The sequence below is a fragment of the Neolamprologus multifasciatus genome, chromosome 14 (genome assembly GCF_963576455.1).
Source record: "Neolamprologus multifasciatus chromosome 14, fNeoMul1.2, whole genome shotgun sequence".
Classification (NCBI taxonomy): Eukaryota; Metazoa; Chordata; class Actinopteri; order Cichliformes; family Cichlidae; genus Neolamprologus; species Neolamprologus multifasciatus.
In genome coordinates, this window is record NC_140452.1 from 10,509,025 (window position 1) to 10,651,821 (window position 142,797).

General features: G+C 39.7%; 9 protein-coding genes and 4 pseudogenes across 17 annotated transcripts; 2 read left to right on the top strand and 11 right to left on the bottom strand.

Moving 5' to 3' along the window:
• Positions 1–3,829: 3,829 nt before the first annotated feature.
• Positions 3,830–20,286, bottom strand: camkk1b (calcium/calmodulin-dependent protein kinase kinase 1, alpha b). Of its 5 annotated transcripts, none has more exons than XM_085184461.1 (18): positions 20,163–20,280; positions 16,936–17,267; positions 16,797–16,844; positions 16,649–16,702; positions 16,512–16,563; positions 16,276–16,409; positions 14,531–14,567; positions 14,395–14,416; positions 14,167–14,255; positions 13,125–13,324; positions 12,912–12,965; positions 12,742–12,815; positions 12,412–12,499; positions 12,199–12,327; positions 11,833–11,936; positions 10,293–10,343; positions 9,821–9,932; positions 3,830–8,830 (listed from the first exon to the last, which is right to left on the bottom strand). In XM_085184461.1, the coding sequence occupies exons 2-17, from the start codon at positions 17,188–17,190 to the stop codon at positions 9,851–9,853; spliced, it is 1,473 nt and encodes a 490-aa protein (XP_085040587.1). In that variant the 5' UTR covers positions 17,191–17,267; positions 20,163–20,280; the 3' UTR covers positions 3,830–8,830; positions 9,821–9,850. The 5 variants fall into 5 exon arrangements, with proteins under 5 accessions (XP_085040587.1, XP_085040588.1, XP_085040585.1 ...); XM_085184462.1 differs by lacking the exon at positions 3,830–8,830 and adding an exon at positions 9,011–9,441; XM_085184459.1 differs by lacking the exon at positions 3,830–8,830 and having other exon boundaries at positions 9,559–9,932; positions 20,163–20,279.
• Positions 20,287–20,990: 704 nt separating this feature from the next.
• LOC146503578 (vacuolar protein sorting-associated protein 37D-like) lies at positions 20,991–27,124 on the top strand. The gene is made up of 4 exons (XM_085184466.1): positions 20,991–21,202; positions 21,960–22,131; positions 22,221–22,294; positions 23,271–27,124. The coding sequence occupies exons 1-4, from the start codon at positions 21,095–21,097 to the stop codon at positions 23,667–23,669; spliced, it is 753 nt and encodes a 250-aa protein (XP_085040592.1). The 5' UTR covers positions 20,991–21,094; the 3' UTR covers positions 23,670–27,124.
• Positions 25,693–34,613, bottom strand: LOC146503579 (dicarboxylate carrier UCP2-like). Its single transcript, XM_085184465.1, has 6 exons — positions 34,209–34,613; positions 31,967–32,174; positions 29,460–29,663; positions 28,027–28,128; positions 27,780–27,960; positions 25,693–27,699 (listed from the first exon to the last, which is right to left on the bottom strand). The coding sequence occupies exons 1-6, from the start codon at positions 34,332–34,334 to the stop codon at positions 27,600–27,602; spliced, it is 921 nt and encodes a 306-aa protein (XP_085040591.1). The 5' UTR covers positions 34,335–34,613; the 3' UTR covers positions 25,693–27,599.
• A 544-nt stretch (positions 34,614–35,157) lies between these two features.
• c2cd3 (C2 domain containing 3 centriole elongation regulator) lies at positions 35,158–53,674 on the bottom strand. The gene is made up of 33 exons (XM_085184456.1): positions 53,474–53,674; positions 52,017–52,286; positions 51,777–51,934; positions 51,451–51,629; positions 51,195–51,337; positions 50,984–51,116; positions 50,751–50,903; positions 50,515–50,659; positions 50,295–50,404; positions 49,982–50,185; positions 49,726–49,838; positions 49,508–49,626; positions 49,046–49,174; positions 48,510–48,956; positions 47,518–47,669; positions 46,827–47,070; positions 46,254–46,437; positions 45,984–46,167; positions 45,239–45,411; positions 45,018–45,153; positions 44,424–44,698; positions 43,835–43,915; positions 43,138–43,755; positions 42,714–43,058; positions 42,467–42,605; positions 42,323–42,387; positions 42,039–42,244; positions 41,816–41,946; positions 40,760–40,909; positions 40,491–40,681; positions 37,861–38,611; positions 37,005–37,113; positions 35,158–36,068 (listed from the first exon to the last, which is right to left on the bottom strand). The coding sequence occupies exons 1-33, from the start codon at positions 53,523–53,525 to the stop codon at positions 35,931–35,933; spliced, it is 6,627 nt and encodes a 2,208-aa protein (XP_085040582.1). The 5' UTR covers positions 53,526–53,674; the 3' UTR covers positions 35,158–35,930.
• Positions 53,675–54,028: 354 nt separating this feature from the next.
• Positions 54,029–67,503, bottom strand: p4ha3 (prolyl 4-hydroxylase, alpha polypeptide III). Of its 2 annotated transcripts, XM_085184458.1 has the most exons (13): positions 65,849–67,503; positions 65,144–65,298; positions 64,803–65,026; positions 61,517–61,666; positions 61,389–61,440; positions 61,156–61,313; positions 60,497–60,673; positions 58,900–58,964; positions 58,607–58,766; positions 58,446–58,508; positions 57,906–57,974; positions 56,805–56,901; positions 54,029–56,312 (listed from the first exon to the last, which is right to left on the bottom strand). In XM_085184458.1, exons 1-13 carry the CDS (start codon positions 66,019–66,021, stop codon positions 56,242–56,244), a joined length of 1,614 nt encoding a protein of 537 aa, XP_085040584.1. In that variant the 5' UTR covers positions 66,022–67,503; the 3' UTR covers positions 54,029–56,241. The 2 variants fall into 2 exon arrangements, with proteins under 2 accessions (XP_085040584.1, XP_085040583.1); XM_085184457.1 differs by having other exon boundaries at positions 61,156–61,440.
• A 545-nt stretch (positions 67,504–68,048) lies between these two features.
• On the bottom strand, positions 68,049–71,084 carry LOC146503582 (odorant receptor 131-2-like). The gene has a single exon (XM_085184464.1). It carries the CDS (start codon positions 69,524–69,526, stop codon positions 68,561–68,563), a length of 966 nt encoding a protein of 321 aa, XP_085040590.1. The 5' UTR covers positions 69,527–71,084; the 3' UTR covers positions 68,049–68,560.
• Positions 71,085–85,849: 14,765 nt separating this feature from the next.
• LOC146503583 (odorant receptor 131-2-like) lies at positions 85,850–99,853 on the bottom strand. The gene is made up of 2 exons (XM_085130832.1): positions 99,778–99,853; positions 85,850–87,688 (listed from the first exon to the last, which is right to left on the bottom strand). The coding sequence occupies exon 2, from the start codon at positions 87,661–87,663 to the stop codon at positions 86,698–86,700; it is 966 nt and encodes a 321-aa protein (XP_084986958.1). The 5' UTR covers positions 87,664–87,688; positions 99,778–99,853; the 3' UTR covers positions 85,850–86,697.
• Positions 92,499–99,884, bottom strand: LOC146503584 (odorant receptor 131-2-like). 3 transcript variants are annotated; one of them, XM_085130829.1, is made up of 3 exons: positions 99,778–99,884; positions 94,495–97,906; positions 92,499–94,416 (listed from the first exon to the last, which is right to left on the bottom strand). In XM_085130829.1, exon 2 carries the CDS (start codon positions 97,879–97,881, stop codon positions 96,916–96,918), a length of 966 nt encoding a protein of 321 aa, XP_084986955.1. In that variant the 5' UTR covers positions 97,882–97,906; positions 99,778–99,884; the 3' UTR covers positions 92,499–94,416; positions 94,495–96,915. The 3 variants fall into 3 exon arrangements, with proteins under 3 accessions (XP_084986955.1, XP_084986956.1, XP_084986954.1); XM_085130830.1 differs by having other exon boundaries at positions 94,495–94,710; positions 94,797–99,778; XM_085130828.1 differs by having other exon boundaries at positions 94,495–99,778.
• A 3,614-nt stretch (positions 99,885–103,498) lies between these two features.
• LOC146503585 (diablo IAP-binding mitochondrial protein-like) lies at positions 103,499–105,921 on the top strand. 2 transcript variants are annotated; one of them, XM_085130860.1, is made up of 6 exons: positions 103,499–103,815; positions 104,005–104,122; positions 104,280–104,405; positions 104,796–104,906; positions 105,112–105,208; positions 105,358–105,921. In XM_085130860.1, the coding sequence occupies exons 1-6, from the start codon at positions 103,679–103,681 to the stop codon at positions 105,561–105,563; spliced, it is 795 nt and encodes a 264-aa protein (XP_084986986.1). In that variant the 5' UTR covers positions 103,499–103,678; the 3' UTR covers positions 105,564–105,921. The 2 variants fall into 2 exon arrangements, with proteins under 2 accessions (XP_084986986.1, XP_084986987.1); XM_085130861.1 differs by having other exon boundaries at positions 104,008–104,122.
• Positions 105,922–108,001: 2,080 nt separating this feature from the next.
• Positions 108,002–109,199, bottom strand: LOC146503586 (odorant receptor 131-2 pseudogene; annotated as a pseudogene).
• Positions 109,200–115,644: 6,445 nt separating this feature from the next.
• On the bottom strand, positions 115,645–119,152 carry LOC146503587 (odorant receptor 131-2 pseudogene; annotated as a pseudogene).
• Positions 119,153–126,805: 7,653 nt separating this feature from the next.
• Positions 126,806–127,731, bottom strand: LOC146503588 (odorant receptor 131-2 pseudogene; annotated as a pseudogene).
• Positions 127,732–136,460: 8,729 nt separating this feature from the next.
• On the bottom strand, positions 136,461–137,316 carry LOC146503589 (odorant receptor 131-2 pseudogene; annotated as a pseudogene).
• Between the last annotated feature and the right edge of the window lie 5,481 nt (positions 137,317–142,797).

Genomic DNA, 142,797 nt, shown 5'->3' on the forward strand with positions numbered 1-142,797 from the left:
AGAGATGAGTCCACTGTCAGAGGCCATAAGAAGATCATTTGTAACCTTCAATAAAGCTGTTTCTGTGCTGTGATGAACTCTGAAACCTGACTGAAACTCTTCAAATAAACCATTCCTCTGCAGATGATCTGTTAGCTGTTTGACAACTACTCTTTCAAGGATTTTTGATATGAAAGGAAGGTTGGAGATTGGCCTATAATTAGCTAAGACTGCTGGGTCTAGAGATGGCTTTTTGAGTAAAGGTTTAACTGCAGCCACCTTGAAGGCCTGTGGTACATAGCCGATTATTAGAGATAGGTTGATCATATATAAGATCGAAGAATTAATCAATGGCAGGACTTCTTTGAGCAGTTTTGTAGGAATGGGGTCTAAAAGACACGTTGATGGTTTGGAGGAAGTAATTATTGAAGTTAACTCAGAAAGATCGATTGGAAAAAAAGAGTCTAACTTAACATCAATGGAACTAAGAGTAGCTGTAGATAATATTACATCTGTGGGATGATTATTGGTAATTTTTTCTCTAATGATAAAAATTTTATTTGTGAAGAAGTTCATGAAGTCATCACTAGTTAACGTTAAAGGGATGGTTGGCTCAAAAGAGCTCTGACTTTTTGTCAGCCTGGCTACAGTGCTGAAGAGAAACCTGGGGTTGTTCTTATTTTCTTCAATCAGTGATGAGTAGTAAGCTGTTCTGGCTTTGCGGAGGGCTTTCTTATAAAGCAACAAACTATTTCTCCAGGCTAAATGATGATCCTCTAAATTTGTGACACGCCATTTCCTCTCCAGATTACGAGTCATCTGCTTTAGGGTACGTGTTTGAGAATTATACCACGGGGTCAGGTACTTCTGATTAGAGACCTTAGTTTTCACTGGAGCTACAGTATCCAGAGTCGTACGTAGTGAGGAGGTGAAATTATTAACAAGATAATCGACCTCTGTTGGGGTAGCGTTCAGATAGCTGCTCTGCTCTGTGTTGGTACAGGGCATTGACGATGATAACAGTGGCTGGATTATATTCTTAAACTTAGTTACAGCGCTTTCAGAAAGACATCTACTTTGATAAAGTCCACTCTCCACTGCTGCGTAATCAATTATTGTAAATGTAAATGTTATCAAGAAATGATCAGACAGGACAGGGTTTTCAGGAAACACTGTTAAATGTTCAGTTTCTATGCCATATGTTAAAACAAGATCTAGAGTGTGATTAAAGTGGTGGGTGGGTTCTTTTACATTTTGAGAGAAACCAATTGAGTCTAACAACAGATTAAATGCCATGTTGAGGCTGTCATTTTTAGCATCTACATGGATGTTAAAATCACCCACAATAATTATTTTATCTGAGCTCAGAACTAAATTAGATATAAAGTCTGAGAAATCAGACAGAAACTCTGTGTAAGGCCCAGGTGGACGATAGATGATAACAAGTAAGACTGGTTTCTGAGTTTCACAGCTGGGGTGGACAATGCTAAGCATCAGGCTTTCAAATGAATTAAAAGTCTGTCTTGGTCTTTCATTAATTAATAGACTGGTGTGAAAAATTGCTGCCACACCACCCCCTCGACCTGTGCTTCGAGATTTCTGGTAGTTAGAATGACTCGGGGGTGTTGATTCATTTAAACTAACATAATCATCCTGCTGCAACCAGGTTTCTGTAAGGCAGAGTAAATCAATTTGTTGATCAATTATTAAGTCATGTACTAACAGAGACTTGGAGGAGAGAGACCTAATATTTAATAATCCACATTTCACTGTTTTACTCTTTGGTTCAGATGTGGATACTGTATTGTTCTTTCTTTGTGATTGTTTAAGTTGTTTGTTGCTGGTTTTTAGTTTGTTTTTTGTCTTTTTGGAAGCAGACACAGTCTCTATGGAGATGGGTTTTTGGGTGGGTAGCAGGAGGAGAGAAGCTGCAGAGAGGCGTGTAAGACTGCAACTCTGCTTCCTGGTCCCAACTCTGGATAGTCATGTTTTGAGGGGTTTAATAAATTTGTCGATATTTCTAGAAATGAGAGCTGCTCCATCCAAAGTGGGATGGATGCCATCTCTCCTAACAAGACCAGGTTTCCTCCAGAAGGTTTGCCAATTATCTATGAAGCCCACATCGTTTCTGGGACACCACTCAGACAGCCAGCAATTTAAGGAGAACATGCGGCTAAACATGTCACTCCTGGTCTGATTGGGGAGGGGACCAGAGAAAACTACAGAGTCCGACATTGTTTTGGCAAAGTTACACACCGATTCAATATTGATTTTAGTGACCTCCGATTGGCGTAACCGGGTGTCATTACTGCCGACGTGAATTATGATTTTATTGAATTTACGTTTACCCTTAGCCAGCAGTTTTAAATTTCCTTCAATGTCGCCTGCTCTGGCCCCTGGAAGACAATTGACTATGGTTGCCGGTGTCTCTAGCTTCACATGTCTGAGAACAGAATCACCAATTACCAGAGTTTGACCCCCGGCGGGTGTGTCACCGAGTGGGGAAAAACGGTTAGACACATGAACGGGTTGGTGGTGTACCTGGGGCTTCTGTTTAGGACTACGCTTCCTTCTCACCGTTACCCAGCCTTTCCCCAGCTGCTTGGGGTCTGCCGGGGAACAGCTAGCGGGGCCTACGCTATCTTCGGCTGCACCAGCTACAGGGGCCTGGCTAGCTAAGGGTGAGAGCAGGGTGCAAAGCCGAGTCTCCAATTCAGTAATCCTGGCCTCCAGAGCTGCAAATATGCTACATTTGTTACAGATATCATTACTGCTAAAGGAGGCCGAGGAGTAACTAAACATCTGACACAATGAGCAAGAAAGTGCAGAAGGGACAGGTGAAGTAGCCATGGTGCTAACGGGTCGGCTACGAGCTAAGCTAGCGAAACAGTACAGAGACAGTGAGTGAATACTATAAATTAGGTAGTGAGTACACAGAAAGTGTGCTTCGGATGAAGCACGTGAAGATTATACTGTGAAAAAAGAATGTATTTAAAAGTTGTTAATTAAACTGCTAAGCAAATAAGCTACTCAGAAACACCACTGTGTTTGAGCAGGAACAGGAAGCGATACTATACCACAGAGCGAGCGAGCGAACACCAAGTGACAGCGCCACCGACAGGAGACCACTATTTCTTTTCTAATTTTTATTTATAGTTGTAGAAGCAAATTCAACTTTAATTTTGACGAGTCACCTGTTAATGAGCCTCAAAATAACCTTTATAAAACTGTAGTTATCACACATTCTTGAGGTGAATTGAATTTGAGGTTTGAATGACAAAACAGTCCCAGATTGTTATGTTGCACTCTGTACTGTGAGTCATGTATGTTATAGGTCCACGGCGACAGCAGACACGAGTGTATTTACTGTAATGCTGAGCATAATTAAAATGACAAGTTGATGTGGAGGTGACGCTACAACGCCGTTTGCATGCTGTGCACTTTTCACACTGTGAAAAGTGTGACTTTTAAAATGTATAGTATCACTTACATTGATAAGCCACAACTTTTTCTGTAAAAGCAAAGGTTCTCTGTTTCTGGTTTAGGTAGCATTTTTCAGTTTCACTACCACTAGCTGAGAGGTTTGCAGGCATTTACAAACAAGTATGTGAGCGCTTGCTAGGCACCAAAGCAATCACAAGGTCTTCAGTGCAGCACCCACTTTTATTACCAATTTCACCTAATGATTGCCAGCAACCACTTGTCAACCGGGGACTAGATATCATCCTCTATCAACCACTGACTGGTCTTTAAGTTTGTGTGACTGGGGACTAATATGTGCAGATTAGCCACTTAGCTGTATCTTAGCAATGTATGAATAATGTGTTAAGGGTTATTTGGTAGTTAGCTGTTAGCTGATCTAAATAAAAGCAAGCAATTTAACAGCCAGATCAGCCCAGAAGTTTGGATGAATAAACCAATGTTATCCAAGACAGGAGATATTTGGCTAACAGCTTATGTCATTGTAATGTTGTTGGTAGTAACTACAAAATATAGATTAGTGCTTTGTGGGGGCTGTTTTGTGGACTACTGCCACTGAAAAATGCATGCTAAGTTAATGTTGCCTGTCTGGCCTAGTACAAAAGAGATCCCTCCCTTCTTATTCTCAAGAGTTTGACTTCCTGGTTAATTAAAAGTTGAGCATTGCTCACTGCCACCCTGCAGAGGAGAGAAAAGACTGAAGGCACAAATGGCTGTCTACATTTCATAAAGTCTTTTGCCTTCTGCATGCTTTTATTATGTCATTTAGATTGTTTGTTTTTTTTTTTTTGTTGTTGTTTTTAAAATATCTGTTTCTGATGTGTCTGCTTATTAGAACAGGTTCTACTCAGCACTGCTTTATTACAATCAGCTCTCCAGGTGCCAAATACTTGGTGCCAAATTATACCTTACAGTGTTTGTGGGTCTGTCTGGTGTCTGAGCCAGTGAGTCAGTATGTATGTGGGCTCAGGGGATTCCCCTCGGTGTAGAGAAGTAGAAGAAAATCCCCTCCTTTACGGTGCAGCCTCAAGGGGATGTACAGTTCCACTGACAGCAGGGCAGTGGGGTCAGTTGTGGTGAATAACAGGCAGAGAGGGTGACGTGAAGCTGCCTGGGTCTGAAGGGGTGAAACATAGCATGGCGATAGGAATAGGAGATTAACGGGGAGAGGAGGCTGAAATGCAGCTGGCTCTGAGTGTGGAAACTAAAGGGAGTCTGGGTGTGGAAGTAGACACTGAAGCAAAGTTTCCCCTGACCAGAAATGAAACAATGACTGTACAGTTGCAACCCAAAATACTGGCTCCATTACACTCTGAAACAGACAGAATAGAATAGAATAGAATAGAATAGAATAGAATAGAAAAGAAAAACAGATTACATACATTATTTCTCAGCAGTGGGAGCTGAGGAGGATGAGCAGTCATACAGTGAAGTTACTACTCTGTATGAAAGCAGTATTGTGCTGTTGCATGGCAACAGTTTCCACAGAAATCTTTGCTCAGAAACACTCCTCTTTGGTCTTCACATAACTGCAGCGAGCAGAAAAATGGGCTGACTGCAGGAATACAAATGAACCATTTTAGCTTGCAGCGGCTAAAGAGTTGTTTTTACAGGGAAGCTAAAGCAGAAGATGTAACCTGGAGTCAAGCCTTCTGTTTCACATCCCAACCATTTCTGTATCATGACTGCACTGTATTAGTGGATACAGTCCACATTGGACATAGGACAAAATGTGCAGTTAGGATAATAGGATAAAATGTGCAGTTTCTACAATGAAGGCAATAATTAAAGAAATGAAACGTTCTTTCTAGATTAAAGGCCCTTCGTTATAAACTCACATAACAGACAGAGAATTTGTAAAGCATTAATTTTATGCCTTGTATACTGACCTGACATTAAGATATACAGTTGTGGTCAGAAGTTTGCACACAGTCATAATGAGGATGAATGTTATGGTGATTTGGGGGTTTTAATGATGTCTTGAAACTGTTCTTTTACAGAGTGGAATGACTGTACAGCATTCATCTTTAGTGAGTTTAAAAAGCATGATTTTGGCACACAGGTTTTATTTTATATTTTCTCTTAGCCATGCTGGATCAAAGGTATATATATAGCCTCAAATATATGCATAAACTCACTGAAATCTTTCAATCAATGGAGATGAAGGTTCTACAGTGTGAAGTCAAGACCTGTTAACTTCTCATTAGTGATCCTGATTAACCGCAACTAGTAGTTTGTCATCGCCAGCAAAAAAGGATTTGTTCGACAGCACTCACTGGATTCAGAACAATGGGAAAGTCCGAGGGAGATTTAAGGAAAAGTGTTTTAGGCCTCTGAACCCTTTCCAAATAACCGAAGATTCCATCATCAGTTCAGACAACCATATAAAAGTACAAGTTATTTGGATCTGTCACCACTTTGCTAAGATCTAGAAGAAGAGCCAATCTGTCACCCTCAGGTGAGAGGAAATTGGTTAGAAACAACCCAAGAACCACCAAGACTCAAGCATGCCATGAACTGGAAACTGCTGTAGCACCACAGTGAAGCGAGTTTTACCTCTCTGTGGACTAAAAGTGTGCCAAGCAAGAAAGAGCCCCCTGCTCCAAAATCAAAACCTTGAAGCTCGAGTGGAAATTACAGCTGCCCACAGTGATGACAGTAATCCAACAATGAAAAAACAACTACAGCTGTTCTCAAGTAAGGGTAGCTAGCATTTAGGAAGACTGTTCTTGGTCTGCATTATGATTTTAGATTTAGCTATTGTTTGTTAATATATTAGGAAACCTTTGTTTCAAAGATATTTAATCATAACTGGAGATGCAATTAAATGGTTTGTTGTTCTACCATCCATACTATTAGTGTGTTTAAGATCACTGTCCCGCTGAAGAATGAAACTGTTGCCAATCAGATGGTTTTTTAGATAGTATTGCATGGTGGATCAAAATCAGATACTTTTCCGTGTTCATAATTCCATCAGTTTTGACAAGATCCACACCACTGACAGAAATGCAGCTTCAATCCATGACAGAGCCTCCACTGTGTTTTACACCTGGCTGTAAACACACACTGTTGTATTTTATCCCGATCTCCTCCGTACTGATGACAGTGTAAATCAGAAATTAAAAATTTGGGTTTTCCAAGACATCTTTTATTGCAGTTCTTGTATAATTTGATGTGCCTTCTTTCTTAAGACTGGCTTATCTCTTACGGAAATTTTCCTACTCCACTTCTATCAAGGTTTGGATATAATATTCTCAACACTAAGCATTCCTGGGAGGGGCTTAGCTTTGCTGCCAACTTGGCACTTACTGCTAACAGTGGTTTTAGAAAGATCCTGCAGTCAGTGACCACTCTCTATTGTGTGTTTAGGGAGTCACCGTCACATGAAAAAAAGTTTCCACTGGACTTTATGCAATCTTGTGTAAAACAAAGTACACCAATGATTCAGTAGGTTGTAGAACCACCTTTAGCAGTGATATCTTGAAGTAATCAGTTTCTGTATGACTTTATCAGTCTCTGTGCATTGTGCAATATGGCCAAACACTTTGGCCTTATCTGTTCAAAGGACATTGTTCCAGAAGTCTTGTGGTTTGTTCAAATGTAGCTTTGCAAATCTCAGGTATGCTTCCATGTTGTTTTCATAGAGAAGCCATACTTCCTCAGTCTGTTTTCTAATTGCAGTTTTATGAACTTTAACATTTAACTTGCTAACTGAGGCCTGTAGAGTCTAAGTTTGGACATTAATAGTTTCTCTGAGTATTGCACAGTCTGAGCTGGAATATCCACATCTTTGAAGATTGTGGGATTGTGTAACACACCCGAATGCTCCAAACCAGCAAACTGACAACATTTCTGCTTTTTTAGAGGTGCTCACTTGCTGAAGACTAATTAATCGAGTGGATTTGGTTTTTAGCACCTGGTTGCTACTTACCCTCCTAATTCCTCTCGTAGCTGTAAGGATTTCTTTTAACACAGGGTGCTGTGCAGATTCTCACGTTTACATGGCTGTATATGTTGAGTGCTATATGGTGAGCTCATAGCTAAACTGAGAAAATACTTTTGACAGTAATGGGACCACTCTCTCTGTGCCATAATTTATGTCACTGCTTTTGCATTTTTAAAATGTAACAGATTAGTGTCAGCTAAAAATAAATAAAGACTACCATACATTTTCATGAGTAACAGGTGATAACAAGGAGTATAAATTGTCGACAAATGAGCAAAAAGATTAACATGATTAATCGGGCCAGTCTTTCTTTTGGTTACAAACTGAGATTCAGCTGTTTTTTGTTATGTAATTTTAAAACAGAGTTACTAAGATTCTGGAGCATTTAAGTATCTTTATTAATTGAAAGAAAAGGGGGTTAATTAGCTTTAGCTGTTCACGCTCTGGTGACAATTTCTCTCTATTATTCTTTAAGATGTAACTCTTATTTATAATGTTCTACTTTAAACTGTGCCACTTTTTTTTTCTGCAAGTCAGGAAATAGAATATTTAGATTAAGCATAATCCAGTTGAAATCAAGCCTATTTAATGGACAATGACAAACTCATCCTGATATTTAATGTAATTATTCCTGTTTTGAAAATGGAACTATTAATTCGATTTGACACTCATGGCATTATATCACTGTCTGATTTAACTTTTCCTTTGTCTGACTCAAAATAATCGGTGAACATGAAACACATGCAGGAACATCTTTTTTTATTTGAAAAAAAAATGAAAAGATTATCAATAGCTCTGATGTTCATCCCGTGAAACATGGGTGCTAAATCAGGTATTCTACCACAGCAGTGTAGAGGGAGAATAGAGAGATGTGAAGAGTATGTTTTTGTCTGATTAACATGGTCAGACAGATGAAGATGAGAGAGACAGATGACTTCATAATCTATTGAAAGAGCCAATGTAACATCTCATCATGTAGTTAGAAGCAAGCAACAACTCATCAAACCCGAGCTCTACACCTTTATCTGGAGCTCCTTTGACAATGTGAGCTCTGTGTTCGAGCTTCTCCACCGCAGTCACATGGTACCAGCTTATATCTCTTTTATTGGTCTTTACCTTTTCCTTTTTTTTTTTTACTCTCTACTTGTTGCCTTTGTATCTTTCCCATATTCTGCTGTTCAGACTATCAGAGATATTGTTCCACCTACTACACGCACCCCCAGAAAAACCTTCAGCCCACCTGTACTACGGTGAAGCCTGCCCCTCTAAATCCAGCTCAGTGCGATAAACTTGAAATCTGTGCTGATCAGGGCATTGTGCTGTTACTGTGAAGCTGTGATGGTGATGGGCAGTGGCACTCTTGCTCAGGGATTTTAAATTTTGCAGCATCACGCCTCGTCCTCACTACTGAAACATCTATTTTTGCTGCACAAGAAGAGAGGAGGGTTGTGATATAATACACTCCGGATAAAACATCTTAACAGTGGCAGATAAACGTGATTGATCATTCATATATATATATATACATATATATATATATACATACATATACATATACATACATATATATATATATATATATATATATATATATATATATATATATATATATATATATATATATATATATGAGAATATCCTTAAGCTGAAAATATAGAGAGAATCATTTTTTCTATATAATGGATCTCAAAGAAATGACTATATTCACGTTTATGTGTCCAAAATAAAGAGTCCAGTTTAGCGCTCATATAACCGTATAAAATTTCAGAAAGCTGTTTTTGAACTACTGTAATGGTGAGGTGGATCTGCGGCTGGTTGTTATAGCAGTGTCCATGGTGCTAAATCGTCTATAGCTTAAGGGTCCTTCAGCAGGGCAGGTTGTTGAGTTTGTATAATTGCTGCATAATGCTTCCCTCTACTGGTCAAAAGCATGAAGAGCAACCGATATACAGAATCTTTAGAAATAGTGGTAATGAAGAAGTGTGCATTCATGCGTGCACAGCTGTAGCAGCCACTGATAGTTTAATGCCGTCAACCTAGAAACATTCAAATAAAAGTCATTATGAAATAATAGGTTTTCTCAAGGCTGCCATCTAGTGTTTAATAGTCAACGCAACAAAACTAAACGTGACAGAAGAAACGTGATTCAGTCATTGTTTCAATAGTTTATATTTTGTTATCTTCAACAGCTGTAGGAAAATGTAAAAATGTCTTCATCTTCATGGAGTATATTTACTTTTTTAAGCCCGGATGGAAGATAATATCATCTTTTTCTGTATTTTCATGCACTACAAATCTTTATTTGAATATTCAGTAAATTTACAAAATGACCACAATCTTCTCCTCTAATGTCAAAAGCAACAACGAACAAAAGAATTAAGAGATAAAGACACAAATAAATGTACAAAAACATACTTTCTGTGTTTTAAATCCATGTGAGCCAGATTAATCAGCACTCTCTGTAAAAGCTTCATCTTCATACAAGTCCTCCAACTCTCCTTCTCTGCTTCCCTCTCTGCTGACTTTCCTGCGGGCAACAAACGCTCAGTCATGTCATTGAAGGTGCAGCACTATGTGAGATTGCATGCGAGGAAGAGGAGGGAGGAGGGGTCACACTAGACTAGAAATGTTATGGCATACTCGTCCTTCACAGCAAAGCTTATCACTTGCCCCCCAACATCAACCTCAATAGGACGCAAGAGGGAGGAAAAGCCAACACAAAGCAGTTGTCAACAACACCATGTGTCCTTTTATTTTTGGTACAGCTCATTGCTGAGAGATTTGTGTTGTCTTGTTCCTCCTAAATCCTCTTAAGGTTGAACAAACAACTGATGAGCTCCACTAAGTATGAAGCATCTGAGCTCAGCCTAAATGCTTAAAAATTTACCTCAAGGAAGGATGAAGGTGAGACGAAGACCCCAGTAAGCCCCAAGAACCACTGTAAGAAGGAGATGTGACGTAAGAGGCCAGGATTTAAAGTTTGTAATGCAGTTTATGACAAACACAAATTTTACTTTAGAAACGCAGCAGTTGGTTGTGGACAGAAATTTTGGGGAAAATTGCTTTTTTGCTTGAGAGTTAGATTCAAAATTTGATGACAGCTATATGTCTATTTATATTCATGAATGTGAAGCTACAGCCTGATACTGGCTTAGCATAAATACAAGAGAAGTGCGGGAACTGCTGATCTTAATTGTAGCCTTAATCTTTAAGCGACAACTCTTTCAATCTGTACAAAACAGCGTGTTGTGGTTTTTGGGTGTGTTATGTGTAGAATGAAAGTCATTCATTTGCAAAGTTTTCTTTTTACATTTCAGTTTTTACATGTATTGTGTTACTGTGTATGATTTTGAGGTGCTGTTATCCAGATTTTGAGTAATGGTAGCTGTTTTTGCTGCTGGCTAGTGCTTCATATTTTACTGATAGACATGTTCTCTGATCAGTGAGTTCAATTAATTCATTTTGTGGTTATATGTAAATAAGATGAATAAGATCATTTTTTTAGCTATTTTTTCCCACCAGTTTTTTTTTTCAGTGACTGAAAAGCTCTTGAGCGTACAAGCAGTCAAAATAAAATCAAGCAATAGACTAAGAAACAGTATAAATCTACTTCTGTGATTGTCCATTAATAATATATTGTAATTTGTGCTGGAATTTTTTTTAAAATGTCAAAAAAAATCCCATTTGTTAGTATTATACTATGATAATGAGTTGGAAGATGAACCTGGCTCAGGCTAAACATGAAGTTAATTCTGACCTGGATCAAAGTGCCGCACTACGTCATCCCTCCAAGAAGATCAATCTAAAAAGTTTTGATCTTCTTTAAGCTGCTCGAGCACCAATCAATACCTTTCAGAGTGTGGAATATTTCTGCCTTTAATTTGATTTAAAAAGCGTTGCCATTATTAGCTCAAATTATCAGAAGATTTCAGCATTTACTCATCACATGTGTCAGATGGGCTTCACATATTTTGCTGAGTGGGAGACTGCAGCTCTGTGCTGTAGTACTGCTGGTGGCTGGGTAAGTGTGGAGGAGGATGTAGCTTCTCATCTCTTCTCATAGAGCTGTAATTAGCTGTGCCCCCCACAGACCATTAATGGAAAACAAAAGCAGCGCAGCCACTATTGCTGCCACCGGGGGCTCCCACTTAGCTTATCAGGAGAGGACAAATGCTTTTATCTGCCTGCTGCTCGTTTAAGGACACAACAAATACAGTGTAAGAGCTACTCGGTATTTGAAGATTAATGCTCTTGATATGCTGGAACTGTAGATCTCCTATGTGTAATATGTGAAAGAGACTCTACATATGAACTGATCTATTTTTATCCAAGCATCTGCTCGCTGCTTTGTTTTGTTAGAGGCCTAATCGCAGAGCTGGCAGTCTGGCAGAGCAGCGCAGGCAGGATTTGCAGAGTAGGCTACTTACGTAAGAAGACCTCCAGGGGCAGACATGGACCTCTCCGCCCGTCTGCCCTGACACTCAAAGGGATTACTGAAAGACCGCTTCCTCAGCATGGACTTCACAAGAATCTGAGGGACATCAGAGAGAGTATCAGTGAATTTGTGTGGTTTTGAAGCATAAAGGACTGAAGTAATTAACTTGTATTACCAGATGAACATTTAAAACATGCACATGAGATGTTTTTGTTTCTTTTCATTGTTGTTGTTGTGTTATTTTAACATGTTCAAATGAAAGCCACGCAATACAGTATTTTTTTTGTTTGTTTTTAAATCAGCAGCCAGCTGCAGGTACTGTGGTCTTTGCATGATCAATCAGATGTGTGCCACTCACCACAGTGGAGAGGCTGGGGATGAGTTTAATGCTGTTCTGCACCTCCTCCTCAGTGACCTCAACAACCGTGCAGTGCTCCTCCTCCAGAGGGAGAGGATTTGCACCGTTCTCCGTCACCCATGGATGGAGCTGCATCCGGACCACATATGTTCATTATAATTGATGTTGTTTCTGTGATTCTAGGACGTAGATGTGATAGATTTTCCTTCTCACCTTAATTTCTGGGATGGTGATTCTTGTTTCAGGGTTTTTTTCCAGCATCCTTTCAATAAGCTCCTTCAGTTCATTACTTATTAATGGCCTGTCAAAATAAAAGAGTCAGAAAAATAAGTGGTTAGGAATTAAACACATTTAGGTATGTTAACATGTGACATAAAGCTACTGATGAATAATATTATATTATACAATAATATTAAATATCAAATCATTATAGACTGAATGTCACTAAGTTACTTACTCTTATGTATCTACATAGAACATTTACACAAACCCTGAAAGTCAAAATCTGAGATTGTCTACTGAATAATCCTACAGTTTGCTTACGTCTCTGGAAACTCCACAGGTTTGTTCTTTATCTTGTTGTGTAGATAAACTATATATTCATCATAAAAAGGACACTAAAGCAGGAAAAATAGAAGAAAAGGGATTCAAATGTTAAAAGACTGACGTAAAAGTATATTAATCTACAAGCATCATGCTGCAAACATGCTTACCATCCCAAAGACGAAGCAGTACAGTGTGACTCCCATCGCCCACACGTCTAATGCCTGGCAAATAAACACAAATGATCGCAGTGACACCACTGAAAGGCTCTCAGCAGGTTTGCTAAGCATCACTTCTTGATACTTTCAACTAACAGAGACTGATATGTAAAATCAAAGCATAGTTAAATCACTGATGACCAATAGGGAAAAAGATCGTCTCACTTTTCCACTGAAGCTCTGCTCATGTTCGGTCATCGTCTCCGGAGCCATGAAGGCCGGTGTCCCCGCTGTGCTTGACAGGAGGGCGTCTGTCCCCTCAAACTCTTTGCTCACACCAAAGTCTGCTATTTTGATGTGGCCATCATCTCCCAACAGCAGATTAGATGGTTTAATGTCCCTGTGAATAATCCTTTGGTAGTGTACTGCACAAAAAATATATAAATTTAATATTAATTGGCCAAAAAGCATCAGCTCTGGTATATTTTATAATGGAAAAAAAAATTATTATGATGAAATGTTGCATTTACATTTTTCCTGTTAAGTTTATATTTTATGTACAGTTTTATATTCTAAAGTTTTTTTTAAAAAAAACAGCTTAATATTAACCTTTGAACTCTCTGATTATAGAAACCTTAAACCATTTAACACCTCTTCTGTCAATATCACAGAATCACAACTGATGGCTAAAGGTTAACGTAGGGAAGACATCGGCTCTATAAAGACATTGGTCACTGAAGGGTGGATTTTCTTTGAATAGAGACATTTTCTCAAATATTTTTCTTTTAAAGTAAACCTATTCAAATATTATCCAACAGCTTATCTGACCCAGATCACAGGGGCAGCTGTCAAAGCAGAAACACCAGACCTCACTGCCCCAAAGACATCCTCCAGCTTTTCCAGGAGGATACTGAATCATTCCCAAGCTACTGAAGAGACATAATTGAGGACCTCCTCCTCTCCAGGGTGTCTTCCTGGATCTGAGACAGATCCTGACTGCTTATGGTCTCCACACACACCTCAGCTTGATATTGTAAAAGCTCATGATGAACATATTTGCAGTTAGTAAAGTCAACTAAGTTGCTAATCGTTTTGAAATGTGTAGCTGTGACAGGAAAGATCATTTGGGCTTAATTTCATATGTAAACAAATTGTAGACACAGATGTTCACCCATTCCTGCCTTGAGGCTTATGAGTGAAGTGAATGCAACTGAACAGATATGTAAAATCAGATAACAAAAATGTGTCATAAAGTCTGTGTACTTACAGTACTCTATTCCAAGGACGACGTCTCTGAAGTAAAAGCGAGCCTGCTCCTCCGTTAGAGGGTTGTCAGTAGGCACCTCCATCACCGGTCTGACCAACATGAGAGGTGTACAAAAGCAGAAACATGCATCAAATAGTCATGCTGTATCTAATCATCATGGTGGCATCCCCAACTCAATAAAATCCCAATTCAGAGCTCAATAGAATACATGAAAGCACAACAACATACCCTTTTGTCACCAATTCGAAGGCTTGAAGACAGATTAAAATCAGATTTTAATGACTTCTTGCCTTCTTATTGAAAACAGTATTGAGGCAAAATAGATTAATAAATTATAATAAATAATAAATAAATTATTGCCTACCCATGTGAAGTCCATCTTCATCAGGATCATCCAGCACCTGGAAGACACAGTAACTGATGTTTATAATAATAATAATAATAATAATAATAATAATAATAATAATAATAATAATAATAATAATAATAATAATAATAATTACTCCTTTCCCATTGCTAGTGGAGAAAGATTAGTCTTTTTCTAGTCTATCATTCTGTCCACCACAAGCACGTTTTAAGCACAAGGAAGCAGCACAAAGGCCAGTGACACAGTTACAGTGGTTGTTTGTTTTTAAACATCTTTTACAAAGACTGACTCAAACAGGGATAGAGGAAATAGATGCTTTTGGTTTTCTACATTAATATAACCAGGAAGTGTAAATTATGAGATTAATTATGGGATGACACAGGCACAGTTAATATGGCATGTTTTTCATTGGCAAGAGCAATCAGGGCTCAGGTACAGGGTGAACATGCAAACTCCACACAGAAGAGCGGTCAGTACTCGGGTTTGAACCCACTGCTGTGAGGCAATAGTGCTGCCCTCTTGTGGTAGCTAACCTCTGTTAAATCTATTCTGTAGGTACGTTTTAACCCCGAGACGCTCTAAAATCTTAAAATGTAACCTGACGTCCAGCGCTCTGAAAATGTACCTACACCTCTCATTGATTCAAGCTGAATTAGCCTATTTTCTACTCCTCCTGTGCATTTCCAGCCTCAGTTTTTGAGTGTATCAGTAAGAATATAAAAACATTACCTCAGCATAATATGTCCACAATTCTTGAAGGGAGATTTTGAAAAACGATTGAAGTGAATATGAGGGAATGTTCAAAGATGTGGAAAAACCTGAGCAATAGATATGTTTTCCTCCAGAGAAAAAAAAAAACACAAAAAAACAGCAAAGAGTAAGGACCCACCAGGGAAATACATCAGAGGTTTTTCTTTTTGTTTCTATTGTGGCTGGCACCACATAAAATACTGGTCCATGACCACAATGTAATCAACACTACACACAGGGATGCATGCTGGCAACCGCGTCAACCACATACATATGTTACGTCATAAGCTCTACGCTCCACTGCCGAAGTCTAAATCAGCCATGAGATGTTTCCATCACTGCAGACTGGAGTTGGCCCTTACACCAGTCACTAATGCAGAATCATTTCACCCAGCAATTAATGTTTATGGTACCCAACTGAAGACAAAAACCAGATGTGAGCATATTCTTTTAGTCCATTGCTGGAGGTTTGAAGCGGCCAACAGCAGGGACAACTTTAGAAGTTGCTCGTCATGTTTTCTAGAAAGAATAAATATCAGTGATTACTACAGAGTGAATCCACTGGGAGAATTCAAGACAAAAGCCTGATATTAACATACATTAGTGTGTACGTTTTCCATTGCGAAGGGGCTTAAACCACCCACCAACACTATCTAATATCTGCCCTTTTCCTGGATCAAATAACAGCTCATGATACGAAGCATGCTGAAGACGTCACTTCTGTGACTCTGTGTAAGCCACCATTTCCCTGCATCTCTGCTTGAACCTTAATCCAACATATTATCCAATCACCATGATATTGTCCCTGCCTCCAAGTTGCATTCCACTCTGTATTAAAAGCAGAAAAAGACTTTTCTATTATAAAGTGTTTATTGCATTCAATATCGTGCATACTTCAGCACAACTTTCATTCAAAGCTGAAATGTTTGTTATGTTTATTTGTGTTGTTCTAAGCTTCCAATGAGATTGTAAGACTGAGTCCTCGTACCAACCTCGATCAGTTTGACAACATTATGATGGTCCAGTTTCTTCAGGATGGCGATCTCCTTGTACACGCTCTCCAGAGGCAAGGCGGCTTTAGGGAACAGATCCTGCTGTGACTTTGACCCTGAGGTCGGCAGGCGGCCTGGAATGTATACACATACATACACACACATAACCACTAAAACCATAGCAAAAGAGCCAAAAGGGAATTAATACTTATGACTAAGAATACTTTTACACTCACGCAAAAATCCACACTGCCTCATCAGCTTCTTCTTTGAAACTACTTTCATTGCCTAAATGAATTAAATAAAGCAAATTGTGGTAATAAAGGCAAACTGACATGTAAATACTTCAGTATAGTTTAATCTTTTGACTTACATAGTGCTCTTCTGAATCTTCATTATAAGCCAATTTCACTACTCCATACGAACCCTGGAGTAAAGCACCAAAGGTAAAAAGGTTCATAAATCGCATTCCCTCACTTCTGTATTACCAGAGTATATGCTGTATCATGATTTTAATTTACCTTTCCAATCTCTTCCTTTAGTTTGTACTGGTTGAGCTGGATACAGTCCTACATAAATGAAGGATAGAATTCCATTATCTGATCAGTAAAATATCAAATTATTTAAAAATTATGTGAAAATTATGAAAAAATTCCTCACATCAACGCCAGTGATTGACACACGTTTGGTCTCAATGGTTGGCTGTCGGGCCATGCGACTCCCTCTCTCCTGCAGAGACATTTTCCTGTCTGAGAGGCAAATTCGGTTGGTGTTGGTGGTCCTTGGACCACCCGACCTGTAGCCATTAGGAGGGGTTAAACGGTTGGCGGCCACGTTCATGGCTGCCACCAAGTCAGCAAGCTCGCCGTTGTTCTCCAATTCCAGCTCTGGCCTGCTGACGGTGTCAGCGCTCATGGTGGTTAACTCTGACTCACTCACAGCTCAGCGTCCCAGAGATGTTTTGGTGAAGAGCTAGAGGACGCATCATGGTGCTGACAGGTTGAAGCAGAAACAGACGAGATTTTGATACTGAGATCTTTGACTGGAAGAAAGTACTACTGCATAGCCTCTGTCAAATATGTTGCTTCGATTTTTTGAATAGTACTTCTGTGTTGACATTTGCATCATCTCTGATTCATACAAAAATGTTCTGCTGCATTTTAATACAATATTAACATCTTAATGCACAATATTGCTGGCTGTGACCATACCAAGAGTCAGTGCATCTACAGCTGTGGCGATGAGGTACAATGTTGCCTCTTATTAAGACACACATTAAAGGAGCAGGTTTTTCAGCCTTGTCTGTACAGACATATTGTGGGATGTTGACTGACGCCTCAGGGTGACAGTGTAAATGTAGATGTAACTCTGACCTTCTGACTGTCTTTGTATTTGTTTTTGATAAGACTACAATGCTATGGCATTTCCGAGCATCTGGTTACATTTTTGCCTTAAATCCAATAGAGACAGAAGATTAACTAAAATAATGACTGATTTTTAACATTCATAGTAAATCTAAAAGGAGGCACACAGGTAGGATTAAAACTGTTATCTCTTTATTTGTATGCAAACATTTAATCATATAGTACACCATAATGCAGCCAGGTCACCACAAGATTTATCACCTTTATCACCTTTTTTGAAAAAGTTAAAGCTGAACTATTGAAATGTTGGGTTTAATTATGTTGCACAACTGTTCTTAAGTGTTCTGTTATTGAAATATACAAACATGCAATAATATCCAAAAATCTCCTTATATGATTTTTGTGACTTTAAAACAGCAGGATGCCTTGATATTTTTAGATTTATTTCTGCACTAAAGCCGCAGCAAGAGTTGCATTGTGGGTAATGTAGGCACCAGAATTTGTGGAATTGCAACACGTTCTAACTCCCAAAGCGTCACATTTTAGGCTAGGTGACAAATCGTCAACATATTACGTTTTCGCCTACCCACCACGTTCCTAAATGACGACCTCGGAAAAATGAGGAAATATGAGAACCTTATGGACTCAATCTACACATGTTCGCTCTTTTTCTTCAAATCGCTTAGAAACACGCTATTTAACATAATTAAAGTCATGGTTAAGGTCAGGAAAAAGGTTATGGTTAGGGCTAGGGATACGGTTAGGTTTAGGGCTGGAATACAGGGCTGGAACGTCTATTACCGCGGGAGCGTCATTGCACTGGATTTCGGCCATAACCCGTCACGTACTATAAGAACGCCGAAGGTCTCCTTTCCCGTTCCTCAGGAACGCCGCGGGACGTGACAAAACGTCGGCATGTTACGCCTCGGGAGTGAGAACGGGCTGGGAATAAAGAAGAAGCCCGGCAATGTTGTTGTTATTTGACTGCATAAGAGTTGAGGGTAAAATATAAACAATCTGATGTTAAAGTGTCACGTGAAGATGTGTTAAATTTGTTCTTTAGTAGTAAAAGGAGAAAAATGCAGTTTCAAAAGTCCAAAGGTGTAAAACAAAATTGGGCTCTTAATGATCTGGATGAGGTTTTCAGATCAAAAGAGTTAGCAGGAGCCAAAACAGACTTGTTGACAAAGGACAAAAGGAAAGACGTGACTAATTATATACAGAGGGCTGATTACACAACAAGACAAGACAGGGCAGACAATCGCAAGCATGGACACTCAGACAGGAGAAGACAAGTCACACATGGAAAAGGAGTGAGTGAAGACGATGAGATAAAGTACAGATGAGTGAGATGACACACAGGGAGGAGAAACTACCAATGTAAGGCAAGACAGAGAGGAAAAGACAGAAACACTGGGACACTACAAACACAAGAAATGAATAAGAATAAAATCCAACCAGGAACCAGAACCCAGAAACAGAAAGTAATGTTTGTCCTGCACCCTGTAACACTAAAAAGACATGAACATTAACTGTCTCAGGAGTCTTAGCAAAAAACTGCCTGTAACCAAAACAAGTGACTGTTCACTTCAGTTCGGTGCAGTGATAACTAATGAGACAGTGAATAATCACAATACTTCAAACTACAGCTCCTGTACTGAGAAAGAAAAATCACAATTTCATGGAGGGACAGAAAAAATGAAAAGAGATGTGCTGAAAAGTGAAATGACAGCATTTAGCACATCGTGTCAAAATAAGAGTTTCACATCAGTGATTTTGTTTTAATAACTAGCAAAATTAAAATTCAAGTTCAAGATTGCTCTGAAGCCATACTTCAGAGGACTAACTTCTAAACTTACGTACGAAGTAACTTGAAATATCAACCTAACCTTGTTTGTTAGTTGTTGTTCATCCCCTCCATGCCCTAATTATTTCTTATTTACTCACAACATGCAGCAATCACAGACTCACAGGACTCTTTACATACTTTTTCTGCAAACTTTTGCAAACAATAAAATGTGTTGTGCTTTTTGTGCAAATAGAAAATCTGGTTAAGAGAAAGGTCCGTTTGTGGTTTGTGAGTTGAAATAATCCTTTAAGGAGTTTGGAGTTATATAAATAATGACTTCTGCAAACTCCAGCACAAGCATAGATAAGATAAGAAGTGATGTGAACAGAAACAAAGGCAAAGACACAGAAAAGGAGAAATCCTAACAATCAGAAGGTGCAGATAACCATGAACTCTTTATGTACAAGACTTCTGTTGCCCATAATGCAGCACTGAGAACTGCAAAGCTTTTTGTGAAGATCTGTAATATTTCAAGATGATGCAATTTGCACATTTAAAAAGTAATGTTGTTATAAATTTTTAAAAAGGAGAAAAATACCTACGAAATGCAAAATAAAACTAAAATAAAACCCTATAACCTCATTAGAACCGTCTTCAGAATACCACACACACAGTAAAACACATCACTATGCAAAATTTTAAAAGATTAAGTACAAGCAGAATTGCTTCCTCACCCAGTGGACATGTCCTGTGTTCAGGGCTGTGGTGGTAAATCTGAATGTTGTCTGGACATGAAGTTCCTCTCAGTCTCAGTGCAGGACTTTCACTGACAGACAGCAGCGCTGGACTTAAGGATTAACTGAGGCTACATATAGCCTCAGTTATTCTGAGGGCAGCAGTGGTCATGTTGACAGGGTGATCAAGACAGGACAAGGCTAGACAACAGAGACACACAAAACCAAGAATAATCCCACAGTGATAGTGACGATATGTCAACAACACACACTCTCACAATGTGTTGTGCACTGCCGTTTTCTTTTCATCCTTTACTGTGATAAATACAGCAGATTTATATAAAAAGTATGCAGTATATAAATACTAAAGTCTTTAATCATTACAAAAATAAAACAAATTATTTTAAATTATTTTGAAATTCTCTAGAACTCATCTTGAACAAATATTAAACATGGCAAGGAAACTATTTATGTAATTTATTGACAAAAATAAATAACTACCAGCATTATCTTCAAAGGCTTTTCCCCAAGTCTTTGATTCATCAATAGATGATGTGTTTCAGGTATTTTTACACATTCAAACTCAGTTTTAAGACACTCCTAAAGAAAACCACACAGACCTTTTTGTGTGAAAGGTTCACAGAAGATTAAAGAAGCATTTTTATCAATTTACCAAAGTTAAACTAAAAAATAAATATGTTTTAGTTTAACTTTGCTACTTTCGGCAGACTTAAAAAAAAATTACAACCAAAAAAAATACAAATCATTTCTTTCTCCAGGATGTCAAACTTTCAAAGGAAGATTCATGTTCTGTAGTAGTATAACCTCCGACTGTCTTTGAATGCAGCATCAACAGCTCCCGAAGGACGCTTCAGGAGCCAGCAGGTGTTATACTGAGGAGACAGAGAGCATCCAGAGCACGGACGGTCAGCATGTCTCTGCCGGTCGAATTTCACTTCGGCGTCCGAAGAACGAGAGAGCTGCGAGAGCTGCTGGAAGACGAGGACAAAATAACTCACATGGTCAGGAGCAGTGAAAAGGTGAGTGAAAAAGATGTTTAAACTAACACGAATAAGAAGTATTCGGATTCTTTTAAAAGTGCAGCGCTTAACAAATTTATTAGACCACGTTTCCCAAATTTGAGCCTGCACCCTTGAGATCTCCGAGAAGTAATTAAGTGAAGTAAATAACTGTAATTTGGCATCTTAATAAAAAGAAAAATGTTAATATGCTTTATAATTTGTTACTCCAAATTTCTTCCAAAATTGATGGATAAAAACAATAATTATATGTTAAAATTACAAATATAATGTGCACACATGTAAATAAAGACAGAGAAAATTATTTTCGTAATTACCAACATCGTTAATTGAGGGCATTGGGTGGTAAATGTGTTAAGTAGGTTACTCTGCTTCTGCGAAGTACTAATGGCACACAGTAAAATACTCTAAGAAATATTAAAAGTATTCATACTTGTTACATAAAAATGGTCCCTGTCAATGTCCTACTATTCGTCAGTGTTATAAAATCAGGGCTGGAACTAATTATTATTTTCATTATAAATTCACAGTAGAACCTCTTCCATTTTATAATCTTTGACTATCAAGTATTTAATATTTATTGCTTTAAAGATTTAAAGATTTAAACAAACATTATAATAGCGATTAATACATTCCTCCCAGTTGATTAATCAATCAAACATCTCAGGTCTGCTGTTGTTTACTTTTGCACATATGGGGGAAAAGCACAGCACTAATTCATTTCTTGTTTCTAAAACAAGACGTGGTGCTTTTTTAGTTTCAGAGGCTCCAGCAGGCTGCGCAAAAGACACGGATTTCAAATCAAAAGCTGGCCAAAATCAATCTTACCCAGAAACCCAGATTTAGAGATGCAAAGCTGCTGCTTGCAGTGAAGTACAAGGAGCTGAAGAAACTCAGAAGCATCATTCAGGCCAAACAAGATCAACTTGGTAAGTGAAATCCCTTCTGGTCTGATTTTCTTTGCCTGTCCAAAAACTATTTAAACAACATGCTGAAACACTTTCATTTCTCACTATAGCAGAAAAATACAGTGTTCATTATGCTCACTGGTGTCTCCTGAACAAGATCAGACATGCAGAGGAGGAGTCTGAGGTGAGGAAAATTTTTTTTTAAATTATTTGCAGAGCCACTTTGTTGATCTGTGATCAGTGAAGTATTTTCTTTAATCAACTCTGTCACGGTACGTCACACACTCAAATACCTTGTTGATAATAAGACGATAGTAAATAAATCTCACTGGATTACATCAGAAAGATTTGCAGGATCAAGATCTGTAGGAATAAAAGGTTTGCCAAGTAAATAAAAAAAACAAAACAAAACATAGGATTCTTTTGGGGTTTTTTTCACACTTATATAATTCAGGAGTAATATCCCTGCATTGGCTCAATATGTTCACTCTGTCTGGCAAAGTTGTGGCAAACTATTATCCCATTATAAAAACAATCCTAAAAACACAATAAATATAGAGAGTTTGGTCAAAAAGTATTTGGACAGAGACAATGTTTTTACTAATTTTAGTTTTGTACAATACCACAATTTTTCTATTTTAGCAACTTAAGGATGGCTTATTTTACCTGCATGGAGAGCTGCATTGACCCATGTTGTCTGTTCACAGCTAAATCTTCCAAATGCAAGCACCACACCTCAAATCAACTCCAGGCTTTTTATCTGCTTAATTGACAATGACATAATGAAGGAATTGCCCACAACTGCCCTTGAAATAGACTTTGAGTCAATTGTCCAATTACTTTTGGTTCTTTTAAAAAGAGGGTGGCACATGTTAAGGAGCTGAAACTCCTAAACCCTTCATCCAATTTGAATGTTGATACCCTCAAATGAAAGCTAAGAGTCTAGACAGTATGTCCATGTCCATTATATAACTGCCATTGGAATATGTTTCATTAAACAGTTAAAAAAAAAAAAAACTTGTGTCAGTTTCCAAATATATATGAACAGCAAGCTAAATTTTTCCCACTTTAATACCCACAAACATTTCAGATTGATGCTGGAGCCAAGTTGTGCTCTAATGTGCTGCAAAACGCCTTCTGTATGTGTTTCTGTCTCACAGCTACTGTTTCAGAGGTTTACAGATGGAAAGACAGCAATACAAGATTTTTTGGAGCTCTTTGTCAGCTCACAGAAACTCCACCACATCAGGTTGGTCCTGATGAAGAACCTGCAGGAGATAATCCGAAATGAAACAAAAACAGCACAAAGACTCAGTGAGGCTCACTATTTGTCTCTGGGCCTTCCTGAGCAGGTCAGTTTGACCACAGCTGCTGTCTTACCTCCATTCCTACTGGTGCTTGGCGCCCACATAAACACTGTGCCCTGTATCCAGCCTTCGCTGTTTTGCTCTGATGAGGATGAGCTCCTTCGAATGGGAGTGCACCTCCGAGGCCGCAAACCCATCCGTCTTCAGCCACTGAACATGCAACCGAGGAGGCACCAACCAGCACCGCACTGAAGTCATGGATTTTTAATCAAATTTAGTCTGGATTAATGTGTTTGTTGTAATAAATAAATAAATAAAATAAATATTGAAAAACAGTAAAGCATGGGTAGAAGAATATATTCAGTTATATCAGAAAAAAAACTCAGCAGGTTTATTGTTTATTCTGCAGAAAGGGGTTCTTTGGGGACTAGACCACTAGTTAACTGGGCAGGGACCAGAATTAGTTAATTTTCAGTTTGTTTGGACTGATGACTGACCAGCCACTTAAATCACCCTCAACAAACTTAACATGGACATTTTAAAGAAACTACCAAATGCAAAGTGACTAAAGATAAAGCGCTTCATAGCTCAGAGTTTTATTTGTTTGTTTGTTTGTTTGTTTTTTTTTGGGGGGGGGGGGGGGGGATCATCCAACTCCCCTCAGAAACAGTTCCTAATGTATTTACTCTGCTGCTTTACTTTGAGTTACACATTTTTTGAAGCCTCACAACTCTATGAAGACCTTGAAATCCTGAAAGGTAGCGTTTTCTTTTCTTTTTTTTAATCTTTTGCACACCAGATCTGTGTCTTTAACTCACAGCCAGCATATAATGGATACCACTCAGCTTTCAGTGCTAGTGCCATTAGTGGAATATTATGAGAAAACACTCTTGCTGAGCTTACGCAAAGGTATCTTTTGAAGCACTTTTTAAGTGATGTTGATGACAGTTCTGTCTGGAGGGCAAAATTCAACTCATCTAGCTGACTTCTTTTCTATTCATTTAAAGGTGGCTGTGTGCATCTGAAGTCATTAGAAAGGCATATGAACCATGCCCCGTTTACTTTTTCTAAAGTTTTGCTTTGCTTGCACATGATACATGATTTCAGGTGATCGATATGGAGGTTGTTTCCACAACTGAAAAAAAATGCCATTCATAATGAAAAAGTTTTATTCATTCAGTGCTGGAAACAAGTTTCCATAGAACCATACACTGCAGATATACTATTTTAACATAGTAAACCACACCAACAATAACAGGAGGAAAAATGGTAATTTACAGTAGTAGATGATACACAAACACAGACACATGCTTCTGAGCTTTTAGCCTGTTTAAATAAGAAGGCGGTGGATGTTGGCATGTAACCAAATCAATGCAAAGGACATCAGCAAGTTTGTGTTTTTGTTTCCAAGTAACAAACTTTGATCATTTTGATTACAGAGTTTTAACTTAAGGTGATTTTACTGTAAACGCTGTCAGTAATTATAAACTGGTTAGAACACAGTAATGTTTTCTCTGTAGTGAACTTGAACTGCTCACTGACACTCGATACCTGCAGCCATTTATGCCCAGAGACTCCTGCCAAGGTCAGAGAAGGAGCACAAACAACGCTTCCTTCATGATGATGTCCATGCTCGAAGTCTTTTGATAAAAGACCAACGAGTCCATGTCCTGCTTTGGCTCAACATGGACTCGCCTGAGCAGACATTAGGCAGGGTGCCATGTGGTCCACCACACTTTGCCATACCAGTTCAGCCATGGAGATGATTAGCAAGGTGGACCACGTATACGGGCTTTTGTTCCAGCACAGACTTCAGTTTCATCTTTGTCAGCAGCGTCTTTTGTCCTGCAAGACTCAAACTGGGCAATTTTCTTGTCTGTCAGCTGGTTGTTTTGTGCTGTTCACCTCCGTGTCTCTGCATTGTTTGGCAGGAAACTCGATTATGTTTGAATATGTGGATACTTTTGTTAATAAGCTTGTATACACACCAAGAATGATACAAATGGCATAAGAAAGATGAACTATCATAAAATATTTGTTGGAGCTTGCATCCTCTAGCCTGAAGTCTTTTACTGGCTTGAATCTCACACTTAGGTGGTGTTTTATCTCTGTATTGTTTCCCTGAAAGGTCTCATGGGGGATTATACAGAAGAGTATCTGTAACAGCATCCAGTAGTACAGCAGGTATATAGTAACACATGATGAGGTTCATTGTGTATGTGCGTGGGTCAACATTTGCCCCCCTATAGAAAATGTTGTCCTTTTATTTACTGCCTTCTTATTTCATCTACATTTTATTCATATTTTTAAAACTTTAAACAGGACAGTCCAGTTTGTCAAAGCATAAACCATACATTAGACATAACTGACAGGCATACAAGTGCAACAGACCAAGTGAACCAGTATACTTATACATAGAGTCTAACTCACACACAGTCAACCTTGTATATGAGGTTAGAGAGAGGTTAAGAGATAAAAATCCCTGACCCAGCAATACATTCACTTAAAAAAACCCAACAAAAGTCACAAAGCAATAATTTTACCCAAAATACAGAAAATATATGAGGCTTACAGTGAGTTTTCCCACAGTAGCTTAAACCCAGTGAGCAAACATATGCTATGAGTGCTGTGTTCAAGTTTTCAATGAAGACTGAGAAATTTTAGAAAACAAATATTATGTCGGATTTAATGTAACCCATTTAATCTCATCTGTCACAATACTGATCTGAGTTATATAAAGGTCTAAAAATGTGTCGGAATTATATATCTATGCATTTTGAGCAGATATTGAAATAATAACACTTTAGCATAACTTGTCATATGACCAGAGAAGATGGTGAGTTCAAAGCCCCCAAGCAAAAGGTTATTGAACACGGTAGCTAAAAAGAGGCCTATTTGTTTTGGTCATCATTATCCAGCACCCACTGAGAATGAGCGACTTATTGCTGGAATTGTGAAGCAGCAAACCACAACAGTTTGTTCAACACCCTTACTCCTGATTTACCTCCTACAAAACACAGGTAGACTGGTTGGGCAAATGTACATGCAGCTCAGGATGATATAGAGCTGGCCCGCCATTACACAACCAGAATGAAAGCTGTTGTTCCTCCTAAATCTGCAGTTATAATAAACAATTTGCCCTTTTCTCTAGTATCCAGGAACAGGCCTTTCTGAAGAGTGTGAATAGAGTACACATGTTATCTCAGTAGTTTCAATCATGGCCTAACATAAAACAAACATTTTTACCTTATCCATGAAATAAAATAAAAATAAAAATAGGAGCTGCTCATTCCAAAAGGTAACATATGGCCTGGTTATTTGTATGCTTTGGAAAAGTCAGTATGAAATGGGATAATTACTCCGGGCTACATATTTACATACATTTGCACTTCCTGTATTCTTTTTTACAGCCTCAGAAACATGTTCGACCTGTTCTCTCAGTATATATCCAACAGTCATTTGTTACCTTACACATCTAATTCAGCTTTGTGCTTCTTCATTCATGTGTGTATTACTACACTTGGAAGCAAAGGCAATGAATGCATATACTTGCCTAAGAAAGATACAACTTAAAGATTGCACTGTGGGCATTTTGTCTTGTGCGTCTGTTCAAGTGTGCCAGTAAACATTAAAATGCCTCGTGTGAAAAGAGGGCTTTTGGAGATATAAGAAAAGAATTATTAAATATTTAAATAAATGTTTTTGTTGTTTTTTTTAAATCAATCATCACTGCAGTTTCTCTTTGGGGTTTGACCTTGTTAGATGTGCATTTTTTATTCCTGAGGATGAAAAGGTCTAAACCAGCGGTCCCCAACCTTTTTTGCGCCACGGACCGGTTTATGCCCGACAATATTTTCATGGACCGGCCTTTAAGGTGTCGCGGATAAATACAACAAAATAAAACTAGTACCGGTAACGAAAAAAAGAAAATTTATTCATAACACACGTGAAAAGACCAAGGAAAACTGAGTAAACGATAAAAACGATAACAAAATAACGCTGAAAATCGATAAAAACCCTGAAAACTATACATTTCACACCTCTCGCGGCCCGGTACCAAACGAATCACGGACCGGTCCAAGGCCCGGGGGTTGGGGACCGCTGGTCTAAACCAACAACAATAACTGTGCTACAATGGCTTCAGTATCAAACCAACAGGCAAACAGGTCCGAGCAAAGATTTTCAGGACTGCTGAAACCTCATCACGGCTCTCTTTATCTGCTCGTAGCTCACAAACATCACAATGTTCCAGGAACCCAGGCGAAGGAATGAGGGCACAAAGCTGTGAAAGAAATCAGATGAAACAAGAATGTGTGTAGGAGTCACTCTGTCATGCTTGATTTTCAAAAATACATTCCTTACCCCTTGTAGAAAGCTGTTGGTCCTTCTTTAATCAGCATGGTTATAGCACAGTTAACAGCACCGCTGTACTGCCCAGGCACTGAGTTCATGAAGCGTGTCTTTATCACATCCACAGGGGATGCTACAATCGTGGTGCAGAAACCGGCTGCAAATGCTGCGGTGAAGTGGCACGGCATGTTGTCTGCAGGAAAAACTGATTTTAAACAAACACGACGCTGGAGAGAGAGTTAGAAAGATTTGCACTTACCTGTCATCAGGTTATACTTCAAGATGAGCTCTTTCATTATGTCATAGGTCACAAGCTCAGAGCAGTTTACGATGGCGTTACGAGTTATATTTGGAAGACAACCTGTAAGAACAGCAAACATATAGGAACACTTTTCTTTCTCTGGTGAATTCAGTCTTAAAGAACATCCTGCGCTGTCATCAAACAGTCATGAAAATCAGTCATGATTTTCCCTTTGCTATAAAGAAGAAATTCTTCTACCGGCCTCACATATCAACAGTTAACAGCATCTCATTTTAAATCAGTTTCAGCAGCACACTCATGTCATTATCAGCAGAAATTTGCAATTTATTTTCAAAAAATGGAGTGAGAAGATAAAAAACAAAAGTAAATACTTTGGATATATAAGTTTAAATTTGTGGCATATTTGCTTATTCCTTAAAAATGTATTGTGCAACTTATTTAGGGCTTTCAGGGGGAGAAAACAATGATCATGTAGAAGTTTCACTGGCTGCTAATTTAAAAAAAATATCCACAAGTCCCTCTGGAAGCAAGTCTTGCCATTCAACAGCCATCGCGGTAACATCTCTGGGTACTTGCTGTATTTGGACCATTGCTTTGAAGCATTGTCTAAATTAATATTATTATTAATCCACACTGATTAAAAAAAGCACATAGAAATGTAATGACTTGGGAAAAACCTTGTGCTTTGATTACCAACAATTCCAGGGAGTTTGTTCAGTTCTGTTATGTTGCAAGCAGCTAACGTAGTTTTAAGCCCTTTTTTTTATTATTATTAATTTTCTTCACCAAAACAAATTCAAATCACTTGGTGTGGTTTTGTCAGTCAATAGAGGAAGCACTTTTTTTCTGGAGCCACACAGTATTTTCCCAAACATACAGTAGTTTCATGAACACCTGAAAAAGACTGGTTCCCGTTTAGGAAGACTAATCTGAAAATGTGCTGGTTTATCCCGAGGTTATTGTGGGCTCTCTGTCAGGTGCCTGAAGTAACGCAAGCTTCACATCTTTGTTTTGCAACATAAAATCTGCACATAAGGCAGCCGGTTTCTCTGAGAAGGTGCTCGGCCAACAGAAGACTCCGTAAAATTCTGGGGACAAGTCAGTTGAAGTCAGTCACCTGTGGTCTAATTTGTGACCTAATATAAGTGTTAGGCTGCAGAAACCATAAAAGCGCCACTAACTTGTGTAAGTATGATTTTTACTTTTATTTCCCTCCCTTTTAACATGACCCTAAACCCTTGCTTTTTGCTTTTTCCTTTTTGTTGACCACGATGTTACAGCTCAGAGGCTAACATGAATCATCCCTGTGGCAATCTATAAGAAATATAATGATATAAGTCATAACTGCTACAAGATGACCGCTGCTGTGTTAGGGATGTCATGTTGTGCAATAATAACACCTAAACCCTGTGGAGTGTATTTTAATATACCTTTCCAGAGGCCTTTAAAACCTTCGTCCCTGTAAATGGTCCTGTAGGCATCAGTCGTGCTGCTGTATCTCTTGACAGAGCCGCTCTCAGGCCGCCGGGCCTGAGCCTGGAACCTGACTTTCACCACGTCAGTGGGCTGAGCAAAAGCCACGGCCATCGCTCCTGTGGTGGAACCTGCCAGCAGTCGAGTCCCGAGTCCAGCATCTGTTACGCAAGCAATAGATTTATGACATGTTGGTGCCTCAAACAAAGACACACACAGCAATTAGAGATCAAACCTGGTGCAGTGTGGATAATCATAGTGAAATCTGGATGCACAAAATATCTCAGTTATGCTTTTAATATGAAGCGAGTTAATATTTCACTTTCTATTTGGTAGATCCTCTTCTCTCAGGTTTCAAGCATCATTTCCTACTGGGGTAGACGTACACTGTTTTCTTTGGTAGAACATTATTCATTCAAACTGGTTTAATTGATAATTTCACTAAATAAAGCAACAAGCTAGGCCAGAGATTATAGTTTGGAGATGTCCTCATCAAGGTCAGGCAGATGTCCTTATGCCTTTGGGAGAGTTTAAAAACCAGAGAAAAAGTGAAAGAGAGGGTTGGACATGGAAATGAGAACAAGCGGGTGTGTTGTTGTGTCTCTAACTTCTGAAGTTTTGTTGATCTGGGTGGAAATCTGGATTGCTTAATAATGCCACAGCAACATAGTTAGAATAGGTGAGGCCTCCAGCATAAACACATTCCTTGAAAGAGGACATTTTTTCTCCATGGCTTACATCATGGAGGCATTTTCTGCAAAACAAGTTCAGGCGATTACGGTTTAGACTTATACTCGTTTTAGTCTGAGTCTGATTTCTGGTTAGATGATCAGGACTTTTCAATTTCTGAAGTTTATTTTCAGATATTAGGAAGGGAGTGTTTGAGCTCATTAGCCCCTTAAGAAATCTTACAAAATCTAAACTAACCAGTTGCTCTAAACATCAGTTAAATGTCTCTTTCTGAACATGTCTGTGAAGGTTCTCAGTCATCCAGGTCATCGTAGTCAAAGGAGCTTGCAAAGAAAAGCGTCTGGACTTCTTTAAGTTACTTGAAGACGTTTCACCTCTCATCCGAGAAGCTTCTTCAGTTCTAAGGTCAAATGGTGGAGAGTCCCAGATATAAACCTAGTGGGAGCATCCCCCCACAGAGGGACAAAAGGACCCCCTGATGATCCTCTAATCGCCTGAGCCAAGGTGTGGAACTGGGTGCGGGTCCCAATCAGCCAGAGTTTCGGGTGAGTTCATTGTGAAACCTGGCCCCACCTTATCATGCGAATTCCTGAGGTCAGATGGCCCAGGGTGTGAGAGGGCGTTAAGGCGTCTGGGAAGGGATCTCAAAACTGGATTATAGATGGCAGAGAGTTGGTGTCGTAAACCACCGCCTCTGTTCAAAGATGGTCGCTCACAGTGGACATAGATGGCTTCTTTCACTCCTCTTTCAAACCATCTGTCCTCTCTGTCCAAAATGTGAACATTGGCATCCTCGAAAGAGTGTCCTTTATCCTTAAGATGCAGATGGACAGCTGAGTCTTGTCCTGTGGAGGTGGCTCTTCTGTGTTGTGCCATGCGCTTGTGAAGTGGCTGTTTGGTCTCTCCAATGTAGAGGTCTGGGCATTCCTCGCTGCACTGTACAGCATACACCACGTTGTTAAGTCTGTGTTTTGGAGTTTTGTCTTTCGGGTGAACCAGTTTTTGTCTGAGTGTGTTGCTGGGTCTGAAGTACACCGGGATGTCATGCTTGGAGAAAACCCTCCTGAGTTTCTCTGATACACCGGCTACATAGGGGATGACAATGTTGTTGCGTCTGTCCTTCTTATCCTCCCTCGCTGATGTCTGATCTTCTTTTCTGTGCCTCTTTGCTGACTTTAAGAACGCCCATTTAGGATAGCCGCACGTTTTGAGTGCTTCCTTTCTGAACATAATTTCTTACATGTTTATTCCTGCCGACTGGCATGTATTTCCTAAAAGCTGTGAAACACTGACATCAAACTCACAGTAAAGGAATTTTTGCACATCTGGATCATCTGCAAGGATTTTATCGGTTTTCCATCTGTACCATCTTTAGCTGTGATAATTTTAATTATTAATCAAAACAATAAGACAGTGAGTCCTTCATAAAATAATTGTATTTGAAGCTCATTTTGGGGTTTTTTTATGTTTATTTTTACTTTAACCAGGAAGTCCCGTAAATTAAGATCTCTTTTACCAATGGAAACCTGGCTTTAAAGGTTCAGCATTATAAGGTCTGTTTAAAAAAAAGAATCTAAATTATAACATAAAGAGACATTGGACAGAAACAATAAATCCACCCAAACAAGGCAAATAATACAAAGTCCAGCTCAAGACCAGCAACAGGTTTAACAGGCTAAATTTGTTTGGTGGTTGTGAAACTCCTGAGGTGGAGTACACTGGCTGTAATCTGCTGTGTACTGAGTTGTGGGATGTGGTTTTGATGCAGACGTACTTTCTGAGCCTCGGGTGTAGAGCTGCTTCATGGTGTCATACATGCCGATGCGGATCGAGGCGAAGCTCATCTGCCTGTGCAGTCCTGCCACCAGGCCGCTGTACAGACTCCTCGGCCCCTCTGTCTTCACCATGGTGAAGATGGTGCCAAACACACCTCGGTATTCCGCCCTCTGGCCTTTCACTAAGGGCTTGGATTCACCTTGCACCTGAAGAAACATAATAACAGGTTCAAGGTGTGCCATTAGCCTCACTGCCTCACTTAGAGAGAAAAGGTCCACATATGTCTGTGATCAGGCTGCTTTCTTAATTGTTAGGTTACATTTGTGTAACATGCACCCGTGTTGAGATATTTCTGAGCATATGCTTGAACTAGGGAGTTAGACAACATGAAAAGCAGTTTATCTTCTAGTCAGCCAAAACACAGGTAACCTTGTATTGGCTGACAACAATCTATATCTATAGTATCCTAAAAATGCTCATGTGGTAACATTATGAATAAATGTTATTTTTTATGCTCTTAGACAGATATGGCAACTTCAATGATTTTGGGAAAACTGACACTCACTGGCAATTTTGTTAGTTACGCCTGTAAAGAAAAAAACAAACAAAAAAAACCAAACCACATTGTTTTTAACAGGCGTTAACAGACTGTTTCAAATAACTCCCAAGCATCTCAAAAAGATTTCAGTCTGGAGTTTGATAACGCCAGTTCCTACTTTAACAAGGCCATTTTGGGTGGTTATAGCTCAGGTGCTAGAGCAGGTCATCTGCTAATCAGAAGATTGGTGGTTCCATCCCTGGCTGCTTTAGTCTACATGCCAAATATCCTTGAGCAAGATACTAACCCCAAGTTGCTCTCCGATGCATCCATCGGAGTATGAATGTGTGTGAATTGTAGATAGAAAAAGCATAGCAAAAATTGCTTGCTTGAATGGGTGAATGAGGTTGTGTAAAGCATTTTAGGTGCTCAGAGTAAAAAAGCACTATATAAGAACCAGTCAGTTTACCATTTAGGAGCAGGACAAGGATCCAAAACACTAGTGTGTTTGTTGCATAACTCAAGTGTTTTTGGGTTTGAAGGGACAAACGTATTGCTGGACATTCTCCTTCAGGATGTTCTGGTAGAGAGCAGAATTCATGGTTCCATTAACTGCAGCAAGTTGCTCAGAAGCATCAAAGCAGCTCGAGACCATCACATTCCCATCACCTCTATACCTCTGACCCTAGCTGAAGTGAGGCCTGCAGTTCTTCAGATGTTGTTCTGGGTTCTTTTCTGTGGTTCACTGGAGTCCCAAAGCCTTAGAAATGACTTTGTAACCCTTTGCAGACTGATAGCTTTCAGTGACTTTTTGCTTTACATGTTTTGTTTTGTTTTTTTGTTTCTTTGAATTGTGTCATATTTTAGCCTACTTCACTTTTTAGACTGGCAGCAATCACACCTGGGTGTGGCTAGTGAAATTGAACTTTGCTTTCTTAAAAATGTGAGTGGTCACAGTAAATTTTACATTTTCACATAAGGCAAGGTAGGTTTGGATATCTTGTGTAAAATGTGGAAGTAAATTTAAAGGTAATTTGATATACAAAGAGGTGATTACAAGGGTTAATAGAGCTAGTTATGCAGCTATTTGGTGGTTACCTGTTTTGGTATTTACATGTTTACACATTTGAAGGTTTACACATGCATGTTCAAAGCAGTAATAAGTATGTGTTATATCTACCTAGTTGTTTTTTTCTGCATCGATCTGAGTATAACACTTCCTGGCTTCTTAGAGCCCAGTGAAGTATTCATGACGGCGGCACACAGGAAGTGTTGGTTTTTGTTGTTGCTGTGTGCTGAGAGTAAAGAGGCTGGTAAGACAGTTATCTGTCTCCATCGTGCTGTTCATAATTATTCAGGGAGATTTGATCAAGTGAACCCTCACGTTATACTTGTTTCTTGAATAACTCAAATATTCAGTTAAAAACGGACTTTGGGGTTTCGGTAATTTGGTGATCTGAAACATTTGAGTGTGACAAATATGTTTTAAAAAAAATAATCAGGAAACAACACTTACACGATAAGCTGAGCCGGGTCGGGGGGAGCGGGTGTCCCACTGTGCACCAATTTTTCACTTTTTTTTATATTCTGAATTGTGTTACACTTTTTGTTATAAAATATAAAGCTCTTAATTACCGAGAATATTTTGAGGTGGCTATAGTTGCAAATACCATGAGGCGTGTGGGGCTTCCTGATGCCTCACCTGCAGCCGGACTTTGGCGGTGTCCAGTGGGAAGGTGACCAGGTCCGCCACGCAGCCTGCTGTTCCAGCTGAGAAGATTTTAACAGCAGTTGTGGGCGCCAAATCAGCCGCTCTCCCTCCAACCATGATCAGTGCCTGAGCTCAACAGCAAGCCTCACCAACAAAACTTAAAGAACAAAGTGCGCATTGAAGGACTATTCATCATTCATCCTTCGTGTACGGAAAAGAATAAAAGCGATGTAGGTCAAGCTCCATGCAAAAGAAAGTTTGGAGTTCGAAGGAAACAGCGTCGTTGTGCCATTACACAGAAACGCTCACGACAAGAAGTCGAAAGCAAACTGAACAAAGTCGGTATCTTTGCATGTCAACAAACACCTGACTGCGCAGCCGACGAGTGGAGCCTGGCCCACATTTACTGACTTTGAACGGACCTGCTGCACCACCCTGCCTGAACTCCAGATACTCATCACACACATGCGCGGAATACCCCAGATTGTTCTTTATCGGTGTTCTCCGTCATGATCCACCTGCTTTCAAATAAAAAACAATTTCAATGTCAGCGGACAAGAGCTGAGGCGTCTCCAGGAAAGTTTTATGTATCTTAGTACGGATAATGTCCTCCCATTCTTATGGGAAATAATCCTGCTTTTGGTGTTTTAATGATGGCAATGGCGACCACCAACTCACAGGAGTTCACGTGGGTGTATATCTGATAACTGTGAAGGCCATGGGAAATAATATGAAATAATAGTCTTTTATTATAGAAATTGCACTTTCTCTTGATTGGCAGTGACATTTTCCTCTAAGAGGGACAAGAAGACTCAAACCATGGCAAAAAATAAATGCCCCCCAAAGTATAACAGAGCCTCTCAACATCCTCAGTACAGGAGTAAATGGTTCAGGATTAACTTTAACTGAGTTATGTTACATCCCCAAAACTACTCTGCAGTGTCATTTGGGTGTTGCATCATGGATATGTGGTTGTTTTTAGATCGATTCAGGTTTCCTGTTTCTGCTATCATACATCTTTAGGATGATGTATTTAAACCCTCAATTTACAGGAATTGTAGGTGTGTTAATATTTCAGTAGGACCACTATCTGAAAAGTTTAAAGTCTAGAGATCACACCTCCCCACTCTTCCATATTAGTTTATCTTTTATATAGTTGTTGTTATTATCAACAAAACCACAGTTCTGTTTTTTCCCTTCTGATAACGTTCAAATGTTCAACTTTAACTGCCACCACATATTCCATAAATATTCCCAGTTATCCTGACTTATTATGTGTCTCATTTTTGCATTTTTTTCTTTGATGCCAATTATGTGTATCACATTTCTCATATAAATACCCACACATATGTACAGGTGCCTTTCTGTTATGTCAGCTACTATAATGAGGTGAAGAGGTGATGTGGACTAGCAGTGGCATTTTTAAACTGAACTTCAATGTTTTATTTCTTTACAAATCAACATGATTTGTAAAGAAGGAAACCCCAAAACATGAAATTAACATACACAGCTGTCTTATTCAGGAGAGAACCTGAAACAGTTACATCACCAAAACTTGTGGCCACCAGCCGTGCAGACATTCAGCTTCAATAAAACATTTAAAAAAACAAACAAAAAAAACTTCAGTAGTGAAAATGGTTAATATTTATTTATAAAAATACAACATGTTACATTTAATATACATGATTATTGTTGCAGGCTGAAACCACACGTCTAATTAGTCTCATCAAAGTGAGCTGCAAAAATTTTTGCTATTCTCTCCGTCTCTTTCTTCATGGATGACGGTGACATGTTGGGACGCTGCCGAGGGCCTCTGGGAGGTGGGGCGCTGTGAACCGATGAGTTCTGGTCCTGAAAACATAAAACGTTAAAGTTAAAAACAAAAAACAAAAAAACCCCCACAAGTTCTGAACTGCAAGTACACAGTGTACCAAGACAGCTTAGTTGCAGGCGAGGCTGAAGACAAACAAGTTAATTAATCTGAAACTTTTTTTGTGATTACATGACTCACAATTCACACACAGCAAACCTTTGTTTGGTTAACCTTCATGTTGTGAGACTGTCAGCTACATGTATCAGCAACAAATGGCTTGCCTGAACTAGTTTTTTGAAAGGTCTCATCATCATGCAGGGAGGAGAGGTGGTGCCAACAGTCACACCACCTCTCCAAATAAGTTCTAACTCTCAACTTCTCTGTTTTATTGTGCTCTTCAAAAAGTTGTAAAATTAATAAACAGGAGTGACAGTCATCTCCATTGATTCTTTGTTTTTTTTGCATGTGACAGCATCTTATTGTATTGTACTGCAGTATTATATTGTGTTGTATATAAGACTTATTTTATTTTTATCTCTTTATTATTTTAGTGTACACTGAGGGCCGTGGGACCGTTTCAATTTCAAATTCCTGTGTATTGAATGTACATATGGTTTTTGACAATAAAGCTGTATTTGATTTATAATTTTTCATTAAAATGATCAATTACATTAGAAGAGAGATCCATCAGAGGAAGTCAACCTGTTAGTGCTGCAGAACTGAGTGTTAAATTACACCGAATGTCAGTCTGGCATCACGCACGTCACACATCATGTGAAAGATTATTCATAACACTGTGTTTACAGAAGGTTGGGCAAGTATAGCTGCAAAACCATTAAATTATGCAAACATGAATAGATACATCAAAGGTAAAGGTTAATCTCTAACACCAATGTAAAAGTAACAGGAGTGGAGAGAGTGAACATATAAGCAGGCGTGACGGCCAAAAGCACTGCCCGTGGACAAACACTCACCGGGTTGCTGGATGCCTGGGAGAACGTGGGTGCTAAACGTATAGCTCTCATCGACGCCTCCAGTTGGTGGGAGGGGAGGAAGAAGTTTAGAACCTCTGCAGGAACAGAGCTTAATGGATAAAGTTAAAGAAAACACGTTCTCAGTGTGTTTTGAGGCAGTTACAACTGAAGAGGAGGGGAACTGTGTTTAAACACTCCCCAAAAACATGAAAGTAAATGTTCAGAAAAAACAAAACAAAAAAAATATCTGTTTGACCTCCACAGGAAAACTATATTAAGGGGAAGCACATCTGTAACCGGAAGGTCGCCGGTTCGATCCCCGGGCTCTCTGTCCTGGTCGTTGTGTCCTTGGGCAAGACACTTCACCTACCGCCTACTGGTGTTGGCCAGAGGGGCCGATGGCGCAATATGGCAGCCTCGCTTCTGTCAGTCTGCCCCAGGGCAGCTGTGGCTACAACTGTAGCTTGCCTCCACCAGTGTGTGAATGTGAGAGTGAATGAATAGTGGCATTGTAAAGCGCTTTGGGTGCCTTGAAAAGTGCTATATAAATCCAATCCATTATTATTATTCATTATTACACAGACTGTGAGCAACCACATGGGATTTAGTGTGTGTGAGTTTATATTCAGCCTGCTCATCAGGAACGTTTTCGCACTTCCAACTGTCAGTCTCCTTATGTCTAGATTGTTGAGATGAATGTTGAAATAAAACCCTAAAGACGCCACACAAGATGAAGCATTTACACACCTAAAACAAGTTTTATAATGAATCACTGATTTGAACTGGCTCAGAAAAGCAAAAACCAACAGCATAACCTAACGGCCACAAATGAATCATGAAACACATTTAAGGATACCGTTGGAGGTGTGGCTCGTCTGAGGAGGCGGAAACACTGTGGGTGTCTGTGGTGTGCTGTTTGGCTGGTGATGAATCTGTGTCATGTGACCTCTTGTTAGGGCTGTTTAGTTCTTGTTGTTGTCTTTCATCTCCAGCATGTTGCGACGTTTCATCACCTCTCTCCAGATCTGAGGCATCTCCTGTGGAACCATTTAAGCTGCAGTGGTCTTCACTTTCCTCTTCCCTGTGCTTCCCACTGGGGTGACCCGATTCCATATCTACCAACAGTTTCTTCTTGCCCTCATCTTCACTTAGGTCCAGGTGCTCTGGTCCCTCCAGGCTCTCCAGAGAGGCCAATTCAGGATCTGACAAGATGCTGGTCCAGGGACTGGTTTTGTCTGTTAATGAGGTCATCTCATTTAAAGGCCTCAGCTTCACTACAACCTCCTCATAATCCTCATCTGTCTGCTCATCCACATCATCGTCCTCTTCCTCTCTGCAACCTGTTTCTTCTTCATCACTCTCAGTCATATTAGCCTTGCCACTTCGTCTGTCCTTTTCTTCCTCAGGCTCAGAGTCTGTCAGGTCCTCAGACACTTCTGCTGGTGTAAATGGCAGAGGAGACGTGACTTCTGGGGAACAATGTGAAACTCTGTGAGGACTGGGCAATCTCTCAGTGATGGCTTGTGTATTGCTGTCTCCAACAGGTGACACTGTTGAGCTACTCTGTGGGTTTGAAGGAATTGTTTCCAAGCGGTGTCGTTGTAGACCTGTGTAAAGAGACAGACAAAGTTTGAAGGGTTTGTGAAACGCACATGCATGCAACATGTGTCTAAACCCAAAGCTGAATCCTTTTAGTTTTGTCTGGCTCACACAGAAGAAGTTAATAACATACATGTAATTTGCATATAAAATAAATATAATGGGATATGAGAAAAACTGTACAATGAGCTCATTTAAATAACAAGCAGCAGAAGACTCCTTTATTTCCTTTATTGTTTAAAGTGTAAGGTAAACATTCAGTGCCTTAGAGAAATTAATCTTAATTTAATATTTAAAAACTGCAATCCTCTGAGCAGAGACTTAAATGAAACCCTGCAGTCCCTGGGAAAAGTTCCTGTGGCGCAAAAGTAGCTTATGAGTAACTAAGTAAATGGTAAATGAGCGGTCGTGGCTCAAAGAGTTGGCAGTTCGTCTTGTAACCGGAAGGTTGCCGGTTCGAGCCCCAGTCTTGGTCGTTGTGTCCTTGGGCAAGACACTTCACCTACCTCCTACTGGTGATGGCCAGAGGGGCCGATGGTGCGATATGGCAGCCTCGCTTCTGTCAGTCTGCCCCAGGGCAGCTGTGGCTACAACTGTAGCTTGCCTCCACCAGTGTGTGAATGTGAGAGTGAATGAATAGTGGAATTGTAAAGTGCTTTGAGGGCCCCGAAAAGTGCTATATGAATACAATCCATTATTATTATTATTATTATTATTATTATAATAATAATAAATGGACTGATTCTTATATAGGGCTTTTCTATTCTGAGCACTCAAAGCACTTTACACAACTCGTTCATTCACCCAATCACACACACTCTTTTCTTAAGTTTTTTAGTTCTGTCTAACTAACATTCATACACACATTCACACTCCGATGGATGCATTGGAGAGCAACCTGGGGTTAGTATCTTGCCCAAGGATATTTGGCATGCAGACTGGAGCAGACTAGGATCGAACCACCAACCTTCTGGTTAGGAGGTGACCTGTTCTGCCAACTCTGCCAATTATGCATAAAAAAGCAAAACAAGAGAAATTAATAAAAAGCAGATTTAAAAAGATTTGTTTTTAAACTGGCTTTTAAAAGAGTCCACCAGTCGTAAGTCTTGAGTCTGTGGGCCACTAAACAGAAGGATCTGTCTCCTTTTGTTTTCAGCTTAGTATTGGGCACCATCAGCAGGCCCTGGTCACAGAACCTCAGGGGCCTGCCATAGACATATGTTAGTAGAAGCCCTCCGGTATAACCTGGTGTCTGTCTGTGAAAAGCTCTCCAAGTTTGCCAAAGAACCAAGAGGTCTATGTGTCTCCTTTATCCCAGACATGCATTTTTCTAATTATTTCATTTTTCTCTTGATTTAGCTGAAGAGAGCCTGCCATCCACTGTTTAACAGTGTCTAGGCACGTCAATAAACTGCGAAGTTTAGACATTTCATTTGGGCGAAACGAGGTGTAGAACCAATTATCATCTGCAGAGCAGAGATAAGAGATGCCCTTAAAGGTTGACAGTATGTGCCCAAGGGGGAGCAAATACAATAAAAACAGCAGAGGCCCCAAAACAGAAACCTTGAGGTACACCAAAATGAACTGGATAAGGGGGAGATCTGTGCTTTGAAGTAGCTACAGAAAATAATCTGTCAGACAGGTATGAAGAGAATCACTCCAACCAGATACTGATATACCAACCTAGCACTTCAGCCTATTAAGCAGAATGAAACGTTCAGCTGTATCAAAAACTGAGGTAAGGTCCAACCAGAGAACAGTTTCCCTTGTTGCTCGGACTCAAAATGTCATGTGATACTCTCAGAAGAGCCGTTTCAATTCAATGAAATCTTCAAAAACTTGATTGAAAGTGGTGCTAGGATCTTAGCAGTAAATGGATGAACTCACCACTGATGATGTTGTGGACTTCTCCGACTAACTGGTTTGACTTTAGCAGAAGCTGAGATGAGCTGTACTCCGAGTCCCTCCGTTTCTCATGTTTATTGTGACTTTCCTGCTCTGGCATAGGTGGGAATGTAGGAGTTGAAAGTTTGCGGCTGAAATATTTCTGAATGTTGTCAAGCTCGCTCAGTTTTTTCCTGTAAAAAAGAAACAAAGCTCAGGCTCTGCATCAGTCATATAAATGGTTAAACAATGCAGTGTCCATAAACTGGTACCTGAGTGCTGAGAACAGGATCGAGCTGGAAGGATTGATGTCACCTGCACTGCTGCTGTGAAAGGACTGAGATGCTGTTTGCTCCTGCAGACTTTGATGGTACAGGCGTACATTGTCCATGTGCTCAGAATGACGGTCACTCTCACTGGACCTGCAGCAGTCATTACAATAACAGATAAATACAGTTGCAGACTTTATATTGTAGCATGTGGCAATGAATAAAACTGTGCAAATGAAGGACCGGTTCTGCAAAGCACCAGTTCTGTGCCAATACCAATGTTTAAAATAATCTGAGAGCAGATGCTTGTGTTCTTTTGTTTTGTTGACATTTTGTGACAGGAAAACAAATTAATCCCCATTGCACAAACACAGTATTATACACAGTACTTACGCCACACTCATTTATTTATATTTTGTTTCCAAAGGGTTCAGGCTTGTCATTTTTTGAAGTGGTCTTGTGCAATAGTTCTCCAGGCTTTCTGAAGGTTTTTGGAGGACATTGGCTGCTTTAAACTCATTTTCAGTCCATATCATTTTCAGAGAAAAGTGTTTTTTTATTTTTATTTGTCTAGTCACTTAACACTGACCTATGAATTTTTTCCTTCTTTTTGCTGCCATCTTTAAGGGTCACCAAAATGGATCATCTTCCTCTGCTATGCTTAAGGTATTCTTAATGCCAAATTACACAAGAAGTGGAAACTAAACTAAACTGTGTCACCAATGTTAAAACTGTTTTTTTTGCCTAAATGCTTAATTGTTTGTTTCCAGATTTATATGTTTCAACAAATCGCTGACACATATTTCTGATTTTCATGGCAAAATACAAAGAAATGAGGGGAGGCTTAAGGCTTACTTACTTACTGTAGATATACAAAACCTGCCCTAACTTTTTTCAGTCCTCAATGTGTCTAAACTAAGTGATACACATTTATGAGACTGGATCTCAGGAATAAGGACCACAAAAATGATGAAACACAGCTGATGAACATCTTCCATTGCCTTACTGGCTGCAGATATTCTAACAGATGATCGGCACAACCATGGTGTGAATAAAAACCTTTCAGAGAACAGCCTGTCCGTGTGGTCGGGTGATGAGATCTTCTGCTCAGGGAACCTGCTGATGTGAGAGGGAAAGCTGCTGTATGTGGCTGTAGTCTGGTAGCTGAGAGGAAAGGCCTGGAACAAACCCTGCCAGACAAACACCTTCTGGTTTGTTTCAAATTTTGAGAAAGCCATCAAGTGTAAAAAAAAATCTGTTCAAGCAGTCTGAGTTCTCTCACCAATGAGTTTTTGGCAGCTTCTTCACTCACAGATAGTCTCTGCCAGCGTAAATCTTGGACCCCCTTCAGTGGAGTGATGGACACTTTAAGCTGGCCGTGACACTGGCCGCCAAAGTCTGTGATGTTGTACCAACCGCACACTGATGGGAAGCCACAGACTAAAGGGGACAGGTCTACAGAGGCAAATCCAATCACCCTGTCCAGCTCTATGGAAGCAAAATGAACCATGAATAAATTAATCCATCAAAGACAACACAAACAACGGGGTGAAACAGCTCCTGTACCTCCTTTATGCCAGACTTTAAACACAAGGGATTGTTGTGGATCAACCAGGAGCTGCTTTGATAGCCTGGAAATTTGAAACAAACACATTAGCCTAATGTTTGATCAGTAGGTTATTTAAGTTGAGATCTGTGAAGTTATTCAACCTGCACTCGTGCTGATGGTCCCACACAGGGGAGTCTGTGTTAGCTATCACAGCCGTGGACACTGGTTCAGCAGAGTCAGCAGTGGCGTATGAAACACAGCAACATGGCATCCCTTCACTGCGTTCTGCGAGGGGACAGCCTGATGGAAAAGACAAACATGTTGTTGTAAGTGAATTGAACGTTTTGTTTCGGTTTTGCTTTTTTTTTTTTTTTTAAGAAAAAAAAGGCACAAGACATCAGGTCACACCTTTCAGATTCAGGTGCATGGCCCGATCCACTGTGACTGTCACAGGGAAAGATTCATCTGTACTCTGTTCCATGTGCTGCACAGATGAGATGTCTGGAGTGGCTCTGGAGGATTTATACTTGTGTTTGCTCTGTGCTGATGATTTTCTGAGTGTAGATGGAGAAAGGACTTGATCTCTTTCTTCCATGTCCTCTGATAACAGTTCTTCCTGACTGTCAGAGTCCACCTGAGTCTCAGCTCCAGTAGATATTTCTCCTGGATCTGAACCACCTGTCAAGGTGATGTGTACCCTGAGAGCTGCTCCTTGTAGATCTGCTGCTGAGCGCCTGAACAGAGGGTACACTCCTGTGAAAATACAAAATTTATTACACTCTGAAATATGGAGACGATTTTACTAAAGCATTGCTGAGCAGTTATTTCATACCACTTAGCGTCAGCTTCTGCGTGGAAGTCTTTGCAAGCGAGGACAGATCGACGAATGCTGAGCCCACCAGTCGGTCTGTGTCACTGGGCCTTCTGGTTTTATTTTTCTTAAAGGCAACCCACACCTGCACCTCCAGCTTCTCCTCCCGTAGATACCACATTAAAGGCTGCGTACGTCTCAGTTCAACAGTCCTACTTCCTTCAAAACTCACTGTGGCCTGGTCTTCCCCTGCGCCTTCATCAGCAGATGGGTGTTTCAGGTGAGAACAGAAGGCGTCTCGGTCATAGAACTTGTACCTGATGTAGCAGTAGGTGGAGCGCAGCAGCTCACTGTGCCCAGGTAGCAGCAAACAGTGGATGGGTAGCCACACTCTAGGCATGGTAAAGGTCAGCGAGAGTTTTCTCGTGCTCTCTTCAAACAGTTCTTCTTCATCCTGCATCATGGAACTGTCAGTCAGGGTATTTTCCCAGCCTAAACCCTGAGCAGCTTTAATGACCCTTTCTCTATCGGAGTGGTGAGCGAAGCTAATGGAAAGCTCTAGGCCTCCCACCAAGATGTGCTGGTGCTGAGAAGAACTTGCTTCACGACTTATATAAACTCCAAACCAGCCAGAAATACCTACATATGTGGAAAAAGAAACACTCTGACAAAGTCTTAACAAAAAATAACTGCTTTAACTATTTTAAGCCCAACATACCTGTTCTTTTGTTGATGAGCTCAGACAGAGGTATTTTCACAGTCCCCAACATTAAATCTTTAGATTTGGAAACGTTCACACCTACGAAAGAAAAAAAAAGGACAAAATAAATGTTAGAAACAAATACTGTTAATAAAGTTTTTACACAATAATGTTTCAAAAATTTCAAATACGTGTTTTGTTTTGTTTTAAACTTGACATTATGCTGCCAAAAAGCAAAGGTATCCTCTAATGTCCCATCCTGGATCAGCTCTTTTACAGACTTTTCCAACGCACTGATGTTTATCTCACTGTTAAATGGTGTATAACGAAAAATATTTACAAACTAGGGCTAATATTCATGACGATTCTTAATATCTAGATATTAAGTTATTACACGGGTGTATATGATATAATATTAAAAAAAAAAAAAAAACTATGACAATTTCTTTAAGGCTCCACTGATGGGTAAAGAAAAGATAAATAAAAAGTAAAATAAATGATTAATATGGTCTCAAGTTAAACATAATCAGAAAACTGTAACATAATATACTTTAGGCAAGTTAAATGTAAGAGTAACCTCATTTTACAAAGAGTGCACTGAGCTCACTTAAACTTTTACGATTGTCTCGGTTCCACACAGTGAAGACAGCAGAAGCCTGTTCCAGCTGCTCAGCAAGGCTGAAGGTTTCTCCGCTGCTGGTCTGAGCAAGCAGATCACAGGACACCTCCATGTGGTGGTCGAACTCGGGGCAGAAAGTCTTTGCTGCTGTGCGGGTGCACCTCCTTTCACTCTCGGGCAAGAAAGAAAGCTGGACTGTGATGAAAGTGTTCAAACCAACGCCGACAAAGTAGCTGAACCTCTCATCTTGTTCTGATAATATCCTGAAATAGCAAAGGCAGTATTTCTAAATACTAACTTGGGCATTATGGTTTCAATACACATAAAGAAGAAATGAGAGAATACTTTTATTTTGATCAGATGAAATTTGCCACCAATCTCAGAATGAACAAAAATAAAACAGCAGAGTCTCAACAACTGTAGATTTGGTGCACATCATCAGCTCTTAATCCTACATCCTAACCCAAATATTTTTATCAAAGCGAGCAGGTGTTCAGAAAATCTGTTCTAATTAATGAGCTTTATCATACATAGATGAAATAAAAAAGGCAAATTGTCCAGAGGTCAGTAATAGTGATGTACCTTGCGGCAGCCTTCAGACCACATGCTCTGTGCACTTGAACCACGAGTGTCACAACTCGAGAGGCAGCTCCTCTTCCAGTGTGTCCTTCAGGTCTCACAGGCCTGTGCTTGTATCGAATGCAAACATCTAACAGTCCTACAAAAACAAAAGCAATAACAGTCAGATACTGCCTGTATCTATATATTCCTATTAGCATGCGTGCATAATTATGTGTGTATACCTGAAGGCTGAGGTTGGTGTACTGTGGGACTCTCTGTCCTGGGAATCAGGGGCAGAGAGAACATCTGAGCCTCGTCAGGAGTTTGCCTCTGCATGGTAACCATGGCACACAGCTTGGACAGCGGAAGCATTCCTCTGGCCACGAGCTGATCTCTCACATTTGGATAGTAATATCTACAGAGAGACATTACATTGATCACAAAAAGAAAACAAGTTGAGCCAGTTGCAATCAAGACTGATTACTTTCACATAAATTCTGATTTAAGTTAGTGGATCTCAAAATTCTGTCTGGCATGCCCCCACTACACCTGGTTGCCTGTACACACACATGCAGCTTGAGAATCACTTCACTAAAGACACTAAAGAGTAATGCTGCAGACCTGTATATCATTACCGTATGCACAACTGAGCATTTAGAAATAAAGTATCTTCCTTAACACGATACAGTGTGATACTCACTGACTAAAAACATACAAAATGCACTAGATTTATGTTATGAAACGAAATTTACAAAATCTGCCAAGGAAATAAAGTTTTCTGTGCTCCTTGTACCTAATGAAACTTTAAGTAAAGTTTAAAACCTATTTTTATAGAGTGCACTTCAGCTCAAACAGGAAACCAAAACATTACCATTCCTGGGGTAAAAATACTAGGCTTATAATCAGCATTTTAACTGTGGTAAACATCATTTCATTATTTTATTAAAGTTTAAATGATACATGGATGACATAACAGCATCCACAAACCTGCACCACACTTCAAACTTGATGCCTCCACCGCTGCTGAGACCTTGACTTGAGAGAGAGCTGAGTAGCAGCCTCTGGACAGGAACTCCTTCAGGAGCCAGAAGCACATGAGTCTCTGTGTGACCAAACACCGGGTCAGGAACACAGAGCGTTGTGGTGGTACGAAATGGTTTCAGGTTCACAGCTGTTGGGATGCGATTAAGCTTGGAATGATTCAGAGGGAATAGAAACATCTTATGATGAAGATTTGAAATGATTAGGTGGCCTTACTGCTCTCTATGAGGTTTTGGTCCATGTTTGCAGCAGAGTTGCCCTCCTGACAGGGGAAGCTGTACTGGATGTAGCAGTCTGCCTCACCCCACACTGTGGACTGCAGAGGAGTCATCCCACTGACCCTCTCCACCCTTACCACAAAAACATGCTCTCTCATAGACTCTACATGTGCTGCAGTCACCTGAGGGAGCAGAGCAGTTAATGTTTGTTTGTGTTCATACCAACACATTAGAGAAAGAAAGGGAACAAACAAGTTGTGTTGAAGTTTGGTGTTAACATTTTCATGAATATTTATTCTACCAACTCACATTCATGAGTTGTGAGGTTTTAAGAATCTAAATTAACAAAAAACAACAACAAAAAAAAGCATTGCAGTGAGTTTCCATAAAAACTCAAAAGTAACAAATGTAAATTGTGCAGATTTATTTATATTTATATTTTGGTCTGTATTGTGTGCCAGCACATATTTAAAGTGGAATTTCTCTATACTTTCTATTAAAAAACAAACAAACAAAAAACTGCCAGACTAATCTATTTGACAAGTATTATGCAGCCAATGGTAACACCAACCTTTGTTTGTGATTGTGGATGGTGATCAAGCAGATGAACTGGTCTCACAAGATGAGGCAACGAGTCATATTCTTCATCTCTCGTGCGCTGGAGGGAAACGATCTGCTCTGATTGGCCCATAGCCAAAACAACCCTGAGGTTTCCTTTACAGCTCCCTGAGAACACATCAATGACAGGCATGTAGCAGTCCACCCCTAAAACAGGGTACTGCGCCTGCAGGAGGAGGTGGGTGATCTTTGGATCCCTGAAGGGGACAGGCATATTTCAGTAAACATGTTAGTATGTTCTATACTTTGTCATATATTTTAGGAATCCACTTAGTGACTAGAATGTAGGGTAACTGCCTTTTACAATACATTCTTGGTGTATGTAAACCTGGGATACTAAAAGTTTTCACTGCTCTTCCCTCTCAGGTATTATTATTGTGATTACAATTTATAGGACTGTTAGCTAAACAACAATTACAATTGTTAATCAGTGGATAACGTTCTCAAAGCCTTGGTACATGAACAGTCAAAAAAACTAAACATCAAAATATAATTCCCAGGCACAAATGGTGTAGCATTCACATTTAACCAATTCCTTCAGTCAAAACTCAGAGATACTTTTTGCAAACAAATAAATGGTCAACTGACCAGCTAGCAACTGTAATATTTCATAATTATCCTATATTATTGTTTACCTATCTTACCTGAATGACATGTAGAACTGATGAAGAGGTAATTTAACTAGGCCAAGGAGTTGGTCCTGCCCTGAGCTTCTAGTCTTCTGCCACACTTCTAGGACCATCATATTATTCTTCATCCTCTCCAGCAGCTTAGCTGTTAAGGCCACAGGTGTCACCTAAAACAAAGAAATGTAAAGAGTGTATTTAGATCAAGCTGCAGTCACTGAGAAATCATCAATGATCCCGACAACTAAAAATGCCAGACTAAAAAAAAGGATTAAAGCCTGGAACATAAAACAGTTTTAAAGATAATAATAACAGTAATAATAATAGTAATAATAATAATTATTATTATTATAGATTTACTTTGCACTAATTCTGAAGTGTCTGTTTGTTGCATCCATGTAGTTTTAATTGATGCAACAAACAGATTCCAAATCTGGTAACTTCTGGAATAAACAAAAAGCCTGCCAGGTAAAACAGACTAATGTATGCTTTGATTTTTATGTCAGATGCCTTTACTGAAGGAACCCCAAGAGGATTTGTTTCTCCTCCTGGTCTCCAACCAGGGATTTTTCCCATGATAGACAAACAGGTAAACCACTACTCTGTGAAGCCACAGAATAATTTCTAATGCTAGTTTATGCTAATTTATTCTTATGTTAATTTTACTACTAGTTTCTTGTAGAATAGCACAGTATCAGGTACATAAATAAAATATTAAAAATGTGTAACAATATGTAAAGCTTTTAAAACAACACTCAAAAATAAAAAACTCATAATGCTCCCATATACTCCTTTATTACAAAAAACTGCTTTGTGCAAACTCTTTGTAGATCCAGAAAAAAGACTTAAGAGAAAAAGTAAGTTTTATGTCTTTTGTTTTGTGGATTCAGTTTGCAAAAACATTATAGTAATTTGCCTTCATAAATAAGATCATTCCAATGACTCAATGACGTACAAAGCCAGGCGGCAAACTTTAAATATGGTGAGAATAATGGATCTGCAGCACTTACCTGAACAAAGTTAAACGTAGGGTTTGCCTGACCCCAGCTGACAACAGATCTTGCCGGCTCATCACACCAAAACAGTTTACAGTTCAAATAAACATTCGGAGCCTGCAGAGGCCCACAGTTGAAGTTCTTCCCATCTGGTACCATGAGTAAGGCATGCAGCAGGACCTCAGGTTCCTCTTCCACCTGCTGCCACGATTTAGGGGGAGATGTTTGATAGCCGGAAACAGGAGCAGATTCCCTGGAGGGTCTCTGAGGTGTCCAAACATTCAGCCTGGCTTCTTCAAAAGAACTAGCTGGTAACTCCTCTCTGCCATTGGTAGCATGCTGGGTTCTGAGGCTCGCCTGTCTCTCTGGACTTTGTGACGGTGACATGTCTCTCCAAGTCACCTTGCTTTTACTTTTTTCAGAGGAGAAACCTTTACTGTGTGCTCCAAGTTCTAGTGAAACCTGCAAAACATATCAATATTACTTCTGTGACAGTTACTTCCAAACATTACTTCCTGAGTAAAAGAAGCAAGTCAATGAAAATATATTGCCTTGAGAGGTCCAAACTCCCATGTTTCACTGTTGCCTTCTTTCTGAACAGGCAACACGACAGACTGACTCAGCTGCTCGCTCTGCAGCAGACTGCGCAATGGATGAATTGCCTTACCAATGGCAACAGGCTGCAACACAGGATATAGTGATTTAATACATAGTACACCCGAGCATTTAAAAGAAAACAGCAATGATCTTTTTTTATATTTAATGGAATCACAGCCATGTGTTTGTAGAACATGTTAGAAATACAATAACAGACTCTTCAATATTTTAATCACACTTGTGTTATTGTCTGAAAATGTGTATGTCAAAAATATTTTAACTTCAAAACAACCAGTTAATTAAAAATAATCATAATGTAAAGCCTTTGTCAAGAAAAACAGTAGCTCACAGATCATGAAATAATTGACAAATTTTAACAAAATCAAATTACTAATAGTCAGCCTGAAGATACTTACTTTCCTTTGGTCACTCTTTCGTGAGTAAATCTTGAAAATCAGATCAGTTCTCGACCACTGTTCAACTGTGGCTGTACTGAAGTTGACAGGAAACACAGAGAGATGATGGAAGTTCACCACTAAAAAACATAGTGTTTGTCAGTCACAAACCTGAAGCAGCACAAGCAGTACTTTTCACTTGGGATGATTTCATTAAAGCAGATTCTCAATGGTCATACCTCTTCCTGTGACTTTACTGGAAACAACTCTGGTCACTTCCCCATCTTGGCTCGCCTTACTGCGATCATGTCGATTTGAGACGAATGGGAACGAATACTCAACAAAATATGTACTAAAAGAAGAAAATGACATATGGTTTTGTCCCTAAAAGTTCGTATTTTTTATAACAAAGTCAGTGATTTGCATCATCATCATCATTATTATTATTATTATTATTAGCATTATGATCAACAAGATTTTAAATGTTTTCCTAACCATTTCCTGGCAATTAATGGCTGAAGTGGTTTTCCTTTATTTGAGGTTTTTCTGGGTGTTGTGGGTGAGCTGCCAGCTGGTACAGTCAGAGACTCAATCGTCACTCTTGCCAGCCGCATCAAACTCAGCAAAGTCAGCTGCTCTGCACTCAGGAGAAAATGGATATTCCCACCATCTCCTGACCGCTGATTCTCTGAATTGTGGCTGGACACAGAAAAACACAATTCCCAACCATTTCATCCATCTAAGAACAACCTGAGCCTCTGAAAGAAGCTCTAGCTCTGGCTTAAAAAGAATACGTAAAGGCCCTCACCCTTCACTAATCTTGGGTGCAGACTCAGTCAGCTTTTTTGGCTGATCTTTACTTGAGGACACGATCCCTTGGCACTCCTCCTCAGTGTCAGCTAATGTGGTACCTGTAATCTGAAAGAATGACTAAACTCAGTTATACTAGAAAATCAGTTAAACTGACAAAGCTTATTTTAACAAAAAAAAAAACAAACAAAAAACCCATATAAAAGTCATCTACTTACAGGAGTTTTGTAGAACAGATTTTCCAGCAAGCTCTGATCATACTGTGGATCATTGAGCTCGCTATCGCTACAGACACTGCTGTGACCAGACAGAGAATCAGGGCAGGGGCCTTGTCCATCCCAGAGAGGAAAAGCAGAAGTAAAGCTTTAAAGAAAAGAGAAAAAAAAGGGGAAAACTTTAAGTAAAAATACAACATCGTATATCTGCATCTGGATATAAATTCAAACATGGATACCTGCCAAGTACCAGATCCACAGCTCTGTTGTCTATGTCAGCAGGTCCGTCCAAGCCACTGTCTGAGATTACAGTAACATCATCAGAGTCCTTCAGAGTTAAATCAGTGTGAAGGATATTTTCAAGAAACATCCCAGAAGGAGAAGACAAGGGCCTGCAAGGAAAAGAAGAAAGTCTTACAGAAAGTGAATTGGTAAGAGAGAGGAAGCACTATTTTTTTTTCCCAACACTAACTTTGGCAGAGGCTGGATGTTTTCCTTTGGTAGAGGCAGTGGAGTATCTTTCAGAGCCACAGCACTATCGGTGTCAGATTTCAAAGCTGATATCACCATTGCATTTCTGAGTTTGTTTCCACGGTCGAGAATAACTGAGATGAAAGGAATAAAATTTCAAAATATAGATATGTGTTTCTGCAAACTGATAATGCATGGATGCTTAAACAAACCTGAAATTATATCATTAGTTGGTTGATTTAAAGGATTCACAACTGTTTGACGGTTCTGAGATCTGTTTGTTGTTGGCATCTGATTTTCAAGCATCTCTTCTTTGTCCCTCTGTGCATTTTGGAAATATAAGTGGTCCTTCCCTCTGAAAATATTATAGCAACGAATAAAGTAAGATCACTGTCCTCAGATTTAAAAATGGCACTGCGTATGCCAAGATATGAGATGCTGTGCAGGTGTTTGAATTCAGCTCTAAACCTTGGTGTGTTTCCACCGCTGCTCTCGGCTGATTCTTTCCCGTTGTTGGCTGAAAGCAACCTGTGCTGTGAGGGCACGGTCATTGGGGTGACTTGTCGTCGCTCGGTGCTGAGATCTGTGTGGGGACCGGAGCCGCTGCTGTCATAAGCTTCTGTCAGTGGCTCCAAACTAAGAGCTACCTGATGAGGGGTGTAAGAAAACGCTTAGATGTGGACTGTCCTCAATGTCACAAACTGAGTGAGCAAAGCCCAATTTCAATACAGCCAATAATACTCAGATCCAAATAAGCACTTGGCAAGTAAATATGATTTTAAGTCTACACTCACCTGTAGCTCTCCCAGCTTTTCAGACGTTGGAGATACAAGAGTGTAAAATCCACTGATTGACTGTGATAGTGACAGGCGGGAGATGCCAGCGACCTGAGCTCGTGCAACTGGCAGATGATCTGGTTTAGTTAGGACTTCCAGCACCAAAGAGCCCATATCTGTTGATGAACAGCATAATGCAGATTAAAAGGAAATCGAAGCAGCATAGCAAACTCAAGAGCATCAACCTCTCCTAACTACCTGTAAGGTAAGAGGTGAACTGTTTTGGGCCACAGCGGATGGGGAAGCGAGCTGTGGTCTTGATAGTTTTCTGTGCCAGCTGTGATCCATCTCTGGGAAAGAAATGTGTACCGTCGGACGACTCTCCCCACCAGCGCAGCCTGATGAACGTTGCAGATGGTGGCTTGTGAACTGTCCATAAAACTCGGCCTATGGTCACCTTCAGGAAGCATCTGAGCTGGCCTTCGACCAGAGGTGGGAGACTAGTGGATGGGGACACATCACTGGGGACTGCAAGAGTTAAAGTGGAAACACAAAGAAAGTAATAAAAAGAACGGGATGTTCAGTTTTCCTATATTTTCTTTTATTGCCTTTAAATTGAAAAACATTGGACAAATATAACAGATTGGATATGACAAATTATATCAAGCCTTCCTCTAGAAAGAAAAACATGTACTGAAAGATTTTACCTAATGTTTTTCTTTAAACGAATGAAAAATATTAGGTTAAAGAGGGAAAATTTTACTGTCAAAGGTACTTTAACCCAAACTAAAAAGCACACTGACAATACTGTTCTAACTTCAGCAGGATATAACTGGTTATATGGGGCTTTCAGTTAGGTCGTATGTTACAACATAGATCCGCAGAGATTTAAATCAGACCTAAATAAATCTACAGCAAAAAACACCAATGCTTATACGTTCAATGGATATTTTATAAGTTCTTTTATATTGCCCATTGCTCTATTAGCTTGAGATCTAATGACTGTGAAGGCTAGTTGCGTACAATGAACTCTTTGCCATGTTCAAGAAACCAACATTAGACAATTTGAGCTTTGTGACATTGTACCCATTAAAAAATGGATACAATGTGTTCAGTAAAGGGATGGACATGGCCAGCAACATTACAAAGGAAGGCTGTGTATTGTTTTTTAAACAGTTCTCAGTAAATACATACTAAGGGGTTCAAAGTGTGCCAAGACAATATCCCCACAGCCTTACACCACCAGCAGCAGCCTAAACAGGCGTACCTAACATAGTGACCGGTGAGCGTTCTCAAGGTCTGATTACTCATTTAATCTTACAACAACTTATCATGTATTAGCAAGTATTTTGGTATCTCTTATGAAATCAATACGGTCTTGTTTATGCATAAACACCACAAAAACTAAAAAGGAAGAAAACAGAAACCGATTGAAGGCGCCCGTTTTAAAGAGAGATTGTATACTTTGCCTTTAGCTTTAGCATATTTTGACAAAACCACAAACAAAGGTTGCATAAAGTTGACTGCTAGAGCTACACGTAAACAAACAAAAGAGATTTGTGAAGACCGGCGAAACAAACCGAAAGACAGTGCATACAAAACAGACAGTACATAGAGAAATGTAACTAATAAGTAAGTAAACATTTGAAGCTAATCTGAGGCTGACAGCTGTCGGTAACATTACAGTAGCTAACGGCTAGCTAAACTGAGTTTACCTTTCTTTTTGCTGCCTGCAGTTCTGGCGGACCTCTGCTTTCTGCTCTTCATCCCTCAGCTCAGTAAGTATGGACTGTAACTAACAGCCAGGCCAAAGCACAGTCAGAGACGTTAGCAGGCATGTTATCGTTCTGCAGCTAACTAATAATCCGTTAAACGCAGCTGAGTGAGCGGCACACACACACCCACAGACACTCATAATACAAACAGCAGCGCGGAAAACTGTTCCCGAGCAACGAACTACCCCGCTTCCGCTGCCGCTGCTTTTCACAGAGGCATTCTGGGAAAGTGAGTTAATTTTTGCTGCGATTTTTTTTTTGGAGAGCTGTTGAATAGATTCATTCATAATAAAAATGTGGAAAACTACGACTACACAATTACTGAGCAGCATGATAACCGCCATTAAGGAGGATTTATAACACTTATATTTATGGCATTTACATTGTGTTGTACTAATACAGCAACTAACAGTGTACAATGTCTATCTTAATTATGAGGTTTTTAAACCATAATGTTTAAATAATTGCTGGAATGGAAGCAGGAATACAGAGATTAATTGGGGTGGGCGGGGGGCAAATAAATATTCTGTTTTAAGACTCTCTGCCATTTGCTTTTTAGCCACAGTGGACACTTTTACTTTTTGCAGCTCAACCATTACATTGAATTGAAGCGATTCTAAAATTTGTGAAATATGTATCACAATTTATGTGACACACACATATGAAAGCTTTATTTGTAATCATTTTATTCAGAAGTGTATTTTATTGGCACAAAAGTGTTTTTTCTTGTACCCAGTGTCCAACAGTCCTTTAAAACAACCATAAGTGCAGCTTCAACAATGCATCCAAAACTGTTCAACTGTGTAACAGCAAATAAACAATAGATTAAAAAACAACAACAACCAAACAATATATATTACTGTGAAACATTACAAGAACACCTCTGAGCTGTCTACCAGTAGAGGGAAGCCCTGGTCTTTCAGTCAAAGCTGTTCACTAACACAAGTCTGTAATGCTCCCCCCCCCCCCCTCCCTTTCCTTGAATCTGAGTTTAAAAAGACTTGTTATTACCTATGATTTGTTGCTACTTATCTGTATTTTCCATCAGTTGTGCAAACTCACTGACTTTAAAAAGTATTCGTTTAGTTCTCAAAACTTAGAAAGACCCATAAGGCTCTGAAGAATTTCTTTTGTGAGGCACAGAATCACTGTGTGCTCTTGACAGTGTGCCGAGGAAGACCTACGCATGACCTGATATTATGACCTCTGGTTACGTGAGCTTCAAATAGTTTGGACTTTACGCTTGCAGAGCAGCAAATCCATCTGCAGCTATATTTGCTGTGGAAACAGTGAGAACCAGTGATAATGAGTACATTGAGTAAATTTTAAAACAGACAGAAAGAAATGATTACTTTAAACCATTCTGATTAATGAGATGTTTCTGATTTGACCAAATAAAAACAATCTTTTTATTAATTTAAAAAATAGATGATTTAGATGATTTTTATAGGTAAGAAAATGAATCTAAATACCTAACCCAGCTTGTAACTACAGTGTTTTTTAATATAGTAGTATTTAGTTATTCTTTAAATGAAATAAATTTGTGTCCTAAGATCTTTTTGCTTTGAGCATTTCCTGTGAATTACACATGACAAGCAAAGCGTTATTAGAACTTCAGAGCAGTAGAGCCTGTCTATCCATCATCTCCCTGGGAAAACAATCCTGCTCTTTACTGTGCATGCAGGAATGTGAAACAGGCTGGTTGATATACTTGGAAGCACTGTCTGTGTACACTGCGGTGAGCAAAGGTATTATTCAGAGATCCTTGGCACTCAAGCAGCAGGGCATCTCCAAAATGTCACATACATCCAATCCTGCTTTTCCTACCTCATATAGTGAATTTCAGCACTGTTTTATGATGGGTTATGACCTACTTAGACACTCATATCTGAATAGTATGCAGTCAGGATTGGTCATGTGAGTTTACACAAGTTCCAACATTAATGAAGAGCAGAATCTGAACCTCAACTCTCTACTCTTGCTGGTTCATTTGTTCCATGAGACATTCGGTTAAATCCAACCAAATTCAAAGAGTCTCCCACAGACAGCAATGACCACATCATTCAGCCAGCTGGGAATGCGCAGGCACATTCACAATTTCTACTTCCTTTGACTCACTGGCACCAGCCTGAACTTCGAGCCTGAGCTCTGACAACATTCATCTCTGGTGACTCAGATTTTAACCTCTTGAAACCTGATTCTTTCTGAGACACTGAGTATCTCTGTTGACTTAGTATTTATTATTAATTTACTATTTATATTTCAAAATGAAGTTTGATTTGTAAAAGCAGATCCCTGAGTGAGCCCAGTGTAGGAACAGGGCTGTATAAGATCTCTGTATAAAGCTGGCAGGAGTTAAACAGCCTTGCACAGTGTACTAAAGCCAGCACAGTGTGCAAAGGCAAAGGCCTCTATCCATCTGCAGGAACTGGCCAGAAAGAGCATTTCGCCTTTGGGGGGCTGGCTGCCAGATGCCCCACTCCTCCTCTGCCTCCTCCTCCTCCACCATGTCCACTGCAGCAGTGTCCGCTGTACACTCCAGGATCCCTGGGGCTTTAGGGCTCCAATCACAGATGCAAGCTTCCCCGGCTCTCGCTGCCCTTGCTTGTGCATCAACTTTCCTGCTGCCTCCTTCTCTCTCCCTGCAAATGTGGCTCACAATTGCAAAGGCTTGCACTCCAAAGGGGCCCAGCAATGGCTCCACCCCTTCACTCTTGAGGATTCAGACTGCAGCGATGTTGGAACTCTTGACCATACTCATGGATCCATTTGTTTGCCACTGGAACACAAAGATAGACACAAATAATGTGAAATTATATCTTCTACAGAAAAAAAACATTATCACTAAAGTTGTTTTAATTTTTAATTTATTTATTTTTTGCTGTTGAATATTTTCAACTTGTACTTGGAGTCATTGTACTTGGAAAGTGTAGCCTGGAGGTTAATATCTGACGATATATATGGCTGCTAAAAACAACACCTTCACTAAATACTTCTGCAGCTGCTTTTCAATGATTAATATCTTTCTGTCAGCTTAACTGAGTCCTGAACACACGTGTGATGGCCTGGTTCCAGGAATCAGCAGATGTTTAGATTTCTAAGTGTCTGAACTGCTCTCTGCCACATCTCTAAATGCCTAATGGGGTACAGATGTGCACCAGCATATCAGGAGAGCTGAATGCTGGATAAGCGATGGTGACTGATTTGCTAGTTTCCATATTTACGCTACTTTTTCACAGCTCTGTCATATCATAATGAACCTGAGTCTTACCCCATTTGTCTCCAATAAGTACGGGGCAGCCAGCATGCAGTGTGTCGTCGTTTCCTTCACCATTTCTGTGCAGGTTCCACCAGAAGATAGCAGCTTTCTGTGACGTGAAAAACAAAACAAATCATTTTGAGTATCTTAAAAAAAAGAAGTGTGGTTTAAACTATGGTCAGTAACTATCAGTTATTTTAAGTACTCAATAATAAGTTCTATAGTCTTAATTTTTGGTCTATATAATATTATTAAGTTAACAAGTTTAAAAAGTGGGTATTTTATTGCGTAAGTATTTCATTTTTACTTAAAAAAAAAAAAAAAAAAGCACACTGGATTCTGCTATGTTGTGCGAGGCAATTTGCTGACATGGTCCACTTGTCCCTTAAACAGGAAGTCTGCAAGTCAATACAGTTGCAGGAGGACGATATTACATCCTAGAGGTCAGTAAATGGTTTATTGTGTCTAAAAATGCTTTAAACCGTGCTTGGCATTCACAGTAACCACAGCAAACCAAATTTAAAACCTGTGGTAGATTTGGACTAACACGTTAGACCATGTCTCCCCACGGCCATAATTAAAACACCAAAGGGGGAAAATTTATTTTCAAAGAGCATTTTTCAAAGACTTCCAGAGAGTTTAAGAATCAATGCCAAGGTGTTGGCATCTGAACACCTTGGCATTGAATATGCTGGCATTGTGGCCTAGTATTTTACTTTTTATGGTGGTGTTTCTTTTAATTTGTCACCAATGTGTATGACTTCTCTTTCTTACTTTTTTTTTTTTTTTTTGGTCACTTTATCTTTTTCTGAAGTTTGGACAAGAAGTTCTAATAAAAAGAAAGGTGAAAGTAAACCCCAGGAATGGCCTGTTAAACTTTCCACTGCAGCTCATTTATCAACCAGAAAAACATACCAAAAACCAAAAGATAAAAAAACCCTCCACTGACTTTGCAAAGTAAAGTAGTAGTGAAATAAAGTAGTAAATTCATATCAAGGCTATTGTTTCTGTGATCTGACATTTAGTATTTTGACACCAAACTTATTTAAATGTGTAAAAGGGAAAAATATGAAATAAAAATAACAGATACTAAGATATTTGCAGTGTATTTACCTCCACAACAGGAACGCTGAAGTTGGCGTAAATGAACGCTGTAGACCCACCTGCCTCCACGGGGCTGAGCTGTGGAAAAGGACATTCCTTCAGAGCTGTGTCTTGTGTTTACGTGCTCATGTTATGAAAAGCCGCTCTGTCTGCTGCAGTGTTTGAAAACTCATTCTTTTTCAATCACCACCCAGTTTTACTTTTATTGTAAGGACAAAAGCACTCAGCAGAAGGACAAATCGGTTACATGAATACAAATAAAAGTTCAAATAAATGTGTTCTCCCACCAAATATTTCCTGAAGCCACCGCATCAGGACAGATAAGAAGGTGACTGTGAGAGTTTGTTTCAAGTTTGTTGCGTGGCAGAATATCCCTAAAGTGTAAATGTAGTTACTGTTGTCAGTTTCTCAGGCTTGCTGTCCAAGTTGGCCAGGTTCTCCAAATGTGTTTATTTTTAATTTAGACTTTTGGACAGCTGAAAAAGAACTGCCAAAGAACTTTTAGCTACGGGGTCAAATAGGGTCAATATATGGTTCGACTTTACTCACATATATCATAAATGTAGCCACCCGATTCCCAGTTTTCAACTTGAACACGGGGCTTGAAGGTGACTGTTTTTACAGAAATGCAAACAGACATTATAAAGGCAATTAAAATATCCACGATCACCATGTAAATAAGCGCTAATCAACTAACGCAACAAACTTACAGTAGCATGGTCAAAATGAGGTTCATAATGGCCACCAATCCCATAATTCACCACTTGGAGGTACTCGCCGTATGGATGCTTCACATTCAGACCTGTGAGCAGTGAGATCCTCTGGTCCAACTTCCCAACAATAGACTGTGCTGAGCCCTTCAGCCATGCACTAGCAATAAAAGATATTGATTAATAAAATGATACTGTGACTGAAAAGAAATACCAGGTGCATGTAGTAGTAAACTTGCAGCAGATGTTTTTATTGTTATGGCAGTAGTAGAGTAACAAGGTGTTGTTTGTACCTCTTACTGATCCGATAGTCTGCTGTTGCTTGTTTCTCTCCAGCTGCCACTACAGACCTTCTCAGCTTGTTAGCAAAGACAGAAAAAAGTATCTTAATTTTGCGAATGTTACAGCAGCCAAACTTTAATGCATCTAAGGATGGGTTTCCATTAATCCTTCCTTCTTTTTAGGGCTTCGGAGGAAAGTGAAGCACATCCTGAGAAAAAAGCACCGCAAATATATTTGTGTAAACCGCAGAGCTTCTCCAGTTTTCATGATTGTTTTCCAATTTTCCAACAGGTATACATAAACATTTCCATGCTGAGAATCAGTAGTGAAATATTTAACTCAATATATACAGTTCAAACAATTAATCACCAAGAAAACCTATAAAGCTATTTGTTAACAGACTTGTATTCTGGGATCTAGCAACAGCAAGCTGAAAACCATGCTCCATTCCACTCTTTGCTCCAAACTAAGACCATACCAGGGGCCTGTTTTCAATCAGCCCACAAGCTGACATAATGATGAAATAAGTACAGGGGTTTCCATCTGAGCAAGAGATGGAAAACCCACTGAACAATGCCAAAACCTCACAGAAACTATAGGGGCAGCAAATGTGTTATCCCACCAAATATTTCCTGCATCAGAAGACTGAAGAGTTCTCAGGACGATCCACTGCAGTAAAGTTTCACTTTACTCATTGGATATTAAGACTCAGCTATCGTGGACTGAACATTTATCGGCCCCAGCTCTGTTGGTTTATTTGGACAGTTTGAGGAATTCAGCCAAGTTTTCGTAGTAATGTATTCCTCTTTTCCTTAAGCTTTGCTAAACGTTTGGAAGCACGCCAACTCTTCCGCTATATGATCCCTCCAGAATCTTCCCAGTAGGAAGAGTCTGGCTTAGACCCCAGCAGTCAGAGGCCTTTTGTAACACACCTACACATGGTCTAGATTCAAGGCTCGTCTTTGCAAAATTAAAGAATGATCAGCAAAAAGCACTAAAATTAATAGTACTCATTATGACCTACATTTCTATTCACAGCATTTTATATACATCTATATTAAGATATTAGATTCCCTCTACTTATGCATTAATTAAGTGTACCAAAATTTAAAAACTAAATGTATTAACTGTTTATAACAATTCAGCATTTGATGTTTTTCACCATCAAGAAACATGACTTAAAAGTTTACTCTGAATCTTTATCTGTTATAAATAAAAGCTCCAAAGACCGAAAGATGTGTTTCGTTAAAGAAAAAATTTGTCAAATGATAATGTTTGTTAGTGACACACACATATACATATATATTGATTTGGTCTATTAGAACATCTATTATGTGCTTCAGTTTAGCAGTCCCACACCTTAATGTGACTTTGCAAAGGAAAAAAGTGTTCATTTTGCAGATTTATGTTTTGTGAGTCCCATGTGGGAAACCCCCTCCCTTTGTTGACAAGATTCTCCAAAAGTTTGGATTACAAAACCATTCAACAATCTGACGGAATCAACTAAAACACAAGACTTTAAGACACTGTTTGTTTGTTTTTTAATTCCCAAAAATCTAACGTATTGAAGACGCATGGGTTGTTTGACCACATGCGATGAGCACTCACTCCTGGCTGGGCGAGGCTCCTGATGTCTTCAGCCTCTGTGTCAGTGACAAAGTCATGGTAGAGGACCACATACGGCTGCAGGCTCACCACCTCCCGTTTTGCAGGCATCAGTATCAGTGCAGGATTGTTGTTGGTGAAGTAGTCACAGAAGAGTTGGGGATTTGCAAAATGCCTGCGCTATAAGAAGCAACAACCATATGAAGTCTATTAACAAGATCAAAACATGGATATCCATCTACAGTTACTCATATAATGGATCTTGTCACCACATAAAAGCTTAAAAACAAAGACGACATTTAGAGTTTTTGCGGTGCTTTTTAAAGCCAAGAAAACATTTTACAGACCTAAAAATGTAGAAATTAAATGAAGTTGTGAGAGTATGCTAGGAGCGAAGCTTTATGACTTCAGATCGGCACTTTGGTCAAGACTTACATTTGTAAACCAATGTATCTCACATGACATCTACATACACTGATGTAAATATTTAAATTGTAGTCCATGTAAAAATGAAAAAAAAAACATCCTCTTAAATAATGTGTATCCTGAAACACTGAACATCCAGTGACATAAAACCCTGTAACTCAATGCTACATTACTGTATATGCATTTGAAAAGTTTGATGTGTTCCTGTCCTGATCTGCTCCTCATTATTGCAATACCTGAGAGCCTCGAGTCCGGCAGAGTCTCTCATAAGTGTCCCTGGTCCTTAAAAAACTGGAGGAGGGTCTCGTCAACCCAGTGCCTCCGGGTGGACCAGCAGCAACCAGGAGCTTCTCGTATTTCTTAACATTCTGCAAAACTCTTCCATTCATTGGATCTGAGAAAGAAAATGTGTAAACAGTCTGAGAGAGGGATGACAGTTCACTGAGAAAAAGGGTTTTAAGAGCCTTACTGTGATGCAGTAACTCCTGAGATAGACTCAGAGCGTAGGAGACGTTTCCTGTCTGAGACAAGAAAAGGAATTCAGAGAAATCTAAATCATCAATCATGCAAATTTCCTCAGTCTGTCTGTTTACTTACTTTAAAGTGAGAAAAGGCAAGGTGATCCAAAGCATCCTCCAAAGTGCCTTCATTTTCAGGGCTCCACTCCTCTCCTGCTCCCCTGAAAAGGCGTGCAGACTCCTCCAACCACTGCACTGAGTGATAATAGTCTTCTTGTTCATAGGCCACCTGGGTACAATAACACCAAAAAAACACAAGTACTTCACAATTTAAACAGAGTCTGTCTAGAACCGAAGAGCTGAATACTGCATCCATGTCAGCCAGAATTTGTGAGGTTTTGTGGTTGCAGGGATGATTTCAGTAAGGATCACACTAACAACTGTAAGACCAGCCAGAGTCAGAGTCAGCAGCCAGAGTCAGACAGTTTCTCATATCAGGATAGTCAGCTGGGTCTTAGGGTTTACTCTTCTGTGTGTCCTGTGATGCCTTGTACCGCCTCAATTCTTCTATATGTGCTTCTCGTTAATTGCTTTCCTTTGTTCTTGTTCCACACCTTTATGGCTATTTTTGCTTTTGTTGTCTCTCCCTCACCTTCACCCTATTGTCGGCCCATCTGTTCACCCACCTGTGTTTATTCCTTGTGCTCTTCCACTTTCAGTTTTTGTTTAGTCCCCCCTTTTATCCTGTGTGTATCATGTAGCAGCTTATGTTCTACAGCTGCCATCAAGGCCCAGTTTCAGAAACCTTTCGCAGCACACTGACACCTGGAATCAAATCTCTGATAAACACACATAACCAAAATAAACAAATTCCTTCTTTGTTCTTTCAAAAACTGACTTTGTCTTTTGAATTTCTCTTTCCCTTGGGTTTCATGATTTTAGAGAAGCTCTGCAAAATCTGAAGTGGTGTCAGCTGAAAGATATAATTGGGAAAATAATCTAGGTTGCAGAGTTAATAAAGTAAACCTAATAGACCTCTGCAGCCTGATTCTCATCAGTGCCTAAAGCAAGTAGATAAAAAAACAATCTGGACATTTCTGTAACCGAATATGGGCGGTAGATTTGCATTACATGTAGGCATGTCTTCCACAGACTGTGTCCCTGCATCACATTTTCATGTATGATGTCGAAATATAAAACTGGAGTACAGCATTTTTAGATTTTGAATGTCACAAACACTAAAGGTCTCCTTTACTTAGGTTCAAAGCAGTTTAGCAGTTGACCTGACTTGATGAAGTAGGTGCTGACTAAAGGGCTGACAGCACCCACACTGAAAGTGGGTTGTAAGAGACTCCTCCCGTCACAGATTACATCCACAACCACAGCTCCATGTGTGCTATTTAACCCCCACCAACACACACAGAAGCCCACCAACTAATCATGCTGAGTTAATCCACCACAGGTTTACACCCACATTTCACTCTTTAATTTAAGATCAGTTGGTCTTAACAGAAATAACCTAAAGAGCAATAAATGTGTAAAAATACTCAGCTGATGAGGTAATGAGCCTGAGGGAAGCGTCAGCTGGCAATTACCTTAAAGGGCTCTAAACTTCTCCCCACTAAAACTGAAACACTCAAACTTGTGTTAAAAATGTTGCTGGTTTTGAAGATCAGTTAAAAAACTACACGAAAGCACATGCAGGTAGCTCTGTTATAGAGAAAACCCTAAAACTAAGCATCTCTGCTGACTGACCGCCTCACATAATTTCAGCCCTGGCACAAGTGAAGACAAGCTTCTGCAGCATGACTTAATGTCTTTTCCATACAAGAGTATGTCTCTCCCACACAGTGCCCTACCCTTACACATCACCACTGCATGAAAACAGTGGAATTTATTGTGAGGAAAATCTCCTTTTTTTCCCCTTCTATAGAATATTATATTCATCTGCGCATGAAAAGAATTCCCAGGGACACAATGGGAAGAATCCTTTTTAAGAAATACAGAGTTGGCACAAATACTGGAGTACTCTACACCGCTTTCATTTTATGCTTCGTCACATTTTATTTGAACACATTTATTTCACAGCTATAATTTACTGTTGAAAAGAAAACAATAATCTTGCATTGTTAAAGATTAAAGCATGGTTCCAAACTTTTCTTTTTTGTGACACTACAATAAAAGTTTCTAGTTCCCTTTCAGCTTTTTATATTTTTTATTTCATATGATTATCCATTTAAATTACACTAGAGCTTTTTAGCATTATAAGGAAATATAGCTGCTTCAAGTGATGGGTGGTGCAGCCAACACATACAGCTGAAGCTAACAGCTGCCTGTTTAGATGTCATCTCTACTAAATCAAGTCACTGAACCTTCTCTCTTGACTTTGTTTCTGGTATTGTTTTTGGAGGATTTTACTGCAGTAATCGGACAAATAATATGGCCTGCTCTGTGGTTAACTGCACTAACAGCCTGCCAAGAGGTTTGTGCACCACTTTTATGGTTTTCTCAGTGTTTGCACTAACTGAAAGTTAAGTGCAATGCCCCTTTACAGTCCACAGATAATTTAACTAGCTCAAAAAACCCAATACGGAGATGGTCAAAATGCCAGACTCAAAGCTTTAAACATCAACCCGCCAACCTTTGAATGATGTCATTGTGGCTTTATCCATCTTTTATGTAGGCTTAGGTTGTTATTAGATTCACTGATGAATGGTTTGCCTTTCAGGCAATTTGGTAAAAATTACTTTTTAATCTAAAGGACTCTTCTCACTGTTGAGGTCTGGGAAGCGCTTCCGCTCCCTTAAGGCCAAAACAGAGAGAATGAGGAGGAGCTTCTTCCCCCAGGCTATTCGGGCCCTGAACCAGGTGTAGGACTGGACCCTCCCACACATAACATCACCACACGCACCACCACACATTTCCTATAATTTATAATCTTTATAATCTCTTTCTGCTATTTGCACATTTTTCTACTGTAAATTCCTAAGTTAATTTGTAAATTTTGTAGTAACCTGTAAATTGTAAATACTGTAAAACTTTTTTTCTGTCATTTAATGGTCGGGCATTGTACAGCTACAAGCATTTCACCCCCATGTTATACTGTGTATGGTTGTGTGTGTGTGACAAATAAAATTTGAATTTGAATTTGAATTTAAAGTGTAAAACTTAGACAAATAAGACAAAATTGTGAAAACGTATTTGTGTAGCAGTAGAAGATTGTCTTTCCCAACACATTAAGCATAGGAGGAGAACATACATGGCATCGGCCATCACATGACCAAACCTTGGGCTGGGAGCCAAACGTAAAAAAAAGCTACATAGTAAAACAGCACCGTTATTTTTGTTACTTAAATTTTCCGAATATTTCTGTTCTTTTACATGAAGGATTGTGTTTTTTCCAAAGTACATAATTTTTTCAGTACCTTCCCAACCAGAAAGCAGTCATCACCAGAGAGTTGGACAGATACTGCAGGCATGTAGACATCCACAGACTCGCCATTAGTGACTCTCTGGAAACGACCCCTTACAAGGCTGGAAACTTGCAGAGCATATACATCCTGCAGCCTCATTAACCCCTTAGCAGCCCCTTGGAGGTCTTCCAGATTGGGGAGATCGGCCTCTTCCTCCTCGTAACTGGACCTGAGGGCTGGACAGCAGAGGGGCAAAAAGGTGAATGGGGAGGGGTTGGGTGGTGACAGTAGAGGGGGGGTGGATGCTTAAATATCACCACCAGATGTGTCTTTGAAGAAGGCAGTGGGGCAACCTTGTAGGTTCTCGAGGGCTTCATTGCTGTAGACGACATTCAGCCACTCTGAATGAAGACGTTTGATCAAAGTAAAAGCCACCAGAGGGTTGGCCATTGTGACCGCTGGGCCTTTGTAAAGTTCTGTGTGCAGGTCGGATACTTTGGCATAAAAACTGTGTGAAGATACAGAATTATTAAACAGGGTCTTCAGACTGGAAACAATAAAAACTCAATAATTAAAATGGCATTTTATGCACAAAACATTATTTTCACCAGAAGAAAAATTAGAAGCAATTCTACAAAAAAAACCCAAACAAAACTATTGAGTTATTTGTATAAATTAGCGGGAAGTGAGTTTTGTAACAGTGATCCTGCACACAACATTGTGAAATAAAGCCACGAAAACCTAGTCTATTTTTTCTGCATTTTTAATGACATACATAAGGTTTATGCAGTTCATTATATGATCATCTCACTATCAAACCTCACATCTGCAACGCTTGTTCTATTACTATTTACTATGTGTGTGTGTGCAGTGTCTCCCGGGTTATGATATAATCACCACCTCTGGAAAACTCGAACAAACCGAGATAACAATACCTATGGGGGTTTCTTTTAATTCTGTATTACCTCAAAATCAGAGTAAGTGTGATATTTTCCAAGATACACATCGTTTAAATCCTTTACAATCAGATCTGTTTCCAGTGTTTCACCATTACTCACCGTTTGATGTCTTCAAGTCTGTCCAACTCGTGGTCAATGTAAGTTCTCAGGTAATCGATCAGTTTCCGTTCAACTCTGACCGCCTCCTTTACGTTCAGCAGCGATGTATACATTTCCCCTCTAACGACACTCAGGAAGCCCGAGAGAAAGCAAACAAGAACACAAAACTTCATCTCCGAAAGTGAGCTGTCCGCTCTCTTCCTCGGCAGATTCACCAGTTCTAATTGCGTCTCTCAGTTTTGCTGAACAGCACCGCTGAGCTTCAGCATTTGGAGCACGCTCTCAGCTGATCTGAGATCAGCCTTCGCCCTCTGTTCATCATATCATACATACAGCCTGGATTCATTCAGAACAATTAGTTTGCGCTCATGTGCTCACCAAAATAACCTGATTTATGGGGTTTCGCGGATGCTGATGAAATGAGTTCAGTTTTTGCAAATAATGCGATGTAATATATTTGCAATATTTTGTTTAGTTTTACTTTGAAGTCAATTTTCTAAAATGTGAAAATCAAAGACAAATCATCTGCTCTTCAAAAACTGAGTTTGGAATCACAGCGACCTCTGCAGGACAAAGCTCTGCACAACAACCAAGCTGCAGCAGCGAAGTGCCACAGCAAGGATCCCTAAAAGACGTACAGCGCCTACCTGGTGGTGATTTTTGATCAGTACAGTGGTGGGAGGAGGAGGAGGCCAGGAAACTAACAGTGAGGATGGATTAGATAAGGAAGTGTCAAAAGCAGAAGATGGCATGGAATATAATCTGTGCAATCTAGGCTAAAAAAATGACTGATGAGAAGGAACTCAGTGATGAGGAGAATGGCTATGTTGAGGCTGCTGTCACTCAAAGAAGGGAAAATCCCCACCTGAGAATTAAGTTTGGCTTTCAGCTAAAAATGTGATCAGGATGATCACAGAACCAAAAACACTATGACGTATCCTGGACTGATGACATCAATTACTGCTTTGGCCTATTCTTGACTGAGTCCAATAGTGTTAATTGCGATGAAAGTGGAGGGGAAACAGACTTATAAAGACAACTGAAAGCAAGTAAATCAGAAAGACATCAAAGCATACATGACTGTTTTTATTCTGAGCAGTGTGTACCTTTCCAGAAATGAATCTACCAGCAGTGTACAGTATGGGATGCAAAGTCATTTCAGAAATTTTATTAACACAACAAATAGTGATAAAATATTTATTGTTATAATTTCTCTAAAAAAAGAAAACAACAGGTCACCTGCCTAAAAAGATCATCAAAGAGGGAAAACACAATGGGTTTCAAAATTTCCAAGCAAATCTCACAGTAGATTTTAGAACTGATCCTGTGTTTACAAGTATGCATATTTATTTATTTTATCTCTGTTGTCCTCTATAATAAAATTATTTCCCATTTGTTTTGTTTTTTTTTTTTTTGGGGGGGGGGATTCTTTTAAGGTGAGATTATGTGCCGAAAATATGTATCAAACATGCTAAATTATTATTATTTTTTGATTAAGTTTGACATTGCTGTAAACGATCTATTTAAATATTTAGCCTGCAGTTAAAAATGAGTTAAACCAAACCAGAACAAACTCAAATGTATTTAATTCATTGTAAGGACAATTTTAGTCTTGTATAAAGATTTTCTTTTATTATTAATATGAAGATATTTTCAGATTGATAAGAAACAGTATTATTATATGCATTGAAATGTTCTGCATCCAAATACTGTTGCAAGGATTTATTTATAATACTGACAATATAAGATTTTAAATATGTGATTACTAAATGTCAAACTTATCAATAAATCCTTAGATTAAAAGGTCAAAGCATTATGGTTCGCAAATTTCAGATTAAAACTGCAGAAAATATTCACAAAGTACAGCATTTTAAAACAGAGTGCAGTTTAAGATGATTTAATGATAATACTAACCAAAGTGTTGATGAATAAAACTGAGATGATAAAGGCATTTTATTACAATTTAGTAGAATTTCCTTTTAGTATAAAGTGACATATTTTAATAGTGCAGTTATTTTTTAACAAAACAAGTATTTTCTGAGATTCACTCTAAACTCCAACAACTATTGTAGGTCAGAGATCTAATGGAGCTGTCAAACATTGATCAGTGCAAATATCACACTTTTAGTCAAACATGCAATCTGACACAAACACATGACCAACGAGGAGTTTCCCATTAAGATTTTAGACACCTTTTATCGGCCTTTTTAAGGAAAAGAAGTCAAATCAATATTTAAATTACCACTGAAATTTTTTTTTTATTTACTGTAAATATTTACCGATAATTACAGAGCCCCTTTCATGAGCCAGATTCTTTGATCTGTGCAAAAATATGTGAAGATAATGTGAGGCTTTAAAAACATATTAGTCAGACAAATAAACTGGATCTGTTGGATATATTTTTAAATATATTGCCTGTTTGTGTTTCCAGATTGAGCTTTAGAGGAGGAACAGTAATACAAAGAGTTTGTTTTCTCTCCAGTGTAACTTTTTCCACTTACTGTCATTTCATGAAGACTGGTTTTAGGTTATTAGTTTGTTCCACGTGCAGTATAAGGAGGAATCTGTTAATGGCCAGTGTGAATGGAAAAAATAATTACAGCGTAAAAAATTGCTCGGTGTTCATTCGGGGAACTGACAGACAGAGATGCAGATACTCTGAACAGGTTTGCTGCAGGAGTCTAAACCGTTTTTTTTGTTGTTGTTTTTTTTTCAAGAAGCAGAGAAGCTGTCCTGCTGTTTGCTTCTGAAATGGGGCTTGACTGTGTTTAAGCAGCAGAGGAATGTTTTCCCAATGTAGCCCCTCAGACTGTGATCTCTGAAGCCGTAGATGAGCGGGCTAAGAAAGCGTGGGATTAGGATAAAACAGAAGAAGCAGAAATAGGTAACGTCTTCTACTGGCCATTTAGTATACAGCAAAATGAGAGTTTCAGTGATGGGGAGAGTGAAAGCCAACATGCACAGAAGCAGCTGAAAGCCGTGCAGCAGCACAGTGTGCTTGGCTTTATTCACAGATACTCTGTCCTGTCTCAGCTTCCTGGTTTCCAGCAGGATTCTCACATATGTGAAGAAGATGACAACAGCCACAACTGCAAAGAACATCACACTCACAGCAGTTCTGAATAATGCTTGGATTGGAGATGAGTTGATATGTAAATTTTTGCAAAGTAGAGGTGTAGAGAGGAAATCTACAGCAGGACGCTGCTTTCCGATGGAGTACTCGATGATGAGGAACATGCAGCTTATAAGCCACAGACAAAGATTAATGATCCAGATACGGCCTGAGCGCCAGGCGGCTGGGCGCTGCAGGGGATAGAAGATGGCAACATAACGCTCCAGGGACATTGCCGCCAGGATTAAAGGTGTGTTCTGATAAGTAACAGTGGATATGAACAGCAGAGGAAAACAGTAAAAAACAGGAAATTGTACGTGACCCATTACAAGTAGGAAAAGCAGCACAGAGGACAGAAGCTGCAGAGTGTCATTGATCAACATGTGGGCAAACAGGACATAACGTGGAGTGTTTAGGAACTGCCTGTGAGATGCAAACACATGCAGCATGACAACAATGCAGAAGAGGAAGGTGCAGAAGAAGGGGATAACTGCACATACTTTGATGATAACAGACAGGCTTTTTTGGGAAGTTGCATTAAAAGGAAGTTCAGTCAGATTCTGCATTCTGCAGCTTTAAGTTGCAGCACACCTGTTAAAAAAAGCACAACTTAACCTTCCATATACACAAGATAAAATAAAACAATGCATAATATCATTTACATTTACAACAGAAATTAGCTGCCTCATGTTAATAAAGTAATCAGTAAAGTCAAATCACCCTGTAATACAAACCATTTACCCATTAAAATGAGACATTGCCTCGCTCACCTAATAACAATGACTTTGTCTGACAGAAGAGCTCAGATTTCTCTTCTTCTCAGCACACAACATGTTTTCAACAATCAAAGTGTCAAAGATGGTCTTCTCTTGTCTGATCTGTTTGGCATCAGTTATCTTATGTTTGACTCGGTGCTGATTCCCCAGAGATAAATTTATTTCATGCTATCGTCATTAAGCATCACGGTTCTCATTAACTACAGATTACTGTAGGGGAAAAGGATAAAGCACCTTTTATCACAGGATCCATGAAAGGAAGTTAAACAAGTGATTCTATATTGTAAGGCATCAAAAGCAGCAGTTGCAACGGTCAGTTAGACAAAATGTTCTCAGTTTGTATTCCTACAAATTTCTACAAATTGTTTTTTCCTTTTCAGAGCACCAAGCTCCATCTCCATCCCCAGTTTCATGCGTCCTCTTCTCCTCACCTGCAGTGCATCGTAAGTAATTAGCTCACCTGTATTTAGGACCAGCTCACACCTCCAGTCTTCGCCAGTTTGTCAGCTATTCTTTAGCAGTAAATCGGCCTCAATGCTTCGTTTAAACTTTGTAACATCCTGTGTTAACCTATTGTTCTCTGTCTTCAGTCTTTGGCATTTCTGGATCACTACCCACACTAACCAGTTCCTTCCTCGGATTTCCTGGAGCAGATCTGCTACCCGTGACTACTCACCTGCCCATTGCTGCTGCCAACCCATTGCTCATTGGAAATCTGAAAAGGATCAAAGAACTCACATGCCTGCCGTCCTGCCCGCCGACACTCATCTCCACTGACACACACCCAGCAAAAGCCCTTCCTGGATCCTTCGTACTTTATTTTTCAAGTAAGCTCTGACTCAACACTTCTCCCTGCAATATCCTCCATCTTTCTCAGTACCTGCTTATAACCCTCCTCTCCTTCTGTTACAGTTGCTGCTGCACCTGCATGATTACCTTTCAATGTCCTGCTCTTATCCCAGACCTCTTTGTGTTGAATAAAGATTTCAGTGTTTGGAAATCTTGGTCTATTGTGTCTGCTTTTGGGGTCCAACTCTCTCTGTGGGCCCTCACATTACACTGACTTTGCTGAATGGACACCTTGCAAATGATCGTGGTTAATTGGGCCAGCTGTTTCTTGTATAAACTGCTTGTGAACATCTGGGCGATGGCATTTGACCACATTTATATACAACTAAATTTTAAGAATGACCGGAAGTCAGTGTAGAGACAGTTTGATGTGGGGATGTTGGTGAGGCCTCTTTCATAGTGAGCCTGTCAGTGTAGGGTTATTGAAAGGTTAATTTAAGGCAGACTTCTGTATCATTTTTTATAATTATTTTCTACACGGTTGCATCAAAGTATTTTTTTTCCAACAATATCTTTATTACTTTTTTACATTTTAATGACTTACAAACAGCCCAACATTCTAAATACTACATGAACATACTCTCCTCTCAGACAGCAAAAAGAAAACAAAAAATTTGCCAGATTTATCACTCCATTAAAGGCCTAAATTTGTCATTATCCCAAATCAAATGTCATTGCCCTCAGTCCTCGTCCTCCTCAGATAATACAAATCCTTCTACAAAATTTACAAATGGTCTCCACACCTTCTCAAAAACATCCAATTTCCTTTTCAGTATACATGTTATCCACTCCAATGGCAAAGCCACCATCATTTATTTTATCCACTGTGTGATACTCGGTTCTCTTGTTTTTTTCCATTTTAGTACAATTAATCTTTTTGCTTGTAACAAACCCATATCAATAAACATTCTGTCACTTTTTGTGTACCTCATGCTTTCTGGGTACAATCCCAGAATAAGGAAGCCAGGATCCAAAACAACCTCCTTGGATAATATTTGTTTCATAGTTTGTGTTACTGCAACCCAAAAGGAGCCAATCTTCCTGCAATCCCAAATACAATGCCAAAAGTTACCCTTATCTTCATTACATTTATTACAAGTGTCTGGAATATTAGAGTTATACTTATTTAATTTTTCCAGAGTAACATATATTCGCATTAACCATTTGTATTGCAACAACCTTAGTCTAGAATTAATAGTTTGTTTATGAGCTTTTGCGCAAACCAATGCCCATTGTTCCATGGATATGTCCTTCTTTAAATCATCTTTCCAGGCGTTCAACCTTCCCAACGAATTGTCAGATGTTTTGGACCTAATCAATTGATATATTTCTGATATTGCCCCCTTTTTTGAACTGCTTTTGCTAATTATGTCTTCCAATTCGGATTTTGGTGGTTTGGTGCAGGTATTATTTTCATTTGCTCGAATGTAACTTCTAATTTGGAGATATTTGAAAAATTGCTTTCTATCTATATTATATTTATGTCTAAGCATATCAAAGGACATCATATCTTGAGAATCTGTTGCATACAAATCTTGGATTTTTTGGAGTCCTTTAATTGACCATTGTCTAAAAACTTCATCCTCTCTTCCTGGTCTGAAATCCTGGTTTCCCCACATCGGTGTAAACTGTGACAATACAACAGGTTCCTTCATATATCTTTTTACATCATACAACACTTTGACCATGTTCTTTACCATTGGATTTTTCGCCTTTTTAATCAAGTTTATTGCTGTGTCTGAGAAAAAATATAAAGGTAAAGGTGGATGCAAATGAATACTTTCCATCTCTGACCATTGCAGGGTGTTATTTAAGTCAAAATAGTATCTTATAGACCTGATTTGACATGCCCAGTAATACCACTCAATATTTGGACACATGACACCACCCTCGTTGTATGGTAGATGCAACAATGATAATCTTATCCTTGGTCTCCCATTTTTCCATAAAAAACCGAGAACAAGCTTTTTGATCCTGCTAAACCAATCAACAGGAGGCGGCAGGGGGATGTTCTGATATGCATAAAGCACCTTTGGCAGTATACTCATTTTGTATATAGTAATCCGACCAATTAAAGAAACTGGTAGAGATATGCATCTGTCCACTATCTCTGTTATTTCTTTAGAAAGTCTTTCATAGTTATTTTCCACGATCTCACTTAATTTGGGCGAAATCATTATTCCTAAGTACATAAAGTCCTTTACTGTCTTAAAATGAGATGTTACTATGGGTGGGTTTTTCCTTTCTTCTTCATTTAGTAATAAAACGGATGATTTAGATTTGTTAATGACATACCCTGATATTTGACCAAACTCCCCTATCAATCTAAGCAGAGCAGGTATAGATTCTGTTATTTTAGAGAGATATACTATTACATCGTCTGCGTACAACGAAATCCTATGTTCTACTTCATTTACCATAATTCCTGTCAATTATAAACTCGAACGTACGGCTATAGCAAAGGGTTCCATAGCTAATATAAACAACAGTGGGCTTATCGGTGAGCCTTGCGGACATCCCCGTTTCACCCTTATTGGTTCAGAGATATTTTTGTTTGTCAAGATTTCAGCAGTTGGATTTGAGTGTAATAATTGTATCCATCTTCGAAACACAGCTCCATAACCAAATCTAGTCAGAACATCAAAAAGATAAGGCCACTCGACCCTATCGAATGCTTTTTCAGCATCCAGTGAGAGTAAGGCCCTCTTTGAAGAATCGTTTAGTCCGTCTATAATGTTAAAGACTCTTCTTACATTGTGTACACCTTGGCGATCCAATATAAAACCGTTTTGATCTCTATGAATTACTGAGGGGAGAGTATCTTGCAGACGTTTTGCTAATATTTTACCCAACACCTTAAAATCAGAATTAAGTAAGCTTATCGGCCTTAAATTTTCACATTCATTACTCGGTTTTCCTGGTTTAGGTAACAAAATGATTAGTGAACCTGTTACTGATTTAGGAAGACTTCCTTTGCTTAATGATTCCCGATACATTTCCAATAGTGGTTTCATTAATTTACTTTTAAATTTTTTATAAAAATCAATTGGGAATCCATCTGGTCCAGCTTTTTTACCTGATCTCATGTTGTTAATTGCCCTGCTTATTTCCTCTTCTGTGATTTCTGCATCTAATTGTTGTTTTGCGTCGTCAGCGATAGTAGGAATCTTAATTTTATCCAGAAACGCATTTCTGGAGTTTTGATCTGATCTATCCTGGGATTCATCAAGTTTTTCATAATAGTTTCTAAACTCCTTGTTTATTTCAATCGGATCCATTATCATTTCCCCTTTGCTATTCTTAATCGACGTTATATTTTTCTGCACTTCCAATTGTTTAATTTGCCATGCCAATATTTTTCCAGGTTTCTCTCCTTGTTCATAAAAAGACTGATTTAATCTTAAAATGTTCGAAGCTGCTCTATCTGCTGATTCTTTATTATATTGTGCTTTTAGTATTAGCAAGTCTTTCTCTATTAATGGGTCTCTACTTTTGAACACTAGTTCCTCTAGTTTTTTAATTTCCTTTTCCATTTGCTGTCTTGTTTTGCATTTTTCTTTAGATTTCGATGAAGTATATGCTATCATAACTCCCCTTAAACATGCCTTAAATGCCTCCCACCTAATACTAGCTGATGTTTGTGAGCTATTTATAGTAAAATATTCATCTATTTCTTTTCCTACAAAAGTGAGGAATCCTTCATCATTCAGCCATTTCTGGTGTAAGCACCATCTATGTTCCATTATTAAGTTATTATGTGTGTATATGATATTGCAGGGAGCATGATCCGATATTAATATACTGTCATATGAACATGTCTTTATGTTTGATAGGAGGCTCACTGATACTAAGAAATAGTCTATTCTGGAATATGTATTAAATGTTTTTGAATGGCAAGAAAAAAGTATATCATCAGGTTTTAACTGTCTCCAGATGTCAATCAAATGTAGTTCCTTCATGAAGTTAAGAATTGACTTTCGGCTCTTGTTATGGGCCTGATCAGTCCCAGTCGATCTATCCTTGCTTAGATCCAGAAACAATTCCAATCTCCTCCTATGATGCATTTTCCGTGGAGTGATGAAATTGTGAGAAAAAGATTAGTAAAAAATGTATCATCATCTGTATTTGGGCCATATACATTAATTAAGTTAATGGTTTCTTGTACAAGTAATCCCTGGATGATCAAATATCTACCAAATTTGTCTTTAATTACATTTTTAACCTGAAAAGGTACTGATTTATGTATTAATGTGATTACTCCCCGAGCATTGGATCTAAATGGTGCTGCATACAACGAACCCTGCCACCTCCTGCCAACCTTAATATGTTCCTCCTCCAGCGAGTGAATCTCCTGAAGAAAAATTATTTTTGCTTCCAGATCTTTCATTTTGTTCATTACTTGCTTAATCTTTTTATTACTTTTTAGGCCTCTACAATTCCAAGAGGTACATTTAACTTCCAATTGCCGAACCAACACGCCTCACATGCATTGCTAAATGCTTAAACTTGTCTGAGAGTGTGAACAAAACAGAACACAAAGCTTTAAATGAACAAACCGTACAAAAGAAGAAACACAAAAACCCCCACCCACCCAGTTCCTGGGTAACCCATGCAAATGTTCTACTTCCAACGTTAACCATACACAGATCCCAGTTTTAAGATCTGCTAACTTAAAATGACTATGGCTTTATGCCTGGCTCTTCCTTGCTCCCTGTATCCTTAATGAATCCTTTAGCTTTGCTAATATTCCACTGCCCCTTAGTAATTAACTGCTTTTTTGTTTTCTTAAAAAAACAACAACAACAACAACAAAAAAAAAACCCCTAGATACATAAATGAAAATGAAATGAAAATAAAAGTTATCGCTACGTGTTGGATACACTGTGTATGTTAACGCAGGACAACAGCAAGCCAAACTCCATTTTCATGAGCCAGGAAACTGAGCGTCTTGCTCCTTTATTACAGTCTTCTCGACAGCTTACAATCTTTTACAACTGTGGCTTGAATAGCTCGATGAAAGTGTTGAGTGAAACTAAAAAATAAACCAGAAAATAAAATATCCTTTAGCTCTTTGACATTGTGAAATAAATGCACAAAAGAAATAGTTAGTGACAGAAAACATGTATCAAAGTTAGTTTTAGCTGCTAACTAATGATAAACAGTAGTTTTAGCAATCCTCTGATATGCAAATTAGATCGCTAGCATCATTGCTATGTTAATAGACCATGCTCTAAGCAAAATCCGCTTTTGGGATAAGGCTAATTCCTGGCACAAACACATTCACAAAAACGATCTCTAAATCAGCTGTTATAAACATATAAAACAAACCAGAACATGTAATAAACTTACAGCCATTGCTCTCGATGGTGTATAAAAAGATTCAGGCCACAGGAGATGAAGTTTAAACACAGATAGGCAGGTTTTCTGTACAATGCTTTTTCCCAACTGACTGCAGCGTCTGCTTCCCACAATGCATTGCGAACACAGATTACTCCTTCAAAATAAGATACAGAAAAACTAATGCTGACTGTATAGAACATATTTTTAACTAAATTACTCTCTTTTTTGTAACATAAATTACCACAGATGAAATATGACATTTTATCACTAAATTATTATGAACCATTTTTTTAATCTTTTACTTGGGACAGAACACTCCCCGCCTGGCATTACTGATGCCACTACTACTTTTTATCAGTCACTTCCTTTTCCAAGAGCACAACAACATCCGAAATGGGACGCAGGTAAGTCTTTGAGACTCCCTGGGAAGATGTCCTCACTTCGACCTTTCTGACCTTCCCATCACTGCTTGGAAAGGTGGCTGTGATGATAGCCATTGTCCATTCGTTTCTGGGTGCTTGATTTTGTTTCAACAACACAATGTCGCCTGACTGAAGATTGCGGCGTGTTCCATGCCACTTGCGCCTTGATTGGAGGGTGTTGAGATATTCGTTCCTCCAGCGACTCCAGAAACCATTGGCGAGTGCTTGCACTTGTTTCCATTGGTTCTTGAGCAAGTCTTTTCCACAAAAGTCTCCTGGTGGAGAAGGAACGCCCTGCTTTTGGGTCAGTATCATTGCAGGACAGAGTATGAATGGTGAGGAAGGGTCAGTTGAAATAGGGACCAAGGGCCTTGCATTGATTATAGACGATACCTCAGCCATTAGGGTACAAAGCACCTCATGTGTCAGATGGGTGTGTTTGTTCTGCAAGAGCATAGAATCCAATATTCGGCGAGTTACCCCAATCATCCTTTCCCAGACGCCCCCCATGTGAGAAGCATGTGGGGGGTTGAACTCCCACGTGCAACCGTTGGCATGAAGATGGTTGACAATGTCGGGAGGGTTCTTGTTTGGTTGTGCCATGCCAAGCTCCACGCTTGCTGCGATGAAGTTGGTGCCCCTGTCTGACCGCATTTGTTTGGCTGGGCCTCTTATTGCAAAGAATCTGCGTATTGCATTTATGCAGCTGCAAGTGTCCATAGATTCAATGACTTCGATGTGTACACCTCTTGTAGTCTTACACATAAAAAGTCTCGCTCACCTCTTACTTTGAGCTGCGCCACCTCGTGTGCGTCGAGTAACCACTGACCATGGGCCAAACACGTCCAACCCGACATACGAAAATGGAGGGCATGTTTCAAGTCTTTCAGGCGGGACATCTGCCATTTTTTGAGTCTCTAGTTTCCCCCTGAGTTTCTTGCATGTTACGCAACGGTGGATAATGGATGAGACCAGTCTTTTGCAGCCTACATTCCACAGTCCAGCTTGTCTAACTGCACTCTCTGTGAAATGCCTTCCTTGATGCACAACCTTAGCATGATAGTGCAGGACAAGCAACTTTGACACATGATGCTTGCTTGGCAGAATTTTCGGATTCTTTAACGTTGGGTCCAATGAAGCATGTTTGAGGCGACCTCCAACTTTGATGAGGTCGTCACCCATGAATGGGTCGAGGGCTACAATGGGGCTAGAGGCATGGATGGTTTGTTCGGCTTGTAGAGCAGCATACTCATCAGGAAAAGTGTCCCTTTGAACAGACTGGAAAATGAGGTTACTGGCCGCATCCATCTCCTCTGGGGTGCGTGGTTCTCTGCATTTATGCCAGCCCCTGCATGAATGATTTGACGAGTTGCTTGATGAGTGAGAACGAGCTTGGTGAATTAAGAAGGCAATGGCACGTACCAGTGAGGTCCAGCTTGAAAAGCGTTGGAAGCGTTCTGGTGTGAATCCGCTCTTCTGAATCTGAGTAACAAAGGTACTAACTTGTCGGATTTCAGCATCCACTTCAGGTTCAATCAGCTCAAACGATTCATGTGTCTCTGGTTCATGTGGTTTGTAAAGGAAGTCTGGTCCCTTAAACCACATAGTGTCCATGAGCTGCGATGCAGGTACTGACCTGGTTGCTAGATCGGCTGGGTTTTGCTCTGATGTAACATAATGCCACTGTTCAGGGGATGTGGACTGGCGTATATGATGAACTCGATTATGTACGTAGACATAAAAGCGCTTTGAATCGTTGCAAATGTACCCAAGAACCACCCTGCTGTCACAGTAGAATTTGACAGTGTTTGGTTTATGATCAAGTTCATCCAGAATGAGCTCCGCCATCTCCACCGCTAGAACTGCTCCACAAAGCTCAAGATGAGGTATTGTCGGTTCTGGTTGGGGTGAAAGTTTTGCTTTGCCAAGCACAAATCCGACTTCACATTGTCCCTCTGCATTGACTGTTTTCAAATATGCTACTGCTGCAATAGCCCAGCTTGAGGCATCACTAAAGACGCACAGTTCAATGTAAGTGGACATGGAAAGGGAGGCTGGTACATAGCAGCGTGGCACTCTTAGGCTGCTCAGATCTTGGAGGGACATTTTCCATGTTTCCCATGCGTCCATCTCCTCTTGGGGGAGAGAAGCATCCCAATCTTGGACTCCATTTGACATTTTGCGTAACAAGAGTCTGCCTTTGATTGTCACTGGTGATGCTAGTCCCAAAGGGTCGAAGATGCTATTAATCACTGAGAGAACCCCGCGGCGGGTATAGGGTTTGTCATTGACAGCTACCTTGAAGGTGAATGAATCAGTGTTAATGTCCGAGCACATTCCTAGACTTCTCTGGGCCGGTAAAGCATCGTTGCCGAGACTCAAGTCTTTGATGCCGGAGGCCAAATCCTCTGGCTTGAATGCTTGCATGACTGAGACACTATTTGAGGCGATTTTGTGGCGCTTGAGGTTAGACTCAGCTAAGGATGCACATGTGCGCCTGAGCAGATCGATGGCTGCAGACTCTGTGGGAACCGAAATCAGCCCGTCATCGACGTAGAAGTGTCTCTCGACGAAGTGTCTTGTGTCTGCTCCAAACTTTGCCTCACCTTCCTGGATGGCTCTTCAAAGGCAATAGATGGCTACCGCTGGTGACGGGCTATTACCAAAAACATGTACCCGCATGCGGTACTCCTGCACCTCTTTTGACAAGTCATTGTCCTTGTGCCACAGGAACCTCAAATAGTCTCTGTGGTCTGGTCTAACCAGGAACCCGTAAAACATCTGCTGAATGTCAGCAGTGGTTGCAATGAGCTCTTTCCTAAACCGAATCAGGACACCAAGGAGGGTGTTATTGAGATCAGGGCCCGTTAATAACACTGAATTGAGTGACACACCAGACTTCTCGGCACTAGAGTCAAAGACCACCCGTATCTGACCGGGCTTCTGGGGATGATATACGCCGAAAATAGGAAGGTACCAGCACTCAGTGTTATCATCAATGGGTGGAGCAATTTCTGCATGGTTGTTTTTAAACAGCTTGTCCATAAATTCTGAGAACTGCTCTTTCATTTGAGGGTTTTTGGTTAAGTTGCGTCTCAGTGAGTTAAGTCTAGACAGCGCTTGGTCTCTGTTATTTGGAAGTGGCAAGCGAGGGGACTTGAATGGTAAAGGAGCAATCCAGTTATTGTTTCCATCTTGGTGGACTTCCTTTTCCATTATCTTAAGGAAGGTCTCATCCTCAAAGGACAGGGCATGCTGGTAGTCATACTCTGTGCGCTCAAAAACTTTCTCTCCAAGCTTTTCTTCTGCTGCATTGGGTTTTGAACTGCGTTTTAAGAAGCTACTCTTATGCTCCCCGCCATAGCATGGTTTTTCTTTGATCTTCATGCTGTTAGGACAAGGAGTGAGGAGAGATGGACGTCTGTTGGAGAGCACGGGGGTTTTATAGGCATTGACCGTTGGCCTGTGAGCATTGAGGCATACTTCCCCCATGATTACCCAGCCTAGGTCTAGGCGCTGAGCAAAGGGAGCGTTGTGGGGTCCATTGACTTGTTGTCGTGCCTTGTGGACTTGTATGATGTCTCTGCCCAGTAGAACTGCAATCTGGGCAGCTGGGTCGTGCTTAGGTATCAGAGGAGCCAGATGTTTCAAGTGGGCATGGGCAAGAGCGACTTCAGGTGTAGGTATTTCATCTCTGTTAAATACTATCTCATCACATTCAATGAGAGGAGGAAGGTCTAGACGTGGGCCTTCACCTACAGGCTCAATTTGGAACCCCACTGCTTTTCTGCCGAGCATTTGAGTTAAACCAGCACACGTTCTCATATGGTATGTCAGAGGGCTATCCTTGATTCCAAATAGCTCAAAGAATTCAGGACGTGCCAGCGAGCAATTGCTCTGATCATCAAGAATGGCGTACATCCTAACAGACCGTTCTGGTTGACCTTTAGGGAAAACTCGAACTAGACATACCTTGGAGCAAGAACGCGGAGGACAGCCTTCACCGCAGATCTCAGTGCATCGTGACGTTACCTTGGGTAGAGTGTTGTCTTGAGGCTGAGGCTCTGGTTCAGGTGCATTTTCTGGCTGGGGTTTTTGACCCGTGTCAGGGTGCATGGCAGAGCAATGTTTTTCACTTTGGCACTCCTCACACTTGACCCTCAGGTCGCAGTCCTTTATTGTGTGCATGGGAGAACAACAGCGAAAACATCGTTTGTGTTCTTTGAGTATGTTCCGTCTTTCTTGTAGTGGTTTGATCCGGAAAGCTCTACATTTGGCTAGAGGATGCGTTTTCTTGTGGACTGGACAATAACGTGTTAGATCATCCTCTCTGATACTAGCAGAAGCACTTGTATCAACCTCTGTTCTGTTTACAGTTAGAGGTGATTTGTAGCTAGTTTGTTTGAATGGTGGTCTCTCACCTTTGTTGAGGGGTTGGCTGCTGCATGACACAAAACTTGGATCGTTTCTCGCTTTTGCCTCCTCTTGGACAAACTTTACAAAGTATGAGAATGGAGGGAACGTCACATTATATTTTTGTTTGTATTTTGAACCAGTGTAGAGCCATTTATCTTGTAAGCTTGGAGGCAGCTTTTCCACTATGGGCTTAACCCCACGTGGTGTGTCAAGGTAAGCGAGGCCTGGGAGGTAGGCAGAACAAACTCCAATACGTCCGTTATCCAGTTTTCCAGGAATCCACAGGTGTCCGTGCCCTCATCTCCCTCTGGAACTCCGACCAACCTGAGGTTATTGCGTCGGGATCTGGTTTCCAAATCCACTACTTTATCCATCAGTACTTTATTTTCTTTCTCTAATCTTGAAATGGTGGTCCCCATCAACACATGTTCATCTTCTACATTTGAAATGAGTTTCTCCGTCTGTTCTACTCTCCCCACACAGTCAGATAATTTTTTCTGCATTTCGTTCATGGCTGCCACAACCTCATCTGCCTTGCTGGAAAACTTGGCCACTGCGCCCTCCAGCTTGTCCCAAAGTGCAGTTTGCAAGCTTGTTTCAATACCTGCAAACTCCTCTCGTATGGCACGCTGCAACCTCTTCTCCATGTTGCCACTATCCGCGGGGCTGTGTTCACTCGTGGCGGCTGGCTTGTTAGCTGCGCCGGCCTCAGACGCGCAAGCTTCACCGCCAAACACCGATATCTTGGTTTGCGTGGTTGACTTAGTCTTCTCTTTGGTAATTTTACCAGGTCCAGGCATCGTGGGTCTATAGCGTATTTCGTTTTCAAGTTTTGGAGCGTTTTTCCTTAATTTTAAGGATTTAGCAAAGTTTCTTGCAGACCGATTGCTACGGTGACGTCATCAGAAGTCATCAAAGTATTTTTAATTTGTCTGTTCATAGTTTTTCTTTTAGTTTAATCCAGCTTTTAGGTTTAGTACACCAGGTTAATGTTAATATGAAACAAGTTTACTATATCATCATATTCACTCTGAGCTAAGAGTAAAACATGGGCCTTTAAGTGTTTCTTACTAACAATGTCATAAAGCAGGACTCATTTTGTGCCACATGCAGTGAAATTTTACCTTAAGTGGCCTGGACCAGTAAAGCAATTCCCTCATAATACTGTCAGTGTTATAGTTACAACGTTTATATTGTCTTGATGCACAACACAGAAGAGCTAGCTCGTCAGGCCAGGACTCCGCAGTCCATTTACACCTACAGGACAGTGTACAGTCTTCCAACAATGAGGATGGACACATGAAAAGGGAAAGACCATCTCTGAATCAAGGATGGGCCTAAGGGTACATCTTTCACCATCCAACAGTACTTTGATTGCAGCCATTGAATATCAGTCACTCTCTGTGAATGGTACTCATGGCCATTGATCAGTGGTGACTGATCCATTTGCATTTTAATGATCAATAAACTGACCTTGCAGCCCATTATTAATCAGTGGTGCCGGTTTCAGTCATTATCCAAATGTTCTGTTTATAAAGTTGGGGAAACCTACAGTCAGCTGAGACTGAAGCAGTCCCTTGGATTAGTGACGAAATGTTTCTCCCACTGAAAATGTCACGACCAGATGAACAGAATCAACGTTTTGGGAAGACTTTTGGGAAAAGTCTTAAGGTCTTCCGGTTTCAAGATTAGCCTCTTCCTCCTTGTAACTGGACAGCAGAGGGGCAAAAGGTGAATGGGGAGGGGTTGGGTGGCAACAGCAGAGATGAGGGGACAGATGTGTCTTTGAAGAAGGCAGAGGGGCAGCCTTGTAGGTTTTTGAGGGCTTCATTGCTGTAGACAACATTCAGCCACTCTGAATGAAGAGTTTTGATCAAAGTACAAGCCACCAGAGGGTTGGCCATTGCGACCGCTGGACCTTTGTAGAGTTCTGTGTGCAGGTCGAATACTTTGGCATAACAACTGTGCGAAGACACAGTATTGTTAAACAGGGTCTTTAGACTGAAATCTTAATAATAAAAATAGCATTTATTTATTTATAAAGTATTAAATTAACACCTGCCAAAGTCCTCCATGGGCAAAGTATCAGTTAGAATATTAGACTGATTTAAGGAAACTCGTATCTCATATAAATACCATAAATATTGAGCTTATTCCAGCTCAAACACTGCAAAAATCCACCACAATCTGTCACGGCCACGGCCGAACCCAACAACCAGACTCAAATGCAGATCATACACAGAGGCACGGACAAGTGTAATAAACAGAACTTTATTTCCTAGGGCCTGACAAATACTGTGAGCTATGAGGAATAACATGGGACTTCAATTACGGTGGTAAACAGGAGTGACGCTAAACTATGAGAAATACTAGGTTTACGAAAGCACCAGAGAATTGTGACGAGGGGATATGTACAGGGGCACGGGGAAGGAAACATGACCTGGAGGCTCTGAACACTAGAATGAGAGGAGACAAGTTTTAGTGACTGAGTCTGTAAATCCTGGTGAGTATGAACCATAAAGAAACATTCTTACTTTGGCAGGTGGAGGAATGGCAAGGAAGGGGTGAGTGGTCCAAGTGAGCAGTTTTTGGTCTCCAGGAGATGGTGGTCCGATTGAGTACTGTGACAGGAGGGCAGGCAGGTGAGTGAATCCGAGAGGTGCTGTGATGCAAAGAGCTGCCGTGACGCAAAGAGCTGCCAAGCACAAACCAGCTTCGGGATGAAAGCGTGTATTGCCAGGAGATGGAGGTGGCAGACAACAGGATAGCTGATGGAAGAAAAAGCACAGGTTGAATATAATCCTCTTGCAAACAAAATCTCTTTCAGTGACCCACTATGGTGACCAGCACTAACTGCGGTTAGCTGAAGTCTTAGCGAAGAGGAGTGGTGAGCGCTGGTCTTAAGTACTGGCAGCTCAATTGCCAGCAGGTGTGGAAACATGCAGGAAAGCAGCGACTCCGCCCAGGGGTGGAACTGTGGCTCAGTGGAAATACCCCAGCACTCACTCAGACCACGACACAATCAAGCCAATGTTTGATTTCTCATGACCAAAAGATGCATTTTTTTAATGATATCATACAGAATGATATCATACATATAAGGTTTATACAAGCCTCTCCATTGACTTTAATTGCGTCTCTCAGTTTTGCTGAACAGTACCGCTTCGGCATTTGGAGCAGGCTCTCAGCTGATCTGAGATCAGCCTTCGCCCTCTGTTCATCATATCATACATACAGCCTGGATTCATCCAGAACAATTAGTTTGCGCTCATGTGCTCACCAATATCATCTGATTTATGGGGTTTCGCGGATGTTGATGAAATGAGTTCAGTTTTTGCAAATAATGCGATGTAATATATTTGTAATATTTTGTTTAGTTTTACTTTGAAGTCAATTTTCTAAAATGTGAAAATCAAAGAGAAATCATCTGCTCTTCAAAAACTGAGTTTGGAATCACAGCGACATCTGCAGGACAAAGCTCTGCACAACAACCAAGCTGCAGCAGCAAAGTGCCACAGCAAGGTTCCCTAAAAGACGGACAGCGCCTTCCTGGTGGAGATTTTTGATCAGTACAGTGGTAGGAGGAAGAGGCCAGGAAACTAACAGTGAGGATGGATTAGATAAGGAAGTGTCAAAAGCGGAAGATGGCATGGAATATAATTTGTGCAATCTAGGCTAAAAAATGACTGATGAGAAGGAACTCAGTGATGAGGAGAATGGCTATGTTGAGGCTGCTGTCACTCAAAGAAGGGAAAATCCCCACCTGAGAATCAAGTTTGGCTTTCAGCTAAAAATGTCATCAGGATGATCACAGAACCAAAAAACTATGACGTATCCTGGACTGATGACATCAATTACTGCTTTGGCCTATTCTTGACTGAGTCCAATAGTGTCCATTGTAAAAATGGAGGGGAAACAGACTTATAAAGACAACTGAAAGCAAGTAAATCAGAAAGACATCAAAGCATACATGACTGTTTTTATTCTGAGCAGTGTGTACCTTTCCAGAAATGAATCTACCAGCAGTGTACAGTATGGGATGCAAAGTCATTTCAGAAATTTTATTAACACAACAAATAGTGATACAATATTTATTGTTATAATTTCTCTAAAAAAGTTAAAAAAAAAAAAACAACAGGTCACCTGCCTAAAAAGATCATCAAAGAGGGAAAACACAATGGGTTTCAAAATTTCCAAGCAAATCTCACAATAGATTTTAGAACTGATTCTGTGTTTACAAGTATGCATATTTATTTATTTTATCTCTGTTGTCCTCTATAATAAAATTATTTCCCATTTGTTTTTTGTTTATTTGTTTGTTTGTTTTTTTGGGGGGGGGATTCTTTTAAAGTGAGATTATGTGCCGAAAATATGTATCAAACATGCTAAATTATTATTATTTTTTTACATTTGACATTGCTGTAAACGATCTATTTAAATATTTAGCCTGCAGTTAAAAATGAGTTAAACCAAATCAGAACAAACTCAAATGTATTTAATTCATTGTAAGGACTATTTTAGTCTTGTATAAAATTTTTCTTTTATTATTGATATGAAGATATTTTCAGACTGCATTGAATTGCGATGCCATGTGCAGCAAAAGTAACAAGCAGGAGACAATGACTTATTGTAAAGTAAGGAAGGCTGTAACTGTGATATTAATGACGAAGAGATTCATCTGAAAAAAGGTGTTTTTTTTCTCAGATTAAAAATTTGTGGAATTACGTTTTTAAGACTAATCTAAAACAAATTTGTTGGGTAACCAAGAAGAAAATATTTTATCTACTGCTGTAGACTTTCAACAGCTCTATTCTCTGTTCAGTTTTATTAACATCACGTGATAGTTATCCTCAAAGAAATGCAGTAAACATCAAAGTCTGATAAGATACAATATTATTATATGCATTCAAATGTTCTGCATCCAAATACTGTTGGCAAGGATTTCTTTATAATACTGAACACATAAGATTTTAAATATGTGATTACTAAATAAATCAATCTTATCAATAAATCCTTAGATTAAAAGGTCAAAGCATTATGGTTTGCAAATTTCAGATTAAAATCGCAGAAAATGTTCACAAAGTGCAGCATTTTAAAACAGAGTGCAGTTTAAGATGATTTAATGATAATACTAACCAAAGTGTTGAAGAATAAAACTGAGATGATAATGGCATTTTATAACAATTTTGTAGAATTTCCTTTTAGTATAAAGTGACATATTTTAATAGTGCAGTTATTTTTTAACAAAACAAGTATTTTCTGAGATTCATTCTAAACTCCAACAACTATTGTAGGTTAGAGATCTAATGGAGCTGTCAAACATTGATCAGTGCAAATATCACACTTTTAGTCAAACATGCAATCTGACACAAACACATGACCAACGTGAGGAGTTTCCCATTAAGATTTTAGACACCTTTTATTGGCCTTTTTAAGGAAAAGAAGTCAAATCAATATTTAAATTACCACTGAAATTTGTTTTATTTACTGTAAATATTTATTGATAATTACAGAGCCCCTTTCATGAGCCAGATTCTTTGATCTGTGCAAAAATATGTGACGATAATGTGAGGCTTTAAAAACATATTAGTCAGACAAATAAACTGGATCTGTTGGATATATTTTTAAATATATTGCCTGTTTGTGTTTCCAGATTGAGCTTTAGAGGAGGAACAGTAATACGAAGAGTTTGTTTTCTCTCCAGTGTAACTTTTTCCACTTACTGTCATTTCATGAATACTGATTTTAGGTTATTAGTTTGTTCCACGTGCAGTATAAGAAGGAATCTGTTCATGGCCAGTGTGAATGGAAAAAATAATTACAGCGTAAAAAATTGCTCTGTGTTCATTCGGGGAACTGACAGACAGAGATGCAGATACTCTGAACAGGTTTTCTGCAGGAGTCTAAACCGTTTTTTTTGTTGTTGTTGTTTTTTCAAGAAGCAGAGAAGCTGTCCTGCTGTTTGCTTCTGAAATGGGGCTTGACTGTGTTTAAGCAGCAGAGGAATGTTTTCCCAATGTAGCCCCTCAGACTGTGATCTCTGAAGCCGTAGATGAGCGGGCTAAGAAAGCGTGGGATTAGGATAAAACAGAAAAAGCAGAAATAGGTAACGTCTTCTACTGGCCATTTAGTATACAGCAAAATGAGAGTTTCAGTGATGGGGAGAGTGAAAGCCAACATGCACAGAAGCAGCTGAAAGCCGTGCAGCAGCACAGTGTGCTTGGCTTTATTCACAGATACTCTGTCCTGTCTCAGCTTCCTGGTTTCCAGCAGGATTCTCACATATGTGAAGAAGATGACAACAGCCACAACTGCAAAGAACATCACACTCACAGCAGTTCTGAATAATGCTTGGATTGGAGATGAGTTGATATGTAAATTTTTGCAAAGTAGAGGTGTAGAGAGGACATCTACAGCAGGACGCTGCTTTCCGATGGAGTACCCGATGATGAGGAACATGCAGTTTATAAGCCACAGACAAAGATTAATGATCCAGATACGGCCTGAGCGCCAGGCGGCCGGGCGCTGCAGGGGATAGAAGATGGCAACATAACGCTCCAGGGACATTGCCGCCAGGATTAAAGGTGTGTTCTGATAAGTAACAGTGGATATGAACAGCAGAGGAAAACAGTAAAAAACAGGAAATTGTACGTGACCCATTACAAGTAGGAAAAGCAGCACAGAGGACAGAAGCTGCAGAGTGTCATTGATCAACATGTGGGCAAACAGGACGTAACGTGGAGTGTTTAGGAACTGCCTGTGAGATGCAAACACATGCAGCATGACAACAATGCAGAAGAGGAAGGTGCAGAAGAAGGGGATAACTGCACATACTTTGATGATAACAGACAGGCTTTTTTGGGAAGTTGCATTAAAAGGAAGTTCAGTCAGATTCTGCATTCTGCAGCTTTAAGTTGCAGCACACCTGTTAAAAAAAGCACAACTTAACCTTCCATATACACAAGATAAAATAAAACAATGCATAATATCATTTACATTTACAACAGAAATTAGCTGCCTCATGTTAATAAAGTAATCAGTAAAGTCAAATCACCCTGTAATACAAACCATTTACCCATTAAAATGAGACATTGCCTCGCTCACCTAATAACAATGACTTTGTCTGACAGAAGAGCTCAGATTTCTCTTCTTCTCAGCACACAACATGTTTTCAACAATCAAAGTGTCAAAGATGGTCTTCTCTTGTCTGATCTGTTTGGCATCGGTTATCTTATGTTTGACTCGGTGCTGATTCCCCAGAGATAAATTAATTTCATGCTATCGTCATTAAGCATCACCGTTCTCATTAACTACAGATTACTGTAGGGGAAAAGGATAAAGCACCTTTTATCACAGGATCCATGAAAGGAAGTTAAACAAACAAGTGATTCTATATTGCAAGGCATCAAAAGCAGCAGTTGCAATGGTCAAGTTAGACAAAATCTTCTCAATTTGTATTTCTACAAATTTCTACAAATTGTTTTTTCCTTTTCAGAGCACCAAGCTCCATCTCCACCCCCATTTTCATGCGTCCTCTTCTCCTCACCTGCAGTGCATCGTAAGTAATTAGCTCACCTGTATTTAGGACCAGCTCACGCCTCCAGTCTTCGCCAGTTTGTCAGCTATTCTTTAGCAGTAAATCGGCCTCAATGCTTCGTTTAAACTTTGTAACATCCTGTGTTAACCTATTGTTCTCTGTCTTCAGTCTTTGGCATTTCTGGATCACTACCCACACTAACCAGTTCCTTCCTCGGATTTTCTGGAGCAGATCTGCTACCCGTGGATACTCACCTGCTGCCAACCCATTGCTCATTGGAAATCTGAAAAGGATCAAAGAACTCACATGTCTGCTGTCCTGCCCGCCGACACTCATCTCCACTGACACTCACCCAGCAAAAGCCCCTCCTGGATCCTTCGTACTTTATTCTTCAAGTAAGCTCTGACTCAACACTTCTCCCTGCAATATCCTCCATCTTTCTCAGTACCTGCTTATAACCCTCTTCTCCTTCTGTTACAGTTGCTGCTGCACCTACATGATTACCTTTCAATGCCCTGCTCTTATCCCAGACCTCTTTGTGTTGAATAAAGATTTCAGTGTTTGAAAATCTTGGTCTATTGTGTCTGCTTTTGGGGTCCAACTCTCTCTCTTGGCCCTCACATTACACTGACTTTGCTGAATGGACACCTTGCAAATGATCGCGGTTAATTGGGCCAGCTGTGTCTTGTGAACATCTGGGCGATGGCATTTGATCACATTATATACAACTAAATTTTAAGAATGACTGTGGAAGTCAGTGTAGAGACAGTTTGATGTGGGGACGGTGGTGAGGCCTCTTTCATAGTGAGCCTGTCAGTGTAGGGTTATTGAAAGGTTAATTTAAAGCAGACTTCTGCATCATTTTATTATTTTCTACACAGTTGCATCAAAGTATTTTTAATTTGTCTGTTCATAGTTTTTCTTTTAGTTTAATCCAGCTTTTAGGTTTAGTACACCTGGTTAATGTTAATACTAACAATGTAACAAAGCAGGACTCATTTTGTGCCACATGCAGTGCAATTTTACCTTAAGTGGCCTGGACCAGTAAAGCAATTCCCTCATACTCAGTGGCGGTCCTAGCCTGTTAGGCGCCCTGGGCGAACACCCCCTCTGCCCCCCCCCCCCCCCCCCACACACACACATACATATGAAGAGGGAGAGAGTATGCATAGTATGCAAACGGCTACTAAACAGACATCATACTTCGTCATAAATTGAGAACAGGACAAATCAACAATTGACACTGACTAATTAATATTATATTATTGTATATATTGTTTGGAGTTTAGTCTGCTACTGTTACTATTTTTACCATTTCTTCTTGGAGGAACTGTAACCCACATAATTTCCTTAGGGATTAAGAAAGTATTCTGATTCTTAATGTTTTAGGATACATGACCTGCCATTATCCAATGACACATCTGCTTACCTGTGTCTTTTGCTCGTTCCTCCTTGTAGGAGCCATAATTAAATGTATTGAATTTTAAGGATCACTGGGTTTTTATTTGTTTGGTTGCTATGGTGATGTGTAACGGGAGTCACGTGGGTGCTAGCGGCGATATTAAGAGGGCGTTGTCAGTCTGTCATTCACTGGTTGACTGCTCAACTGCTCAAAGAAGTCCTGCCATTGATTAATTCTTCGATCTTATATATGATCAACCTATCTCTAATAATCGGCTATGTACCACAGGCCTTCAAGGTGGCTGCAGTTAAACCTTTACTCAAAAAGCCATCTCTAGACCCAGCAGTCTTAGCTAATTATAGGCCAATCTCCAACCTTCCTTTCATATCAAAAATCCTTGAAAGAGTAGTTGTCAAACAGCTAACAGATCATCTGCAGAGGAATGGTTTATTTGAAGAGTTTCAGTCAGGTTTCAGAGTTCATCACAGCACAGAAACAGCTTTATTGAAGGTTACAAATGATCTTCTTATGGCCTCTGACAGTGGACTCATCTCTGTGCTTGTCCTTCTTGACCTTAGTGCAGCATTCGATACTGTTGACCATAATATTCTATTAGAGCGATTAGAACATGCTGTAGGTATTACAGGTATTGCACTGCAGTGGTTTGTATCATATCTATCTAATAGACTCCAATTTGTGCATGTAAATGGAGAGTCCTCTTCACACACTGAGGTTAATTATGGAGTTCCACAGGGTTCGGTGCTAGGACCAATTCTGTTTACATTATACATGCTTCCCCTAGGCAGCATCATTAGAAGACATAGCATACATTTTCACTGCTATGCAGATGACACCCAGCTCTATCTGTCCATGAAGCCAGATAACACACACCAATTAGTTAAACTGCAGGAATGTCTTAAAGACATAAAGACTTGGATGGCCACTAACTTTCTGCTTCTTAACTCAGATAAAACTGAGGTCATTGTACTCGGCGCTGAAAAGCTTAGAAATATGGTATCTAACCAGATTCTTACTCTGGATGGCATTACCTTGGCCTCCAGTAACACTGTGAGGAACCTTGGAGTCATTTTTGACCAGGATATGTCCTTCAACGCACATATTAAACAAATATGTAAGACTGCGTTCTTCCATTTGCGCAACATCTCTAAAATTAGAAATATCCTGTCTCAGAGTGACGCTGAAAAACTAGTTCATGCATTTATTACTTCCAGGCTAGACTACTGCAATTCATTATTATCAGGATGTCCAAAAAACTCACTGAAAAGCCTTCAGTTAATCCAAAATGCTGCAGCAAGAGTACTGACAGGGACTAGAAAGAGAGAGCATATTTCTCCTGTTTTGGCTTCCCTTCATTGGCTTCCTGTTAAATCCAGAATTGAATTCAAAATCCTGCTCCTCACATACAAGGTCTTAAATAATCAGGCCCCATCTTATCTTAATGACCTTGTAGTACCATATCACCCTATTAGAGCACTTCGCTCTCGCTCTGCAGGCCTACTTGTTGTTCCTAGAGTATTTAAAAGTAGAATGGGAGGGAGAGCCTTCAGTTTTCAGGCCCCTCTTCTGTGGAACCAGCTTCCAGTTTGGATTCAGGAGACAGACACTATCTCTACTTTTAAGATTAGGCTTAAAACCTTCCTTTTTGCTAAAGCATATAGTTAGGGCTGGACCAGGTGACCCTGAATCCTCCCTTAGTTATGCTGCAATAGATGTAGGCTGCCGGGGGATTCCCATGATGCATTGAGTTTTTCCTTTCCAGTCACCTTTCTCACTCACTATGTATTAACAGACCTCTCTGTATTGAATCGTATCTGTTATTAATCTCTGTCTCTCTTCCACAGCATGTCTTTATCCTGTCTTCCTTCTCTCACCCCAACCGGTCGCAGCAGATGGCCGCCCCTCCCTGAGCCTGGTTCTGCCGGAGGTTTCTTCCTGTTAAAAGGGAGTTTTTCCTTCCCACTGTCGCCAAAGTGCTTGCTCATAGGGGGTCATATGATTGTTGGGCTTTTCTCTGTATCTATGAAGCGCCTTGAGGCGACATTTGTTGTGATTTGGCGCTATATAAATAAAATTGAATTGAATTGAATTGGTTTGATTTTGACAGAGTGATGTTTTAAGAGTTTGAATCGCGAGCCGATCACATTGCTCTGTAAACTTTTCAAGCACTTTAATAAACAAACAAGCAATTCCACCTCTGGCATTACTGCGTAAAGTTGACAGCGCGTCAGGCAAATAGGCAGGCTCCATCCCAGGCCTCTAGTGACTGTGGAAGTCGCTACACTCCTCTTCTTTTCTCTTTTTTTAAACTTTAAAAACGGGTTGTGTGTGAGACTTTAAATAAACAAAATATAAAATATACATTTTAAATTGTTATTGATCCCTTTACCCCGAGTCCTAAAGTGTATATTTATTTTTTTTAACTCTTAAATATTTATTTTTGTTTTCTTGCATTGCTGTAACTGGAGCCTCGTCGTCTCGTCTCTCTGTATACTGGACTGTATGTAGCGGAGATGACAATAAAGTTTACTTTGACTTCAGCAGCAAGCAGGCGCACCGAGGGCTCTTACGCTCACTTTTCGTGTATAGAATTTTGAAAAAACATCGGTGCAAATTATAAGTCTGTATCATGATGTCTGGTGTTTTCGTGTTTGTTTTTATTTTTGTTTTATTTTGAGAGTTGGTAATTTTTGCTGCTCCAGCCAATCCCCCGTCGCCCCGCCCTCTCCTCCCTGTGCCGCAAGCAGCAGGCGCACCTCGCAAATGGAGGGCGCCCTTACTCCCATGGGCTATAGAAAATCGATCGGTGCCTATGCCATTCCCAATATGGGCTCGCATGATGTCGGGGCAGCATGAGTACAAGCTATTTTTTTTTTTACCGATGCCCGTGATGCCGCCCCCCACCACGATGCCGCCCCGGGCAACCGCCCGTGTCGCCCGTATCTAAAACCGCTACTGCTCATACTGTCAGTGTTATAGTTACAACGTTTATGTTGTCTTGATGCATGTTCAGTCATCCAGGTAAGGAAACCCCCTCTAAATTCTGTTGCTCAGCCAAGTGACTTCTTCAGTCTCAGCTGACTGCAGGTTTCTCCAACTTTATAAACAGTGTATATACACAATGCCTGAAATGAGCACCACTGACAATGGGCTGTACGGTCAGGTTCTTCATCTTCTGATATGCAAATTCAATAGTTGATGTGAATTGCCAATTATATTAATCTGTTCCCTCTGCTTTCCAACCCCAAAACACACTGTAGCAAAAAACTGGTCCAAGGATCTGGCCTCTAATATGGTAATATAGCGTATGCTGTTGCAGTAAGTGCCAGGAGGATTGCAGTGATTTATACATCAGGGAAACCGAACCACCTCTGGCTCAGAAGATGGCACAACACAGAAGAGCTAACTTGTCAGGCCAGGACTCCGCAGTCCATTTACACCTACAGGACAGTGTACAGTCTTCCAACGATGAGGATGGACACATGAAAAGGGAAAGACCATCTCTGAATTGAGGAGGGGCCTAAGGGTACATCTTTAACCATCTTACAGTACTGTGATTGCAGCCATTGAATACCAGTCACTCTCTGTGAATGGTGCTCATGGCCATTGATCAGTGGTGACTGATCAATTTGCATTTTAATGATCAATAAACTGACCTTGCAGCCCATTATTAATCAGTGGTGCCGGTTTCAGTCATTATCCAAATGTTCTGTTTATAAAGTTGGGGAAACCTACAGTCAGCTGAGACTGAAGCAGTCCCTTGGATTAGTGACGAAATGTTTCTCCCACTGAAAATGTCACGACCAGATGAACAGAATCAACGTTTTGGGAAGACTTTTGGGAAAAGTCTTAAGGTCTTCCGGTTTCAAGATTAGCCTCTTCCTCCTTGTAACTGGACAGCAGAGGGGCAAAAGGTGAATGGGGAGGGGTTGGGTGGCAACAGCGGAGATGAGGGGACAGATGTGTCTTTGAAGAAGGCAGAGGGGCAGCCTTGTAGGTTCTTGAGGGCTTCATTGCTGTAGACAACATTCAGCCACTCTGAATGAAGAGTTTTGATCAAAGTACAAGCCACCAGAGGGTTGGCCATTGCGACCGCTGGACCTTTGTAAAGTTCTGTGTGCAGGTCGAATACTTCGGCATAACAACTGTGCGAAGATACAGTATTGTTAAACAGGGTCTTCAGACTGAAAATAAAATCTTAATAATAAAAATGGCATTTTTATGCCCAAAACCTTATTTTCACTAGAAGGAACAAAATGAAAAAGATAAGAATTGTGTATAAAGTACTAAATTAACATCTGCCAAAGTCCTCCATGGGCAAAGTATCAGTTAGAATATTAGACTGATTTAAGGAAACTCGTATCTCATATAAATACCATAAATATTGAGCTTATTCCAGCTCAAACACTGCAAAAATCCACCACAATCTGTCACGGCCACGGCCAAACCCAACAACCAGACTCAAATGCAGATCATACACAGAGGCACGGACGAGTGTAATAAATAGAACTTTATTTCCTAGGGCCTGACAAATACTGTGAGCTATGAGGGATAACATGGGACTTCAATTACGGTGGTAAACAGGAGTGATGCTAAACTATGAGAAATACTAGGTTTACGAAAGCACCAGAGAATTGTGACGAGGGGATATGTACAGGGGCACGGGGCAGGAAACATGACCTGGAGGCTCTGAACACTAGAATGAGAGGAGACAAGTTTTAGTGACTGAGTCTGTAAATCCTGGTGAGTATGAACCATAAAGAAACATTCTTACTTTGGCAGGTGGAGGAATGGCAAGGAAGGGGTGAGTGGTCCAAGTGAGCAGTTTTTGGTCTCCAGGAGATGGTGGTCCGATTGAGTACTGTGACAGGAGGGCATGCAGGTGAGTGAATCCGAGAGGTGCTGTGACGCAAAGAGCTGCCAAGCACAAACCAGCTTCAGGATGAAAGCGTGTATTGCCAGGAGATGGAGGTGGCAGACAACAGGATAGCTGATGGAAGAAAAAGCACAGGTTGAATGTAATCCTCTTGCGAACAAAATCTCTTTCAGTGACCCACTATGGTGACCAGCACTAACTGTGGTTAGCTGAAGACTTGGCGAAGAGGAGTGGTGAGCGCTGCTCTTAAGTACTGGCAGCTCAATTGCCAGCAGGTGTGGAGACATGCAGGAAAGTAGCGACTCCGCCCAGGGGTGGAACTGTGGCTCAGTGGAAATACCCCAGCACTCACTCAGACCACGACACAATCAAGCCAATGTTTGATTTCTCATGACCAAAAGATGCATTTTTTAATGATATCATACAGAATGATATCATACATATAAGGTTTATACAAGCCTCTCCATCGACTTTAATTGCGTCTCTTAGTTTTGCTGAACAGTACCGCTTCGGCATTTGGAGCAGGCTCTCAGCTGATCTGAGATCAGCCTTCGCCCTCTGTTCATCATATCATACATACAGCCTGGATTCATTCAGAACAATTAATTTGCGCTCATGTGCTCATCAATATCATCAGATTTATGGGGTTGTCAAGAATGCTGTTTAAATGATTAAATGAGTTCAGTCTGAGCAAATAATGCGATATATTTTTGCGATATATATATATATATTTGCAATATTTTGTTACGTTTTACTGTGAAGTCAGTATTTTAAAATCTGAAAATAAAAGAGAAATCATCTGCTCTTAAAAACAGTTTAAAAACCGTGTTTGGAATCACAGCAACATCTGCAGGACAAAGGCAGTGAGCCTGAAAGAGCTGTGTGAGATTGTACAAATGTCTAACGACGCACTATGTCTATACATTTGCAGTAAAGGCAAACTCACAAAGCTACACTGGTTTCGATTCATCTTAATATGTGCAACATATGCATTCAAAAGTTCTGCATCCAGATACTTCTGCAAGTATTTCTTTTTAATACTGACACCATACAATTTTAAATATTTGCTATAAAGTCCAACTAACTCACAGAGAGCGAAAAAGCATTTAGAGTTACCTTGAATGCAACTCAGTCCCTGTTAATCATAAATCCTCACTGAAAGAATGAGAGGATGTGTCCCTTCAAACGTCATTAAAGTTACGTTAAATTCACTCCCACAATTGAGTAATCTTGTCTGATGGTTCTGGCACAGATTTTTAGTCTCTGCTGGTTTATGTTTAACAGCATTAGATCTCTAAAACATTTGGGGTCATGATTGTTTTCACAGACAGTCCGAGAGATTTAGCCAGTTCATTTTTTAAATCTTATTTAGATATTAAATTACTAATGTCAAAATTATCAATAAATCCTTGGCTCAAAAGGTCATTTTTACTAATTTAGGTTGTGAACATTTTCCTCAGTGCTAATCAAGACAACATTTTAAACCAGAGTGCAGTTTAAGATGATTTCATGATAATACTAACCAAGGTGTTAAAAAATGAAACTGAGATGATAAAGACATTTTATTACAATTTTATAGAATTTCCTTCAAGTATAAAAGCACATCTTTTAGTGGTGCACTTATTTTTTTTTAACAAAGTGACAAAATTGAAACAAGAATAAAAAAGTATTTTCTGAGATTCGCTTTAAACTCAAACAACTATTGTAGGTTAGGGATGTAATGGAGTTGTCAAACATTTATTAGTGCAAATATCACACTTTTAGTCAAACATGCAATCTGACACAAACACATGACCAACATGAGGAGTTTCTTATTAAGATTTTAGACACCCTTTATTGGCCTTTTTAAGGAAAAGAAGGCAAATCAATATTTATGTGCTCAAATTACCACTGAATTTTTTTTTTAAATTTACTGTAAATATTTACCTGATAATTACAGAGCCCCTTTCATGAGCCAGCTTCCCTGTTCTGTGCAAAAATATGTGAAGGTAATATGAAGCTTTAGAAACATATTAATCAGACAAATAAAGTGGATATCTTAATTTAGCATTTTTATATATATGTATATATGTTGAGCTTTAGAGGAGGAACAGTAATACAAAGAGTTTGTTTTCGCTTCAGTGTAACTTTTTCCACTTACTGTCACTTCATGATATTAGTTTGTTCCACGTGCAGTATAAGAAGGAATCTGTTCATGGCCAGTGTGAATGGAAAAAATAATCACAGCATAAAAAATTACTCAGTGTTCATTCGGGCAACCCACAGACAGAGATGCAGATACTCTGAACAGGTTTTCTGCAGGAGTCTAAACTGTTTCTTTCAAGAAGCAGACAAGCTGTCCTGCTGTTTGCTTCTGAAATGGGGCTTGACTGTGTTTGAGCAGAACAGGAATGTTTTCCCAATGTAGCCCCTCAGACTGTGATCTCTGAAGCCATAGATGAGCGGGCTAAGAAAGCGTGGGATTAGGATAAAACAGAAATAATTGAAAAATGCAATGTCTTCCACTGGCCAGTTAGTGTATAACAAAGTGAGACTTTCAGTGATGGGGAGAGTGAAAGCCAACATGCACAGAAGCAGCTGAAAGCCGTGCAGCAGCACAGTGTGCTTGGCTTTATTCACAGATACTCTGTCCTGTCTCAGCTTCCTGGTTTCCAGCAGGATTCTCACATATGTGAAGAAGATGACAACAGCCACAACTGCAAAGAACATCACACTCACAGCAGTTCTGAATAATGCTTGGATTGGAGATGAATTGATAAGTATATTTTTGCAGAGTACAGGTGTAGAGAGGACATCTACAGCAGGACGCTGCTTTCCGATGGAGTACTCGATGATGTGGAACATGCAGTTTATAAGCCACAGACAAAGATTAATGATCCAGATACGGCCTGAGCGCCAGGCGGCTGGGCGCTGCAGGGGATAGAAGATGGCAACATAACGCTCCAGGGACATTGCGGCCAGGATTAAAGGTGTGTTCTGATAAGTAACAGTGGATATAAACAGTAGAGGAACACAATAGAAAACAGGAAATTTTACCTGACCCATTACAAGTAGGAAAAGCAGCACAGAGGACAGAAGCTGTAGGGTGTCATTGATCAACATGTGGGCAAACAGGATGTAACGTGGAGTGTTTAGGAACTGCCTGTGAGATGCAAACACATGCAGCATGACAACAATGCAGTAGAGGAAGGTGCAGAAGAAGGGGATAACTGCACATACTTTGATGATAACAGACAGGCTTTTCTGGGAAGTTGCATTAAGAGGAAGTTCAGTCAGATTCTGCATTCTGCAGCTTTAAGTTGCAGCACACCTGTTAAAAAAAGCACAACTTAAACTTCCATATACACAAGATAAAATAAAACATAATGCATAATATAATTTACATTTACAACAGAAATTAGCTGCCTCATGTTAATAAAGTAATCAGTAAAGTCAAATCACCCTGTAATACAAACCATTTACCCATTAAAATGAGACATTGCCTCGCTCACCTAATAACAATGACTTTGTCTGACAGAAGAGCTCAGATTTCTCTTCTTCGCAGCACACAACATGTTTTCAACAATCAAAGTGTCAAAGATGGTCTTCTCTTGTCTGATCTGTTTGGCGCTGGTCATCTTATGTTTGACTCAGTGCTGATTCCCCAGAGATAAATTAATTTCATGCTATCGTCATTAAGCATCACGGTTCTCATTAACTACAGATTACTGTAGGGGAAAATGATAAAGCACCTTTTATCACAGGATCCATGAAAGGAAGTTAAACAAGTGATTCTATATTGTAAGGCATCAAAAGCAGCAGTTGATACTGTCGAATTAGACTAAATGTTATCAATTTGTATTTGTATTTTTTCCTTAAATTCACTTTAAGGTGATTCACTGCTCATATTGACAACAAAGATAATAAAAAAAAAAATCACAATTACTGGTGCTAAAATATTAGCATACATTAAAAAAGTAAATGTTCTTTTTTTAAACAGTACAAAACACAAATACCCTGAATAGAAACTATATTATATTTAGTGGAGGGGTATGTGAGCCAGTGAGCTTTCCTGAGCAGTAAAATACAATAGCAAAAGTAAAAATGTATTAAGTAAAACCACAATAAATGTAGATCATTATCATCTGGGCTTTGCAGTATTTTTTGGTGTAGCAATGTCTTAGTAGGATGAATTTTGACCTAGTAAATTTGGCTAACAAAATTATATACAGTTAGACCTTAATCTGGATGTGACTAATGAGGGTGTGGTTGCATTTGTTTACAGTACAAAAAAGACATAACTTCTATAGATTTTTCTAGTTTGACTAAAAGGCACAGTTCTTACTCCGAATATAAAATAAATGTAGCTACCTTGACCTCACCTAGTGACCCGAAATGGGGTTTTGAAGCACTGATATATCATGCCTTCTAGCACAGATTGTATGAAAAAAGATGGCTGTAGCTGCCGTGTCCAATCCAATGGTTTTAGATATTAGGAAGTCTCAGCATTAGCTTTTCAGTAGCTGCTATATAAAGACAGAAGAAATTATGCTGGCTGTCAAGCCTGGCTTGCAAGCACAGGAACGAATGTCTAATAATGGTTAAGTAACAAACAGTATGCTGTCATCTTTATTTTTTTACTGGAAAATTTCATTTTAGCGACATGCTTTTGGGACTAGCATTAAGATCATCAGGCCTCAGTCCTACGCTATTTCCTTTAAATGTCCTCCTGAAAAGACTAGGGTTGGGTATCGTTTAGGTTTTATCCGATACCGGTGCCAAACCGGTACTTTTGAAACATGCAGGTGTTTAAACGGTGCTCAAACCGGTGCTTAAAGAATGGAGAACACAAACTTTGTCCAAAAACCTCATGTTCAGCTGTTTTTTTGTAAAAAGATAACAATGTTAGCCTTTTCTGCAGCTATAGGACATATATGGTACCACTTTTGGCTGGAAGCAGTGCTTAAACAATGGAAAAAACACAAACTTTGTCCAAAAACCTCTCATGTTTAGCTGTTTTCCACTTTTTCGTTGGTCATTTTAGCCTTTTTGGCCAGGGTGAAGGGAGTATCTGCCATCAAACAAGAAGACAGCCGCATGTAACTATGACGGTGTTTGCTAGTTCACCTTACATGCATTAATGTAATAACGTGGTTAGCCTACTCAACGTAAATTACACACGAACAACATTAAGCTACTCACGCAGAGAAGAACGGCTGCTGCTGCCATGATCATCCGTCATCATTTCTGCTACACTGGAAGGGCTAGGGGCCAGGACTCTCCTCTTTGGGTTCTTGGGGATGTTGCTAACTCCGGGTCCGATAACAGGTACCACACCTGCAGTAAATGTGCTCGGTGCGAGGTCTTGCAGCAAGCTATCAAATACTGTGCATTTCTCAGCTTTTAAAAAAACGCTACGCGTCGCCAGGTGTTCCATCAGATTCGAGGAGTTACCGCCTTTGCACAGTATCACCTTAAAGCAGTTGTTGCAGGCTGCTGAGTTTGCATCTTTTGCTGTGAAGTACAGCCAGACTTTTGACCGCTTCGCCTTCGGCAATTTTTAATCTGTAGCTCTGCTCTAAAAGAACGTATGTACCTGGGCCCGCCTACTATCCTCTGAAACATAAATGATTGGCTAGAATCCAAAGTGTATGACGTCTCAGGAAAAAAGAAGCACCAAAATAAAGCACCAAAATGTGTGCTGCTTTTCGGTCTGGTTACTATCCGGTGCATACCGGTACCCATCCCTAGAAAAGACTGTAAGATCAAAGAATTTAATGTATATTTTAACCTTCATAATCAAGATGTATAAAATATTTAAACCAGTTAAAAAACACCTAAATTATCATAAACCAGAACAGTAATTACCATCCTAACCTCAGTGTTTTTCCATCCCACAGGCTTAAAAGTTTGCTGAACTTGGCTCCATGTTGGAAGCCTCTTATGCAATGAAGGTTCATGTGTACCGAACTATGAACTCATTGAGCTGGCAAAAATGAAGGCCTTCTAAGCAGCTGTACTTTGAGGGCACGGAAAAAGGCTCGAACACAGTAGAAAAGCCACAAATGCTGATACTGATGAAAATGCAGATGTAGGTCCAAAATGTACACCACTTTGTTCTTAAAATTTCCACATTTTGTAAACCATCCACTATGACAGATTGGACATTTGGTGGGCCAGTTCTGGTTATATGTTGGACATAATTGTTAGAGAAAATGCAAGAAAATGTAGAATCTAATGCTTTAAGATGTTTTTTTTATATTTAAAAAACATTTGATAGAATGTATAGTTAGCTTCAAGTTAAAAATAATTTGCTTGATTATCAATAAAATAAAATGTTTTAAAGTTTGAACCCCTTCAGTCAGTATTTTTAACAAAGTGGAAAATGGAAAATGGTTGGTGGGCTAGATGGCACACTATTGCTCAGATTTGGTCTGGCAGCTCTAAATGCAGTATCACTGGTAAAGAATTTAGACATCTAGCTAAGATTTGGCTTTGAGTTTTTACCAGAATCTAAGTTTACTCTACCTGGTCATACTATCTTAGTTTGTAGTGGATTGTCCAAAACTGTCAATGGTTGTCAGCATCAAATATGTTGAGAAGACATGCTCAAAGCTACTTAAACAGACCATCAGACTCTTGATTAAGTCCAGGATTATGTTCAGACATCTGATTAAGTGTTCAGTGAGGTTTTAACGATGATAACTGCTGGTATCATATGAGAAGTAATGTTTTTGCCAGATAGGAGGACAATTATGTGGACCTCTGTATATCAGAACTCCAGCAGGAATGACCTTAATGTTTTTAACACAATGCACCATTTAATTTTTGTATATCCTCCAACTGTGATTTTCTGGTCTGTACTGGTATATGCTGCTTAGATTTTTGTCCTGGGTCTTGTAAAACTGGCAAACACCCTACTGGCACAAAACCTGTGGTATCTTTGACATAGTGCGTTATCTTTTTGTGACAATGTTTAACATTCTTGCACAACATTACTCAAGTTGGTAATCAGAGCATAGAGCTGCAAGTGCAACAACAGTATTGTTTTTTTTAAAAAAAGGTGATGAAATCTATTAAGAGGTGTTTTTTCATTGAGTGTTGAATCTCCAGAGGGCAGTTAGAGGGCATGTCACAAGTCCCCCGCTTAGTAATTAACAGACTCACTGATTATTAACACAAAGCTCTCGAGTCCCATTGAGCAACCCGAAGTTTTCTTTTGTTTGGCAAACCAGTTGACTCTATAGAGAGCAGCTCATGGGGGCTTGTCAGCTGTTTACGTAAGTTCTGCGTCAGTAATGAGGACCCCAGAGGACTGGGCCACAGTTCTGTCCAAAACAAACTTTCTGTTTTTGAACCCAGCTCAGCAAATAACTTTCATTGCAACAGACAAAGGGCAAATGCTAGACTTTTGGCCAGTTGAGTTTTAGTGGAACATTAAATGGCACAGAGAGAGAAACACAGAGAAGGTGAAGTACATGTGTAATGCAGATTTGACGAAGAAATGATGCATTATTTTGCTACAGTGTTGGCACAATTGTATGACCATCCAATGTGCTCATCATGTTGTAAAGTTTTCCTGAGATTCAACACCTAAGTATATAGTTTCTCCCGTCATTTTCCTCAAAGTAGTTTTAAACCTGTTGAAGTCAATTTATTATCTGATCATATCAGCTTATTTAATGTAATACTTACAAAGAAAAATAAATTAAAACCGAAGCTCTTATGACATCAGCAGTTCCAAAACAAAACAGGAAAAAAAAAAGCGAGAAAGTGTCTGAAAATAATGCAGCAGAAATAAACCAATTATTTGTTTCAGTTATGTTCTGTATTTTTTTAATCTTTGATGTTTTTGCATACTTTTCACATTGTTAGTGAACTTCAATATTGCTCTCGTCCCTATTTCAGTCCATTTGTCAACCGTTCGACTGATGTATAGGCCATTCACACTCAGTGACATGCAGTTAGTGAAAACCCCTCTCCCTATGAGTCTGTATGGAAATCTGTATGCAAAGTGATAGATTTACAGTACCATAAATTACACACAACATAGTGATTTTTACAGTGGTAGTTGATGAAGAAATGCTGACATTAGGCACAGATAGTAAATGCACTACATATGCACCAAAGTCTACCCGAATTGTGACAAATCTACCTCTTCAAGGAGTATAGTGTGCCATGACCGGATGTGGTACACAAGTTACAGTCACTTCCTTTTTATTTTGGAAACTTTCCCTTATGCGTCTTTTTTTTTTTCTTGCTACCTTTGTCTTGCTTTACCTGTAATTTCCTAATTATTTTCACTCAATCCTTGGTCTCTCCTGTCTCATTTTCTCACCAATGTGAGCATGCACAACAGTCCTACTTCCAATCTTGTGTTATCCTGGGGTGGTTTCATTTGAAGTTACTAGCTTCAATAAGCCTGTCTCAAAACACCTATATTACCTACAATGCAACTCCCAGTAGTTTGTTGTTCTGGGTAGTGGCTACTGACTTTCGTTGTAGTTATGCAACAGTACAAAAAATGATAATGAAAAGTGAAAAACAGAGTTTGGCCCTTGTGCTTTATCAATTTTCTGCTCTGCCCTAACCCTAATTGTACATTATGAAATAAAAGCCTCTTTTCAGGTGTGGGAAATTGTATGAGTAAAAATAGTTGTTTTGCTTTTTTTTCAAATTAAATTGTAATGAAAGTTGGTAAACTTTTTGCCATTAACTACATCTAGCCATACATATAAACCCTACACAGTGGTAAAGATAGTAAAAGATAGAAAGTCCACAACCAGCACAAATGGTCTCTAACCTGCACATATCTACAGGGTTTTGCAGATAACACCAAATACGTACATTTACAGGGACAGTCAACAGATCAATGCCTTTTGCGTAATTGAGTGGTGCTGAGTCACTATAAATACTGACAAGACATGATAGTTTTTATTCACAGAGCAGACTCAAACCTCTCTAGCAGCAAGTAAGTCTTTTACTAAGAAAAGGCAACAGTGAGAAAAGTGCAAACTGAACAGAAAAACCTCCAGCCAGGAACTTATTTTACAGATTAGATAAATAGACTCTGTAAGTGCAGCAGATCAAATTAATTTGCAAAATGCAAGCTGTTCGTCAGTGTTCAGTGTGTGCAAGTCGTGCTGCTACAGGACTTGTGCGGAATCAGATAGATATTTCAGTGCTGCGGACCAGCAAGAGCGTGCTGAGGAGAGGTGCAGCCTGCATTCGCTTCCTCAGGTAAGTTAAGAATAAATATTCAACAAAATGCTTTGCAAAGTTAAAGCCGGACTTTGATCTTTGGTACTAATTGATATTTACCACAAGTTGGTCCAAATCAGATCATAGGACAATAACTCACAGCATTTCAAACTGAAATATCATTAATTTGTTTGCTGGTCCTACTAACGTTCTGCACTGTTTCTACAGCAGCTCTGAGAGCAGGATACCTGGAAACCAGAAGTTTGGGGAACTGATAAAGCCTTCACACATGAGCATAGCATCTTTAAGCGTTGCCCGTGGGTTTTGCACTGTCCCTTTTACACAGGTGGGTGAGTCTCCAAAAATATCATAGAAGTATGAATTAGTACAGTCACCTACAACTAGCACTAATGTTGACTGTTCAGGAAAATTTCTTCTTCTTATAGATAATATACATATGGAGAAATTAAAGAAAAGACTTAAAAACACTGATTTGTTTGCAGCAAGTGGAAAACCTCTCACATGACTCTCTGATCAGAAGAGCTGCCTCAGTGATTACAGACAGCTCATGCACTTTCCTCTCCCAGACCACCTTGGCTTACGTTGATGCCCTTGCAGACTATTCAAAGGTAGGTTTTTACAGTGAGTAAGACATAGTTTGTAAAATTTCATATTACAAAAGATTAAAAAAAAAAGCCTCTTTTAAATTCAACACAAACATGAGAGGACAAAAACATCTGGACACATCTATTCAGTAATATACTGCAGCAGTTTTCAGCCTAATATTAAATATGGTGACAATAAACTTTGGAATTAAATTTACTTGGACCAATTTACAAAAACTGAGAGACAATTAATAAAATTTGCAAAAATTCTAAAATAAAGTCTTGTATGTCTGATTTGAACTACACAAGTAGCCCGAAATACTTTTCAGTGTCCTACAAACTCTTCTGAGTTTGTAATTCAAATGTTGCTGTGTACTGTAACTGACTGCTTTTGTTCCCTCTGTTTACTCATAGGCTGTGCACTCACGCATTGCTTTTCAAAGACAATATTTGGCCTCACTGGGAAAAATGACACCAGCAGAGGAGGATTCACTCCAGCAAGCGATCAATGGCTGGCGTGCAGAGGTTAGTGTGTGTTGTCCTCTTTGTTCTTAACCTCTTAAGCCCCAAGCCAACCTGATCTCCTGCCTTTTGCCCCTGTATCAGGGGGCGTTAGGGCTTAAGACGGTAAAACAAATGTTTAATGTACTTTTGTGTTGAGTTTATATTTTGGAAATTAGCTTTTACACCACGAAATTATTGAGTTTGTCACTTCTCTCTGTCTTAACAGGCTAGTGAAAGACTAGTCGAATGCAAACGTTATGAATCAGCTTGGATCAATGCCATCAGCCTGTGTAAAATGGCAGCTGAGGCAGCGTGCACTTCAGGTGAGAAGAATCTTTTCCTGAATTATGGATGAATGAAGTCATTAAAATCAAATTTGAAACATGTGCTGTTACTTTCTAAAGTTCTGGGAATAGTTGCATACACCTATATTGTTACTTAGAAATCTGACAAAATGAATCTGTGTTTCCAGGAGCTCACCAGGCATCCATCTCAATGAGGACAAACATCCAGGTGGCCCTGTCGCAGGTGGAAGAAGCACAGAAACTTTCTGCAGAGGCAGATAAGAAGCTGGCTGAGACAAAAGTAGAAGAGATCCAGAGGATGGCAGAATATGCTGCCTTCCTTGAGGATAGTGATGGGCATGAGGTGCATGAGGCTTATCTACGAGAGGACTAACACAGACATATGGGAAAACAGGAAAACAATGTGCAAGTGCTATTGATTTCAAAGTAATATGAGCTCAACTTTGAAAACATTTTTCTACTCTTTTTGCTGTAATAGCGTTCCTACTGTGAGATATTTACATGTTTACTTTCACAGAAGAACAAAGCAAAAAAGGCTAATTTTGAAAATAAAATTAACAATAAACCACTTGCATATATTTTTATTTAAGACTATTTATTAGGGTTAGTAAATGTAGGAAAACGATGGAATCACTAATATTTTGTTCCAGTGATTCTTATCCATCAGTGGATTACAATATATGTTTTGCTGTAACAAAGATTTTTTGTAAATAAAATGACTGTGTCCTCCATTGTTTTTAAAGATTTAATTTCAATTCAATTTTATTTATAGAGTGCCTAATCACAACAACATCAAGGCTCTTTATATTGTAAGGTAGGCCCTACAACAGAACATACAGAGAAAACCCCAACAATCATATACCCTATTATCCCCTATTATAACTATCACAACAGTGGGATGGAAAAACTCCCTTTGTGGAAGGGAGCCATAGATTAATAGTAATTAATGATTCAATGCCAAGAGTTCTATTAACAAATGGTGAATGAGAAAGGTGACTGAAAAGGACTACTCAATGCATCATGGGAATCCCCCAGCAGCCTATGCCTATTGCAGCATAACTAAGAGTGGATGGGGATCACCTGATCCAGCCCAAACTATATGCTTTAGAAAAAAGAAAGGTTTTGAGCCTAATCTTAAAAGTAGAGATAGTGTGTGTCTCCCGAATTCAAATTGGAAGCTGGTTCCACAGAAAAGGGGCCTAAAACTGAAGGTTCTGCCTCTAATTTTACTTTTAAATACTCCAGGAACAACAAGTAAAGTGCTCTAATGTAGTCATATAGTATTATAAATATGATCAGAACAGAATTGGTTATTCTCTGAACAGAATATAAATGTACTGACATAGTATACATACCAAATACAATATTTAAAAACGGTTTGCCAAAATGTACATAATAATTTAATATTGGCTTTCTTTCTCTTCTTTGGCCTGGTAGGCTGTTGAGAGACTAGGTGAATAAAGTGCTATGTTACAAATTAGCCTAAAACAATGTTGTCTGCAGTTTTGGTTGTAGCATGCAACAAAGTTATACTGATTTTTATGATACTGCTAACAGAACTTCAGGTCTTTGCAAACATCTGCAAGATGGCATGCTAACGCAAAGATAGCCAAGAACCCCAAGTGATAAGATCAGATCAGATAAGATAAGATAAGATAAGACTTTATTGATCTTATGGCGGGAAAATTTATGCTTTACCTCAGCTCAGGTACGGAAGAAAAATACAAAAATACAAATAAAAAGCAAACAAATACAAAATAAGTAAGATAATATTATAAACAGTAGTATACACAGTATGTGATTATGGATATAGGGTTCTGGAAATATGCAAGACGTAAATGATATTAAAGCTGAGTGTATGGACACCACTGCCCAGGAGCCAGAGCCTGATTGCTAACAGGTAACAAAGGCAGTAATGAGCAGTCAGGCTTGCAATCTCCATTTCTACCTGTTCATGTGTCTACAGTAAAATCATTGTGGTGTCTTTAAAGTCTCTTTGAGCTGGTTTTCAACTTCGCTTGCTGCATTACTTTTAGGAAAAGTAACACAAACTCACCAACAAGCATTTATTTCATTTGTTTACTTGAGGTTTGATACAACCTTTAATGAAGCCAAGTGTATTAACAATGAGTTGAACCAAGAAATTTCTAAGTTGGATAAATCGTTACAGCTTGTTACTATTAACTTTCAGTCCGGTTCTTATGTAATTTGGCATACTTCAGCCTTTTCTTGCTGTTTTTCTTCTTTAAGAATGACTTCTTGACAGACACCCTTCTATCTAATCCATAAGTGAAATATAACATATGTTTTGCTTTAATAATATAACAAAATTATTGTGTGTTCCATTGTTTTATGACAACTACATAACAGTAGTAAAAGAAAATGTCTATTTGTTACAATTTATAATTGTTATGATATCTGTTGTACATCCACATTTGGTGCCCTATCACATAATGCTAAATTGCGATGACATGATTCAGGTGTTTTAATAATGAACATATTAGATCCTGGAAAATTCCATTTCGTTTTATTTATATTGTGATAAATAATCATGAAGTGTTTGATCTTGCTGATTAAATATGTCTATGCCTAAAGACATTAGAGAAATAAATTTGTTTTTACAAGTTCAAAAAGACATTTATTCTTATTTAGCCTCTTATGTTAGATTCGATAAGTGGAAAACACCACACACACTTATTATTTTGTTTATTGTTCCACATGTTGTGTAGATACTCTACAGTAAATTCTGTCAAATGAGATCAACTAACTCTTATTATTTACATTTTTATTTTTTAAAACCTCAGTGTAAATTGTACCTGTTAAAATATATGAAGTTAATCATTACATGCTTGTCGATATTGTCCAAATTAATGAATGTTTTGATTAAATATTAATAATATTAATATTAATAGTAGTGATGTACTTTGTCAAATCACATGTTTTTTTGAACAGGATGAAGTAGGCATGAGATTTTTCAAAGAAATAAAGAAAGTTTCATCCCTGAGGCCATAGATGAGAGGACTCAGACATTTTGGAACAATACTAAAAAATACATAGTTAAAATATCTGAAATCTCTAAACAAGTTGACATCAATCTGAAGGACAGCTGTTTCTATGAATGGACTCCACAGCTGAACAAGACAGAAACAGCTGGGAAGCATGAAGGATCACTGTTCTCACTCCTTTTTGTGTTGATTTCTTATTCTCTCCTGATGCAGCTTTGGCCACTTTCATTATTTGAACATATGAAAAAACAATAGTGATGCCCATAATCATGAAATAAAACTGACTTACAGCTGAGCGAGCATGATCCTGCCATCTATAAAGCATAAACATTTCAACAGAGCAAATAGTGTATTGATTGTAGAAGCTAATTGAAGCAGTAGCAAAGAACATGGAAATAATAACAATGCATGGCCCAGAGCTGAGGCCATAGTGCTGCGTGTGGAGCAGAGCTGTCCATGACAAAGGGGTATACAAATGGCCACATAGCGCTCCAGAGTCATTGCTGTCAGAGTAACTGGTGTGACAATAGAATACACAAGCACAAAAAGACAGATAAATATACACAACCAAACTTGTAATGAACATTGGAAATTGGTTAAGATAAGTAGGATATCGGTCGTGACTAACGAAAAGCTGTCTGAGAGTAATGTGACAAAAAATAAAATGTAGCGAGAAGATGTGTAAAATGATTCCTTTTTAAAAACGGTCACAGTGAGCAACATGTTGATACAAAGAAAGATTATCACCAGGATTTGCACAGTCATTACCCGGTCAGTCAATGGTCGTTGCAAAAACACACAAATTGGTGTGTTGTTACCTGCCATAGAGAGCACTTCTAAGAGGCCATCAGAGTGTCATTATTAAATATAAGACTTATTCTTTTCAGGTTTCCTGTTCTGGTTTTCTGAGCGATGACAGTTGAACATTAATTTAAAGGTCATATGAAACTGAAGTTGTGAGATGGTGTCATCATCTTCCCTTAGCAGCCATTCCCCTTGATGGCTCCACATCAATGATAGATGGAGAACTCAAGAGACTCTACACTGAAGTCTAGTTTTGAAAGTTCTGAAAAAGTTTTTGCGTGTTCAGAATTTAACTGCCATAGTTATTGCCAAAGAGACCCAGCGTATATCCTGTATCCTGTTATTTTACATTTGTATATTCCTACCCTGATATGTCTGTAACAAATAATAATCAAAACCTATTGCCTCTTAAGGTATTTACTGCATGCACAGCACTGTAAATTAATAAAAGAAAATTGTCTCCTCTGTTTGAGATACTAATTAATTTTTAAATTGTTCAATTTTATTGTGACAATATGTAACATGAAGCATGCCACATGCCATGGCATTCCAGCAAATTTGCTGCAATAGCCCAGTTTAACTCTAGATCTTAACCCTGAAATGCTGAAAGCTAAAACCCCCCCCCAAAAAAACAACAACAACAACTTTCCATAGCATGTATGCTTTCTATTATAGGATGCACCAAAACACTATAGATGTGGAAAGGTCTGTACAGACTCAGCTGGCTGCAGGTTCCCCCAACCTTATAAACAGTACATTTGCACAATAACTGAAACCAGCCCACTGAATGAAAAATGGGCTGGGAGGTCAGTTAGTACAATTAGTTAGAACAAGACAATGCTATTGACCAGACCTCATACCACAGGCTATACCCAGGCGAATCTACACCTAATCTGAATGGTTTACACAAATAGGGTTAAGAGTAATTGTCTGCATGATAACTTGGTCACCTATAGCATCTCAAAGTTTCTGACTTCAATCTTCAACCTGTTGGTAGACAGCTCTGAACACCACATCCAGAACACCTTGGACCTTGCTGAGAAGGTGAGAGATGACATTATGGAGGTAGGTGAAACAATGGCCTTGCATGATGTTACATCACTCTTCATTTGCGTTCCAGTCACTGAAGCGCTGGAGAGGAGCAACAGGACTGTTATGACATGCATAGGTTCTTTCTTTTCAGCACCCTCTGCTGGTCATAGTGGGAATACTCACCAGCTTATATTTTGGTGGGGTTTTTCTGTGTTCCTGTGGGTAGAGGAAACAGGAAGCTGGTTGCTTGTTAGCCTGCAGAATATGTTGTTGCTCTTTAAAATGTTTCTGCCTTGGAGAGTTATTGCTTGTGAGTATTAATGTACAACATGTTTACAAGTTTATTTGGTGAATTTCTATTACAGAGATTTGTTTTTAGAAACCAGTTATTTCATCTGTTATGTTTATCTTTGAGGAAGCTAAACTCACTAAGTTGTATTGTGATCAATACTGAGTCGCTGTTGATTACACATACTATATAACAGTATAGTTCATATCCTAGAAGTGTGAGTTAAAAGGAAAAGACATCTTGTAACATTTACTTTGTGTTTGTTTTTAGTTTTACGGGAAGAAAAGGATGTCAATCATTGAACTACTAACGAAGTAAAAAGCCTTAAACTTACTTCCGCCTCCAATGTTCATTGAAACCGTTAGCTGTCTGTCAAGTTGGGCAAAGGACAGAACAAGGACTGTGTCTTAATTCCACCTACAGTGGCTTGAAAAAGTATTCACATTTTGTCACATTACAGCCACAAACATGAATCAATTTTATTGGAATTCCATGTGAAAGACCAATACAAAGTGGTGTACACGTGAGAAGTGGAACGAAAATCATACATGATTCCAAACATTTTTTACAAATAAATATCTTAACAGTGGGATGTGCGTAATTATTCGGCCCCCTGAGTCAATACTTTGTAGAACCACCTTTTAGGGTGTTTCTCTACCAGCTTTGCACATCTAGAGACTGAAATAGCCATTCTTCCTTGCAAAACAGCTCTAGGAACTAGGTCAGTTTAAAAAACAAAAAACAAAAAACAAAACAAAAAAAAAAACCTTCCCCACCATGCTCAATATTGAGATGTGCCAAAACTGGTTGATGTTTTTCAATTCCACCTCTTTTGAGAATACAGACTCCCTCTACACACCTCCACAGCAACTCTCTCTCTGCCATATAACCTTTAAGATCTTCCACAGGTGTCGGAGCAGCTCTGGGTAGCGCTTATACACAAGGTAGGTAGGGTATGCAACTGGGACCTCGGGAGGATGCTGACCAGGCTGCCTTGATGACCTCACACACCTCCTTCAAAATTGGCTCCATCAACTTAAGCTCTGCTGATGGTGGGACCGGGTTGATGAGAGCTTCATTAGGTCTCAAGTCTTGTTCCCTCAGTGGGTTACTCATGATGTGAGGAAAAAAATATTGATAAAGCTTATGAGACTTTTTAGGAACATTTAAACTGTTATATGATAGCCGTTGCCCAGTAAAGAAATATAGCAAAAAATGTAAATATGCAGCGTGCCCATGGATCACAAAAGGATTACAAAATGCATGTAAAAAGAAATATACCTTATATAGAGAATTTATAAAGAACAGAAGTAATGAAGCTACATTTTGAGGTGATGAAAAAAGGAATATTATGAGAAATTATTAAATATGAATAAAAATAACATTGAAGGGATTTGGGAAACATTAAATACCATCATTAAAAATGGTTCCAGGCAGTTAAATTATCCTTTGTATTTCATTAATAATGACAGAAATATTAGTAACATGAGTGATGTGGTTAATGAGTTCAATAAATTCTTTGTAAGTGTTGGACCAGTGTTGGCTGATACAATTCATAATATAAGAAATTGTGCAGAGAAAGAAACTAAACCTATTGAACGTAATACTCATTCAATGTTTTTAATGGTGGTAGAAGAAAATGAAATCATTGATATTGTTGGGAAATCATGAACAAAAAAATCTACAGACTTTGATGACATTGATATGGAATCGTTAAGAAAGTTGATGGCATCTCCAAACCCTTAACATACATTTGCAATTTGTCTCTACAAACTGGTGCATGCACAAATGAAACTAGCTAAAGTTTAAAAATGGAGATAGACACCAATTCACAAATTACAGGCCAATTTCTCTACTTTCACAATTTTCAAAAAGAGTGGAAAAGGTTTTAATTAATAGACTTGACAAATTTATAGATAAACATAAAATAATAATGGACAGTCAGTATGGTTTCAGACCAAATAGATCAACATCCATGGCATTAATGGAAATAATTGAAAATATCATCAACAATATAGATGAAAGACAATGCACAGTTGGTGTTTTCATTGACCTAAATAAAGCTTTTGACACAGTTAATCATGAAATATTACTTGATAAACTGGAATACTGTGGCATTAGAAGAGTGGTGCTAGAGTGGGTAAGGAGGTATTTGAGAGACAGGCAACAATTTGTGAAGATTGGTGAATATCAATCAGAGTGCCTGTACATTGTTTGTGGAGTTCCACGGGGTCAGTATTGGGACCAAAGCTGTTTATCCTCTACATCAATGATCTATGTAAAACATCTGATATATCACAGTTTATTTTATTTGCAGATGATACAAATATATTTTGTGCTGGAGAGAATTCATAGCAGCTTTTGGAAATTGTCACAAAAGAAATGATTAAACTGAAAACATGGTTTGACAGAAACAAGTTATAACTAAATTTGAAAAATCAACAACAACATTTATGTTATTCGGAAATTGTAAAAAAGATACTGGAGCAAAATTGTTAATAAATAATGTTGAAGTAGAGCAAGTTTCTCATACAAAATTTCTGGGTGTGATAATAGATAACAAAATCTGCTGGAAACCTCACATAAAGCATATACAAGCTAAACTGTCAAGAAGCATCTCTGCACTGAGTAAAGCTAAACATTTCTTGCCTTCCAAATCACTCTGGGTACTTTACTGTTTCTTATGCAATCTTATTTCTTATATTGTCATATTTGGAATACTGTTTGGAAATACATACAAAACCTCACTTCAACCATTATGTAAAATTCAGAAAAAAAAGCAATCAGGATGATTACTAAAGCAGGATTTAGAGACCACACTATCATTATGTTCTTGAAATGAAAAATTCAGAAATTTATGGATCTTATAAAATATGCAAAATTTGCAAAAATTATGTACAAAGCCAGATACAATATGTTACCAGGAAATATACAGAGTGTCAGGATCCTGGGTCTGAGCGACCCAGGATCCCTGGGCAGTTATGAATTATATTATTATTATTGTATGTGTATTTGGTGTTGCCGTCCTTCTCCCTGTTTGTGTGTGTGTGTGTGTGTGTGTGTGTGTGTGTGTGTGTATATGTGTTTCGGCGGGCGCCTTCAGGCCTGGTGGGTGTGGCCCTGCTGACAGTCTGACCACACCCGAAGCCACACACCTGCTGCTGATCAGGCCTCGTCGGGGGAGCTACTTAGGAGAGTCTTGGAGCTCCCACCGACGCGGGATCATTGCTTGAGACTCCACGTTAGTCACCCAGTTGTGCTTGGTTAGTGTGTGTGTGTGTGTGTGTGTGTGTGTGTGTGTGTGTGTGTGTGCCGGCGATTGTATGTGTCCTGACGGCTGCTTCTATTGTGTCCCCAGGAGAGGGGTGGAGTGCCAGACAGCAGCCAGCACGGCGAGTGCTGAGACACGGGAGCGGAGAGCACAAACACTGGGAGAAGACACGACACGGGAGTCTGGGGAAAGCACGGGAATTTATTGTTGTTTAGTTTCATACACTGTAAATAAACGCACTGTTTACACACAGAGCACCGCGCCTGGGTCCTCCTTCCCTACACCCCCACGGTCTGCCAGCCAGACCGCGACACAGAGGATGTTTTTGACAGAGAAGGGGACTATGAATTGAGGGGGAAATTAAATCTGAAGACTCTTAAAACACGAACAAAGGTTAAAACCTTTTGTGTGACTATTTGTGGGCTAAAACTGTGGAACAGTTTTACTGTGCACCTACAGCAAAAACTGCTTTTGGAAGAATATGAAACTGATAAAGTTGATGACCCATTGTATATATAAAACTATGCTAAACTGTATCTAAATTATCACTGTAGCTATGTTTATACATGTCATCCTTGTTTATTGTGTAGGGTAAGTGATGATGGGAATTAGGGGTAACAATGAATAGTTGGATTCAATAGAATGTTGAACATGGGGTAGGGATTAATAAGTATGTTATACTTCTTCCTACTCCATTTCAGACTTAATAATTGTCATTTCATGTCATTTAGACTCCTTTTTATTTTATTTATTTTATTTGTTTTGTTTTGTCTGAGCACATACGTGTGTGTATTTACATATATTCGTATTTGTACATGTAAATGCAAGTATGTGTACTTGTGTATATATTGCTTTTTCTGTATATGTCTGAAATAAAGATGCAATAAAATATGCTAATTTCCTAGCTCTCTCTCTCTCTCCCTGTCTCCTGTGCCACTCTGCTCTGCTTGATGGTGGTCATTGCTTCAAGCCTGCTGTCAGCATCTCTTTTGGCTACGGCTTGTATGATGTTGGCCACATCCTCATCAAACTTCTGCCAATCACTCCGTTTGATGGCTGAGGGCCACTTAATTCCCTGCTGTGGAACTACTCTATTTGGATTGGAAGACTCTGGTGTGTGGAGGGACTGGGCCCTATGGGGTGCGTCTCACCAGGTTCAGGACCTGTGCATTGCATCTCACTCTCCCGCTCCAAACATTTCATTCTCGCCTGATGGACCTTTATTCCACGCTGGTTCTTCCACAGCTTGCCACGGACACATGTCTTACTTATGGTCCTATCCATTACATTGGTCATTAACCTTGACTCTCCTAGGGATATCTCTAGCTTGTTGGGGTGCTTTCTCATGAAAACTGCAGACCAGGGAGCTAACCCACCCTACACTTAGAGCTGTCTTTCTCAGCCGCCATTTGTAGTAGTTATCAAACTGTTCTTGGTCGTCACCTTGTCTCTTCCTACACGTCACTGGCTCACCAAGAGCTTAACTATGCAAGAAACATATCCTGGATGCATCTAGAGTATGTTGAGGAGCATTAGGGACAAAACATAAAATAATTTTTGGCCACTCTTCAAGTGGCAGAATGGCAGGGAGCGATAAGTGGTTGATCAAGTATGCGTATTAACTGTGCTAACAGTGTTGAACTTTGATGATCACACAGATGCTCCCTGAGCAGCTCCCTTGTGCTGTGCTTTGCTCAAGGTAGCAGGAAACTGTTACCACCATTAAGTATTTAAATTACAAAATATGTGTAACTGTATTCCATTACAGTTACTGTTTTAAAAGGTGGTATTCACAATACAGTTACTTTGTTGAAATAAATGAATTACACAGCGGTATCACCTGGCAGGATGTGTACATAAACACAAAGAAGCATAGCTTTTTTTAATACAAGAAAAAAAAAAGCAGCCTCACAGAATATATACAGGAAAGCAAATTTCCTGTATGTTTTCAGGAAATGTATGGATGATTAATAATTTAACCATCTATTAATCCATTAATTCATCCAGTCTCTTCTGCTTATCCTTTTCAGGGTTGTGGGGGCAGGGGGCTAAAGCCTATAAAAATAATCATTGTTTATTATTATTATTTTTATTGCATATTGAACCAGTATTTTCCTGTGTGGTTTGATGAAATATGAATCGCAGAATTTATATTTCTGATGTAACTCAAATTATGTTTATTTTGCACAGGATGAAGTAGGCATAAGATTTTTCAGTACAAGAAAAATATTTTTATCTCTGAGTCCATAGATTAGAGGACTCAGGCACCTTGGAGCAATATTAAACATAATATAGTTAAAATATCGGACATTCAGAAATAAAGTGAAATCTATCTGAAGCACTGCAATTTCTATGAATGGGCACCACAGTTGAATGAGACAGAGCAGCAACTGGAAAGCATGAAGGATCACTGTTTTGAGTCCTTTATGCGTCAACTTCTTTTTCTCTCCTGATGCAGCTTTGGCCACTTTCATTATTTGAATGTATGAGTATGCAATAGTGGTGCCCATAATCAAGAAATAAAATTGATACACAGCTGATCGAACATGATCCTGCCATCTGTAAATAGTAAATGTCTCTCCACTACATATCATGGATTGCTTGTAGAACTTAAGTGAGGCAGAAGCAAAGAACATGGACAGAATAATTATACAAGGACCAGAGCTGACACCATGAATGATCAGGATACAGTACATAGTGCTGCGTGTGGAGCACAGCTGTCCATGACGCAGGGGCATACAAATGGCCACATAGCGCTCCAGAGTCATTGCTGTCAGAGTAACTGGTGTGACAATGAAGTAAAGAAGTACAACAACAGAGATAGTTATACACAACCACACTGGCATTGTAATTTCAAAATGGGTCAATACAAGTAAAACATCTGACAGCAATAACAAAACACTGTCTGACAGCAGTGTTATGAAAAATAAGATGTAACGTGCAGATGTGTGAAAACATTCCTTTTTAACAAAGATCACAATGAGTGACATGTTGATGCAAAGAAAAATTATTACCAGGATCTGTACAATAATGACCCGGTAGCTGATTGATCGCTGAAAAAAAACATATTTTCACTGAGTTGTTACCTGCCATAGAGAACAAACCTGTTTGAAGTACTTCTAAGCATTAATTAAAGTTTTGTTAATAAATGTAAGATTTTACTTTTAATAAAAATCAAAACTCAAAATCAAATCCAGTGGAGAAACCGCCCATTCTGTTCCAGAACCAAATGTCTTCTGCGTTCCCTACTTTTTTCATAGAAATGACCCTGTATCATTAATTTGAAGCTTACAGCAACTAAGAATGACAATTATACATGAAACTTCCTTCTACTGTGTTGTCATCATCCCCTAGTACCCATTCTCCACAGTATCGATGCCTCTAAATAGGTAATTGGTGGTATACTCAGGAGACTTTGCACTAAAGTCAACATAACAGATCTGAAAGAACTGAAAAGTTGTTGTTTGCTGTGAAGGTAATCAATTCTGTAGTTAATGCAACAAGTAAGACTACATCCTATTATTTTAGGGTTATGTCTTAAAAACTCCTACACTAATATTACTGTGACAGGTACGAGGCCTGTTTGTGAGGTATTCAGTTAAGTGAAAACTGTCCTGTCTTTCTTTTCTCAGCATTGTCTCTTTTAATCTGTTTATTATAAATGTAACGTGAGGGTTCACTAGATGGTTTGGAATCTCTCTGAATAATTAGGAACAGCAAGATGGAGACAGAAAACCTTTTCAGCAGCCTCTTTACTCTCAGCACACAGCAACAACTCACACTTCCTGTGTACCACCAACATGAATACTTCACTGGCCTCTCAGAAGCCAGGAAATCTTATACTCAGATCAAAACAGGGAAAACAACTAGGTGGATATAACACATACTTATTACTGCTTTGAACATGCATGTCTAAACATTCAAATGTGTAAACATGTAAATATCAAATCATGTAACCACCAAATAGCTACATAACTAGCTTCATAACCTTTGTAAACACCTCTTTGTATATCCAATTAGATTTAAATTTACTTCTACACTTTACATTTTCCTCCCCCCCCACATAAGAAATGTCCCCGTTTCCCTACAGAAAAGGAAAAACAACATGCTGTGAGGAAGGGGATAACAATAAAAGAACAGAAAAACCAAAAACAAGTTCAGTTCAAAACATAGTCCTTGAGGTATCTGGGAGGCACAACTTGACGTCTCCCACATCGCCGTGAAACACCAGATACTCGATGAGGAGTTGAGGGGACAATGTCTGATTGGTGTATCACCACATGGCCAGAGGGGGAAGTCGTTACAGTCTCAGACCGAGGAGAAGGGGACAAAGGAGAGTGGGAATGGGGTCGTGACTGGTTTAGAGGTGGTGGCTGGCAAACCTGAGGGTCTGATGAGGTTGCAGGGCGGCCCTGAACATTCCAGCTCCCTTTAGCTCCAGATTTTGAAGCTGTGAAGGGCATAGCACCTGATAATGCAGTCAATTGTGGAATCTGGGGCTGTACAAGTATGTCACCAGCAGGCGAGTTGGTTCCACCTTTAGGGACAGGTGCATTGTAAGGCCTGAGATGATTGTAGTGAACAATTTGAGTCTTGTCTGATTGGTTCAGGAGGTAACAAATCTTGTACGTGACACCAGGGTTTTCTCCATCTGTTCCAAGGCACTCCAATATCTCAAAGGGGCCCTTCCAATGTGGAGCAAGTTTTTGCTTTGCTGTAGTGGGGTCATTTAACCACACCAAGTCACCCGGAACATAAGGAGTGTGTTTGATGCCCCTATCGTACAGTTGTTTCTGCTGGTTGTGGGCACAATCTCTGTTCCATGCAGCAGTGCTGAAGGCAGACTGAAGTCTCTGAGTCAACTGGATGACGTGACGTAGTCAGCAGGAGAAGCAGAAGTAGATGATGCTGGCATGGTGATAGGCAACAGCATATTAGCAGGCATCCGTGCCTCATGTCCATGTGTGAGAAAGAATGGCGTGAACCCCGTGGTAGAGTGAGGACGGGTGTTGCCAAAGCAACTTGATTGAAGCAGTCATCCCATTCGCCAGGCTGCTGAAGGAGTAACTTAGCTAATTGGTCAATAAGTGTTCAGTTGAACCTCTCGACCATCCCATCACATTGAGGGTGATATGGGCTGGTCCGTGTCTTCTGGATGCCTAGCAGCTGAAAAAGGTGTTTCACCACGTCAGATTCAAATTGACGTCCTTGGTCTGTGTGCAGCATTTCAGGGACGCCATGCTGACAGATGAAGTTGTCAAACAGGCATTTTGCAACTGTTGTGGCACGTTGGTCTGGGATAGCATAGAGATTGACATATTTTGAGAAACAGTCTTGAATACCCAGCACATACCTGTTGCCACGACTCGTAATGGTGAGTTCAAGTATGTCAGCTGCCACCTTTTGAAATGGCTCCGCAGCAACAATTGTTTTCATTGGAGCTCTGTGATGAGGTGTGGGATTCCGTCTGGCATCAATGGAGTGCATTGTGTGCACCATATTCTGATGTCCTGTGACATGAATGGCCAGTAATATAGCTGCTGAGCACGTTTCAGGACCATCTCTGCTGATACATGACCGGACACTGGGTTGCCGTGCAGCAGCTGTAGGACAGTGTCTTTTAAAGATTCAGGAACAACCAACTGATGCAACACTGACTTTTGGGATGGGTTGAAAGCTCTACGACAGGGTAAGCCACTGTGAAAGGTAAGTCTAGAGTACTCATGCCATAGCACTTTTTCCTGAGGTGGGCATTTTTCATACACCAGTAGGGTGGTTTCCGACCCTTAGCTTTCCAGCCAATGACTTCTGACAGTACAGGATCTTCTTGTTGTTCACTTTTGAGATTATCTTCAGGCAGCTCAAGCACAAATGTGGATGACACAGATAGCACTGCACACAGCAGTCGTGGATTAGGAAAGTCATTGCATGGAATGTGTTTTTGGTCAGTACTGCAGGGACTATGGTTGGCCGGGCCTGCAGGACCTACGCACCTCTCTTCACGTTTTAAGGTAGCAGTAGCAGTGCAGACCGTGTCCTTCTCTACGGTTTCACCAGTGACAGGGCGACGTGACAGAGAAAATTTGCTCCCTCCCAGACTAGCAATGGCAGCAGCGTCTGTACAACTGTGGGGTTAGACTCGGGCAATTCTCACCAGGAGACAAAGTGCTTGTATTACACCCTTCTTCTATCTCAAAGTTACTCACCAAGTGGCAAGGACCCTTTGTGCTGAAAATGGGAGTGATAGAAGAGTTGCACAGTTCTTGTGGTAAAGACACGGTTCTGTGTCGACTATCGAAAGGTGAAAAAAGTGGCACAGTTTGATGAAGTGTAACGATGAAGTGTCACAACTTCCTGTTACTCACTGCTCACTTTTTTACGACATTGGATTTAACCAGGGGCTACTAGCAGGTTCCCTTGTCTGCGGAGTGTAAGGAAAAAATGGCCTTCTCCACTCCGTATTGGTTGTTCCTTGACTCTGTCACTTTCCAGCACCTCAAGGACCAGGTGCTGCGCCTGCATATGTTGCCGCTTATTTGAATGACATCATCCTCAGTGACAACTGGGCGGAGCATGTGAGGCAGGCATCCGCAGTCCTGGAATTCCTGGGGCGGGCGGGGCTCACGGCCAACCCGAAGAAGTGTGGGGTTGGACGGAAGGAGTTACAGTATTTGGGGTACCACTTGGGAACCTGGGAGGTGCATCCACAGATGCCTAAAACTGCAGTCGTCACATTCTGATTGCACTTCAAGTCCAAAAAACACATGAGTCGGTTCTTGAGACTGGCTGGTTACTACCCTGGTTCATGCCAGGTTTTGCAGACCTAACCAGCTCCTTGACTGATCTCACCCGTAACAATTCAATTCAATTCAATTCAATTCAATTTTATTTATATAGCGCCAAATCACAACAAATGTCACCTCAAGGCGCTTCATAGATACAGAGAAAAGCCCAACAATCATATGACCCCCTATGAGCAAGCACTTTGGCGACAGTGGGAAGGAAAAACTCCCTTTTAACAGGAAGAAACCTCCGGCAGAACCAGGCTCAGGGAGGGGCGGCCATCTGCTGCGACCGGTTGGGGTGAGAGAAGGAAGACAGGATAAAAGACATGCTGTGGAAGAGAGACAGAGATTAATAACAGATACGATTCAATACAGAGAGGTCTGTTAACACATAGTGAGTGAGAAAGGTGACTGGAAAGGAAAAACTCAATGCATCATGGGAATCCCCCGGCAGCCTACATCTATTGCAGCATAACTAAGGGAGGATTCAGGGTCACCTGGTCCAGCCCTAACTATATGCTTTAGCAAAAAGGAAAGTTTTAAGCCTAATCTTAAAAGTAGAGATAGTGTCTGTCTCCCGAATCCAAACTGGAAGCTGGTTCCACAGAAGAGGGGCCTGAAAACTGAAGGCTCTCCCTCCCATTCTACTTTTAAATACTCTAGGAACAACAAGTAGGCCTGCAGAGCGAGAGCGAAGTGCTCTAATAGGGTGATATGGTACTACAAGGTCATTAAGATAAGATGGGGCCTGATTATTTAAGACCTTGTATGTGAGGAGCAGGATTTTGAATTCAATTCTGGATTTAACAGGAAGCCAATGAAGGGAAGCCAAAACAGGAGAAATATGCTCTCTCTTTCTAGTCCCTGTCAGTACTCTTGCTGCAGCATTTTGGATTAACTGAAGGCTTTTCAGTGAGTTTTTTGGACATCCTGATAATAATGAATTGCAGTAGTCCAGCCTGGAAGTAATAAATGCATGAACTAGTTTTTCAGCGTCACTCTGAGACAGGATATTTCTAATTTTAGAGATGTTGCGCAAATGGAAGAACGCAGTCTTACATATTTGTTTAATATGTGCGTTGAAGGACATATCCTGGTCAAAAATGACTCCAAGGTTCCTCACAGTGTTACTGGAGGCCAAGGTAATGCCATCCAGAGTAAGAATCTGGTTAGATACCATATTTCTAAGCTTTTCAGCGCCGAGTACAATGACCTCAGTTTTATCTGAGTTAAGAAGCAGAAAGTTAGTGGCCATCCAAGTCTTTATGTCTTTAAGACATTCCTGCAGTTTAACTAATTGGTGTGTGTTATCTGGCTTCATGGACAGATAGAGCTGGGTGTCATCTGCATAGCAGTGAAAATGTATGCTATGTCTTCTAATGATGCTGCCTAGGGGAAGCATGTATAATGTAAACAGAATTGGTCCTAGCACTGAACCCTGTGGAACTCCATAATTAACCTCAGTGTGTGAAGAGGACTCTCCATTTACATGCACAAATTGGAGTCCATTAGATAGATATGATACAAACCACTGCAGTGCAATACCTGTAATACCTACAGCATGTTCTAATCGCTCTAATAGGATATTATGGTCAACAGTATCGAATGCTGCACTAAGGTCAAGAAGGACAAGCACAGAGATGAGTCCACTGTCAGAGGCCATAAGAAGATCATTTGTAACCTTCACTAAAGCTGTTTCTGTGCTGTGATGAACTCTGAAACCTGACTGAAACTCTTCAAATAAACCATTCCTCTGCAGATGATCTGTTAGCTGTTTGACAACTACTCTTTCAAGGATTTTTGATATGAAAGGAAGGTTGGAGATTGGCCTATAATTAGCTAAGACTGCTGGGTCTAGAGATGACTTTTTGAGTAAAGGTTTAACTGCAGCCACCTTGAAGGCCTGTGGTACATAGCCGATTATTAGAGATAGGTTGATCATATATAAGATCGAAGAATTAATCAATGGCAGGACTTCTTTGAGCAGTTTTGTAGGAATGGGGTCTAAAAGACACGTTGATGGTTTGGAGGAAGTAATTATTGAAGTTAACTCAGAAAGATCAATTGGAGAAAAAGAGTCTAACTTAACATCAATGAAACTAAGAGTAGCTGTAGATAATATTACATCTGTGGGATGATTATTGGTAATTTTTTCTCTAATGATAAAAATTTTATTTGTGAAGAAGTTCATGAAGTCATCACTAGTTAACGTTAAAGGGATGGTTGGCTCAAAAGAGCTCTGACTTTTTGTCAGCCTGGCTACAGTGCTGAAGAGAAACCTGGGGTTGTTCTTATTTTCTTCAATCAGTGATGAGTAGTAAGCTGTTCTGGCTTTGCGGAGGGCTTTCTTATAAAGCAACAAACTATTTCTCCAGGCTAAATGATGATCCTCTAAATTTGTGACACGCCATTTCCTCTCCAGATTACGAGTCATCTGCTTTAGGGTACGTGTTTGAGAATTATACCACGGGGTCAGGTACTTCTGATTAGAGACCTTAGTTTTCACAGGAGCTACAGTATCCAGAGTCGTACGTAGTGAGGAGGTGAAATTATTAACAAGATAATCGACCTCTGTTGGGGTAGCGTTCAGATAGCTGCTCTGCTCTGTGTTGGTACAGGGCATTGACGATGATAACAGTGGCTGGATTATATTCTTAAACTTAGTTACAGCGCTTTCAGAAAGACATCTACTTTGATAAAGTCCACTCTCCACTGCTGCGTAATCAATTATTGTAAATGTAAATATTATCAAGAAATGATCAGACAGGAGAGGGTTTTCAGGAAACACTGTTAAATGTTCAGTTTCTATGCCATATGTTAAAACAAGATCTAGAGTGTGATTAAAGTGGTGGGTGGGTTCTTTTACATTTTGAGAGAAACCAATTGAGTCTAACAACAGATTAAATGCCATGTTGAGGCTGTCATTTTTAGCATCAACATGGATGTTAAAATCACCCACAATAATTATTTTATCTGAGCTCAGAACTAAATTAGATATAAAGTCTGAGAAATCAGACAGAAACTCTGTGTAAGGCCCAGGTGGACGATAGATGATAACAAGTAAGACTGGTTTCTGAGTTTCACAGCTGGGGTGGACGAGGCTAAGCATCAGGCTTTCAAATGAATTAAAAGTCTGTCTTGGTCTTTCATTAATTAATAGACTGGTGTGAAAAATTGCTGCCACACCGCCCCCTCGACCTGTGCTTCGAGATTTCTGGTAGTTAGAATGACTCGGGGTGTTGATTCATTTAAACTAACATAATCATCCTGCTGCAACCAGGTTTCTGTAAGGCAGAGTAAATCAATTTGTTGATCAATTATTAAGTCATGTACTAACAGAGACTTGGAGGAGAGAGACCTAATATTTAATAATCCACATTTCACTGTTTTACTCTTTGGTTCAGATGTGGATACTGTATTGTTCTTTCTTTGTAAATGTTTAAGTTGTTTGTTGCTGGTTTTTAGTTTGTTTTTTGTCTTTTTGGAAGCAGACACAGTCTCTATGGAGATGGGTTTTTGGGGGGGTAGCAGGAGGAGAGAAGCTGCAGAGAGGCGTGTAAGACTGCAACTCTGCTTCCTGGTCCCAACTCTGGATAGTCATGTTTTGAGGGGTTTAATAAATTTGTCCATATTTCTAGAAATGAGAGCTGCTCCATCCAAAGTGGGATGGATGCCGTCTCTCCTAACAAGACCAGGTTTCCTCCAGAAGGTTTGCCAATTATCCTAAAGCCCACATCATTTCTGGGACACCACTCAGACAGCCAGCAATTTAAGGAGAACATGCTCCATGCTAACAGTGCCCCATATCTGATCCAATAGACAGAGCAGTGCCAGGCGGTGTTGTGGGGAACCCCTCCTCTACATGCGCCGACCGACACCTCGCACAGATGGCTGTTTTGTCCCAGCAGGTAAGGGGGGGTCGACCAACCAATTCCGCATGAAAATAATAAGAGCAGGAGGCCAGTGGAGAAAGATGAAGATGATGAAGAAACTTTTATTTATTTGTCACTTGCAGTTGCCTGCAAGAAAGAGTGCCTGGCCATCCGGTGGGCAGCCAATTCTCTTCGTTATTACCTCCTGATTCTAGACAGAATGTGCTGATTTTTTCTCACCTTTGTTGTGCATTTTTCTTACAACTTGATAGTGTTCATCCAGCTGTTTTACTATGCTAAGCCTACTAGAAAGGTGTAACTTCATGCTACTGTCCATATGGCTACAGCTAGTTTTGTGTGTTTTGCACTTTTCTGTTAAGTGCTTTAAGTGGTGCACACTCGAGGTGGTCCAAAATGTACCAATACCAGGACACAGCAGACCCAGAAAGAAAAAAAAGAAGGCATTCCTCACCCATGTCTAATTAGTCAACTGCACTTGCCATAAGGTGTGCTGGAGAAAGTTAGTATATATGCTCTCCAACAATTCATGGACTGCTGCTGAATAATTAATTTTCAATGGCCAGGTCCAAGCACTTTATTCTTTCATCTGATGCCCATCAGCCACTGCCACGTGTAGCTGATTAGAGTCTTCAGGGGCGTCCCTTTTTATACTTGTTAGTATGGCCATGGCTGGCTTTTTGTAAACATCTTTTTTGTAATGATGTTTTTGATTTGTTTTCACTAAGAGTCGGGATCGGAGTGTTTCACGGGAGAGGAGCCAAAGCTGGGGATTTAGTTTATTGTTACCATGATACATGCCACGCACACTTGCACTGTGAGTGATTCAGGAGGAATCACCTTGGGAGCCCCAGTGCATTGCATCCAGCACATTGTTTATTTATTGTTGTTTCATTTTCATTCATTTTCACTGTAAATAAACACACTGTCTTTTGAAGAGGTCAGCATTTGGGTCCTCTGCATACCTCAGACGTTACACATAATCCATGCCAATTGATTCAGTATGCACAAAATTGCTCCCCGAGGGGCAAATTTTTAGCTCCAATTGAAAGACCGACTGATTGAAATTCAGCCTCAGGCCCCCAGGACTGAAAAACATTCAGTCTGTAGACTGTCAAGGCAAGGTTGGAAGAAAGCCAAACCCAAATGCCTCATTATTTGAAAGAACTTAATGCATAATTCATTACAGTTTGCTCCCAAAATGGATGGAGGCCTACACCATTAAGGAGGACGGAAGCCTCAAGATTGAACTTTACCACTATTCCACTATTCCCCACCCACAAGCACCAATTAATCATCACAGCCATGTTCTGTTCCTGCGGGTCAGCTTCGCTGTCTGTTCAGTGTTCTCCAACAAGTGCGGGTGGTGGTACAAATACAGATACAAATACTGGCTGCTTTGCACATCTCTAGTGAACAGTGCATTTATTTACAGTGAAGTAAATGTAACACACAGTAAATCTCCAGTGCACTCCCTCAACTTCTGTGTCGTGCCTTCCAAGTGTCTCTGCTCCGTGCTCTCTCTGCTCCTGTGTCTCCGCACACCCCGTGTGTGCTTCCGTCCTGTGTTCAGTCCTCTCCTCCTGAGGAAAAACAACAGACGCAGCCTTCAGAACACAGAACTCCAGCAGGCATACACTTAACAACACTAGAAACACTAACATGGAGTCTAACTCAACAATCCTGTGCCGGTGGGAGCTTCCTCATGCACTTAAATAGCTTCTTCTTTTAAAAAAAAGAAGAAGAAAGAAATGTGAAAAGAGTAGAAAGAAATGCAAGCACTGTTGATCTCATAGTTATATTTATACTGGTTCAATTATATTTTTTCGACAGTGGTTCCTATAACAGCTTTCTTATCACATTCTATTAAATGCAGAAAGCAATTGGGATTTTTTTTACTGTTGTAAGTACTGTTCCTAAAAATACAGTTTTTAAAGAAATTATTATTATTATTATTATTATTATTATCATTATTGTTATTATTATTAGTAGTAGTAGTATAGTTATCATTAATAATAGTAACAATTTATTTTATTGTTAAATATCAGAACAGTTATAAAATACATTTAGAATTCATATTTTTGTTGCAGTGATTCTTATCAGTGGATTACAATCAGTACCAAAGATTAAAAATATTAATTATTCCATCATCCGTTCATAATAGCAATACAATTAAAGTTGTATTTGTATGTGCATCTATGTTGATTGCATTCTGAGGAAGTTAACCATGTCATATCAGAGAAAAAAAACAATTTTGGTCAAATTGAGCACATACCCTAAAATAAGTGAATAAATTATAATAAAAAATAATAATAAACACTTGACAATTATTTTCATTTAATTTTCTCGGGGTTTTTTAATGCATAACAATATAGCATCATAGAACATGGAAAGCAAGTTGCACAATTACTAATAAATTGAAATTCATCATTATTTACATGAAATTTTTCTTGCATATTGAAGCAGTTTCCCTGTATGGTTTAATGTAACATGAATTTAGAATAGATTTAGAATTTAGCATTTATATTTCTGATGTAACTCAAATTATGTTTATTTTGCACAGGATGAAATAGGCATAAGATTTTTCAGTACAAGAAAAATATTTTCATCCCTGAGTCCATAGATCAGAGGACTCAGGCACCTTGGAGCAATATTAAACATAATATAGTTAAAATATCGGACATTTCGAAATAAACTAAAATCTATCTGAAGCACTGCAATTTCTATGAATGGGCACCACAGCTGAATGAGACAGAGCAGCAACTGGAAAGCATGAAGGATCACTGTTTTGAGTCCTTTATGTGTCAACTTCTTTTTCTCTCCTGATGCAGCTTTGGCCACTTTCATTATTTGAACATATGAGTATGCAATAGTGGTGCCCATAATCAAGAAATAAAATTGATACACAGCTGATCGAACATGATCCTGCCATCTGTAAATAGTAAATGTCTCTCCACTACATATCATGGATTGCTTGTAGAACTTAAGTGAGGCGGAAGCAAAGAACATGGACAGAATAATTATACAAGGACCAGAGCTGAGAACATGAATGATCAGGATACAGTACATAGTGCTGCGTGTGGAGCACAGCTGTCCATGACGCAGGGGCATACAAATGGCCACATAGCGCTCCAGAGTCATTGCTGTCAGAGTAACTGGTGTGACAATGAAGTAAAGAAGTACAACAACAGAGATAGTTATACACAACCACACTTGTATTGTAAATTCAAATTGGCTCAATACAAGTAAAACATCTGACAGCAATAACAAAACACTGTCTGACAGCAGTGTTATGAAAAATAAGATGTAACGTGCAGATGTGTGAAAGGATTCCTTTTTAACAAAGATCACAATGAGCGACATGTTGATGCAAAGAAAAATTATTACCAGGATCTGTACAATAATGACACGGTAGCTGATTGATCGCTGAAAAAAACCATCATTCACTGAGTTGTTACCTGCCATAGAGAACAAAAATATGTACTTCGTTTTGTCAATAAATAATAGATTTTCTTTTTAATAAAAATCAAAAATCAAATCCAGTGAAGAAACTGCCCATTCTGTTCCAGAGCCAAATGTCTTCTGCTTCGTTCCCTGCAGTTTTCTGAGAAATGACCCTGTATCATTAAATTGAAGCTTACAGCAACTAAGAATAACAAATACACATGAAACTTCCTTCTGCTGTGTTGTCATCATCCCCTAGCACCCATTCTCCTCAGTATAGATGCTTCTAAATATGTAATTGATGGTATACTCAGAAGACTTTGCAGTAAAGTCAACATAACAGATCTGAAAGAACAGAAAAGTTGTTGTTTGGCGACAAGGTAATCAATTCTGTCAATCAATAAGACAACACCCCTCTATTTTAGGTTTATGTCTTAAAAACTCCTAAACTGATGTGACTTTGGCATATACCATTTCTGTTTGTGAGTTATTCAGTTAAATGAAAACTGTCCTTTCGTTTTTTCCTCAGCATTTTCTCTTTTAATGCATTTACTATAAAGAGTGAAGTTTAAATTTCAAGCAAATTTCTTGTATTTCATTTTTCTCCCTTTGATTATTTTAAAATGTATAGACAGAAGTTAGTAACACATAAGTAAGACATGAACTTGCCCAACATTGGTACTATATATATCACTGTGTAGCTTTCTGTAACTTCATGGCAGGAAGCCATTTTGTCATGGTCTGTCAGTTCTTGCTGGTCAACCCGCTTTTTGCTTTGGTATGCCATGGGCTGTAGTTCACACCTGGTCCCTCCTACTGTGTGTGTGTGTGTGCGTGTGTGTATGTATATTGCTTGTTGGCCGATTTACAGGCAATGCCAGGCCTGAAGATATTTCCCACACTAAAACCTGACGCCAATCAAGATTCACCTGCTGCTGGTGATCCTTGTCACCTGCTCGGTAATTAACAGAGTGGCTGAGCCTCAATCAACAATGGAACATTTAATTATAAAGTTAGTACAACCCCAACTCACTATGGTGAACCTGTCTTTGTCCTTCAAGCTGACAGTTTTAGTGGTGGAGTGAGAATCCCATTTGTTGGTAATGGTTGATTCTTATTGTTTACATCATAAAACTGTGCTATTGATCAATTTCAGTTCAACTTTCTTTCTGTTTATATGTACATTTTTTTATTTATTTTATTTTATATATTATTTATACAGCACCAGGTCACAACAAATCACAGCAATCTCCTCACGCTGCTTTATATTGTACAGTAAAGACACCACAACAAATCACCACTCAATCATTCTGTATGGTGTCAGAATTGACCCTGACTGTCACGTGAACAAAGACAAAAGACAGGATGCAGCAGCATGGCGTTTCTGTCTGATTTCTCAGACTTTTTATCTGATTTAGTGATCAGCTCAAATAAAATAATTATTGTGGGTGATTTTAACATCCAGATGCAAACAATGACAGCATCAACATGGCATTTAATCTGTTATTAGACTGAATTGCCTTCTCTCAAAATGTAAAAGAGCCCACCCACCACCTTAATCATACTCTAGATCTTAACATGTGGCATAGAAACTGAACATTTAACAGTGTATCCTGAAAACCCTCTCTTGTCTGATCATTTCCTCATAGAATTTAAATTTACAGTAATTGATTACACAGCTGTGGGGAGTAGATTTGATTATAGTATATGTCTTTCTAAAAGTGCTGTAGCTGAGTTTAAGAATAAAGTTTACCCACTGTTGTCATTTTCAATGCCCTGTATTAGGGATGCACCGATACCGATACTGGTATCGGGTATCGGGGCCGATACTGTAAAATATGTGTGTACCATGAACCGATACCAACTTATTTCATTAATCAGAGGGTGGCTTGTCATTTCTGTTGTAGTTTTTTAGATTGGCCACTAGGGGGACATCCCGCGCTAAACAGGCACAGGGTTAGGCGAGTGAGACTGGCAGCTCCAGATAAAAAAGAGAAACTGGAGGCTGCTGTAGCTAGGCTAAACAAAATGTCAGCAGTGTGGACCGGAACAGCCAACTTTAACTCAGGTTTTGGAAAAGCGATGAAAAATGTCAAGAGAAAATCCACGGGCAGTTAAAATAACAGAGGCTCTGACTCATTTTATCGCTCTGGATGACCAGCCAATGCCGGTCGTGGAAAACATAGGATTGCATCGTCTTCTCAGCATACTCGAGCTGCGATATGAAATTCCCAACCGCCCATACATCAGGGAGATAATGGTGCCAAAACTTTCTGAAGAGGTAAAGACAAGCAGTGTGTGTGTGATGTCAGTCCTCAGTTTAACGGCACAGTGGACTGATGATCCACGGGCAGATGAGGAGTTTATTCGTCAATGCCAAATACTTTCGTTATTTTGTTTGTTTGTTTACAATATGGACACTCTGCAACAATTTAAAAATTTATTTTATTCTCAAACCTAATTTGTATTTATTTTATTCCAAACAGAAGTGTTTATTTATTATTCTGAAAGCTCGAGACAGTGCCAATAGTTCAGTGGTATTTTGTTAAATTACAATGTGGAGACTCTGCAATAATTTAACAGAAGTGCTTATTTTTCACTTGAAATTTTGTGGTCATTTTTATTAAGATTAAATTTTTTATCGGCAGAGAATAAAATAAAACCTGTCTTCCAATTCATTGCATTTGTGTGTGTGTGTGTGTGTGTGTGTGTGTGTGTGTGTGTGGTAGAAGTATCGGTTTTTGTAATCTGTATCGGCAAGTACTCAGATCCAAGTATCGGTATCGTATCGGTTTGAAAAAATTGGTATCGTTGCATCCCTACCCTGTATCAACACAGAGCAGAGCAGCAGCCTGAATGCTACTCCAACAGCGGTTGATTATCTTGTTGATAATTTTTGGGAGGCCCCTCCATGGAAGATTTTCCACTAGAGCAGTCATGACAACAACCTACACTCACCCTTTGACCAAGTAACAAAAGTTGATGGTCACTCGATGCACCCTGAGCAGCATGGACCTACCCATATTTTGTATTAATTACAGATAGGGTGCATCGAGTGAGTCATGACACTTGCACAGAGGAGGAACTCACTCAGCTTTAAAGATGCTGGGAAATGATCTTCCAGGCAACTCATTATAACCCCATGGCAGGGCATATGGGATATGACAAAACTCTGGAGCAAAGAATGGCACGATTTTATTGGCCTGGCTTCTGCGCAGATATGTGTCGATGCTCCGCATTCAGCCGCATTGTCAACTGGCTAATCAGCCAGCCATTCCAAAAGCTCCTTTGTATGAGTTACCATTAATTGATGTCTCATTTGGCCACATACGCATGGACCTCATCGGTCCATTTCACCGGAGTGCACATGGATACAACTTTTTATTAGTTCTGGTGGATTAGCAATGCTATACCCTGAAGCACTGCTGTTGCGCTTCATTTCTGCGAAGCTCTTTTTCATGCCATCTTCCAAGTTGGCATCCCAAAAGAGATACTGACTGACAAGGCCACATTGTTTATGTCTTGCAAACTGTACGAATGTACAGCTGTATTAATTATTGGGCATTAAATCGTTAAATCTAAAAGAAAAGTGTCTGGACTTCTTTAAGTTGCTTGAAGACGTTTCACACCTCATCTGAGCAGCTTCCTCAGTTCTTCAGAACTAAGAACACAGCAGACATCTCAGTGATTACAAACATTTACGTGACTCAGTTGCATGTGGAAGACGCACAGAAACTTTCGATGGCTTCAGACAAGAAACTGTCTGTAACTGATTAAAAAAGATCAGAAGAAGAAAGTATGCTGCCTTTGTTTTGTAAGGCAATGAGTATGGAGAAACGCATTAGGTGCAGAAAATGACATAATTTTTTCGGGAGCCACGGTGGCCGCTCCCTGTGATTCTGCATTTATGTTGGTCACTCGAATATATGTCACACTATGTTTACTTTGTTAAACGTTGCAAAATGCGCAAATGCTCCCTGCGCAGCACCTTTGCGCTGTGTTTTGCTCAGGGCAACAGGAAAATGTTTTTGCGTGGTAGAAGCTGTAGAAAAGAATGGATTTCAGAGGACAGTTTTCTGAGACTAAAATAAATACAGAAAAGAGAAAAAAATGCAAACACTGCTGATCTCATAGTTATATGTATACGCATTCAATGACATACTTTAATAATAATAATGGCTTTCTTATTGCTTTTAAATGATATAAGTTTGCATTTACATGCAGAAATAGCATTTCCCTCTATAAACCACCACTTTATATACATAACACTATTTATTTTTTATTTTTATTTGTACATTTTATATATTTTTTCTCTTAATACTGTTCATTAGTGCTGCAGAATTGTGCGACTGTGCTGTCCCCTCTTCTCTTCACCCTGTACACCTCTGACTTCTGCTACAACTCTGAATCATGCCATATTCAGATGTTTGCGGACGTAACAGCCATCATGGGGTGTATCTGGGATGACCAGGAAGAGGAGTACAGTAGTCTGGTGAGGAACTTTGTCACATGGAGTCACACAAACCACCTGCAACTCAACACCTCAAAGACCAAGGAACTGGTTGTGGACTTCAGGAGGTCCAGACCAGTTCCACTGCCAGTTCGGATAGAGGGAGAGGAGGTGGAGGTGGTCAACAGATATAAGTACCTCGGATTGTGGGTGGACAACAAACTGGACTGCTCATGCAATACACAGCACCTGTATAAAAAAAAGGCCAAGGCAGACTGTACTTCCTCAGGAGACCGAGGTTCTTCAACATCTGCAGGAAGCTCCTGAGGATGTTTTACCAGGTTGCCGGAGTACTGTTCTATGCTGTGGTGTGCTGGGGGAGCAGCACAGCAAAGAAGGACGTGCCCAGGCTGGAAAAAATAATCAGGAAGGCTGGCTCTGTGGTTGGCATGAAGCTGGACACTCTGGTGACAATGGCAGAGAGGAGGACATTAAAGAAACTGCTGGACATTATGGACAATGCTGGGCATCCTCTGCACATGGACAGTCTGTTCAGTGACAGGTTGCTTCTCCCAAAGTCAAGGACCAACAGACTTTTTTTTTTTTTTAAGATTTATTTATTGGTTTTAACCGGTTTTACATGGTGCACCGTGCCCATTACAAAAAAAAGTAAAATTAAAATAAATAAATAAATAAATAAATAAAAACCACAACAACAACAGAAACAACATAGTAATAGAAACAAAAACAAAACAAACCATAACAGAAGGGAAGGACAGATATACAAATCAAGTTAGAGTTTCAGGCTGTTAAGTCCACAGTTTATACATTGCAGTTCTCCAGAAAGTTGTAGAATTTTGACCATATAGCCCAAAACTTGTCCAGTTTATTTCTTAATGTATAAGTTATTTTCTCCATAGATAGTCTAGATGTCAGTCAATTAAGCCATTGAGATAGTCCACATATTTTTTGATTTTTCCAACACATAGCAATACAGCGCTTGGCATTCAAAAGTCCAATTGTTAACAGAGCTCTATTGTTTGCAGCAGGTACAAAATTATTCGGGTATATATTTAAAATACATATTTTAGGATGAAGTGGAATCACATCACCAATAATTTGACTCAACAGATTTATTACCTTTTCCCAAAAGATTTTCACATGTGGACACTCCCATATACAGTGAAATAAAGTGACCCTGTCCACTCCACACTTAATACAGGTGTCTGGGATGTTTGAGTTAAAATAATGCATTTTTGACAGAGTAAGATATCTGTCTTGTTAACCATTTATATTGAAGTAGTCGAGATTGCACATTAATTGTCTGACTCTGGGCCAAGGAGCATGATTTATACCACTCATCATCAGATATATCCATTTGCAAATCATTCCTCCAAGCCTCTAAAATAGACTGCGTTGATTCTTTGGAATTTTCCATAACAGACTTAAAAACTCCTTTGTCCCACATATCAAACTGTTTAACTCCTCGCTGGAGGGGAGAGGGAGACAGGGACAAAGGAGGGTGGGAACAACTAATCTTTAGTACCTTTTTCATTGTGCAGTATTTATATATATATTATATATTATATATATTTTTATATCCAATGGTGCAATTGACTCGCAATAGTTGAAAGCTGAAATGTGCAATTCCCTGATATTCTTATTCCTATTTATTCTTATTTATCCCTATTGTATACTCTGTATTTGTATCGTATATTTCTGATCACATTCCGCAACTTCTGTCGGTGCTGTGCTACTGGAAACTGAATTTCCTGGAGGAACCCGGGTGAGGGATGAATAAAGTTTCATCTAATTTAATCTAATCTAATTTAATCTAATCTAATCTAATAATCAGTACCAAAGCTGTTTTCAAAATAACATTATTCCATCTTCATCATTCTTCCCCATTCACATAACAGCTATAAAATAAAAGTAGTATTTGTTGTCATATATCATTTGTTCGTCACATAATCCTGATTAATAATGATATCTTTAGGTCTTGTCAATCCATAAAAACGGAGAGAGAAGTCAGTTTACCAATTATAGGCCAATATCACTGCTCCCACAGTTCTCAAAAATTTTAGAAAAGTTATTTGTTAATAGACTTGATAAATATATTGAGAAGCATAATCTCCTAAGTGATAACCAATATGGCTTTAGAGTGAAAAGGTCCACTTCGATGGCAGTGATGGAACTTGTAGAAGGGATATCTAATGCTATAGATAATAAGGAATATACTGTTGGTGTTTTTATAGACTTAAAAAAGGCGTTTGATACGATTGATCATTCTATATTAATGAATAAACTAGAGAGATATGGCATAAGAGGGTTAGCATACAAGTGGATGAAAAGTTACCTGGATGACAGATATCAATATGTCGAATTCAATAATGTAAAATCTAAGCAGTTGAAGGTAACTTGTGGTGTTCCTCAGGGCTCTGTGCTGGGCCCTAAATTATTTAGATTATACATAAATGACATATGTAGCATTTCCAAACTGTTAAAATGTGTATTGTTTGCTGATGATACCACTCTGTATTGCTCAGGTAAAAACCTGGAACAGCTTCTGACTACAGCGGAAAAGGAGTTAAATATATTAAAAAACTGGTTTGATGTAAATAAGTTATCATTAAATATAAAGAAAACTGAATTATTTTTGGCACTAGACAAATGAAAAATGTATCTAAAATCAGGGTTAATGGAATTGAAATTGAAAGAGTGTACGAAAATAAATTTCTTGGAGTGATAATTGATGATAAGCTGAGTTGGAAGTCTCATATAAACCATGTGAAAACAAAAATGTCAAAAACCATTGCTATTCTCTATAAAACAAAGCATGTCCTGAACAAAAAATCATTATACACACTCTATTGTACTCTGTTGCTTCCATATATGACTTACTGTCTGGAGATATGGGGTAATGCATATAAAACGAACACTCTTCCTATTTTCAAGTTGCAAAAAAGAGCTATAAGAATTATAAACCAATCAAACTATATAGAACCAACTAACATTTTGTTTATTAATCTGAATACCCTGAAATTTTATGATTTAGTTGAATATAAAATGGCACAGATAATGTATAAAGCACAAAATAGCTTGCTTTGCCCCAGTACTCAGAAGCTGTTCAAAGTCAGAGAGAGTCAATATGACTTAAGGGGAATAGATTTCTTTAAAAAAAACAAGATAAGGACAAATATAAAGCAGAGATGTGTTTCTGTTAGAGGAGTTAACCTGTGGAATAGTTATGACAGTGATTTAAAAAGGTGTAGTTCATTTTCCTTGTTTAAAAATATGTTTAAAAATAGAGTATTAGAAAAATATATATATCAAGAATGAAAAGAGCAAAAAAAAAAAACAAAAACAAAAAACAGAAAACCTCTTGATTCTTTTGCTTTGATGTAGTTACTTACTAAGGTGGTGGTGTTTTTTCTTGTTTGTTTTGTTTGTTTTGTTTTTGCTTTGTTTGCCTTCTCTCACCCCAACCGGTCGCAGCAGATGGCCGCCCCTCCCTGAGCCGGGTTCTGCCGGAGGTTTCTTCCTGTTAAAAGGGAGTTTTTCCTTCCCACTGTCGCCAAAGTGCTTGCTCATAGGGGGTCATATGATTGTTGGGCTTTTCTCTCTGTATCTATGAAGCGCCTTGAGGCGACATTTGTTGTGATTTGGCGCTATATAAATGAAATTGAATTGAATTGAATTTTATTATTTGCTTCGAGCCCTGTGTACAGGAGCTGCATGCTAAAAGATCTTTTGTTAAAAGGGTTGGCGTAATAAGCAAATGCTTCAGCCAATACCTTTTGATTAGCCTTGTCTCATGCTTTCTTGCTTTGTGGTAAATCTTTGTTCTGTCTTCACTGAGATATTTGAATGCTAATCAATAAACATATCAATCCTTCAATCCTAAAATCCTCTTGTCATGTTGCACATACTCAATCATTTAGAAATTTCAGTTAAATTATGTTGCAAGAATTCATAACGGATGAAGCTAAATAAATCAAGTTGCAACATCATAAAAACTCATCTCCTATCAGGAAAAAAAAATTACCTTGGACAAATTGTGTAGATACACTTAACATTTATTTAAATTTCGTTCTCTCATTTTAAACTTGTGTACATTCTACCTGAAAAGTGACATGTAACTACATACGGAGAGTTGTTTTTAAATGTATAACAATATAGCATCACTGAACATATGCAGGAAAGCAAGTTGCAAAACTACAAATAATTTAAAATTAATCATTATTTACATAAAATTACTCTTGCATATTTAAATAGTCATTTCAGTATGGTCTGAGGAAATATGAATGGCAGCATTTATATTTCTGATGTAACTCAAATTATGTTTATTTTGAACAGGATGAAGTAGGCATAAGACTTTTCAGTACAAGAAAAAAAATTTCATCCCTGAGGCCATAAATCAGAGGACTCAGGCACCTTGGAGCAATACTAAACATAATGTAGTTAAAATATCTGACATCTATAAATAACATGAAATCAATCTGAAGCACTGCAGTTTCAATGAATGGACACCACAGCTGAATGAGACAGAGCAACAACTGGAAAGCATGAAGGATCACTGTTTTGAGTCCTTTATGTGTCAACTTCTTTTTATCTCCTGATGCAGCTTTGGCCACTTTCATTATTTGAACATATGAGTATGCAATAGTGGTGCCCATAATCAAGAAATAAAATTGAAACACAGCTGATCGAACATGATCCTGCCATCTGTAAAGAGTAAATGCCACTACACTACATATCATGGATTGCTTGTAGAACTTAAGTGAGGCAGAAGCAAAGAACATGGACAGAATAATTATACAAGGACCAGAGCTGAGAACATGAATGATCAGGATACAGTACATAGTGCTGCGTGTGGAGCACAGCTGTCCATGACGCAGGGGCATACAAATGGCCACATAGCGCTCCACAGTCATTGCTGTCAGAGTAACTGGTGTGACAAAATTATACATAACCACAAAAATAGTGATGATTATACACAACCACACTTGTATTGTAATTGCAAAATGGGTTAATATAAGCAAAACATCTGACAGCAATAACAAAACACTGTCTGACAGCAGTGTTACAAAAAACAAGATGTAACGTGCAGATGTGTGAAAGGATTCCTTTTTAACAAAGATCACAATGAGCAACATGTTTTTTTTTTTTTTTTTTCTGCCTGTCCCCTTTGGCTCTTTTGCCATCAGAATTATTGTCTAAAGGCGAAGAAAGATGCCCAACGGATTTTCTTTACCAAATTGACCATCCCAGCTTTGCCGTAATGGTCCATTTGATTCACCTTTTATTCTTTATTTTATTTTCACTTGCTGAATACGGGACAGACTTGACTGGGGGAAAGAAAAGGGAGAAAGAAAGAGGGAAAGAAAAACAGTTGAGAAGAGGGACGGGGGAGAAGGGCAAAAAACAAAAACCAACAGAATAAGCAGAAAAAAAAAAAAAAAAAAATACATATATCGATCACCTGGATCACCTGTTGAGAAAGAAAAAAGAAAACAAGCAGAAGAAAACGAGAGTAATACAATAAACCACATCACAATGATATATGGGAATATGACAGTAAATACTAAATATTAAACATTATTGTGCAGCACGTAAGATCGACAGCACAGTGTGCATTGAGGTAGGAGCCAAAAAGGGTGTAGTTTGTGTGTGTGATCACCCGTGCGTACACCTGTGAGCATGGACGCGCTTGTTTTCTTAAAAGGTTCCCTCATGTAATGATCTGCTAGAGGGTGTGGGGGGCCACTGCCCCGTCCTCCAGGGCATGAAGCAGGTATGGAGGAGATCAAAACTCCAGACATCCAGAGGCCCCCAGAACACAAGAGACCAAGGAAGACCAACAGAGGGGCAGCCGTGCCACCGTCCCAGAAAGAGCTGAGGAGAGTCCCAGATGAGGGGTCACCCAGCAGCCACGGAGCAGAAGCCAGGGGGGGCTGCAGTGACGTGCCCGTGAGCTCCGCCGGCAGCCAGCTGTGCCTGAGTGACCGAGCCCCAGGCCGAGAGGCCGGGGGCACCCCACCTCCGAAGTGGCCCAAGCGAGCCCCAGGCTCCAGGCCCCGATAAGCAGCCGCCAAGGAGTGAGCCGGTGTGTACCCGGACGCCCACCCCCGGACACAAAGAACCACCAACGCACCGATGTCTGAGGGAGTCCGCCCCCGGCAGGGGAAGTGGTGGGGGGAGATAGGCCTCCAAACCTTGGAGGGCCTGAGCTGTCCTCAGAGAGGTGGCATCTGATACCCAACCTGACATATAGACACAGACATACAGGCACACACAGATACAAACATCCATTCCCACCCTCATGCTCTCATATGCACTTACTCCACACTCAACCAACGTGGAGACAGACATAAAGAGACGCTGTACACACAATCACACTCCCCAAGCGTACTCTACGAACCGGGTCTAGGTACCCTTGCCCCTGGAGGGGGGAACTGCACCCAGACCCAGGTTGTGTTACCCTTTTCCCTGCGGTGGGGAGAAGCAGACCGCCCCGACTCCGCAGCAGCAGGGAGGCCCCACATTCCGGATCCCAGTCGGACGGCCAACTCCTCCTCCTAGCCCCCCTGCTCCAGCAGAAAGCAGAGAACGAGGGTGAGAGAAGACTCCTAACCTCCCTCCACCCGCTCATTGTAGTGTTGATGTATGTGTGTTCTAAGGTGCATTTAAAACCCAGGAGGGCATGGAGCTACCTGCCAGAGAGCAGCAGGTAAGCGCATAGTCCCTCCTGCTAGCCCTCAATATCTACGTGTATTTAAAATTGAGAGGTGGGCAACGACGCCGGGGGTGAGGTGTACACCCTGATGGTAATTGGGATTCGGTGTAGCGTGCCCACCCCCAAGATCCTATATGTATGTGTAATGAGAGTGTGAGTAATGTGAATGTCTAAGTTGCGGGATAAAATTGAGGCAGAGGCAGCCAGAAGGGGACAGAGGGGGGGGTTACCTCCTCTGCACCCTGGTGACACACCCCTACTCCAAGGCCCTGCATGTGTGGGTGGTTGTGGTGGAGCGGGAAGAGGGAGGCAGCTGGAGATGGGGAGGGAAGGAAGGGAGGGGCAAGTGACCCCTCCCTGGGGCCAGCTCCCCCGCTGACCCCAGTAGGCACCCCCATACTCCGCGACCCGCCAGGGAAGGGGGGCCCAGGCCCATCCGAACCGGGGCCCAGTGCAGCGGCGCCGCCCGGCCCCACAGAGCCCGGGGCAGTCCACCCAACCCCACAACAGAGAAAACTGCACCCACCCCATCATCCACTCATCTTCCAGACTACATAAGACAATAGACGCCCAGGCTGAGATCTTCCTCCACCTCTCCTGTATCTCCCCCTCTTGCAGAGAGAGTTCCTGAGAGAGGAAAGCTCCTGCAAGATGTGACAACCCCCCCCCCCCCCCCCCCCCACCAGTTGAAGAGCCCCCCAGGTGGCTCGGCGCACCGGCGGCACCCCGCGCCAGTGGCGGGCCCCCATATACCCACCGGCCCACAACCCCGGCAACACACCAACCAGGACCCAGGCCCCCGAGGCCCGGCCAGGGCCCCAGGCCAGAGCCGGAGCGCCCCCAGAACCTCACGCCCGTCCCGGACCCAACATGTTGCTCCCCAATGAGCAACATGTTGATGCAAAGAAAAATTATTACCAGGATTTGTACGATAATGACCCGGTCATTGACTGGTTGCTGCAAAAAAACCATCATTCACTGAGTTGTTACCTGCCATAGAGAAGAAACATGTGTTTGAAGTACTTCTAAGAGTTAAATAAAGTTTTGTTAATAAATGTAAGATTTTACTTTTAAAAATCAAAGTTCAAAATCAAATCCAGTGGAGAAACCTTCCATTCTGTTCCAGAGCCAAACGTCTTCTCCTGCGTTCCCTGCAGTTTTCTGAGAAATGACTGTGCATCATTAATTTGAAGCTTACAGCAACTAAGAATAACAATAACACATGAAACTTCCTTCTACTGTGTTGTCATCGTCCTCTAGTACCCATTCTCCTCAGCATCAATGCCTCTAAATAGGTAATTGATGGTATACTCAGGAGACTTTGTAGTAAACTCAACATAACTGACCTAAAAGAATTGAAAAGTTGTTGTTTGCTGAGGAGGTAATCACCTGTAGTTAGTGCAACAAGTGAGACTACATCGCATTATTTTGGGTCTATGTATTAAAAACTAAAGTGATGTGACTGTGACAGGTACTAGGTCTGTTTGTGAGGTATTCAGTTAAGTGAAAACTGTCCTTTCTGTACTAAGCATTGTCTCTTAATTTTCCATAAATGAGAAAGTTTAAAATAGCAGAGTTTTGTATTTTTTTCTGCCTTTGATTACATTAAACTCTATAGAGACAAGTGCATAACACATGTAAGAAAGACTTGAAAAACATCAGACATTTATATCCTAAAACTGATCACACATAGATTGACCACTTGGTAGGTTTACTGATGCTAGGTGTATTTTAAAGATATGTGGCTACTTCAGCTCATCTGTAACCCACCCAGCAGAGACTTCATGGTCCCATTTGTGGATAATATAGGTAAAAGAATTTGCTAATACCTTACAATTCAAATCGGAGAAGTCAGATGCAAAATGTATTGTTTTTTCTTCAGGTATTTTTCCTCACTATTCCCTCTTTTAAGTGCACATATCAATTTTTGTTGTATTTTGTCTTGCTAAAGCAGTTAATGAAAAGTGGATAACTGTCACAGCTGGAAGCCAGAATATGGAGTGGACCCAAAAACAAATTCAAGCCAAGAAACAGAACTTTGACATGAACAAGGGTTTTATTTACAGTGGCATGAAGGTACAAGAGAATAAGAACATGAACTGTGAAATACAGTGAATGTGAACTAAGAACAAACTGTGACATACTAGGAAACATGAATGAAGTGGAGACTAGGAAGACAAGCTTTGAGTAAACTGTGAGATGCTATGAACTAGCATGGTGTTACTGGGGTTATTAAATATGTGTATATGGGTGTATGCCTTTATTGATGAAACTTCATTCATTATAAACCTGGTGTCCTATCCTGCAAGTTTTTCAGTTAAAACCATTACTATGAACTTTATTATATTATATCATATATTAACCTCTGTCTCTCTTCCACAGCATGTCTTTCATCCTGTTTTCCTTCTGTCACCCCAACCGGTCGCAGCAGATCGTTGCCCCTCCCTGACCCTGGTTCTGCTGCAGGTTTTTTCCTGTTAAAAGGGAGTTTTTCCTTCCCACTGTCGCCAAAGTGCTTGCTCATAGGTGGTCATATGATTGTTGGGTTTTTCTCTGTACCTATGAAGCGCCTTGAGGTGACTTTTGTTGTGATTTGGCGCTATATAAATAAAATTGAATTGAATTGAATTATTATTTTAGGCAAAGAGTAAAACATCTGTGCTATAGCTTTAAGTGAACCATCATTATTAGCAAAGGCTGATATTAGCTTGGTATAATATCAAGCTAAATGGTAAGACTGCAGTTTTACTGTAAATCAGTCAAAATCCATCCATCCACTTCTGCTTATCCTTTTTCAATTCAATTTGATTTTATTTATATAGCGCAAAATCACAACAGCAGTCACCTCAAGGCGCTTTATATTGCACAGTAGATCGTACAATAATAGATAGAGAGAAAAACCCAACAATCATATGACCGCCTATGAGCAAGCACTTTGGCGACAGTGGGAAGGAAAAACTCCCTTTTAACAGGAAGAAACCTCCGGCAGAACCAGGCTCAGGGAGGGGCGGCCATCTGCTGTGACCGGTTGGGGTGAGACAAGGAAGACAGGATAAAGACGTGATGTGGAAGAGAGACAGAGATTAATAACAGGTATGATTCAATGCAGAGGTCTATTAACACATAGTGAGTGAGAAAGGTGACTGGAAAGGAAAAACTCTGGCCTCTGTGCCTGCGGCTCGGTTCACTCTGGCACAGCTGGCTGCCGGCGGAGCCGGCGGGCACGCTGGTGCAGCCCCCTCTAGCTTCTGCCCGGTGGCTACTGGGTGACCCCTCGTCTGGGGATCCTCAGCCCTTCCCATGAAGGTGGCACAGATGCCCCTCCGGTGGTCCTCCTTGGGCTCTTGCACTCTGGGGCCTCTGGATGTCTGGGGCCTGGATCTCCTCCATGCCTGCTTCATGCCCTGGGGGACGGGGCTATGGCTCTCTAACATCCTCTAGCAGACCATTACATGGGGAAACCATTTGAATACAAGCGCGCCGATCCACACAGGTGTGTACATGGGTGTTCACTGTTCGTAGACTTAAATCACACCTTTCTTGGCTGCTACTTCAAAGCACATTGTGCGCTGTCTGTCCTGCGTGCTGCACAACAACATTCAATATTTAGTATTTACTGCTGTTTACACTTAGCTAGATTAATGCGATGGTGTTGTGTATAGTATGTTGCTTTGTTTTGTTTTTTTTTGCTTGTTTTCTATTCTTTTTCTCTCAACAGGTGATCCCGGAGATATTTTTTCTTCCCCCCTTTCTCACTGTCCCTCTCCCCTTCTGTTTTTCTTTTCCTTCCTCTTTCTTTCTCCCTTTCCTATCCCTCACTCATGTCTGTCCCGTCTGTAACAACTGAAAATAAAATAAATAATAAAAACAAAGGTCGATCAAATGGACCAATACGGCAATG

Bases quoted from the DNA above. Each gene is read 5' to 3' on its own strand.
- camkk1b (XM_085184461.1), bottom strand. From the start codon at position 17,190: ATGAGCGCTGACACCGTCAGCAGGCCAGAGCTGGAATTGGAGAACAAC. The intron at 16,703-16,796 runs GTAAATTAAAAT...GCTTTACTCCAG, and splicing joins TAAAGGAAGAGATTGGAAAG to GGTTCGTATGGAGTAGTGAA. The intron at 12,500-12,741 runs GTAAGCAAACTG...TTATTTTGACAG, and splicing joins CCTGTGGAGTTTCCAGAGAC to GCCATTAATAAGTAATGAAC.
- LOC146503578 (XM_085184466.1), top strand. From the start codon at position 21,095: ATGTCTCTGCCGGTCGAATTTCACTTCGGCGTCCGAAGAACGAGAGAG. The intron at 21,203-21,959 runs GTGAGTGAAAAA...GTGCTTTTTTAG, and splicing joins TGGTCAGGAGCAGTGAAAAG to TTTCAGAGGCTCCAGCAGGC. The intron at 22,132-22,220 runs GTAAGTGAAATC...TTCTCACTATAG, and splicing joins GGCCAAACAAGATCAACTTG to CAGAAAAATACAGTGTTCAT.
- LOC146503579 (XM_085184465.1), bottom strand. From the start codon at position 34,334: ATGGTTGGAGGGAGAGCGGCTGATTTGGCGCCCACAACTGCTGTTAAA. The intron at 32,175-34,208 runs GTGAGGCATCAG...ATGTTTCTTCAG, and splicing joins CCGCCAAAGTCCGGCTGCAG to GTGCAAGGTGAATCCAAGCC. The intron at 27,961-28,026 runs GTAAGTGCAAAT...TTTTTCCTGCAG, and splicing joins GAAGTATAACCTGATGACAG to ACAACATGCCGTGCCACTTC.
- c2cd3 (XM_085184456.1), bottom strand. From the start codon at position 53,525: ATGAAGAGCAGAAAGCAGAGGTCCGCCAGAACTGCAGGCAGCAAAAAG. The intron at 47,670-48,509 runs GTAAGTGCTGCA...TCTTTGTTTTAG, and splicing joins CTACGTTTAACTTTGTTCAG to GTGACACCTGTGGCCTTAAC. The intron at 42,388-42,466 runs GTTGAATAACTT...TCAAATTTCCAG, and splicing joins GACCATCAGCACGAGTGCAG to GCTATCAAAGCAGCTCCTGG.
- p4ha3 (XM_085184457.1), bottom strand. From the start codon at position 66,021: ATGAAGTTTTGTGTTCTTGTTTGCTTTCTCTCGGGCTTCCTGAGTGTC. The intron at 60,674-61,155 runs GTATTGCAATAA...TGCTTCTTATAG, and splicing joins GCCGGACTCGAGGCTCTCAG to CGCAGGCATTTTGCAAATCC. The intron at 56,313-56,804 runs GTAAGACTCAGG...TTTGTGTTCCAG, and splicing joins ACTTATTGGAGACAAATGGG to TGGCAAACAAATGGATCCAT.
- LOC146503582 (XM_085184464.1), bottom strand. From the start codon at position 69,526: ATGCAGAATCTGACTGAACTTCCTTTTAATGCAACTTCCCAAAAAAGC.
- LOC146503583 (XM_085130832.1), bottom strand. From the start codon at position 87,663: ATGCAGAATCTGACTGAACTTCCTTTTAATGCAACTTCCCAAAAAAGC.
- LOC146503584 (XM_085130829.1), bottom strand. From the start codon at position 97,881: ATGCAGAATCTGACTGAACTTCCTCTTAATGCAACTTCCCAGAAAAGC.
- LOC146503585 (XM_085130860.1), top strand. From the start codon at position 103,679: ATGCAAGCTGTTCGTCAGTGTTCAGTGTGTGCAAGTCGTGCTGCTACA. The intron at 104,406-104,795 runs GTAGGTTTTTAC...GTTTACTCATAG, and splicing joins CCCTTGCAGACTATTCAAAG to GCTGTGCACTCACGCATTGC. The intron at 105,209-105,357 runs GTGAGAAGAATC...CTGTGTTTCCAG, and splicing joins TGAGGCAGCGTGCACTTCAG to GAGCTCACCAGGCATCCATC.